The sequence below is a fragment of the Macrobrachium nipponense genome, chromosome 15, assembly GCF_015104395.2.
Source record: "Macrobrachium nipponense isolate FS-2020 chromosome 15, ASM1510439v2, whole genome shotgun sequence".
In the NCBI taxonomy this organism is placed as follows: domain Eukaryota; kingdom Metazoa; phylum Arthropoda; class Malacostraca; order Decapoda; family Palaemonidae; genus Macrobrachium; species Macrobrachium nipponense.
This window is the reverse complement of record NC_087208.1, coordinates 54,080,961-54,202,568: the sequence shown is the minus strand read 5'-3', so window position 1 is coordinate 54,202,568 and position 121,608 is coordinate 54,080,961. Positions and strand designations below refer to the sequence as shown.

At 43.2% G+C, this 121,608-nt stretch overlaps 1 protein-coding gene and 1 pseudogene across 1 annotated transcript; one reads left to right on the top strand and one right to left on the bottom strand.

Annotated features, from left to right (window-relative positions):
- Nucleotides 1–15,642: 15,642 nt before the first annotated feature.
- Nucleotides 15,643–101,748, bottom strand: LOC135194939 (uncharacterized). The gene is given in 5 exon segments (XM_064221159.1): nt 15,643–24,710; nt 24,713–24,948; nt 29,559–29,640; nt 31,296–31,905; nt 101,312–101,748. Coding segments are annotated over 5 exon segments (3,804 nt in total). The 5' UTR covers nt 101,366–101,748; the 3' UTR covers nt 15,643–21,888.
- A 15,485-nt stretch (nt 101,749–117,233) lies between these two features.
- Nucleotides 117,234–121,455, top strand: LOC135226690 (integrin beta-PS-like; annotated as a pseudogene).
- The last annotated feature ends 153 nt before the right edge of the window (nt 121,456–121,608 follow it).

Genomic DNA, 121,608 nt, shown 5'->3' with positions numbered 1-121,608 from the left:
AATGGTAAATAATCACACTGTGCACTTTCATATTATAAGAAAGCTGTTCATACAGTTTATGTTATTTAAAACACAGGAGTAAATAACAAAATTGCACAAAATCTAGTTCTACCTTTACCTAAAAATTTTACAAACTTTTCAAAAGGATATAAAAGATAGTCATGAATAAAAAAACTTTAAATTGTATGTATAGCATTTATTATAAAATTCAGCATGTGCAAAAAATGAATGCTAGTTTTAACAGAGAATTCAAACAAATATGGATGGAATAGTTTTTGATACAATACAGAGCACAAACAGTTAGTCATGAAATCTATTTAAAATATAACAATTCACTTATTGTAAAAGTATGTACTGTATATCATTGAATTTATAAACTACAGTACATCCTGCTACATGTGACTAAAAGCCATATGAACACTTTGTAAAAGCATTTCAAGCATCCTATCTTTAATATTTGTGCACTACTGAAATTTGTGATATTTTGTTCAAATGATTAATCACAGTTTGCCCACACAATGGTGATAATACACATACATACATAATACACACAACTAATCTGCTTTTGTTGGCAGTTATCAGCACTATTCCCCTACATCATTCTAATTTAGTGGAATATGGTGAATAAACAATTATTATCCACTGTATGAGCAAATAATTCAGTCAAAAACAACTGTGAGAAACAGGAATTTTTAGTTTAGCAGTCTGGTCAAACTACCTTACTTCCATCAGCTTAGCATCTTGAGGAAAACAATCAATATGTACTGGTGTCAAAAGACTCATTTTGCAATATTGTGAGACAGCAGAAGGTAAGTTCACAACAAAATGCAAGATAATCTTGCTTTGGATTTCCCAATATTACTATAATTCTTGGAAATCCATTCATAAGTAGTTAGTATTGTTTAGCTGGTATAGAGAGAGGACTGGTCAAAGAACTCCTTGGCATAGAATCCCCTCAAGGCTAAATTATTATTGTTTTGTTGGATATTTTAACTGTAAAAGCGAGTTGAAATTATTATTATTTTGTTAGGTATTTTAACCACAAATGTGAGTTGAACTGCTCGATTCGAGCTGGAGTAATGCCTGAGGAAGAATATATTTGAGAACTGAAAACAGTAATGGCAACTATGGTTGTCTATGAATTACCTACACAATATCACCTTACTTGTCTTGATTAGATAATATGAATAATATACCTAGTGTACTTTAAATCTTTATAATACAATAAAATATAATAATGAAACAATCTTCTTATACAAGTCCAAGAAGGCTATATAAGACTCACAGGTCTGTAAAAATAAATCCTTCAATTATTTATTTTAATAATCTTCTAAACTCGACACATCAAGCTTTACTTGTTTCTACAGACCTTTTACTGTACACTTGTACCCACAGAGGAAAGTACAGTATGTACACACACACAAATAGAAGCAAGCAAAATTATATCTTTATCATATGTTTTCAAATATATACACTACATACTCGACTGCTGATATTTTTGGTAACAAAAAACACGTGAAAAAGAATATGGAACTTGCCTTCACTTCTACTGATTATTACCATAAAGTAAATCTAACCATACCTAAAGTGCAATTTTAGTGCCTTCAAAGATCCTACTACATATATACAAAATTTTTAAAAGGTATTTTTGTACTTTTCCAATTTTTTCATTCACTTTGTAGTTACTAACAATGCTCTTGGAAAACCATCTTTAATTATTGACTCCTTACAGATCATGGAAATAAAGATTAGAGAGGATTATTCTGTATGTAGGTAAGTCCTGCATGTATGGGAGGGAGAGTGATTCCAACCTACTCCAACACATTGCTCCTCCAATCTCATACATAATGCATTTTGTCCTGTCACAAAAGTAAGACTCATGTACTATATGGATTTCACAATGAAAACAATTCAAGTGAAAAGTCTCTCTCTCTCTCTCTCTCTCTCTCTCTCTCTCTCTCTCTCTCTCTCTCTCTCTCTCTCTCTCTCTGGCCTTATAGTGCAAATGGTAGCATACTACCTCCATGGGAAGGCCTCCGTGAGGTAAATTTCACCTCACAAAGGTGTAAAAGCTCATAAGATTTTTATTATCATTACTCACAATATGAACTTTATTCATATCATACAAGTCTACATAGGCCACTAACTCGAAATTCAAGGTTCCAAATAATACAGTTCATTTGAAAGAAGTTACAGAAGGTATACATATTTTCTTAATATGAAAATGTAGACCTAAAACAACATAACCATAAGTCCAGCTTTAAAATCTAGCTGAAACAACCTGGCATAACAGAGTAAGTTTTACCTGTTAAGAAATCAACCCTAGCCTCTTAACTTATAGGAACTCATTCTCCCTAAACTGGGAAGAGGACAAGGTTACAATACTAGCCAAAAGAGTCCTCATGAAATTATGGGATTGATCTATCCAAAAAGCTTTCCCCAATCTCTTCTTAGTAAAATGCATAACAAGTTAGACACAAAACCATTCTATTTGAGATTACAGGGAAAGTATGACTTTTTTATGATAAAATAAGATTTTATGTATACTTACCAAGTAGTTACATAGCTATAATTTCTAAAACTGTCAGCAGCTAGAATTTTTGAAATTCGCGGAAGTGCTACTTTGTTTTGGTCAGGTGATACCCCCCGCCCACTATCGGGGGAGTGAGGAACCAACACCGTCCAAAAATCAGTTGTTTATGCCCTATTATCCATGTGAGGGGAGGAGGGCAGGCTTTGATCATGTAAATACTTGGTAAGCATACATAAAATCTTATTTTATCATAAAAAAGTCATTTTTATGTATGCAACCTACCAAGTAGTTACAGTGGTACCTCGAGATACGAAATTAATCCGTTCCGAGGCGGCCTTCGTATCATGAGTTTTTCGTATCTTGGAACACATTTTACATGTAAAATGGCTAATCCGTTCCAAGCCCTCCAAAAACACCCCAGTAAATTATATTTCCAGGCCTAAAACACATGTTCTAGGGTTACAACGCCGATCCGACGGAAGAAATATGACTCTAAAAAGGCAAAATACTGTACATACTTGAGTAATATTCAACTGCATGTAATGTTCAACCCCATTTTTACTGCATATATTAGGACTTTAGCATATGTCCCTTAGCAATAAGCCTAGCCTATGTTAGCGGTTGCTACTGTAGCCTAGTCTATGATTCTCACATCTAAACCTAAGAGCTAAAAGCTTAGAATATACCAATAAAATGTATAAATAATCAGTATGTAATCATTTCAAATAATTATTAATTAATCATTAACTATAATACACAAACAAACAAAAAACAAACCTTACAATCGATTGTTTACATTCAGCTCTTACCCGTCTTACGAGTATCGAACGAGCGCCAAACAATCATTTTTCCTAGCACACAGTAAGCCATAAATTGTCATTAGTATCTCTCTTCAACTAATGAAACTACCAAACAGTATAATAACCATTCATTTCTATTCTTTATTCTATCTTTACCTAATGTTTTTTTTATTAAATGTATTGCATGAATAAGTTTTTCAATTTACAGCATCCTTTTACCAATAGAATACTTAAAGCACAAGGGGTAGATGCTGACCAATAGGAGAGCAGGACCTTATGGGGTGACTAGCATCAGGAACCAATGGGAGAGCGGGAGGATGGTGGCGAGTTTACTCAGTTGGCGGCGCGGGAGTTTTAAAATTGTTCTCGGTGGTCCGGGCAAATCTCAGGACTTTACAGCAACAACCTTTCGTATCTTGAAAACTTTTCGTATGTAGAGCAGTAAAATTTTTCGCATTGGCTTTCGTATCTCAAGTTTTTCGTAAGTAGAGCCTTTCGTATCTCGAGGTACTACTGTACATAGCTGAATCCCACATTGAAGGAGGTGGGATCCATGGATATGCTTATAACTTTTTTAAAATTTAATAAATACAACATATATATTTAGTGCTAGCATCCATGCAGATGCTTGTTGGTTCCTTACCTGTTAAGAGAGCTGAACAGTTAATTACTGCCTCTGGAAGTCGCTCGTCTTAACTCATAGGGACGTGGCGGTATAGCCATGGTTCGTCCTCTAAACAGTGGGACCCATGCAGCTTAGGAATGTCCGTGGCTAGCATGGTCAACCAAAGGATGCCCCTGCCCAGGGCGCAGTACCAAATAACCAAATGTTACCAGAGTAAAAAATATATCACCTCAACCATAACCATAAAATTCATACCAAACTCTATACTTGACTGAAGGGTACTCCTAGTACATCCATAGTACCTCCAGGCTCCCCTAAAAAACTCAACAACCTCGTTCAAGGCGAAGAGATAGGCTAGGAAGGTATGACTTCCTACACACCCTTACCCAATGCTGTGCCTGCCGCTAAATACGGACCCAGGATACTGCAATTTTCATATACTGTTTCAATATCACGCAAGTAATGCAAGGCGAACACTGATTTACATTTCCAATAAGTTGCTTGAATAATCGAGTCCAATGAGAGATTGTGTTTAAACGAGAGAGAGGTTGCCACTGCTCTTACCTCGTGAGCTTTCACTTTAAGTTTATTAAGGTCGGTTTCTTTCACTTGTGAATGAGCATCTACAATCACGCTACGTAAGCACGCCAGGGCGTTTTTAGACATCGGGCGCGCCGGATTCCTTACCGAACACCATAAACAATCGGATGGGCCCGAACTTTCTCTGTCCTTTGTAAATAACATTTCAGAGCTCTGACCAGACAGAGCAACCTCTTCTTCTTCCGGTCCTACCAAGTCCGTGAGGTTTTTGATACTGAACAAACAAGGCCACGGTTTGGACGGGATCTCGTTTTTTGCCAAAAACCCCAAGGTTAATGCGCAAACCGCATTACCCTGTGCAAAGCCTATTCTCTTGCCCATGGCATTTATTTCACTCACTCTTTTAGCTGTAGCCAGGGCTACTAAAAATAAGGTCATTCTCGTCAAATCTCTCAACGATGCTCTTTGCAACGGCTCACACGGAGTTTCCGACAACCACTCAAATACTACATCTAGGTTCCAAGATAATATCTTCGAACCTTTGGGTTTTTCTAATTTGAGGACACTTCCAATCCTCTGTGCTTGAAAACAGATCCCAACGTCGCCTTACAGCCTTTGATAGTCGCAGTAGACAGATTTCTATCTGTTCTCAAATATAAAAGAAAATCTGCTATTTCTGTTATAGTTGTTTTAGAAGACGAAACATTATGCTCTTTACACCAGGCTCTAAACACAGCCCACTTTGCCAGATAGACTTTGCTTGAAGTTTCCCTTCTGCACTGCGCAATAGCTCTCGCCGCTTGTCTTGAAAACCCCTTTGCTCATAAGAGTTGTCAGACAGTCTGTAAGCGGTTAGAGACAAGAGTGGATAGTCCTTGATGGAACCTCCTGAAGTGGGGTTGTCTGAGTAGATCTGTTCTCTGAGGAAGTAACCTTGGCCAATCCACTAGAAGATCTAAAAGATCTGGAAACCATTCCTGCGCTGGCCAGAATGGAGCAATGAGAATCATTGAAACGTTGTGATTGCGTTTCCCGAATTTGGTTGGATGACTTCTCTCACCATCTTGAATGGAGGAAAAGCGTACAAGTCTTTGTTCGACCAGTCCAAAAGCATCTGTCGACCATGCTTTCAGGTCCAGGGCTGGTGAACAGTAAAGGGGGAGACGATGGTTTCTTGCTGTGGCAAACAGATCCATCATAGGTTTCCCCCAGAGTTTCCACAATTCGAGACATACCACTGGATTCATCGTCCATTCCATGTGAAGTACTTGCCTCCTGCGGCTCAGTTTGTCCGCGAGAACATAGTTTCCCCTGAACGAAACTTGGAATTATTGTGGTTTGATTACAATTCGCCCATACCAGCAGGCTCCTTGCCGTCTCGCAAAGAGAAAATGAGTGTGTCCCTCCTTGTTTCTTAATGTAGGAGAGCGCTGTCGTGCTGTCCGAGTGTATCGCCACTACTTTGTTGCGAACTTCGTCTGCAAACTTAGGCAATCCCCAGTGGATGGCGGCGAGTTCCTTTTGATTTATATGCCACCGTTTTTGTTCTGCATTCCAAACGCCTGATACTTCTTTTTCCCCCAGAATTGCTCCCCAACCTTGATCTGATGCGTCTAAAAAGAACACTAGGTTGGGGCTCTGTGGGAGGAGGGATCTCCCTTCTGCAAGTCTGTTTCTCAACTTCCACCATTGCAGGTCCTCTTTTATTTCCTGTGTGATAGGGAACACAAAAGAATCTGGAAACTTCTTTCTGTTCCAATTCGCTCTGAGGAAGAACAGTAGGTTCCTCATATGCAGTCTCCCTAGTGTCACGAACTGTTCTATTGAGGATAGAGTGCCCAAAAGACTCATCCATTCCTTTGCAGAGCATTCCTGGAGAACTAAAAATTTCACTACTTTCTGTAGGCACGACTCGTTTCACTACCTTCTGTAGGCACTACTCGATTCTTTGTGGGGATGGAAAAGCCCGAAAACTCACTGAGTTGATCCTCATCCCCAAGTAGACTAATTCCTGACTGGGGAGTAACTGCGACTTTTGTCTGTTTATTAACAGTCCTAGATCCTGAGCTAATGTCAGGGTTTTCTGAAGGTCCTCCATACACCTCTCCTTTGTTTGTGACCGGAGAGGCCAATCATCCAAGTAAAGGAATATCCTTATTCCGACTAGATGTAACCATTTCGCAATGGGAGCTAGGACTCGGGTGAACACTTGTGGTACGGTCGAAAGCCTGAAACACAGCGCTCTGAACTGGTATATTTTGTCCCTGAAGACAAAACGCAGAAACCTCTTTGAGTTTTGGTGTATTGGGATGTGAAAATATAAGTCCTCCATATCGATGGAGATCATCCACTCCCCTTGTCGGATTGATGAAAGGACAGACTGATTCGTCTCCTTCTTGAACTTTTGCACATAAAGGTTCAGAGTGCTTACGTCCAATAGGGGTCTCCATCCCACTGATGACTTGGGGACAACGAACAGACGATTGTAAAACCTTGGTGTTAGTGGCTCCTCTACTAACTCTATTGCTTTCTTTTGCAAGAGACACGAAACCTCTTCCGAAAGGGCAATGAACTTCTTTGAATTTTCTGAGTAAGCTGTCAAAGCTATCGGAGAGCCTGATAACGGTGACTTTCTCTTGAACGCAATATCGTATCATTCTCTTAAAACCTTGCTTCCCATTCTTCCCAAAACTGATGGAGCCTCACTCCTATTAGCGCACGAAGGACTGATACACTACTTCTTGGTCGAGGGGTTGGTTGAGGATTTTTTAATAGATTTAAGAGTGAAATGTGCTCTGCCCCTTGATCTTGGGAAATATCTACCAAATCCCCTGCCCCGAAAGGGTTGTCCTCGGCTGGCTGGCAAGGGGGATACACAATAGGGATATTTTCTCTAGTCCGTTTAGTGGAATGCGAGAGAAGATCCTGTGTTGCTTTCTTCTGCAATTCGGAGGCAACTAGCACTACTGTCTCTTCTGGAAACAGGTTCTTATCCAAGGGCGAATATAACAAGGCAGACTTTTGGGTACGAGATACTCCCTTGGATGTAAAAGAACACCATAGTTCTCTCTTCTTTAGGATAACTAACATGAAGAGAGAGGCTAGTCACAGAACCGTCTCTAATCCCCTTATCTAAACAGGAGATCACTCCCGAAATGTCTGTAAAAGCTTCCTCACTCAACATTGAATAGCTCTTCAGTTTACGTCCCAAGGCTCCTACTGTCCAGTCCAGGAAACTAAAAACTTTGAATACCTTAACCCTTAAACGCCTATTGGACGTATTTTACGTAGAGATAAATTGTCTGTCGGGTGCCGATTGGACATATTTTACGTCAACTTTCTATATAGAAAACAGGTTTTTTTCTGGGGGCTTCAGCTCGTGTCGCTGCGCGAAATATCCTTTAATCTATTATTTCTAGGGTAAATGTACTAACACATACCAGAGAATAAATAAAATAAAGAAAAAGGTCAGTGTAACTGACTCGCTCACCCTCCAAGAGGGTGTCGGTATGAACACTAGGCGAGTGAGACCACTACCACGAGCCAAATGCCAATAGAAATCTCCCACTACAAAAACCCTCCATGAGGAGAGCCGACCCACAGAGTGAGCAGCTCGTACTACTACTACTCCATCCCATGCTGCCGACTGCTGCGCCTCTGGTGGCCATCCTTTTCAGTTAGCGCACACGAGTCACACGTGCTAATTTTCTCTCTGTGTGTGCCCTTTCGTTGGATTTATCTATAATGGAGCGTGCAGCTATCGCAGCAGCTAAGTTAAGTACTCAGTATTTATGGTTAGTTGGTTTTTTCCGGCCCTGAGTCAGTATTTGCCGTTTTTTAGGTATAAATACGAACTCTGGGTCGGCAAGCATGGCAGCATGGTTCTGCCTCGTGGTGGGTTCGTTCTTGGTCTCCCAATACCTAGAACATCCCCTTGTCTGTGTACGTTCTATATTAATTGATCCGTTTAACCTTAGGGAGTAAACTGTCTACTCAGGTTTTGTCCCCATGCAATGCATGGTCTTTTACCTGATGTAGGCTTCCTTCCTTTCCAGACCCTAGTACCCGGCTCTTAGTATCGGCCTCTGACTAGCTTTGAGTGGTAGACTTTCCTTCGGGTTAGTCGTACACTCCTGGAATTTTTTCTCCTACTATATTGTTTTCTTTCTTTTATTTTTATTTATTGTACCATGTATTTGTTATGGTTAGGTTAGTTAGGCGTCTGGCTTAGCCTAGGTCCTGGCTCATTGAGCCTATTCTACCGCTCATCAGTTCGGTTGCTTCCCTATAGCTTCTCTCTGATCAGCTGGTTTTGGCCCAGTGGGCCTATATGCCACTGCTTTTCAGCTCAGTTGCTTCCCGATAGCATCTCTCTGATCAGTTGGTTTGTCCTAGGCTTAGTTGTCTTGTTTTGGTCTTACCGCCTCGTGGTCACTACGCGATCACGAGACAGCCAGACGCCTGCCCAGTCACTTTCCCCCCTCTCCCGCTCTTCCATAGAGTCGGGGGCAGGGTGGGTCGGTCTGCCCATGCTCGCTCCACATACCCGAGCCTGTTCCCTCTCTCCCCCAGGCGGAGGGGCTCAGGGAGACGGGACAGACCCAGACTGGACTCGACCTCTCCGGCTTCTCGGTCCGGCCGGGTGGTAATGTGGTGGGGGGTACTGGCCTTTCCCCCCATCCGTTGCTTCCTTGTCGCTCCGTGTTCGCTTGAGCCTGTATGTCTTCTCGCTCTTTCCCACCTTACTAGGGCTCCTTTCCTGACCGGAGTCCTGGCATCCAGCGGAGAGGTGTTAGTCCACTCAGTAGAGTGGACCGGAACATACAGTGGGTCCCTGCTAACCTTAACGTATTGCTGAGTTACTACACTCCGCTACGCACTGGACTTGGTCGTTCGTTTGAGTTTTAGGTTAAGTGTTATTAGATTAACTATAAGTTTATTCTTAAGTACCTTAAACCTTCCCCCCCCTCCCTTACGAGTTTTACCGGATCTCTCCGGGATTATAGCCTATTCAGGCGAAGCAGGGAGGGGTTATGCCCAAATTTTTTCCGAGCTCCGGCATGCAACGGAGTTCTTCTGTCCTTTAGCCTGTAAGTGATTATTCTTTAAGATACTCAGTGTCTTCCCACTTAACAGGCCACCAACTGTGAGCATACGGGATGCGCCGCCACACTTCAGGACCCATGTGACACGAAGTTTGCCGGGTCCCATGCTCCATGCGCGACTCTGCACGGGGACATCCAGGTCTGGTACCATGAGACGTGTACCATATGTTATGATCTGGTGAGCCAGCTTTAGATGGGGTAAGTATTCCATCTCGGTAGATGCTCCGCTTCTGTTTTATGCTTAAGTTTTCATCATTCACTCTAACTTAAGGGCATCTAAGTTTAAGCTATACTTTAAGTTTTAGTTTTAAGTGATTCTTAAATCTAATCTACGCCCTCTCTTCCAGGCGCCGGCAGTGAGGGATACCGCACTGGCAACCCTGCGGGCCTGGGGTCGGCGGTTTTGGGAAGAACGCCGCCAAGGGTATGCCCTACATCTTAGAGAAGCGGTTGGCACGTTAATCTTCCCCGGAGGCAAGGCGACAGGATACGTCGACCCAGTAGAGGCGGCCCCGACTATCGCCTTCATCCAACAACAGCTGGCTGCCTCATTAACTGACCAAGACCAGGATATCTCCACGGACGTCGCGACTTTAGATATTAATGTGGAACCTATGGTAGGTGTAGACGACCTGTTGGTCGAGGTAAGTAGGCGGGGACACCCAAGGGTCACCCTTGGGCGTAACTGTTTCTTTCTACTCCTGCAACCTCTCCATCCTTCCAAGGCTTTACAGGTGATGAATTGTATACTCCTCCTGACGCTTCGGTTAGACCAAAGTCAAGGGTCAAAGCAGTGAAATCCTTGTCTAAGACGTCGTCGTCGTCTAAGAAGACGACTTCGGCTTCATCCTCCTCTCGTAAGTCTCCGGCTGGAAATCCCGGAGCAGACAGGTCTAAAGCTTCTAGCTCCGGCTCTAAGTCCTCGAGAGTAAATCCTCCAGAGAGAGATCTCGCACCCCGGCAGAGTCAACCAGTTCCGCTACCCTTGGTTCCGATTCAGAGCCACCCCTCCACCTCCGCAGCAGGCTCCGGCCTTGGACTCCAATGCTGGCCTGTTGCAACAGGTGGGCGACCTAGTGGGTCCCTAAAGAGTAGCATGGAACAAATGATCTCTCGTTTGTCGGATAGGATTACGTCCCAGGACTCCATTATAGCCGGACTGAGAGAAGCCCCTCTAGCCTCTCCTCCACTTTCCAATACGAGTGGAACTCAGCTTCCTCCGTATGACTCGCTACCTCCGTTCTCGATGAACAATCCATGGAGAGTAGCGTCATACGCCCCTTCCAAGACGGTCTCATTTCTATACCGGAATTTGGAACTCGAAGGATAGAGGACTTCGAGTTCTACCCGGAAGACCTCAGCCTCCGTTCATAGGCTACGCAAGGCTTACAGCGTAGCCATGGTGCGGGATGATAGGGTACCAAAGGAGACAGTCCTCTATTCACGAGACCAGGCTCAGAGAGAATGGTCAGGTGTTTAGAGGACATGGATTGTTCTAATACCAAGATACAACCTTTTAAGAGTCCCTTTACCATTTTCACAATGGATGAGAGTACCCCGCTCCCGTTCCTGACAAAGATCGCGAGGTCTACATCCCAGCGGCCCCCAAAAAAGGGGAAACCCATGCCTCAATTGAAGGAAGCAGATCCCACATCTCCGTTGCTTCCCTCAGCCGGAGAATTGTGGGAAGACTTGCCGAACACCTTCTCAGCTGGCAAACTCAAACCGGACTGTGCTATGGATCAGTTTGGTGAAAAGCTACCCAGGCTCCCAGATAGCCTTATTCAGGCTGAATTTGACGCGAAATCGCGATTAGCCAGGTCAATTCACTCTATGGCATGTCTGAGGTAGCGACCATAGCCTATGGCTCAGAACCGCTTTTAAACTCATGACCAAATCCCTGACTCAAACGGTACAGTCGGATATGTTTGAGTTTGCCACTGCTAGAACGAATTGTAGGAAGCATGTCCTACAAGAGGCAACCATTCGACATGAGCGAATAGGTTACTCTCGTCTAACATCTGGGGAGCAGATCTCTTCCCAGAAGCTATGGTGAAGGAAGTCAGTCAGAGGCTACGAGGCTGAACCAGAGCCTTAAGGACCGTTGGGGCCTTACGGCTAAGAGGAGGCAAGACTTAACGCCTAAAGGTAAGGACAGAGGAAACCTAGGCGTTTCCATCCTTACCAGAAAAAGCAGCCACGCTTTTCTCAGCAAGTTCCAGCGGTGCCCTTAGTGCAAACAGCCCAACCTTCCACTTCTAAAGCTCAATCACAACCAATTTATGTGATATCCCCTCAGCCTCAGCCCTCCACCTCTTACGCCATCTCTCCGGCTTACAATCAAGCCTTCGAGAGTCAAGCTTCACAGAAGTATGACCGCTCGGGTAAGGGAGGCAGAGGTAAGCGTTCCTTTCGTGGGAGAGGATCGGGAGGCCCCTTTAATAGGGGAAAGCACTTCAGAGGAGGCCGAGGCGGTTTCCAGAACCAATGAAGAACTTCAGGTAGGAGGGAGGCTGTTTCACTTTCGCCACCGGTGGAACTTCAGCGAATGGGCTCAGAGCATAGTCAAAAGGCCTGGGTTGGAGCTGGTTGACGAACCCACCTCCATCCAGACCTTTCCGTCAAACTTCCTTAACAAGGAATTGACAGAGTACGCAGAGGACCTCCTTCAGAAAGGAGCTATAGCGAGAGTCAAGAGATTAAAATTTCAAGGTCGCTTGTTCAGCGTGCCAAAGAAAGGCTCACAAAAAAGAAGGGTAATCTTAGACTTGTCCCGCTTAAACTTAGCATCCGCTGCGACAAGTTCAAGATGCTCACGATCTCGCAGGTGCGGACCTTACTTCCCCGTGGGGCCGTCACCACCTCTATCGATCTTACAGACGCCTACTATCATATCCCTATTGCAAGACACTTCCGTCCATATCTGGGTTTCAGATAGGAGACCAGGCATTCTCCTTCAAGGTAGTTCCTTTCGGACTCAACGTGGCACCCAGGGTGTTCACGAAACTAGCGGAAGTGGTAGTGCAACAACTCAGGTCTCAAGGGATTATGGTAGTAGCGTATCTCGACGATTGGTTGATCTGGGCTTCAACAGTCGAGGAATGCAACAGAGCTACACTGAAAGTGATTCATTTCCTGGAATATCTAGGCTTCAAGATAAACAGGACCAAGTCAAGACTCACTCCAGAGTCAAACTTTCAGTGGTTGGGCATTCAATGGAATCTATCCTCCCATACTCTGTCGATTCCATCAGCCAAAAGGAAAGAAATAGCGAAGTCAGTCAAGCAATTTCTAAGTCACAAACTGGCGTCAAGGAGGGCTCAGGAGAGGATCCTGGGTTCTCTCCAGTTTGCAATCAGTGACGAACGTCTTAATGAAAGCCAAACTGAAAGACCTAACCAGAATCTGGCGCTCACGAGCAAATGTCAGGTCCAGGGACAAAAAAACTATCCTCAGTCCCTCTGATTCTAAAGAATCGACTTCGGCCGTGGGCGAAAGTCAAGAATTTGTCAGTGTCAGTACCCCTTCAGTTCCCTCCACCAGGGATCACCATCCACACAGACGCGTCCTTAAGCGGTTGGGGAGGGTATTCCCAGGTCAAAAAGGTTCAAGGAACTTGGTCACCTCAGTTCAGTCAGTTTCCATATAAACGTACTGGTGGAGGCAATGGCAGTGTTCTTGACTCTAAAGAGGTTGCGCCCACCAAAGTACTCCACATAAAGCTAGTTCTGGACAGCGCAGTGGTAGTACATTGTATAAACAGAGGAGGCTCCAAGTCACGTCATCTAAATCATGTCATGGTAGCCATCTTCTCCCTGGCAGACAAGTTCAGTTGGCATCTCTCCTCCACTCACATAGCTGGAGTGAGAAACGTCATAGCAGACGCGTTATCCCGATCAGTGCCCCTAGAGTCGGAATGGTCACTGGACAACAGTTCGTTCCAATGGATCCTTCAAAGGGTTCCAGGGCTACAGGTGGATCTCTTCGCATCTCAAGCGAATCACAAACTGCCGTGTTATGTAGCCCCAACCTGGACCCTCTGGCCTATGCCACGGACGCCCTGGCTCTAGACTGGAACAACTGGAAGAAGATTTATGTCTTTCCTCCAGTGAATCTTCTCATGAAAGTTTTAAACAAACTCAGAACATTCAAGGGTCAAGTGGCTCTAGTAGCCCCAGACTGGCCGAAGAGCAATTGGTATCCCCTAATTCGTCCTCTTCGGATCCCCAATCCCAGGCTCTCCCAGTCAGTACAAACGAAGACTGTGTTCGCTTCCTCAGGGATTCTCAAAACCCTAACTTTATGGATTTCATGAAGTTTGCGGCAAAAAGAGATGCGAATATTGACCCTCAGAATATTCTCTTCTTGGAATCCGATAAAAGGGATTCAACTTTGAGACAGTATGATGCTGCTGTCAAAAAGTTAGCAATCTTCCTGAGAGAATCAGATATTAGAATCATGACAGTTAATTCAGCTATATCCTTTTTCAGATCCTTATTTGAAAAAGGTTAGCAGCTAGCACGATTACGACAAACAAGTCAGCCTTGAAAAAGATATTTCAATTTGGGTTCAACATAGACTTGACAGATTCCTACTTCTCGTCTATTCCTAAGGCATGTGCTAGACTTAGACCTTCTGTAAGGCCTACGTCAGTTTCATGGTTCTTAAACGATGTTCTAAAACTGGCTTCAGAAACCGATAATGACACATGCTCGTTTATAATGCTCTTAAGAAAAACCCTGTTTTTATTAAGCTTAGCTTCAGGAGCAAGGATTTCAGAACTGTCGGCTTTATCCAACCAGAGATCCGGGTCATATTCAATTCCTTCCCACAGGGGAAGTCCTACTTTCTCCGGAACGTAGCTTTTTAGCAAAGAATGAAGATCCTTTGATGAGGTGGGAACCTTGGAAGGTACTACCCCTTCCACAAGATGTATCTCTTTGCCCAGTTACAACCTTACGAGCCTTTCTGTCCAGGACCTCCTCATCCTCATCGGGTCCCCTCTTTAAGAGGGAAAAAGGTGGAACTTTATCCATTAAAGGCATCAGGCAACAAATCCTGTACTTTATTAAGCAAGCCAATCCTGACTCTTTCCCGAAAGCACATGATGTCAGGGCAGTAGCCACCTCAATTAATTATTCCAACATATGAACTTCGATGAGTTGAAAAAGTATACCGGATGGAAATCGCCGACAGTGTTCAAACGTCATTACCTTAAGTCCTTGGAAGCTCTGAAATTTTCAGCAGTAGCAGCGGGTAACATAGTTTCCCCTGACTCTAGTTAATTTGTAGTAGAAGATTCAGTCCTCCTTTCTACCTGCCTCACCCAACAGTTCGTCTATTCCTGCCGTGTTCATTTACATTCACCTTGTGTCTTAGCTGCTTTTATGATGATGTAGTGGGTGCCCCTTATTTTTTTGCTAGGGACACTCACAGATGATTATAGATATTGATCTCATGGATGGTACCCCCTTATTTTTATGCTAGGGATACATCTTATTTATAATGGTTACGGGTTTTGTATATTAAGTCATATACATTCCTTATATATTATCATTATTGATTACTTTGTTCATTTGATTATTTTAATTGCTATTATATTTCTGATACATGCCTTTACACAGATACCATTTTGTTACATGTAAGCCATTTTACCTCTGTACATATGTAAATTACCTTAGATAAGAAACATGATTAGAATTAAGTGTAATTCAAGCATATTTTTCTATTTTTGTATCACTGTGTATTTGTATCTTTTTAGCAATTATATTCTTTTTATATTTATTTTCTCTTTTATTTGAGACCTATTCTGATTTATTTTATTACTTTTGTTTACAATCTTGTGCTATTTCTCTGGTACGATTTCGCGCAGCGACACGAGCTGAGCCCAGAAAAGGGATTTTGACGTAAGGAAAAATCTATTTCTGGGCGATTGGCTCGTGTCGCCAGCGAAATCCCACCCTACCCATCCCTTCGCCCAAGATTGTCTGCTAACTTCAGGATGGCACCAGAGGCGCAGCAGTCGGCAGCATGGGATGGAGTAGTAGTAGTACGAGCTGCTCACTCTGTGGGTCGGCTCTCCTCATGGAGGGTTTTTGTAGTGGGAGATTTCTATTGGCATTTGGCTCGTGGTAGTGGTCTCACTCGCCTAGTGTTCATACCGACACCCTCTTGGAGGGTGAGCGAGTCAGTTACACTGACCTTTTTCTTTATTTTATTTATTCTCTGGTATGTGTTAGTACATTTACCCTAGAAATAATAGATTAAAGGATATTTCGCTGGCGACACGAGCCAATCGCCCAGAAATAGATTTTTCCTTACGTCAAAATCCCTTTTTTAAATTCGCGGAAAAATACTTATAGGCCTACCAGCCTAAAACTTTTGAATCACGCGCCTTGGGGGATGCTGGGAGTTCACGGATCAAGGTGTTGTTTTGTTTACAATCGTTACGCAGGCGCGCAAGCGCGAATTTCTTTCTTATCGCACTAAAAAGTATCAGTGACACATCTCAAAAATCATTTCGTCACTTTGACATAATTTTTGCACCATTTTAAATTAGCCGTTACATGGAGTATTATATATGAAAACGTGTGCAATTTCATGTAGAATACAACAAAAATATACTCATGATTTTAGCTTTTAGCAGTTTTGAAATATTTTCATATAAATAACGATGTGCCAAAATTTCAACCTTCGGTCAACTTTGACACTACCGAAATGGTCGAAAAACACAATTGTAAGCTAAAACTCTTATATTTTAGTAATATTCAATCATTTACCTTCATTTTGCAACAAATTGGAAGTCTCTAGCACAATATTTCGATTTATGGTGAATTTATGAAATAAACTTTTTCCTTACGTCCGCACGGTAACTCTTCTGAAAAAATCATACGTGAGATTGTCGTAATGTTTGCACCATTTTAAATTAGCCGTTACATAAAGTTTTATATATGGAAATGTGCAAAATTTCATGCACAATACAACTAAAAACAACCCATGGTTGTAGCTTTTATCAGTTTTGAAATATTTTCATATAAATAAGGATAAGTGCCAAAATTTCAACCTTCGGTGAACTTTGACTCTACCGAAATGGTTGAAAAACGCAATTGTAAGCTAAAACTCTTATATTCTAGTAATATTTAATCATTTACCTTAATTTTGCAACAAATTGGAAGTCTCTAGCACAATATTTCGATTTATGGTGAATTTATGAAAAAAAAAAAAAAAATCCTTACTTCCGCACAGTAACTCTTCCGAAAAAATCATACGTGCGATTGTTGTAATGTTTGCACCATTTTAAAGTAGCCGTTACATAAAGTTTTATAAATGAAAATGTGCGCAATTTCATGTAGAATACTACAACGAAAAATAATTGAAGATTGTAGCTTTTCTCATTTTTGAAATATTTACATATAAATCACGATAAATAGAAAAAAAACCAAGTTCGGTCAACTTTGATTCTACCGAAATGGTAGAAAAACGCAATTGTAAGCTAAAACTCTTACAGTCTAGTAATATTCAGTCATTTATCTTCATTTTGAAACAAATTCGAAGTCTCTAGCAAAATATTTAGATTTATGGTGAATTTAAAAAAAAAACTTTCCTTCCCTCCGCGAGCGGATTCTCCGCCGCAAATCTCCGAAATGCGTACTTCGCATTCTCGGAATATTTGCTCCGTTTCATATTTAGTGTTTCATAGAGTTTTATATATGAAAATGTGTGTAATTTCATGTAGAATACAAAAAAAATTATTGAAGGTTGTAGCTTTTCTCATTTTTGAAATATTTGCATATAAAAAAAACAAAAAAAATTTGACATTCGGTCAACTTTAACTCGTCCGAAACGGTCGAAAACTGCAATTGTAAGCTAAAACTCTTACAGTATAGTAATATTCAATAATTTATCTTCATTTTGAAACAAATTGGAAGTCTCTAGAACAATATTTAGATTTATGGTGAATTTTTGAAAAAATAATTTTTTACGTCTGCACGTTACTAATTCATGCATCATTTTGTGATAATATTTTCTCTGTGTTGCTTTGATTGTTTTACAATGTGTTATATACCAAAATGATCGCAATTTAGTGTACAATACAACGAAAAAATATTAACTCATTAGCTTTAACCGTTTTGCTCACAGCCTGATTTGAATACAATTATATATGAAATTTTGTTTTCACGCTATCATATATCGCAGTATTTATATATGATAATGATATTTTTTTTCATTTCTGATGGTTGCATACTAAACTTCAGGCAATGACAAAAAAGGAGCCAAAAATGAACTCTTAATCTTGAAAACTAAGTGCGCTGTGATTTTTTAACAAAATATTTTTTCCGCTTCGGCGCTCACTCCGAGGCCCCCTAGGCATAAGGGAGACGATTTTTATGATACCCTTTAGGCGTTTAAGGGTTGAAGATATTCTTAATGAGGTGGTCTAATTCTGATGCCGTAAACATTATCTTAGCCGAGTTGAAAGCCGATCTTCTTGCCGAGTCAATAAGCGCGGAGAAGTCTCCCTGGGCGGAGGCAGACACACCCAAAGAGAGAGCTTCTCCGGTTTCGTAACACAAGTGTCTCCTAGTTGAAAGACGAGAAGGAGGGAAGTAGAAGTTGACCTTGCCTTGATCCCTCTTATCCTTAAGCCAAAGGTTAATTTCCTTTAACGCTTTTCGAGCCGAAAAGGACAGTACTAGCTTCAGTAATTTCCTGGAGTCTTCCTGGTTGTCCCTCATGTAAGAAGACACTAGAGACATGGGGGTTACTGGTGAGAATGAATCTGAAAAATTGTCTACAAAGTAAAAAAGCAAGGCTTTGTAGGCCGTGAGAGAAGACTCTTTATCCTCCTCTCCTTCTTTCTCTTCTTCTTCGGCTGAAGAAATAGGTGATAAGTCTCAAAAGGTTGGATAGGGGCGCCGCAGACTGAATAAAGCCCAAAATGCTGTCTAACTTATTCTGGATGGCTGACAGAGAATGATCGGGGGCAGCCATCATCTGAAGTCCTGTCGGTAGGCCCGAAGCTGAAATTGATGACATAGGCTGTCCGGGCGCTTCAGACTGGTCGCTCTGTGCACTTGGTTGGATATATACCTGTGGATGCTTGGGCGCTAGCGGGCCGCTCAGGCGCTAGCGGGCACTAGCGGACGCTTGGGCGCTAGTGGGTGTTCTTGGACGCTCGAGTGCTCGTGGATTCCTGGGCGCTAGTGGACGCTCGGTTGTAACTGTATTCCTGGGCGCCAATAGACGCTTGGGAGCCAAAGTTTGTTCTAGCGTCGCTGCGGAAGTTCCGGGCGCCAAAAGCTGCTCTGGCGAGTGGGCAAACTGTGGCGCCGATGGGCGCTCGGGAATTGGCGGGTTCTCATGCTCCGAACGCTGAAGATGTCTCCCAGGAGTCTCGGGAATTACAGGAGGGACTGATGGCGGTCTTACCTGTCCTTCAGTATTACATGTGCGGACCGGTGCTGATCACATCTCCGAAAGTCTACTCTTCCCCGTACTCTTCACCTCTGAGCGTCTGCTAGAGGAAGACTTTCTCGACGACGACTTTGACTTAGAGGATGTGATCCTCTCACTACGACGTCCCTCTCCTGCCGTATCCTGAGAGAATCCCTCTGGAGAGTCCCAAAAACTAAAGGAAAGCTGTTCCTTCCGTAAAGGGCTAGCCTTTTTACAGGGGACTGGAGAGGGAGTCAACTTATGAGCCCTCCTTTTCAATGGACGGGACTCGTCATGGAATCGCCACTGGCGCCTCTGAGAGGACTCCCCTTAGCTGGAAGCACTAGACGACAGCGGTACTCCTTTAGAGACACCTTTCGAATGGCGCTCTGTTGCAATCTGGGATTTGTCAACAGAATCACCTGAAGGGGCGACTGCTCGTGGGCAGACCCCACTAACCTCCCTTGGGCTACCAGTATGCCTCCTCCCAGGTTCTGGGGAGCTTGACAGGGACCTTTGCCTAGGATAATCAGTGGGCTGAACAGCCACCTCCTCCACCACACTTACACTTGTGCTCACTTCACCACTTACCTTGTCCATCAGGGTTTTCACGGACGCTCCTAATTTCTCCATTGCTTGGAGCATGATCGAAAATTTCTGATCGACTCTTGCCTCTAAATTGGTCACAGCATCGGGTACGGGTGTGAGAAAGCCAAGATTAGGACTGGGAATGACAGGTGGAGGGGAAGGTTCAAAAGAGACAAAGTATCATTAGACAATTCCTGACTTAAGTTTTTTGCTTTAGTCTAGAAGCCGCTTTTCTCTTTTTATCTCTCTCTAACTTGTTTGTGTAACTAGTCAAGATCTTCCAAGTTCTTTGATCCCAATTAATACACTCCCCACAAGTTTGATCTGGTGTACAAGTCTGTCCCCTTACAACCTGTGCAAATTGAATGTGGATCATTACCCACTTTAGCGATCCTAGTATTGCAGCCTTTACTACAATACCTAATCCCAGATGAACTAGTGTCTGACATTATGTAGACCAATTCAAAACTTGTGAATTTCAGTGCAAAACTATTTAAAACTATTATCAATTCCTAAATAGCTATCACCGAAAACAAAACTTCCAATGTTCAGAGTACTTTACCAAATAACTCCAACAAAGAGCGATGGCAAAGAATTCCAAAAATTCCGCTGCTACTGAAACTGTGTTGACAGTACCAGCCGGCAGAAACAACTGATTTTCAGACGGTGTTGGTTCCTCACTCCCCCGATAGAGGGCGGGGGTTATCACCTGACCAAAACAAACTTGCGCTTCCACGAATTTCAAAAATTCTAGCTGCCGACGGTTTTAGAAACTACTTATAGCTATGTGACTACTTGGTAAGTTGCATACATAAAATTATGATGTTATCATCATCTCAAAGAAAATCCAAGTGCTCCACCAGGGCAACCAAGAACTTACCCATGTTTAAACCTTCAGCAGCTGACTCCCAGCAACTCCCTTATGCAGTTGGCAAAGCAGGATCAGGGATACATAAAGAAGAAGGGTAGGTAACTGAAGTGGGAACACTATCCCATCCTGGGCGGCGAGCTGTTCAGTCACCCTCCAACCCTTCCCATCTCCCTTGGACTGAGGGGCATCTGCATATAAGTACCAATCCTGAGGCAGAAGCACGGGGCCCCAGCAAGAGATCCTTGAAGGGTTCCAAAAGAATGGAGGGTGTTACCTCCTGAACCATGCAATCAACACAGGTAACAGCAAAGTTCCCACCACTGTTATACCCCCATGCTAATAATATTTGAGAGACTCAGCCATAATCATTTTAATAACAATCACACTCATATCCAACAAAAAGCCAGTACAGCAAAAGCCAAATCTTCAACATAAAACACCCATGTTAAGGAATTCTTGCAACAGTGGAGATATCTTACCAAATGAACAACCACAGAAAAAGTGACCATCCACGGTCAAGTAATTGGGGAGTACTCCAACCTTCCCAATCATCTAGCAATTTACCAAACTAAAAACGAATGGATCAGCTTTACAAAAGGTAAAGCCATACAAATTACAGAGATCCATATCCTCACAGGTACAAATATCATATCATATCATACATATGATATATGTGCCAGTGAGAACATGGATCTCTATCGTCACAGGTACAAATATCATATCATACATAATTTCCTCGTTGGACAAGTGGTTTTCGCGCTTGGCTACCAATCCGATGGTCCAAAGTTCGATTCTCGGCTTGGCCAGCGCAGAATCAGAGGAATTTATTTCTGGTGATAGAAATTCATTTCTTGATATAATGTGGTTCGGATTCCACAATAAGCTGTAGGTCCCGTTGCTAGGTGACTAATTGGTTCCTAGCCACATAAAAATATCTAATCCTTCGGGCCAGCCCTAGGAGAGGTGTTAATCACCTCAGTGGTCTAGTAAAACTATGATATACTGAACTTAATATCATACATAAATACTAACATGAAGGCCACTAGTATTACAATTTGGAAAATTCATGTAGTATTTTGGAAGGCAGAAACCCCCATACATGCTAAAATTTACAGTTACAGTAACTTGTGTCAAATTTTAAATAAATGGTATTTATATCATTGTGGTCAAAGTCTCATCTATTGTACAAAATTAAACAGTTAACAAATGAGAAGTAAATGAATGTAGGCAACAACATAACTAGTAAGATGAACAATACATTTGTGGGAATATTTTCTAAATATCACTATATAAAAGTTCCTCCACTAAACAAGGATAGCTCTCACTAAAAATCCAGAAGGTGCATACCACTTTCACTACATAATCAAACCACCCGGTGTAAAACTATATTCTCAGCCATTTTGCAAACGGTCATTATACATCATCTTACCATTGAATGTTTTCTTAATTTTAAGGCACTTGTTTTCACATGAACATAAAAAATTGAATGTTGAAAACACACTTTCCATCCTGATCATTTCTATAAATGGATGTACGACCTCATCGTCAAAAGGATGATAAGAAGATATAATTGTCAGAGAAAAATGCTCTGAGCATGACTTCTTTACCTGTTTAAGATAATCAACAATATTCAACACACCTTGAAAGGAGAGATTAGTTTGTTCTAAAGAAATACTCTGTGCCAAAGCTAATGTTTTAAAGAACCTGTAGAATAAAGATTGATCTGAGCTAAGATTATGAGAGGTTTCATCCTTTAACCCAGGCAAGGCACAGTGTACTCTCAAGTCTCCACACACATCCTTCCTGATAGTTACAAATTTGCTCGAGTAATTAAAACTTACGATGTCATACAAATAAACATCCTTAAGCAAATTTGCTAGATCATCAAAGTTCTCCTTCCTACTCAATTCCACACTGGCACATACACAAGGGAACAGACTACAAGACGTACAAATGTCTATCTCAGACGTAATTACAATCTCCTTGCCTTTTGGTTTGTCAATCTTTTTTAGCTCGCGTTCATCAACGCTCAGTCTTGGCCTTTTCAGCAATTTCTCATCACTGTCCATTTCCAACTGGTTATTCTTTAGTTTCTTGGTCACAAAGTTTATGTCGTCGCCATCACTTGTGTGGGAGCTTAAAACCTTTCTAACTCCTTTCAGAGAGAGTTGGGAGTCCAATATGATTAACTTCTGTATTCTGTATAGTTTCAAAATATTTAGTAACAAATTATTGTTGGAATCACCATAAAAATCCATATTTCTTAAAAGCAACCTCTCTAGTTTTGGTGGCTGCTTTATTTTAACAGTAATAGAGAGCATCCACCCTTGTCTAGGGATTGTGTAATTCTTGCCAGCTGCAATAGTATTGCTATCAATATCCATGTCTTCATGGGCTGATTTCTGATGGAAATATTCATCTATAAAACGATTCTGGGCGTGAGACTGATCGGAGTCAGAAGGCTGAAATCTTAAACTCAGGTTTTCCATTTCTTCAAAAGCCATCAGATTTAAACTGAACTCAACAGTGATATATATATCATAAATACTTAACGACCTGACATGACCAGGAAACCGTACCATATCTAGAAATTTCTGGATATTGTCAAAATATTTGATCCTTAATTTAAGTGAATGATGATCTGGAACACTGAATGGCTTTACTGATGTAAGGAGTTGTTCTTCCATTGTTAATTCGATTGTTACAGAGATATACTTGAGGTCTGGTAAGTGGTCACATTTCAAAATCTCGATAAGAGAAGAAACATCATAGACAGTAACATCAATAGTGTCCAAAGTCTTCAGTGAGAACCCTTTTAAGAATTCAAGAGTTGTAGAACATAATAAAGGACCAGTATAAGACGTGATATATATAGGGCAACAAGCACTCACTAATGTTCTGCAAAGATCTCTAAGAGAATCTTGATAAGCGTATGGGAAACAATTATCTCCAGCAACATAAAACTTTACTTTGGTGCAATTTTGTAAACTTTCTATGTTCTTCAATTTATTCCACATCATTATGAGCATCCTGACATCCAGAGTACTTTCTAACTTGATGGTCACTGGATGATCCCTATCCAATTTCACTTTTTTCAGCAAAATAGCCAATCTTCTTAATTTTCTATCATCAAATTTCTCTGTATTTATTATCCAACAAGGTGTTGAAGAAAGCAACTCAACAAGTAAGTTGATCACTTTTGTTTGTTTACAAACATCGTCCAGTGCCATTATAAAGTCCCAGTTTGCCATAGCATTTCTTAATGGATTTCCAGATTTTTTTTTTCCTTGTTCACTGCTACACATCTTGTTCTTTGATCCTTCAACTTCCATTGGCTCTATTACTCTATTTTCCTTACATTTTGTCAGGCTTTTAATATCAAGAAGGCAAGTTAAATAACCTTCCATGTAAGTCACTACTTGGTCTGAAGGCCTGCTATCCTCACCCCAAAAGCCAGAGTTACACCACATGCCACAAACAAATTTAAATACTCTCATGAAACTTGGAGCACTTGACAACCAATCTCTGCAAGCTTTGGCTGGGTTGTGAAAAACATACAATGCAGCTATAAAATCCTGAACAGAAGAATGCCTAAATTTTGTTTTTCCATGTTCATGGCACAAGAACACATCTTTTACCTCCTCACCTATTTCATTAAGTTCCTTTTCACTGTAAGCATTGCTATTTCCCATTTTTAATGCATTCAATGCAACCTCTCCTAACTTTAACACATCTGACTGTTTATCATTCCAAAACCAACCCCTGCTTTTGAACTTATCATCAACAAAAGCTGCAATTAAGTCAAAATCAGTGTCGAAATTGACTGCACTCCCATGTGTAAAAAATACCTGTACCATGTCAGGAGATGTAATTAAATCCTGGTATTCACACTCTTCATACAGATCACTTGTCGAACCCCTACGTCCACCACTGTACTTTTCTAAAAGCTGAAGAACATGATGACGTGTAAATGGTTGTATTTCTAACAACATCCAGTCATTTGTATGTGACAAGACCTCTCGATGAGCAGTAATCCAAGTGCCACACTGCATTTCTTTGAAAAGATTTCCTAAGGACTTCATATTCCAGTCTACAATAAATAATATGTTATCCTTATGTTCCCTGATAACTGCTGCCACTGTCTCCAGTCCATAGTTTCTCACTGTTCTTGCAGCTAAAGATTCAACACAGTGGTGTACTTGGTCCCAAAAAAAGAAAAATCTGAACTTGAAGTGACAACAGGAGGTATTTTCTGCTTTGGTTTCCTGTATATATCTTCAAGGTACAGCACAAGGACAAATGTATTCATTTCCTTGGCTGAGGCTGCAAGACTCCTAAGCACTGTTGACTTACCCATTCCAGCTGAGCCACAGAGTAGCATGGGATGCCGTTTGCAACCTTTCCAGTCATCAATAATATATTTTGGAAGGTTCTCAATAACCTTTCTTTTCCTGAAATTAAAAGCAAATGAAAATAACACTCATCAAATACAGTAGGTACAGCAATAAAAGATTAATTTTATCTACATGGACAGAATGACAGAATGAATGAGTATACGAAATATGGGTTGTATTGGTCCAGCGCTGGAGCCAAGGAAGCCATTCACATCTGCTGCCTCAATTGGAAAGTGGAGTATTGAGCTACATCTACCTAGCTGTCCAGAAGCAAGTAAGAAATTTTTCTGCAGCCTATAATTTTCTCAACATATCTGCAGGTTTGGTGGTTCTTATGAGAAAACAAATTTACAAGAATAAAAAATAATTTTTAACCTTTCACAAGGGAAATATATTTATATGAGGTACAAATCATTGCCTTATTAGTTTTACCTCAGAACTCAAAAGGATACACTAACAATTTATTAGGTATAATTATGTTCACTCCAAGTAGGTCATAACTTTTCTCTGATTCCCTTTGTAAGTTTGCAGTTTCAGTCAAATTGAAAAGAAGCACTGCCTTGCATCATGTACATATTATTTTCCATAGTATTTATCCTTTTCTGAAGCACAAGTGTTTCACTTTCCTCATCACTGCTTTCTTATGTAGGAGTACGTATTCCAAAGCATAAGCTAGAAACAGTTGTCCTTTCTCTTCATATGGAATAACCTAAACTCATCCATGAAACTGGTATAAGCATTACTTCACTTATACAAAATAAACCTGTTACCTAATGCAATAGAATTGGATAGACTTATTTTCTATTTACACAGCATTTTACAGTTCACATTTTTGGGTGCTATTATAGTAGGCAGTCCACCTTGCAAAACTCGAGATCCACTGCAGTCTACTGCCTTTGTTACTTTTTAAAAGGGGCTGCTCACTTGTTAATTGTTTCTTTTTTACCACCACCTTATTACTTGCTAAAACAGGCTGTTTACTTATTAAAGCAGGCTGCTGCTTACTTGTATATTAACTAAGGAGTAACTTCCCTCATAAATTCTCATTTTATTTAGATACAGTCAAACCCCACAGCGACAAGTTGTTCAAGGAATTCTATTCCTCGGTGACTGCTCCAGAAGATAGCGCTATCTCTTTCTTTCATCAGCATAACCATTAGACACTGTGCAAGATACTGAGCCATGCTATAGATGTGGCTGTGTAATGCAAGAAAAGAGGAAGCGCAGATGGAATGGTGAATTTAAGCCTATACTTCAATGTCAAAAAAAAGGATGTCAGATTTCACAATTTCACAATCAGTAAGAACCAATACGTAACCCATTTTTTCAATATACAGATGGCCACAATCGAGTGAATTCCAAACTGAGTTTGTGTGAAATCCTGGAATTGGTTTTCCTTTTTGTGGTGGAGATTCCCATGGGTATAATGGGTAAATCCCCAAACACAGTCATGGGCAGGTTCAACATGTGCGGGGAAGTGTGTAGTGCAGTTGTATGTGTATCATAAGTTTTAGATGTCAAATGGAAGGCATGCCTGAAGTGCCAATTCAAATCGACAAGGCAAGATTTGCAGGCTGTAGAAAGTATATTTGAGGATGGATGTTTGATGGTGACTGTGGACCTCTCTCTGGTTAAAAACAATCAAAGATTGTAAAGCAAGGAATCTGTGGCATCTGGCAACACATACATATAGTACTACGAGGTGAAAGCTGGTCACTGGCCAAGCTTGGGACCTCTTTGTACTGTCTCTAATCCATGCCCACAGTGTCGTTCCTGGCCTATATCTCGGTGAAGGACTTTCTATAAGAAGGTTTTTCACCTTCCCAAGCAGACATTTTGGCATCTCCTTCTTCCAGCAGTCTTCCTCCTGTATCTTTTGTTTCCATGTCCCCGTCCTTTTCTTCCATTGATTCGTCTTTGGAAGTATCAGGCAGTGCACAAGATAATTTTATGTTTAATGAGGCTCCCTCTCTTGTGGGAGATGATCACACTCCCTCAGGGGAGGAGGCTCCACCTCCAGCTTCCCTTGTTTTAGATTTGGAGTCCAACGAAATGTCAGCAGTTTGGGCGTCCCTAGGCCTACGGGGTTCACCCTCTTTGGATGGTTTGCTGGCGCATTTCTTGTCTGCTCGCCAGCCTACCCCAGTCCCACTGGCAGTCCCCCCTCCTCCTGGCCTACACTACATTGGTACAGTACACGTGTGATGCCTTCAAGGGGGCCGGAGCCGTCAACAACATCATCTGCTGGGTCACTGCTTATCTCAAGACCATGACTTCGACTGTGGTGTCGGTTCTCTCTCCGTCTCAGGCAGTGACGTCATTACCATCCACATCTCTGTCGTCTGCTCAGCCTCCCTCAGAGACTTTCTTTCAGCGATGTTTGATAAACTGGACTCAGTTTTTTGTGAAAGATATGCAGTTCCCCCTACAGAGAGATGGTGTAGAAGGAGAGAGCCTTCCCCATCCTCCTCTCTGCCTAGCAAGAAGCATCGAAATAGGAGAGAGCCTTCCCCTACTCCATCTCCTTCGCCTCCTACTGTACAAGAGTCAGACGTTAAAGGATTCAGGACTTTGTTGTTTCTTCTTCCGAGAATTAGAGGAGTGTTTCGCTGTCTTCTCCACACGGAGGTGTCTCTCCATTGCACGCACATGTACGTGTTCCAGTTTGTGATGGCTTCCCATCTGTACAGCCTATTTGAAGACAGGCACCAACCAAGAAGATTTCACTTTTAAAGCTCATTGGGAACTAGTCTGGTAGTCCTGTAGAAAAATGAAAGATGGAGGCATTTTTTGGCACAGCAGTTGAATGCATACTCCATAAAATCTTAATCCATAATCAAAGAGTGGTCTTTCTTAGATGCTACATGGTAGGTTAGAGCATCTTGGATACTGAAACCCACCTTTCTGCCAAGCTCTGACAACAATTTCCAGCTTGTGCCAGGAATATTCCTATATAAAAGGTGATGGTATTTTATTTCTGTAAAAATTTAAAAAACACATCTACGTATTGACCTAAGAAAATGTGCAGAATATTATGTAATTAGTCATCTGCAATATCAACAGCAAACATGGTAACAAAAAGTGTGCTACATCAACTAAAGAGAGAAAGGGAGGTTCCCTACCTCAGGTTGGTAATCAGAGATAACTATCAAGGTATAGTTTGCAACTTTGTATGAAAAAAAGATTATTATTATTTTGCAATCAGTTACATGAATAATTACAGTGGTACCTTGAGATACGAAATTAATCCGTTCCGAGACGGCCTTCGTATCATAAGTTTTTCGTATCTTGGAACACATTTTACATGTAAAATGGCTAATCCGTTCCAAGCCCTCCAAAAACACCCCAGTAAATTATATTTCCAGGCCTAAAACACATGTTCTATGGTTACGACGCCGATCCGACGGAAGAAATGTGACTCTAAAAAGGCAAAATACTGTACATACTTGAGTAATATTCAACTGCATGTAATGTTCAACCCCATTTTTACTGCATATATTAGGACTTTAGCATATGTCCCTTAGCAATAAGCCTAGCCTATGTCAGCAGTTGCTACTGTAGCCTAGTCTATGATTCTGACATCTAAACCTAAGAGCTAAAAGCTTAGAATATGCCAATAAAATGTATAAATAATCAGTATGTAATCATTTCAAATAATTATTAATTAATCATTAACTATAATACACAAACAAACAAAAAACAAACCTTCCAATCGATTGTTTACATTCAGCTCTTACCCGTCTTACGAGTATCGAACGAGCGCCAAGCAATCATTTTTCCTAGCACACAGTAAGCCATAAATTGTCATTAGTATCTCTCTTCAACTAATGAAACTACCAAACAGTATAATAACCATTCATTTCTATTCTTTATTCTATCTTTACCTAATGGAGATACCGAGTTACTAACAGCTATAATGAAACACCTATACGTAACGTAATAATAAAACAGAAGAATAATTCTAAAAAATACGTATTTGTTGGCAGTCTGATTTATTTTTTATTTTATATCTAATTCACAATTTTTTTATTAAATGTATTGCATGTATTCATTTCAAATAATTATTAAGTAACCATTAACTATAATAAACACACAAAAAAAAGCTTCCAAACGTTTGTTTACATCCAGCACTTACGAGTATCGAACAATCGCCAAGCAATCACTTTTACACAGTAAGCCATATATTTTCATTATTCTTTATTCTATCTTTACCTAATGTTTTTTTTTTTATTAAATGTATTGCATGAATAAGTTTTTCAATTTACAGCATCCTTTTACCAATAGAATACTTAAAGCACAAGGGGTAGATGCTGACCAATAGGAGAGCAGGACCTTATGGGGTGACTAGCATCAGGAACCAATGGGAGAGCGGGAGGATGGTGGCGAGTTTACTCAGTTGGCGGCGCGGGAGTTTTAAAATTGTTCTCAGTGGTCCAGGCGAATCTCGGGACTTTACAGCAACAACCTTTCGTATCTTGAAAACTTTTCGTATGTAGAGCAGTAACATTTTTCGCATTGGCTTTCGTATCTCGAGTTTTTCGTAAGTAGAGCCTTTCCTATCTCGAGGTACTACTGTACATTGTAACTTTGGCCTGGCATAAAATCAAAATACAATGCAGGAATAACATACATATTTGAGAGAAATTCATCAATCAATCCATACTTACGAAGTGTCCGAGATGACAGGGTGAACAAAGGTTGGCTCAGCAGCATACATGTACTTTGTATAAATTTCCTGTCGTAGATTTTCTGTAGCAAAAGAAAAAAGGATTAATATAAAAATGTTAATAAAGTATAATACTTTAACCAACTTTGAGTAAAACAAGGTTTTGAATACTTTCCAACTGTAGTCATGTTAACAAAATATGCTTCATTGGAAAATTGCCATGAGTCATTGATACAGTTCACTTCTTTGGGTATTTTTTTTCCTGTTAGATAAATTCCAGACTTCAAACTAGTATATGTAGAGTGAGATAAACCCCTTGATGGAGTCTCTTACAAAGACTTTCTGCTACAAAGGCTCAAACTAAACATGTGAAATGTTCATAGATACAATTATAGTACAGCTCTACAGGTGGGAGCAAATACTGGCTACCAAGATTCTGCTACTTTACATATAACTGGATCAATTCCAAGTCCTCTACCTATTTGTTTATCTAATATCTAACCAAATGTCTTACTGCATACACAATGTCAACAAAAAAACACCTAACAACAACAAGGTGAACCTGAAGTTTCATGATACATGTTGTCACTGAAGAAACAAAAATATTTGCTACCATGATAAATGGAACACCCATTAAAACCAAAACCTCTCAAAGTATTATTATTATACAGGCGGTCCCCGGGTTACGACGGGGGTTCTGTTCTTGAGACACGTCATAAGCCGAAAACCGTCGTAAGCCGGAACATCGTCAAAAATCCTAAGAAAACCTTACTATTAATGCTTTGGGTGCATTGAAAACTATGTAAACTGCATTCTTACGGCATTTTTCATAAAAAAAAAACTTCAAATATTGATTATTTTGCATTTTTGGTGTCATATTTCATCTGCCAGATGAGCGTTGTAGGCGTTGTAACCCTGGAACATGCGTCGTAACCCTGGAAATAATGTCTGATGAATATTATTGACAAGCGTCGTAACCTCGGAACGTCATAAGCCGAGACCGTCGTAACCCGGGGACCGCCTGTATACACCTTCACAACCCACTTGAGAACTGTGACCACACAGAAAACTGAGACATCTTGACTCAAATGCAGTCAAAGAACAAGTGACAGGTTACTGACATGCAACTGACTTCAGTGACTGCCTCCAGTTAGTGCCAGGAATGCTCCTATATAAAAAAAAAAAAAAAAAAACGGTTTTATCTTGTAAGAGCAATCTGATCTCTCTCAAAACTACAAACTTGAGGGTGTCCTCCTCCCAACACCACCAACTGAATCTCTTCCACAGCTCCAGCTCACAAAGGGTCATAACTTCATCTACCAATGAGCCATTTACACAGAAAGTAATTTGCACAAGAAAACAAAGAAGTTTGTGAAACGAACGTCAAATCTATGGCACTTCATCAACAACAATGAAAAAAAAACATTGACAGTAAATGGCTCACAATATTTAAAAACTGAGAATATTAAGGAGCAAAAAATCAATCTCTTGGACATTGATGAATGACTCGTTAATTGCAAAAGGGAACGGATACTCTCTATAAAACAAAGCAACCTAGCTACCTGTAATTGCTGTTAACAGTTTTATGCATTACTGTAAATAATTTCATTCTGGTGGCTTAAACACCATCATAAGAAGAGACAAGAGATTTGTATTGGATTTAAAAACATAAGAGAGATGTATGTACTCATTTCCATAACAATTTCCAGTATATAATTGATGCATGTGAAATACTCACCAATTATACTGCGGCCTGAGTTACAATCCAGTCCTTGTTCCTTATATCTCTTCATCTGATTTTTGATACTTGTGATCCGATTTGGATCCACTTGCTTATAAAGTATCTCACAAGATGTTGCAAGTTTTGTTAAATATTCATCAAAGTTCTCTGCAGAAAACTTGTATCTTGGATGGAACACCTTATTCCTGATTTCCTTGATATCATTCAGCGAATCAAACACAACCTGGTCTATTCTGTAACTCAGCTGTTCATTGGCAATGATGTTCAGTAACAATGACAAATCCAGACTTTTCAGAACTCTGCACTTCTCGTTTTGGTCCCTCAAGTTTTGAACCGTGACTTGACTCAATATGTCTCTGTTTTCATTAAGATTGTGTAAAGGAGGAGATCTCTTCTGCGTCTGTGATGATCCTTGGTTGTCCCTTTTCCTTGAGCTATTCAGTCTTAACAAAAAGTCACAGAAAGAAAGGTGGTTATCATTTGCTTGTAATTTGTCCATATAACCACAGTTTCTGAATTCTTTAATCAGTATCAGATAAGCTGCATCAGCACATTCATTACGAAGGAGCTGGTAGAGGGGCAAAAGGAATTTAAGGCCAATGTCACCCTGAAAAAATAAAACTATACATATTGAAAAAATCCACAGACAAATATTTTTATTAGTAAAATCATGTTAATTCTCAACTTATAACAGTATGATCTAGGCAAATATTAATACAGTGGAATACATATACTTAAAGTAGCAATAAAACATGCAGATGTACATGGAGAGAGAGAGAGAGAGAGAGAGAGAGAGAGAGAGAGAGAGAGAGAGAGAGAGAGAGAGAGAGAGAGAGAGAGAGAGAGAGTGTACAGTTGTGGTAGACATCATATTTACTTTGCACATTACACTCATATCAACCTGTCTTGGGTGCTTTTTTCTGTACATATTTACAATTTAATTATTCATTCTTGTACTGAAATATAATTTTGAGGACAGATTTTTATGTGATTCTGATAAATATGGCATTCATTTTCATTGAAAATGCTTGATTCATCCACTACATCTTATGATATTGGAGGCACCTCAGTGGCAGCCAGGAAGTTTTGAGTTGGTGCATGGAATAAAATTATGTAAAAAATGTGGATATCAGTTAACATTCCTAACTTAAGCTAATTTAGAAAATCAGGTCTTACTTGGCTGGGGGTGAGTTGCTCCCTGCACTAACCTGACCCTACAACTATGGTTTCTCATCAGAGCTCCCCTCCCCATTAGATATGGGGAGTTTTCTCTGACCATCACTAAAACTACATAACTGCTACTCTAAAACCTGGCTTGATTTCAAAAGTTGTTTTCATACATTCAACTTCCCTGTCAGATATATACTTAGCTATAGACTCCGTCGTCCCCGACAGAAATTCAAATTTCGGGGCACACGCTACAGGTAGGTCAGGTGATCTACCGGCCTGCCGCTAGGTGGCAGGAATAGGAACCATTACCGTTCTAGAACCAGATTTTCTCTGTCGCTGGGGCTGGTAACATCGTTTGCTAGTTCCTCCTGACTTTGACTTTCGAATTTCATCGCCGTTGATCTTCTAGACTGATATTTTGGTGACGTATTGGATCTCTGGCCTGGCATACGCTTTTGTGGACTGTTTTTTATTTTGGATTTGGATTTTTCTCAGAATGTCTGATACTTCGTTTTCGTTCAGAGTGTGTGTGAATGAAAGTTGTTATGTGAGACTACCGAAAGCTTCAGTAGATCCTCACACTACTTGTAAGAATTGTAGAGGGAATGAATGCTCACAATTGAATACATGCAAAGAATGTAAGAATTTAAATGAGGAGGAATGGAAGATACTTAATTCTTATTTAAGAAAATTGGAAAAGGATAGGGCTAGAAAAGCCTCTTCCAAGAGTTTGAGTAGGTCGGTCTCTAATGAGCCAGTTAGTTGTCGCTTGCCTATCTCTAATCCAAATGTTTCCTCCCATACAGCTTTACCTTCTCAATTGTCCGACTCTGCAAGTTCAACATCAGAAATTGCAAACCTGAAAGCTTCCCTTTTGGAGATGGAGCGTAAGTTAAAGGATTTGGAAGGTAAGCATAGTGAAAGTGTTCCCAGTGAAGTGGAGGGTGCGTCTGATCGGCTCTGTCTCGCTCCCAGGTCTAGACCTCTTCCAAGCTCCCAAGCCCAGAGGAGAAGGAACGTCGAAAGCCGCAGGGAGGTTTCAGAGAATCCCCACCGGTCAGGCGTCCCCTCGGCAGATTCTGTAGTTGCGTCCCAGACTGCCAAGGATAGCCGTTGGAAAGGCATCCTAAAACAGTGCTTTTCTTCATCCGATTCTTCTTCAAGACAACAGTGTTTTGAGGACTTGGCGATAACTCTGGAACTGGTCAGATCTCTCGGATTGCTCGTGAACCTCGGGAAGTCTCAGACAATCCCCAGCCAGGACATTGTGTATCTGGGGATTCGGATGGATTCTCGGGGTTTTCGAGCATTTCCATCCCAGGAAAGAATTACGAGAGGATTGGAAAAGATCTCGGCCTTCCTAGAGAAAGAACGAAGCTCAGCGAGGGAATGGCTCAGTCTTCTGGGCACCCTTTCGTCGCTAGAGCAGTTCGTTTCTCTGGGGAGGCTGCACATGAGATCCTTGCAGTTCCACCTAAGGAGAAGTTGGAACAGAAAGGCAGGAGAACTGACAGATACCTTTCCCATAGAGGAAAACATCAAGAACCACTTACGATGGTGGTTAGGACCTCTAAAAAAGAACGAGGGAGTGTCCTTGTCTCTGCAGAACCCTCGCCTAGTGTTGTTCTCCGACGCCTCGGAAACGGGATGGGGAGCAACACTAGGAACGAAGGAAGTGTCAGGCAGCTGGACGAAAGAGCAGACGACCTGGCATATAAATGTGAAAGAGCTCATAGCCATTCATTTGGCTCCGAGACATTTCGAGGACGAAGTCAGAGGCGTGGTGGTCCAGGTCAACTCGGACAACACCACGGCTCTGGCATACATAAGAAAGCAGGGGGGGACACACTCTTTCTCCCTTTACGAGTTGGCAAGGGATCTATTGATCTCGACGGAGGAACGAAAGACAGCGCTCCTGACGAGATTCGTTCAAGGAGGGAGAAATATAAGGGCAGACAGATTGAGCAGGAAGAACCAGGTCCTTCCAACAGAATGGACCCTTCATTCAGAAGTCTGCCAGCAACTATGGTCTCTTTGGGGGAAGCCTCAAGTAGACCTGTTTGCGACGTTCCTCTCCAGAAGGATGGAGAACTTCTGCTCGTTGGGGGAGGATCCCAGAGACCTGTCAGTCGATGCATTGCTCATGAATTGGACGGGCATAGACGCACATGCTTTTCCCCCATTCAAGATACTGGGGGAAGTGATGAGGAAGTTCGTGTCCTCGGAAGGAATGAGGATGACATTAATAGCTCCCTATTGGCCCGCTCGAGAATGGTTCACAGAGGTACAGGAATGGACGGTGGACTTCCCCAGATCTCTTCCTGAAAGGACAGATCTGCTCAAACAACCCCACTTCGAGAGGTACCACAAAAACATCCACGCTCTCGCCCTGACTGCCTTTCGACTATCGAAAGATTGGTCAGAGCGAGAGGCTTTTCTCGCAAAGCTGCGAAAGCAATTGCGAGAGCAAGAAGATCATCTACCATGCGGATATACCAATCGAAGTGGGAAGTTTTCCGTAGATGGTGCAAGGCGAAGAAGCTGTCCTCCTCCGATACCTCTGTGACTGAAATTGCTGATTTCCTTCTATATTTGAGGGATGAATCTCAATTAGCAGTGTCCACTATAAAGGGTTATAAGAGCATGTTATCTACTGTGTTCAGGAACAGGGGCCTGAACATAAAGAATAACAAAGACCTTCATGATTTGATTCGATCATTTAAGACGACTAAATCAAGGACTTCACTTAACCCTAGTTGGAACCTAGATGTGGTTCTCAGATACCTCACATCAGAGAAGTTCGAGCCTCCTGATAAAGCGTCCTTCAGAGACATTACAAGAAAGTGTATTTTTCTGATAGCTCTCGCTACTGCAAAAAGAGTAAGCAAATTGCAAGCTCTAGACTCGAGAGTGGGCTTTAAGGGAGACTCTGCAGTGGTATCTTTCAGGCCTTTGTTTTTAGCAAAAAATGAAAATCCTTCAAGACCTTGGCCCAGAAGCTTTGAAGTCAAAGAGCTTTCTCAATTGGTGGGAAATGAAATTGAAAGATCATTGTGTCCTGTTAGAGCATTGAAATTTTACCTGCAGAAGAAGAAACAGTTGCAAGGTTGCAATCAGTGTCTCTGGTGTGCGGTTAAGGACCCGAAGAGACCAATGTCCAAAAATGCCTTAGCTTTTTTTGTCAGAAATGTAATAACTGAAGCGCACATGAAGTGTAAGTGATTCATTTACGACATTAAGAGTTAAAACACACGAGGTACGTGCAGTTGCTACATCGTTATCGTTCAATAAGAACATGTCGATGAAAAACATCTTAGCAGCCACGTATTGGAGGTGCAACTAGGTGTTTGCCTCCCATTACTTAAAGGATGTAAGGGTAACATACGAGAAATGCTTCTCTCTGGGTCCGTATGTATCAGCGGATACAGTGCTGGGTAAAGGAGATAAGACTGATCCTTAATTTTTTCTTTATATTTTGTATAGTTTTGATTTCGAAATAGTTTGGTGTTGAGTTTTTAAGGTTGTTTGAAAGGTGGTTGGGGATAACTCCTTTCAATCGTAAGTACTAATCCACGGTTAGGATCGGGTGATCGGGATCAGTGTTGTACTCCTTTGTTATGCCATTAGGCATAGGTATATTGTCGTGTAAGTGGATAGGACCCCAGTGACAATTGCCATCAGGTTCTGTCGAGTAAGTGGATAAGACCCCATTGACAGTCCTCACAAGAGCTCTCAGCCATAGGTCACACCCTCGCTGAGGCTCTTGAGGCGAAGCAGACTTCTAAGCAGTAGCTATGAAATCTTCCGCCAAAACAGGTAGGAACCAGGGTATTGTTAATTATTTTCATTACCTACAACGTATGTTGTTTACCTGTCTAATCAGTAATTAGCTGTCTCTTACCCTCCGCCAAAGGTGCCAATCAGCTAAGTATATATCTGACAGGGAAGTTGAATCTATGAAAAAGATATTGTTATTGTACAATAGTTTCATACATACTTACCTGGCAGATATATACGATTAAATGGCCCACCCAGCCTCCCCTCAGGAGACAGGTGGAAGAGAAAATCTGGTTCTAGAACGGTAATGGTTCCTATTCCTGCCACCCAGCGGCAGGCCGGTAGATCACCTGACCTACCTGTAGCGTGTGCCACAAAATTTGAATTTCTGTCGGGGACGACTGAGTCTATAGCTAAGTATATATCTGCCAGGTAAGTATGTATGAAACTTTATTGTACAATAACAATATTTTTTGCAGTTGTTCGGTGATACTATACCCAAAAATCCATCAAATCATTATCTTTTATTGCTTCTGTCACATTGTTCAGTATAACAGGAATACTTAAACAACTTGCCTAATCTAATTGTGTTTCTCTTGTCACAACCATTATCATAGTCCATATAATTTACTAACTCATCTTTACAGCAAGATGTGGGTTTGCATATTAAAGGAAAATTTCTTCTACAGGTATAGACTGTCAGAATTTTCCAAGTGGCTGGATTCCAGTCTATCCTTCTGCTCTCTCCTTCCTTCTCAGTCATAGGGCTGCAGAAAAAGGGTGGATGTAAGTCTTCTCCTTGGGTTATCCTTTAGAATTTACGCTGAGAATCCTCTTCTCATGTTAAAGAAATGCCAGTCTTTGACCACTTCTTGGGATTAAAACTCTGGAAAAGTTGTAAACTTGTTGCAAAAGTTCATAATGGATTGTCAGTGAGACTCAAGTGGCTCAGTCTGGTTCCCTCTCTAATTCTGAGGCATCCAGGAAGGTGACCCAGTTGGAGACTGTAGTACCTATTGCTGAAGTTCACCTTCATCCTTGGAGGTGCCAAGATGTTGAAGGAGAGTGTTAGTAAAGAGTTTTGCAGTCTCCCTGGGTATGAGCCAGAGCCCAATTACTCTTACACTACACAGTTCCAACAGGCACTCAGGAAGTTTTCACAAATACACTCATATTCAAACACAACCTAAAGAACATGAATGTGTAGTGGGACAGCAACAAGGGGAAGCACGAGCAACAAAAGAAGTCTGTAATAGTCCTCCTCTCTAAGAAGGGTTGGAAGGGCAAAGGGTCACAAGCACACTAACAGACTCCAGAGGCAACCCTAACTATGACCAACTTCTTATTCTCAATTCAGAGGGAAAGGAGAATCTTCCACAAAGTCTGCTTGGGTTCCTTGTGAGAGCTCTTCTGAGACTTCTGGTTCCTATAGGAGACACAAGGGTTGAATTGAATTGAATATAGGATTTAGGCATTAAGCCAAGCACTGGGGCATCAAAGGCCATTCAGCGCTATATAACAAAATTCATTCAATCATAATATCTGTATACTCACACCATTTAGTACCATTTTAACCTTTAATATCAATCGCAACACTTTCATACAATAAAATCTAGATGTGAAATAAATAGGGATTAAAAGGGTAAAATAAATAAATAAATTAATAAAATCAATTATAGCTCGTAATATAACCCAATACTTTGTATAAATTTTCTCAAGTTCAGGGTATTACAGTTTTCCCCCAGTATATCTCTCAAAGGTTTGTCCTGGAGTAAATGTGTCCTCCTCTGAAGATTAAAAACAGGACAATCAACTAAAATATATGGCTTAACATCCATTGTCACTTGACAGGTATTACAGTGAGGGGCCTGTCTCCCTTCCCCACTCTTCATTAAATAATTGTGCGTTGCATGTGTATGGCCAATACGCAGCCTAGTTAAAATAATGGTATCCCTCCTACTTGTAGAATTACAAGATGACCATTTATCCACCAATGGGTGGATTTGTTTCAATTTTGTATTGGTGGTCAGTTCAGACCATCGAGCCTGCCACTTATTTTTACAGTAAAGATGAATCTCACTTTTAAGATCTTTGTAAGGAATACTAAAGGGGGATGGATTACTTAGCCCTGAAGCTTCCTTTGCTGCCTTATCTACTTGTTCATTTCCATCCACCCCAACATGGGCAGGGACCCAACAGAAGTGAACACTGATACTCTTCCTAGATTGCAGAAGTACTAACCAGTCCTGCACCTCTTGTACTAGATGATGGCCTGGCATAATTTGTTTTAACCCCTTCGCCACTGGCCTGCTGCATTGCTGCCAATGCTTGCATACCGCATGAGACCCCTGTCGACCGCAAGTATCAATCATTACTTGCTCCCACTAAATTTTATGTTATTCATATTTTTCCTTCATATTCTTATGTGAAAACATTGCCTGTACGGATATCAATGAATATTTTTTACCCCATTGTCAAAAAATTACAAAAAATATAGTAAGAATATCGAAAAAAAATAGGAATATTTAGTGGAAAAAGTAATTGCAGAAGTAGGAACTGTTATAAAGTAGCAGAAAAAGTAGTAAAGTAGTAGTAAAATAGTAGTGGTGGTAATAGCAGTAGTAGTTTCCTTACTGAAACAGTTATTCCTAGGTTTCATACAGAAACAGCATATACATCAATGAATGTTTAGGCAGCTGGTAATAATAATAATAAAACAGTAATAATAGTAATAATAATAATAATGATAATAAAAGCAACAGCATCTCGTGACCAATACGTATATACATATGGGGCAGTTTATTCACCCCCCATTATCATCAGCAAGCTATAAAATACACATTTCATCACGAGTAACAGGCCTCCATAGAAGTCCTTTCACCTTACGCTTTCCTGTTGAATGAAAGTAGTACTCTGCCCGAGCATTCATCCATTCACACAATTTGTCAATTACATCACCACAAAAAAAGAAAAAAAAATGCATCACGCAAGCAGATGAAATCTGGTGTGTAAGCAGGAATCCCATTGCCACCCTACGTGAATCAGGGGCTGGGTCTGGGCACAAGTCAAAAGATGGGATCAGTTATGAACTGCCAGCCTTCATCGACAAGAGGTTCAATGTCTTCCAAAACACTCGTTGTCACTGTCAACCTCTAAGAAATTATCACTATAATCATCATCTGATAGATTTGGCAGGTACTCAGACCCTGACTCTGAAACACTATCATCTGACGTGATACTAAAAAAAAAAACATAAAATAACTGCAATCAAAAGGGAAAAAGGTTTAGAATTCAAATCTACATGGTTTACAGACAAAATCGTAATCATCCTTCTCAGATAATAGCCTGAGGCGCACTGGTATATCTTGGCCAGTACCCCTCCTAATATCCCATATGAAAATGACGTCAGGACGTCCATCGGACGCTCATTGGTTAGAATGAATTGTGGGTGGAGCTTCAGCACCTCTCTCGAACACAATACTTTGTCTGGAAACCATCCAAGCTAAAGAAAACGCTTTGCTTTTCGAGGAGGGATGAAAGACGTACACGCGTACGTCCCGGTCTTTTATTACTGTAACGTAAAAGACGTACATGTGTACGTCCCAGTGCTGAAGGGGTTAATGAGAGTAAAACACTATTGGAATCCGTAAAAATTGTATAAAAACTATTTTGGTTGCCATTTTTAAAAATATGTTGGACTGCGAGAATTATTGCGTACAGCTCAGCAGTAAATATTGAACAAGAGGATGGGAGTTTCCTTCTAATAACAATATCCCCCACCACAGCTGCACTTCCAACTCCTGCAGCCGATTTGGAGCCATCTGTATAAACATGTTTCCCATGATGTTGAGCAGCATGATTTAAAAACTCACTTTTCATTACCCTACTAGGTAAGGTATTTTTCCCTCCTGCCGTAAAACATACTTTAACAGGTGGATTACACCAAGGGGGAGACTTGGGATATCCTACCTCTGCTATCTGTGCTGTTAACAAGCCTACTTCTCTAGCATCATTTTTCAGCTGTACTTCCAAAGGCTTGGGCACTCTGGATCTGTTAGGAGCCCGATCTTTAGGATTGTTTCTCACCGCAAGGGACCTAGCTAAATACCTCAAACTCAACTCCTCTCTGCGAATGGAAAGGGGAGGTATGCCAGAATCCACATAGAGACTGTCAATGGGAGATGTTCTGTAAGCACCTGTGCAGATGCGAAGCCCAGCATTGTGAACAATATCAAGTTTTCCAAGTAAAGTCTTGCAGCTGACCCATATATTTGGCATGCATAGTCTAACTTGCTCAGACACAAAGATGTATAAATTCTAAGCAAAGTTGTTCTATCAGCACCCCAATCAAAATGCGATACAACTTTCAGAATGTTCAGTGACTTCTTAACCCTGATAGATAGGTCATTTATATGTGGACCAAATGTCATTTTCTTGTCGAAAATGACTCCAAGAAACTTGATATTATCCTCATAAGGCAAAATACAATCATTTAAGAAAAGGGTGGGGATCTCTTCCCTTTTACGAGTACGAGTAAAGCGAATGGCTTTGGTCTTCTGAGGTGAAAACATGAATCCACGAGAATTTGCCATGCGGATGCAGCATTTATTGCAATTTGAAGATTTTGGCATGCTTGTAGTGCAGATGATCCACTACAGTAAATTGCAAAGTCATCGACAAAATAGTGATCCTTGTATCCCAGGAGGTATGTGACTCATGAGACTATTAATAGCAACAGCAAATAAGGTCACACTCAATACGCTGCCTTGGGGGACACCTTCTTCTTGCATGTAGGATGAAGATAGTTCTGACCCTACTCTCACTTTAATTGAGCGGTTTGATAAAAATTCTTCAATAAAAGAGAACATATGTCCTCCTATACCCCACGAGGCCAATTGCTTTAAAATACCACCCCTCCAGGTCGTGTCATATGCTTTTTCGAGGTCAAAAAAGACACCCACCACCTGGTTTTGGTTAGAAAAGGCATTTGAAATTTCCCTTGATAACATCAGCAAAGGGTCTAGAGTACTTCGGTTCTTCTAAAACCAAACTGCCTGTTAGATAAAAGATTTTTTGATTCTAGATACCACACAAGTCTGTTGTTGATCATTCTCTCAAATAATTTGCATATGCAACTGGTCAAGGATATGGGCCTATAACTAGATGGCAGTTCTGGGTCTTTACCTGACTTGTGGCCTGGAATTACAATTGATGTATGCCAGGAATCAGGAGATGTATGGGAAGCCCATAGTCCATTAAAGGTTTCTAATAAAAATTCCTTGGTATCCACTGGAAGATGTGATATCATTTCATACCGGATGCCATCCTCACCTGGGGCAGTTAAAGAAGAGCTAGAGATAGCATTTTGCATCTCCTCCATACTAAAAGGCAGGTTAAAAGCTTCAGTATTTGAAGAAGCAGGAGGAACAACAGATGTTGATGCTCTAATTTGTTGAAATGCTGGGGAATAGTTGTCAGCACTTGATACATGGGCAAAGTGCTTTGCAAGAACCTCTGCTACATCTTTGGGATCAGATATATATCTATTATTTTCCCTTAATATTGGCAGAGGCTTAGGGACGAATTTGCCTTGAAGTTTTCTAATCTTGTCCCATATTTCCTTTGAAGGAGTTTTTGGTATTAATATTAGATATATATTTCTTCCAAGATGCTCTCTTTGCTTTTTAAAAGTTCTTTTTTGTTTGGCACAGGCTCTGAGGTACGCTATTCTATCTGCTACATAGTTTGTTCTCAAGTATCTTCTGAAGCAAGTTCGGGTCACTTTTCTTGCGTTGGCACATTCTTTACTCCACCAAGGAACTACAGAGCGATGAGGTAAACCGCATGTTTTAGGTATAAACTTGCTAGCATTATCATCAATAATATTTTCAAGATGTTGATAGGCATGCACTGGAGATGTAAATTCATCATACTCTTTATCGGTGTGTGAACACTTTTCATAAGCTGCCCAGTCTGCCTCGTCTATCTTCCATTTTGGTGGACACTGAGAAGGAAGATTATGGACATAATTTAACATTATTGGCCAATGGTCACTGCCATGTAGGTGTTCACTTACTGACCAAAGGTAGTCCAATCGAATGGATGAGGAACAGATTGACAAATCAATGGCTGATGTAGAGTTGTGGAATACATCATACCTAGTTGGAGAACCATCATTCATTAGTATTACATCATTGTTGTCGATTAATTCTTCAACAAGATTACCCCATCTATCGCATACATTTCCACCCATAAAGTATGCTTTGCATTAAAATCACCCATCAAAATAAAAGGGGCAGGAAGCTGATTGATCAGGTCTTGGAGGTCAGAAAGGCTAAGCCTTCTTGGATTCCCAGCATGATCTAAGAGGAAAAGTTCTAAAGATGGTTCAATATATAGCGAGCATAAAGTAATTTTTTTTCCGATATGAGTTCTAACTGCACATGCCTGTAGTGGTGTATTGAGTGGGATTGTTTCAAATTTTACAGATTTGTGAATAATAAAACCTGTACCACCTTGAGCTCTTGCACCTTGCAAAGGAGGGGATCTACAAAAATGATAATTGAGTCCAGGATTAAATGGTTTATCACTGATCTTGGTTTCCTGTAGACAAATTACCTTCGTGTCCAAGTCCCTAGTTAAAGTTTTTATTTGCTCAATGCTAGTACTTAGACCTCTGCAATTCCACTGGATAATAGACATTATCTTTTGTTATTATTTTTCTTTGTCTCATTTGTCTTTTGGGACTTTTCAGATGAAGCCATGTAAGGCCTGGAGATGGAAGGCTTTACTAGGCCACCGCTCTTCTTTTCTTTCTTTCTGTGATCTTTATACAAGTCAACCTTGGGATCATGAGCAGTAGGGCACTTACCTGATTTGGATGAAGGTGAGGAGGATGGGGACCTTTTCCTCTTTGGAAGATCTTGTTTTCTAATCTCCATCAAATCAGGTAGAGATTCTGCCTGAGACAATACATTTGAGGTGGTGAAAGCCACATTGGCTTCCTTGGAGGATTGTGCTAGAACTTCAACAGTTCGAGCACTTGGCCCAGAAGGCTGGGCTACTACCTCTAGGAGAGATGCTCCTATCGGTGACACTACTTTTGGTGTGGTGGAAACCATCTTGACCTCTCTGGAGGTTTGTGCTCTAGCTTTTATAAGCTGAGCACTTGACCCAGATGGCTGGGCTACTACCACTAAGGGAGATGCACCTGACGGGCCAGGTGCTACCACTGGTCCCCCTGTGGTAGTAAGGGGTAGTGGATTATAATCTTTTGGTGGCATCTTAACCGCTTGAGCAAAATTAAGTTGTCGATTGAGTAAATGCTTTGCATAACCTACACTAATATGTTCAGCATTTGCTTTCAAGATGGCAGCTTCTTCTTTCTTGTATTCTCTACAAATCTTATCATTTGATTTATGATGATCTTTACAGTTTGCACAGGTTGTATCTCTGTTGCATTAGCCATGTTCTAACGAAGAACAGTTAATACAGATCTTCGTATTAATGCAGTACCGGGAAGGGTGACCATACTTGAAACAATTAAAGCCTTGTAAAGGCCTAGGTTTATATTCTCGAACACGTACTTTTTCATTCTCAATAATTATATGATCTGGTATGACAGGGGTTTCAAATGTTAAAACTACCATGCTTGTTTGAGGGATCTTACTTACTTTCCAAACATTAGCAGGGCACATGTCCAGAATTTCTGGTTCTGAAAATTCATATAGATCTTTATCAAAAACTACTCCCTTACCATAGCTGAAGCTCATATGTGGTTTAATATCCTTAATAGGATCAATTTCTGCAATCTTCATGCCACAAAGCATGTGAGCTTGCGTATCTGATTTTGCATTAATCAAAACAGATTGCTTACCGTATCTACTAATATCCTTACTTTTAATTAAACCAACTTTTTTTTTGTATAAATTTACTCATCTTATAATAGTTATAATTTTCTATCTTCCCAGATGCAATTATCCATGTTGGGGGCTTGGGGGTTCTCACTTCTGGAAGTCCATGCTCTATTTCTTTTTCCAACCATTCTTCTGGTTTATATACCTCTAGGTGTCTTGGTGCTTTATCACATAGAGCCCCAGAAATCAAACAACTGTCAATTCTTATGCTCTCTAAATTTTTATTTGCTTCTAAAGCAATCTCAAAACTTGAAAATGATACCCAAGCTTCCCAAACTCCTTTACTACCATTAAGCTCCATTAAAATTTCTTTGATTGCCCCAAATCTACAGAAGGCTTCATGAATTATGTCATAGCTACAACCAATTGGTATGTTTTTTAAGTGGAGAATTTTCAGATTTTTTGTTGTATCTGGTAATGAGCCAGAACCAGAGAGTAAAGTATTACTGTTACTACTAGAATTATTTTCCACCAGTGCCGATAAATTGTCTTTAACAACATTGGTCAGAGAAGTATTGTTGGAGGAATCCTTTTTATTGCCGAGGTTGTCAACAGAGCTTTCCTTATTTAAACAAGCCGAAGTCGTCTCCAGTGTCATGGGGTCACATTTTCCGGGGGACTGAGTTCCAGAGTCATATTCCATTTTTCGTTTTTTTTTTTGAAATTACAGATAAACCAACTGCAAGCCATGGTAAAAACTGGGTCTCCTCTCAAAGACTTCCCCCTCACCAAAGACACATAGCAGAGACCAACTCCCATATGTCCACTCCCTACCCTACCCCGAAGGGATGGCTCTAACATAACATGATTGGCTCAAGTGTAAGCAAAACCCGCTTGATAGGACTGAGGGCATAGCTAGTATGCAATCATCCCCACTCATGTTATTTTAGAGGGCAATCCGGATAAATTGCCGAGAGTCCTACCGTGGAGACTATACCTCCCCGGATTCCGTAGGCAAGTCCCCACATGTAGTCCCGCCCCAATAAATATTGATGTGGAATCACATCAATATCCTCAGGGTCCAAACATAATTGAGCAGCGGACCAAACCGCTATAGTCCCTGCCATTTGGATCAAGGTAAAGCCTAGTTCAGAGACCCAGCTCCTACCTAACATACACGAGGGTTTTAGTGAAGAGAAGGAGGACAGCTAGGGGGAGCAACTGAGCGAAAGAAAGTAATAGATTGGAAGATGAACAAGTAAGAGAAAAATTTAGACTTTTAGATTCAAACTAGGAGATAATTCTCCCAGTTCGAAAGCCCTCTTGCCCGCTACGCATTTTCAACCATAGGTTGGAAATGCGTAACTCCGTAAAGGCAGTCTCAAATCAAGAGGGGGAGACACAAGGGGCAGAGCTGATGAACAAAAAGAGGCAGAAGTTAAACACTCCCATTTCACCACCTTGCTCCTTTCATCATAAGTCTTTTTCTTTCTGATAATGGCTGAGGGTATTGTTAGGGCAAGCAGTCGAAGATCCTAAATACCATCTGGATTAAAAGCAATGCAACATCTCCTACAGGCGTAACAATGACAAGAGGATCAGCAAGGTTGACCTCCTTAACAGGAGAGCAGCAAGAGGAACAGAAGTGGCTGGCAGACCTTAGCCTTGGCTAAGTGATCCTAAATAGCAGCAAAGGAGGGTTAACTGAGAACACCCAGACAAGACCATCTGTTACGGCCTCTGAGAGAGGTCCGCTTCAGGTTCGATATGAAATAAATAATAAAAAAAAATATTTCAACACCAACAGTTGAAACTGGGGATACGAATACAGAAAGAAACACTAACACAACAAAGGTTTATTTATAAGCTTACTAACAAAGGTAAATGCAGAATGGTATCTCCTATTTACATAAAAAGATAGAATCTTACACTGCATGAACTGGGGGAACAGTTAGGCAATTCAAATACTTGCTAGTCAATTTGGCAATTCGAGGAGATGGCTTCTCAAAAGGAAAACGGTGAATGCAGACGTCCTCTTGACTCCATATTGCAGAAACTAGTCTACTTGTAAGGCAGGAACTCACCAAAACCTCTAGCAGGACCTTTTCTTCTCTGAAGTCTGCTCGACGTCGAGATGACACAGACGTGCACTCCTGAAGACGACTAGACCAGTATCCAACCAAACTCTCAAGCAACTTTTTTCCTGATCCTTCGTCGGTTCCTTTCTCTCTTATCTCTCACGGATGATCTCTGCTGCTGCTGATCTCTCACTGATAATCTGATCTGTGGCTCTTACTGAGGATATCTCTGTGTGACTAACTGGAGTCTCTCTTTTACGATCTCTCTTTTCTCCTGCTACGACCGTCGTATTTATACGGCACACTGGGGGCGGAGCCTACGGCGAACTTCACAGACTCCAGGGATTTCTAGAATTTCTTAGATAAATCTAGTCGAGGTATTGCATCAGAAATCGCGGCGTTTCTCACGTCCCGACGAGTTCCACAACACTCCTGCCGATTCTAGAACCCTCATGATAACAGGCACCTCCAACACAATGCGCCAACGCCTCCTTGCTGCCGAACTTCTCGAAAATGCGTTCTCCTTTCCTTTATATTTCTTTGCTAGGAAGCAATTACCATCACACGCCCCCCCAAAAGAGAAAAAAAAATGAAATCAACTGATTTTATTTTTTTTTCTAGAGAGAAGCAAAAATTAAACAGCGGGGAAACAATTCTGCATAAAGCTTTAATACTTCTTCATTCACTCAACCACTCGTGCCAAAATAGAAAAGGGATTTTGACGAAGGAAAAATCTATTTCTGGGTGATTGGCTCGTGTCGCCCTATGAAAGGATCCTTAATATCATTCTTTCTAGGTAAAATTAATCTAAAATTACCAGAGAAAAACAAAATTAAGAAAATGTCAGTAAAACTGACTCGCTCACTCTTAAAAAGAAGTGTCGGTATGGCAATAGGGGCGAGTGGGAACACTACCACGAGACATTCACCAATTAGACCTTCCAATCAGAATCCCCACAAGAGAGAGCTGATACCAACGGGCGATGCGGCCGCTACTACTACTACTAGAGGACGCCACGGACAGCAGCGCCCCTAGCGGTCATCCTTAATCTAAAAACATCTTGTCCTGCAGGGGGGGGGGGCAAATAATACAGGGTGGGTTTCATAGGGCGACACGAGCCAATCACCCAGAAATAGATTTTTCCTTCGTCAAAATCCCTTTTCTGGGCTCAGCTCGTGTCGGCCTATGAAAGAGTACCAGAGAAACAGACAAGATGGGAAAAAAGGACAAATGAAAATCAGTTGTAAAATGAGGGATATAATATAAGTAAATCAATTATTACAGCATATAAACTAAGTACTTAAGGCTAACTTATTCTAAACAGTGACATAAAAGAAAGTTAGTAATGTAAAGTACTTAAAATTACAGTAAACATAGTAAATTACAATAATGCAGTGTAATTTTAACAAAATAGATTTACTTAGATAACTTATTTACAAAATATACAAACACATTGTGTCCTACCCTAGCATAAAAATAAGGGTAGGTACACTGAAGTACATTATCAGTACATAGTGTGGATGTCCCTAGCAAAAAAATGACAATTTGTCGAAAATTGCATTTTTCCTAACTATACAAACCTGAGGTCCTTTAACAATAGGAAGTAGCTAGCGGCAGCTGGAACGGTCGTAAGCTTCGAACAAGGGGAGAACGGTAGTTAACTGCTTGTCCGACAGTCGCGCGCCGCGCGACTGGGAGGTAAACAAATCACTTTTGCTTTTGGCCCATGCAAAATACGCAGAGTGAGGGGTGGCATGAGGAGGGACTATATGTAAAGGACCTCAGGTTTGTATAGTTAGGAAAAATGCAATTTTCGACAAATTGTCATTTGTTCCGATACGTAATACAAACCATCGGTCCTTTAACAATAGGAAGACTCACTTCTTGGTGGGAGGAATCTGAGTCTTTTGATGAACAGACTGGTGTTCGTCCATCCCTGGAATGCCTCCCTGGTCGTAAGAGCGAGGGAGGGATCCAAGCCTCTGTCCGATTGATCGGGGTGTGCACCGCAGGATCAATGGTCAGACCTCTGGGCCGAGTACTAAGAGAGAGGCCAGCGTATCTCTTCGTACCAGCAAGCAAGAACTTGTTCCTGTTTGCAAGAGGCAACATAAAGTATGGGTTGTCTCAAGCTGGCATCCACTTCCTCCCCCTTGTTGGAGGAAGTGGTGGATATACGCTCCTATCCCTAGTGAAAGGGATAGGATGGGGCTCTGTTGAGTAGCTCACCTGCATCTTGTCCTTATCCAGCAGGGTGACGACCGTGTCCCTCTAACCACAGGTAGAGGGGAAGAAAAAGATGGGAAGAGGAGCCAGTCACACTCTCATTCACTCATCCATTCTTACGGTCACACCAGGACTCGATGCTGTTCAGCCTGCGAGGGTCTGGGTTCGCTACACAACGTGTTGAGCAGCCACACGGGTCCCAAGGAAAAAGATCCAAGGACCTGTGGGCAATATCCCGAAGGTAGAAGGAAGGGCATGTGGTCTGGTTGGACCAGACCCCTGCCTTCAGTACCTGCGCCACGGAGAAGTTCTTGCGGACAAGGCAGCATCTCCTTCGTATCGAAGGCGGTGAAGTCCATTAGGGAGGGGATTGTGAACGACTCGAACCAATCGTCAGGGACCGAAGGGTTCTGAGTCTTCGCTACGAAGTTCGGTACGAAATCGAGCGTCACGGATCCCCATCCCCTGGATGCTTGACTTCGCAGGAGAAGTCATGCAGTTCCTCAGAGGAAAAGAAGGAAATAGTCGCATGCATGACCTATCCCTCTTCTCTACTTCGGTGATGTCCAGTACCCATACTAGTCTGTCCGTTTGCCACGAAGTCTCTCGCATCCTCCTATCCCCATGCAGCAAGTTCTCGGTAGTGGATAGGACACCGACACTCCATGGTGGGTGTCGATGGTATGGGTACTGTGACAAGCTATTAAGACGAAGTAATGATTGCTCTGTAACAACCGAACTAAGTCAACAGCGTAGTTCGTAACTGACTCGGGCGCTCTGACAGCTGCCGACTGACTGCGTTCGGTAGGAGGCAAGTTGTCAAAGCATCCGAGTAAGTCACGTGACCTTCGCCTTTAAAGGGTTATGCCGAGAGACCAAACAAATAATGTATTTGTTTGTCACCAATGCCGGACAGCGAGGTGATGATTCTCTTAAGGCATGTGCCCAACAGGCGAAAGTCAATTGCCTTCTAGAGACCAAGGTCCCTGAAGGTAAAACATCTCATGGTTGTTGAATCTCAGCTAAGGAGAAACAACACTATGTACCGTTGAAGACGAAGGTAGATATTGAATGCAACCTACGTCTTCACAGATGAATCGAGAGAAGGATTCTCAAGATTCATAACCTGTGCTTACAAATGACTGAAAACGCTAACCGCTGTTTCATTGCTGTCCGGTGAGAAGTCGTAGTTGCAATGAAAGCGGGGCGTTCTTCAGTAATGAAAACACAGGGGAAAGCCGCCTGAAGAACTGCTTCTCATGGGCTGAACATTTGGAAGTAGAGCTGTCAGGTCGGAGAGTAGGCGATGTCTTCTGACACATCTTGTAATTCGGGTTGAACAATGAACAATTGTACACCTACGAATACGAGATATTTTGAAGACAAACTCAGATGTCTGCGAAATCATTCGCATTATCGCAGTGCGATGCAGTGGGAGACTTGTACAGACTTCTGTTACCGTGCGGTAAACAGAAAGATGAAAGAGTCCAAGAGATATCTCTGTTGAAAATTCTCGCAATGTCGAAGGCGATGGAATCTAGCGTCACAGCCGTAGATGGTCCTTCATTATTGCGAGAATCCCCGTTAATCAGAGACATAAGTCCATGATTGTTGGGCAGAGATACGGTTCGGTAGTCAATCAAAGCAGGGGAGAGAGAGACATACATGACCGTGCATCTCGGAGGCCCAGCTGATACTGAGCTGCTATCAGGCAGTTCAATACGCAGTAGTTGAGCCTGAGCTCTCGCTGACTCGTCATCCTGAGTTGCCAGGTAATCTATTATTCCACGAAGGAATGCGTTCGGCTAGAACTACCGAGCATAAAAGATATGCTCGAGCAGTTATATTTAGGCGAAACGAATTTCGGTAAATATAAAAGTTGAAATGGTGTTGTCGTGACAAAACCGTAAGTATATAAAATTGAAACTGAAAACTCCTGGGAGGTTGCAGGCAACCCCGAGTTGCAGTTCAATTAGAATACTTGTCTTATAAGTCGCAATCCGTAGATTAACTAGGATATGCGCCTACCCCTCGGACAATTCAACTGCTTAGTAGAATCATGTCGCGAGGTTAATATACGTAGTATATTTGTAGGATTCTGAACAACGATCTCCATCCTAATTTCTTTCCTTCAAGAAAACAAAATAAGGATTGGAGATCGACCACCTTCGATCTCTATCAAAGAGAGTGAAGGAGAAGTCTTCCTCGAAGGAAAGCTTCAATGGTGAACAGAATACTAAGACGATAGTTCAAGCCAAACTGGATATTCCCGTCCGATCTTCTCTATTCCAGGTTGGTCGCCTACTGTGAGATAGTTTCTTTCAGCAGCAGTCTTCTTCCCAATGCTAGAAATACCAGGAATTCGAGCATAGGCGAGGTTCCCGATTATCGTGTAACATATCGGGGATTCTCGTCTCGCTCACTTTGGACCGTGGTCTCGCCCAAGTGTTTGGAGATCGTAAAAAACTCGAACACTGAATGCGCTAGAAATTCCGTAGAATTCTAAGCAGTCTGCGAAACCCCCACCGAATTCGTCAAACGATATCGGCTGGTGGTCCTCTCGATTCCCGTAGAAATCGAGAATGGGGCAGGATTCCTCCTCAACGACCGGGGCTTACGTCGGGTAGGACCCGAAGGTCCCCCCGGTAGCGCAGTCCCGAACGTGGGATCCTACAGAGAAATCTCCGTAGGATCCCTCCCCTTTCCCTCGTAGCCGTAAGGAGAGAGGGAATGGGGGAGAAATTGGATACTCGCTCACCTTCCCAGTGGAACTAGCAGTTGGAGAAGAGTAGGAGCAGCCATCGCCTTGCGGCGATGGCCTCTCAGAGTCTGGGAAAACGTATCGTCAGGAGAAAACGTTTTCCCGCGGAGGGTTACGAACTCTCACTGTAGGTAAGGGTCTGCCGCCCCTGTGAACGTCGTCTGGGTGGGGCTGATCGACACCTGACAGGAGAGAGCCGATACCATCCTCCGACTCATTCCAGTCCTCGTCGAGGTCGAAACCTCTCAGGAGGACCGAAGGAGTATTTAAATACGGTGTCCGAAGACACGTAGAAACGCCGCTGTCGCAGTAGAGGAGGTGGAAGTAGCTTGATCGACCGGCCAGAACTGAGAGAGCCTTCTTGTCCGGAGACGAGAGACTCTGGTTCGAGGCAGAATCGGCAAGCTCCGATTGCGGCAGACCCACCGTCGGTTTGGGTTCCCTCTCGGGCCCCAAAACGACTCGAGCAGAGACGTGGGCTCTGCTGGTGGGAGCGGCAATCCTTCCGCAAGGTCATTATGCTGACGAATCAGCTTAATGACTTCTGCAAATTCCTCTGTATCTCGGGAATAACCGCGTCTTGCGGAGTAGGACCGTCCAGTCCCTCCAACAAGAACCAATCCCGAGATACTCCTCCTTCAGAAGGAGGAACAGCGGCAGACCCCTGACGGTCGCCTCCAGCTACTTGCGCGTATGTCCTGGTCGGTCCTAGAACCGTGCCTGGTCCATACAGCGTCATAGCGGGATCGCGAGCGGCGCACCTCTCGCGATCATTCATAGGTACCTCGCTCCTCCCGGTGTAGCCCGAGGAGGTTGAAGGTACAGGAGAGGCAGATCTGACGCTTAACCCTAGCTCGCTGGCAGGACCAGCGTGCTTGGAGGGCTGCTGCTGATCGTCAATCCGCAGTGGCGATCGAGCAGTAGGCCTAGCCTTGCCGCTCGCCTGGGGCGAGAGGCTCGGCTAAGAACGTCGACGCTGATCTCTAGCGTCAGGCGAGCTGTTGCTGGTTACCGTCTCCACCCGGTCCGATGGGAGCGGCGTCAGGTGACCTGCTAGGCTCGCTGTCGCGGTGAGACCGGCGAGCGTCCCCCCCCCCCTCCTCGGCGCGTCGAGCCCGCCGGTACCAGCCGTGGCTGGTACCGACGGCCGCGGGGACCCCTTCCTCGCCTCAACCCGTGGCTGGTCAGCGACCGTCACGTCAACCCGAGCAGCCAGCTGGTCGCTGCGAGAGCGTCCACTGGCCTGGCGAGAGTCGTCTGCACGACACTCGCCAGTCTTCTGCTCCGCGCTTCGGTCTTGACGGCGAGCGAGCTCGGGTGTCAAGAATTTGGCTGGACGGTCTCCCGCGGGAGACCGTCCACTCGGTACTTCTCGCTAACGAGAAGCCGAGGCGGATCCTGGTTTAGCGGCAGAACCGCTAGAACCAGGCGAGGAAGTGCCAGCCGAAGCTAGTACTCCTCTGGTCCCCGTCTTCTTCTCCTTGGTAGAAGAAAAGACGGGCCCTGTTCCCGAGGGAGCAGGAGGACCAGCAGAAGAGCTCCCCAAATCGCCGGAGCGAGACGGGCCCTTAGAAGATCCCGAAGGAGCCTTCTTAGGGGGGGAAAACCCGGGTTACCAGCTGGTCGCTGCAAGAGCGGCCGCTGGCCTGGCAAGAGTCACCTGAGCGTCTCTCACCAGCCTTCTGCTCCGTGCCGCGTCTTGGCGCCGAGCGAACTCTGGCGCCGAAACTTGGCTGCACGGTCTCCCGAGGGAGAACGTACACTCGGGATCTCTCGCGAACGAGAGACCGAGCCGGAACCTGACGTAGCGGCATCGCCGCTAGCACCAGGCGAGGAAGTACCAGAGCTAACCGATACTCCTCTGGCCCGTCCCCGTATCTCTATTCCTTACGGAAGGGGAGACGGGCCCCGCTCCCGAAGGAGCAGGAGGACCAGCAGAAGGACCCCCCGTCCCACCGGGGTGGGATGGGCCCTTAGAAGTTCCCGAAGGAGACTTCTTAGGGGGGAAGGCAGCCTTCTTCTTCTTCGGCTTATGGGCCTTGGAAGTGTCGAAGGGGAAGAGGCAGCAGCAGACGATGAAGACGAAGATGACAGCTTCCTCTTCTCCTCTCCTCGTCAGCTCACGCAGGACAGTCGTCAGGTCCTCCATCCAGGCCGGAGCCGGGGCTATTGCCGAAGCAACACGGCCCGACTGCACCTGTCCGGAAGGACCTGGGACTGGGGAAGACACACTGTGGCAGGACCATCATGGACAGGCTCAGGAACCAGGAGCGACAGGAACAGCAACCAGCTCAGGAGCGGCAGGAACAGCGGCAGCGGTAGACCCAGAAGGGACAGCCAAGCCAACAGCGGGAATCACATCAGCGGCAGGTACGGCAGGCCCAGCGATTGCCTCGTAGAATCATCGGCAGCCAGCGGAACCTGGTACTGGCGGCCGGTCCAGGGGCGAGCTGCTGGAACAGCGGAAGTCTGGGGCAGGCAACACGAAGACAGGCGGCGGCGGCGGCAACTCCCCCTCGGTACGGCGGCGACCCTAGTAGCGGCAGACGGCGTCACCGACACAGCATGGGGAGTGTAGACCAGAGGGGGGGGAGCAGCATAAGCGGCCGTGGTAGTAGTGGAGACCGCCCCAGACCTCGCTAGACGCTGCAGCAGCCCGTGGATGCTAGGCACGCCCTTGCCGTGCCTGGTGGTCCATACCTGTCCAAGGTCGTCTCCCACGGATGTAGCACCTGCGGTAACATAGATAGATTAGTAAGAGGGGTTCCCTCACGCACGGGGGGAAGACATGCCCCACCCCGAACGCAAGGAAGCCCCACCCAAATACAAATACAACGAAGAAGCTGAGCGGGGGGCAGGAAGGAAGACGAAGAATCGGATACCAAGGGAGTCGCGGGAGAGCTTTCCGACGACTTCCTGGCAGACCTTCGCTTCCCCTACCCCCCCCGCACAGCAGTGAAAAGTAATATGAAAATGAAACAGAATACTGCCCTTGCGATTCACTTCATAGAACTTAAAGGGAAAAGATCAATTCCGGGTAAGAACGGAAACTTGATCCAAATAATATGATGCTATCATAAAATATATGAAAATGAAACAGAATACTGCACTTGCGATTTCACTTTCACATAAAATAATCGTAAGGATCAATTCCCGGGTAAGAACGAAAATTGATCCAAATTAAATTTCATGCAAATAAATAAATGAAAATGAAAAGAATATTGCAATTGCGAATCCACTTCATTGCATTCTATATACAAAATAAAAAGCTCGTGCTGAGCGCAATCACACTCTCGGTAACGAACGCACAGGGCAAAAATATAATGAAAAGAGTACTTACATTTTTCAATTACACACTTTCGCCCAAAATACATGACTCGGCGCGAGAGCGCCCGCCCTCGGCACCGAGACATAATTCAAGGGTTTAATTCATGAACAGAGAGGAAATCGCCGCATCTACGGCGATAGCTCCATGTTGGTTCATAATTAAGTAATGAAAATGAAAACAGTGTACTTACAGTTTCATTTTCAAGTCAAACAAACCATTAGTAGAAAATACAATATAAACAAAGCATACGACGATGAAGCGGGCAGAGAGCGATGACGAACACGTCCTTCACACCCGCGGCCGAAAGCAAAAGAGATTTGTTTACCTCCCAGTCGCGCGGCGCGCGACTGTCGGACAAGCAGTTAACTACCGTTCTCCCCTTGTTCGAAGCTTACGACCGTTCCAGCTGCCGCTAGCTACTTCCTATTGTTAAAGGACCGATGGTTTGTATTACGTATCGGAACAAATAAGGGACAATCCACTAATATGATCTCAGCGGCTAAGGCTAGGATATCCGAGTAGCATGGCGATAGGGTGAGGCATGTTGGATGAGGTAGGTAGAAAGGAGACCTGGATCTGTACTACGACTACTATACAGTATCAGGAGAAACAATGTTTCCCGCTGCTACTGCTGAAAATTTTAAAGATTCCAAGGACTTTAGGAGATAATGACGTTTAAAGACTGTCGGAGATTTCCATCCAGTATACTTTTTAAGATCCTCAAAGTTCATATGTTGAAAGTAATTAATTGAGGTGGCTACTCCCCTGATGTCATGTGCTTTTGGGAATGAATCAGGATTGGCTTGTTTAATGAAGTAAAGGATTTGTTGTCTAATACCTTTTACTGACAAAGTACCACCTTTTTCTCTCATGAAGAGAGAACCTGAGGATCTTGAGGATGTACGAGATAGAAAGGCTCTTAAAGTTGATACTGGGCAGAGAGAAGGGTCTTGCGGAAGTGGGATGACTTTCCAAAGGGCCCACCTTGCAAGAGGATCCTCATTTTTAGCCAAAAAACTACGATCCGGAGCAAGCAGAACTTCTCCTGAGGGGAGGAATTCCACATGACCCGCATCTCTGGATAGAGCCGACAGTTCTGAAATTCTAGCTCCTGAAGCTAGGCTTAATAAGAATAATGTCTTTCTAAGAAGCATTATGAATGTACAAGACGAGTTGTCAGTATCTGAAGCTAGTTTGAGGACATCAATTAAGAACCATGAAACTGCAGTAGGCCTTTGAGAAGGTCTAAGTCTAGCACAGGCTTTAGGAATAGACGTGAAATAAGATTCAGTCAGATCTATCTGGAAACCTAACTGAAAGATCTTCTTCAAAGCCGATTTATGAGTAGTAATAGTGCTAGCTGCTAAACTTTTTCAAACAAGGATCTGAAAAAGGATATAGCTAAATTAACTGTCATGGTTGTAGTGTTTGATTCTTTCAGGAAGGATGCTAATTTTTTAACAGCTGAGTCATATTGTCTAATAGTTGACTCTCTCTTATCTGATTCTAGGAAGAGGATATTTTGTGGATCAATATTAGCATCTTTATTAGCCGCAAACTTCATGAAGTCCATAAAGTTAGGGTCTGAAGAATTCCTGAGGAAGCGAACACAGTCCTCATTTGTACTGATTGTGACAGCTTGGGGATTGGGAATCCGTTGAGGTCGGAGACCCAATTCCAGAAGTAGAGGATACCAGTTGCTCTTGGGCCAGTCCGGTGCAATCAGAGCTACTATTCCCTTGAAAGTCCTCAGCTTGCTCAAGACTTTCAAGAGGAGATTCACTGGAGGAAAAGCAAAATAAAAATTTTTCTCCACTGATCCCAATCTAACGACAGGGCGTCCGTGGCATAAGCCAGAGGGTCCAGGTTGGGGGCCACATAGCAAGGGAGCTTGTGGTTCGCTTGTGAGGCGAAGAGATCTACTTGGAGACCTGGGACTCTCCGGCATATCCACCGGAATGACCCGTCGTCTAGGGACCATTCTGCATCCAGAGGGACTGACCGGGACAAAGGCGTCTGCTAATTCTACATTTCTTACCCCCGCCAGGTGAGTGGTGGACAGATGCCATTTGTGTTTGTTTGCTAGAGCAAAGATGGCTATCATGACATGGTTCACATGCTTGGATTTGGACCCTCCTCTGTTGATGCAATGAACTACCACTGCACTGTCCAAAACTAGTCTTAGATGAGACTTTTTCGGGGGAAGCAGTCTCTTCAAGGTAAGAAATACTGCCATTGCTTCCAGAACGTTTATGTGGAGCTGGCGTAATTGAACTGACCAAGTCCCCTGAACCTGTTTGAACTGAGAATATCCCCCCCCCCGCACCCCCCCCCCCGGACAGGGAGGCATCCGTCGTGAATGGTTAACACTGGAAGGGGATATTGAAGGGGTACCCGCTTGGCTAAGTTCTTTACTTTTGACCATGGACGGAGTTGATTGCGAAGGATCTCTGGAATTACTGACAACTTGTCTCGAGATTTGGCGTTTGCTCTCGATCGCCAACTCGATTTATATCTTTTAGCCTTGCTTTTGTTCAGGAGGATATCTGTCACTGAAGCAAACTGAAGGGACCCTAGGATTCTTTCCTGGCTTCTCCTTGATGTTTGCTTGCATTTGAGAAAATGTCTGACAGATTTTGCTATTTCCTTCCGTTTGGCCACTGGAATTGACAGATTGTGGGAAGACAAATCCCATTGGATTCCTAGCCACTGAAAACGAGACTCCGGGGTAAGTCTGGATTTCGTTTGTTTATCTGGCAACCCCAGAGTTCCAGAAAGTGAACTACCTTTTTGGTGGCTTTGAGGCATCCTCGACTGTTGGTGCCCAGATCAACCAATCGTCGAGGTATGCTGCTATCATTATTCCCTGAGCTCTCAATTGCTGCACAACCACTTCTTGCTATTTTCGTGAATACCCTGGGGGCTACATTCAGACCGAAGGGCATCACTTTGAATGAGAATGTCTGATTTCCTAGCCTGAATCCTAGGAATGGGCGGAAGTGTCTGGCTTATAGGGATATGATAGTATGCGTCTGTAAGATCGATGGAGCATGTGACGGCTCCACGAGGAAGTAAGGTCCTTACTTGCGAGAGGGTAAGCATCTTGAACTTGTCGCAACGAATGAAAGAGTTTAGCTTTGACAAGTCTAAGATTACCCTTCTTTTTGTTGAGCCTTTCTTTGGCACGCTGAATAAGCGACCTTGAAATTTTAGATGCTTGACTCTCGCAATAGCTCCTTTCTGAAGGAGTTCCTCCGCATAATCTGTCAATTCCTTTGATGGTATTTGGCGGAATGATTTGATTGGAGGGGGATCTTTGATCCAAACTCCAACCCAATCCTTTGGACACTATGCTCTGTGCCCAATTGCTGAACCCCCACCTGTGACGGAAGAGGAACGCCTCCCTCCTACCTGGGAGCCTCATTGTTGATGGGCGGGTTGACCACCACGCCCTCCTCTGAACTGCTTACTCCTTGTCGCCCTCCCAGCGCCACGCTGGCGAAACAAGTAGCCTCTCGCCCTACCTCTCGATTGTCTATTAAAGGGAGGTAGGCCTGACCTTCATACATAGGGTTGAAGGCCGGCGAGAGTGCGTAGGAGGTCGAAGGTTGTGACTGAGGAGACAGCAGGAGGATGAGCTGGTTCTGCTTTGATGTAGAAGGTTGTCCCTGTTGGGTAACCGGGACGGCCTGAACGAATTGCTGCTGTTGCTGGTGTTTCTGGTAAGGCTGGAACCTTTTACCAGACTTCTTTGGTTTCTTACCAGCAGTGGGGACGGATTCTTGCTTCCTCTTAGATGAAATACCCCACCTAGCTCTAAGGCTCTGGTTGAGCCTAGCAGCCTCGTGGTGTACCTCATTTACAGCGGACTCTGGGAAGAGATCCGCTCCCCACATGCTAGAAGCCAGGAGTCTATTAGGCTCGTGCCTAATAGTGCACTCCTGCAGAACGTGCTTTCGGCAATTCCTCCTAGCTTGGAAGAAGTCGAAAGCATCCGTCTGAACCGTCTGAAGCTGGGACTTGGCCAAAATTTTAAACAAAGGTTCCATGCCATACGAGAGAGCAGCCATCTCTGTTATAATCAGCGAATTGAGGGACCTGCCAAAACCTAGTCCGAGCGTCGAACTCCGCCCCTGAATCAAGGAATCAGGCAGCCTTGGGAGCTTTTCGCCGAACTGGTCCATGGCGCAGTCCGGTTTGAGCTTACCAAGCGTGAACGTGGCTGGCAAGTTCTCCCACAATTCTCCAAAAGCTGGGAAGAGCGGAGAAGTAGACTCTGCCTCCCTTAGCTGTGGCATGGGCTCATCCTTGAGGACTGCTGAAGAGTCGTTTCTACTATTTTTGTAGCGAACGGAAGAGAAGCCTCCTCCTCCGTCGCAAAAATAGTGAAAGACTCTTGTAAGCTGGAGCTGGTGTTTGTACACTCCTAGTCCTCAAGGCAGTGAACCCATTCGCGTTGAGCATGATCTCATACTGTAGAGAACGTTCTCCCTGGAGATCTTGTCCTCCCTAGTAAGCGCCGCTACGGTCAGCCTAGCATAGCCAATGAAAGGCTGCGTCAATCCGGAGGATAAAACTCGAAGTCCTCAATCCTTCGAGTTCCACACTCCGGGATAGAGATCATACCATCCTTAAACGGAAAAAGCGTAAGCGGCCACTCTCCATGGGTTCTCCATGGGAGAAAGTGGTAGTGACTCATAGGTGGAAGCTGGAAAATACCAGCACTTGTTACTGGGGAGACTGGAAGAGGGACCTGAGAGAGCCCAGCTACTCGGTCCTCATTCTCTCTAACTCTGTTAGAGAGATCTTGGATAGACTGGCCCGACTGAGACAGAGTTGCTCGACAGTTGTGCGAACATCTGCTCGAACTTTGTTCCTAGGGCGGAGACTTGAGAGCCAACCATCTCACCCACCTGTTGCATCACCACTGCTGAGAAAGCAGTGGGATCAAAGGTGCTGGGTCCCGCTACTCCAACCGGCGTTACCGGAGTGGATGCGGGGGTGGAGGCCGGAGAAGGCATTGGCTCGGCAAGGGAGCGCGAGCCTTCTCCTTAGAAGACTTGCTTCTAGAGCTCTTTGAGTATGAAGAGCTCGGCTTGGCCTTCACCGCGTCAGCATAGGAAGTCGAAGACTTCTTAGCTGAAGAAGACGACGACGACTTTTTAGAAGTCGTCTTAACTAGGGTCTTCGGTTCTCTCTGTCCCTTCACCTTTGGGGGTACAGAGAGAGCGGGAGAGCGGGTAGGGATCTCAGATCCCACAAAGCCTTGGAAAGAAGCACTTGAAGAAGGGACAGGAGAAGATCCAGGAGCGCCCAAGGAAAGACCTTGGGCACCCGACACACCTACCTCAACCAACAAATCCTCAGCACCTACCGCCATTGGCTCAATGTTAAGGTCCAAGGTAGCGACGTCCGGGACCGACTCTTGTGTGGCCACGACCCCGAAAGACTGCTGCATCTCCTGCTGGATGGAGGCTATGAGAGGGGCTGCGGATATGGGGTCAACATACCCTGTTGACTTGCCCCCGGGGAAGATCTGAACGGCCAGCTTCTTGTCTAAAATGTAAGGCTGGCCTTTGGCGGCGTTCTTCCCGAAGCCGCCCACCCACGCTTTCAGGGTTGCAAGAGCGACCTCCCTCACACCAGCAGCCTGAAAGAAAAGGCGAAATGAGCTTCTAATGGCGGGACGGGGTTAACAAACTTATGTCTAAGAGTTGTTAGTAAAACGATAAAAAAAAGTCTTAATCGACTTACCCCTCCCCCCACCAGCTGACTGGCCAGGTCGTAACAGATGGCGCAGGCTTCCGGGTGCCAGACGATCATATCGTTGTAAGGCGTGGCACACGGAGCGTGAGACCTGCACTCATCGTGGGCGCAGGGGTCGTACAACGTCGCGTTGCATCCAAGGACCTGACAGTTGGTAGCCTGTAAGTGGAAAAGATTATAAGTATCAGGAGAACACTTACAGCCTAACAGTTGCTCCGCTGGTGCCGGAGCGAGAAAGTTAGATTAAACCAGAGCCCCGCCATAATACGTGTGGTAGTAATATGGTTGGTTGTCCTAGGCTACGCCGGAGACAAGAGATAGAATCCAACCAGGTGTGGTGGTGAAATGAAACCACGACGGATAACGGCGGAGATGGTATACATATAAAATAAATAAAATTATAGAAATCATCGTAAAACTAGGGTATATCCTTAAAAATAACAATAATTATCAAACCTTTCCCCACCCGTCTACTAGAAGAGTGCCCGGGTAAGAAGCAAGCTCCCTTCCGGTAGCGGGGGAGAGATGCAAGGATATAGTAGGCAAGCAACCGACCACTAGTAGTGACCACCCCGCCCGCTGGCGGAGCCAGTAATCTACAAACCAAAGGTGCCCCGGCTGCGGCGGAAGGCTCCGTTCGTTACAGAGGGGGAAGGCTGGCTGAGCAACTGGGGAAGGGGGGGAGGGAGGGTCTCGGCGTAACACGGCGGGAGAGAGAGAGGGGGGGGGGGGTGGGTGGCCTACTCCTCCCCGTCCCAACAACTACCCGCGGTGGACCCGTTACCCTATGAGTGGTCGCGCTATACCCCCCGCTGGGGAGAACCCCTGGCCTCCTCAGAGAGGGAGGGAGGAAGGCAACTGAGGTTGTCATGGCAACCAAGGGGTCCCCCAGACGCTCCCTATACCTGGTGGGAGGGAAGGGAAGGGGAAGGTTAAGGTGCGATGGAACACGTGACCGCAAGTGGCCTAAGCCGCGATAGCAACACACCGTGAAGGGCCACGTGAACCAGGCTGTACCAATACATGGGACATGTACCTAGGCTAGCCCTAACACCCTAAATAGAACTAAATTTACATCGTAATGATGGAAAAGACACTTTTAGAAGAAGAAAAAGAAGCCAGGAGGAGGGCAAACTGTTCCGAGGAACAGAAGCTACTCGGAGCTAGCGATAGCCGATGAAGAGCAAGAGCCGGGATGCTGGGCTGGAACACAGAATAGCCCTAAATACCAAACTAAGAGAAATGGTAAAAGGGCTAACCTAGCTAAAACTCGATGTAAAAAACGATGAACGTGATATAGTAAGCCCATAAGTATAAGAAGTCCCAGTATGGAAGACCGGGAATTCTTAACGAGGCAGCACGGCGCCGCCACGAGTCAACCGGGAAACCGTATATGACCTATTAGAAGGAAAATACTGGTTCCTGGAAGACTAAAATACAGTAAAACACTACTTATGAGGCACTTAACTTAGCCGTTGCGATGGCAGCACGTTCCATGACGGAAGATGAGATAAATCCCGAGAAAAGAGCACAAGCAAGAAAATGCGTACGAACGCTGGCGCTAATAATTAAGGATGACCGCTAGGGGCGCTGCTGTCCGTGGCGTCCTCTAGTAGTAGTAGTAGCGGCCGCATCGCCCGTTGGTATCAGCTCTCTCTTGTGGGGATTCTGATTGGAAGGTCTAATTGGTGAATGTCTCGTGGTAGTGTTCCCACTCGCCCCTGGAGGGGGAGGGGGGCCCCTATTGCCATACCGACACTTCTTTTTAAGAGTGAGCGAGTCAGTTTTACTGACATTTTCTTAATTTTGTTTTTCTCTGGTAATTTTAGATTAATTTTACCTAGAAAGAATGATATTAAGGATCCTTTCATAGGCCGACACGAGCTGAGCCCAGAAAACGGTTATTAGGCTACTCATTCTGAGAAAATTCTCTAGAGGCTACTAACTATAACATTATCCTTCTCTCTTACTTTTTCCGTTTTCAGAACTCTGGTTAAAACTTATAAATACTAAAACACCTCTTGTGTTTTTCTCAAAACTAATCTCACTCAGTAACACTGTTACACGGGCAGAGGCCACGGCACGGGGCGTTGTTTATAATTCTGAAGCAAATTTACATTCATTGCCTTTGCTCTACTCTTACCCACATTAATTCTATAATGTATATTTCCCCTCTTCTCTAAAACTGAAAAAGGACCTTCGAAATTATAAGGTAAAAAGGGACTTTCTCTCGAGACTAGTACTAAAACTTCATCTCCTACACACAAACTCTTGTTTGCTCTAAGATCATGTTTCTCTTTAATTTTACCTTGACTTCCTCTCGCGTTTTCTTTCGCTAAGTGCCAAGCACTTCCGTTCTCCTCCGCTAGTTGCCAAACATCTCTTAGATTGTTTTATAATATACTAAGATTAGTTATGCAATCATCTCTACCCTTACTTCTAGGCAAAGTTCCGACCATATTGATAAACACATTCTCAAAAGATTCGCCTACTGAAAGAATATTACACAACTGAACTCTGGGAATTACTTGAATTGGTTTCCCTGCAATTTGATATTCAGAACAGCTTAAAACATACCTCTTAAAACATACATCATTTTTCATCTTAGGCCAAAAGTGTGCCCTACTAATACACTTGAAAGTTTTATTTACTCCTAAATGTCCTTGCTCATCGTGTACTAACTTCAAAACTAGTTCACGAAACTTCCTAGGAACTACTAATTTTCCTGTGATTCCCCCTTCACTACCTGACTTAGGACGAACATGACACAAAACTTCGTCCTTTAAACATAAAGTTTCCTTACACACATCATCGAGATCATCATCCAGCTCACATTAAAAAATTTGGGTTAGTGTCTCATCCTCTCTCTGCAACTTGACTAGCTCATCCTAATCCAAAATGTTAAAGCCTAATTCATCACTGTAACTAGTAGTAGGTACAGGTACATTTACTACGTTACTCTCGACAGCTACACCTTCCGTTTGGCTATCACTGTCAACGATAAAGTTAGGTCTCTCAGCCACACTCATGCCAAGATCAACCTCGCTACCTCTATCACACTCGTTCAAATCCACGAACTCGCTCACGTTTGAATCCACGAACTTACTCACGTTCGAATCCACGAACTTACTCAACGTTACGAATCACGAAACTCACTCTCGTTCGAATCCACGAACAAATTATGACCGTAGTCTACGTCTGTATCTAAACCCGACCTAGTTACTACCATTACAGGCACTGGAATATTCCTCACAACAGGATTAACATTCTTGGATAAAGCTAAGTCATTACCGACAATAATGTCAACGCCTTCGACAGGCAAACTGTCCACAACTGCAAGTTTCACTTCTCCTGACACTACCTGACTTTCTAAATTCAACTTCAACAAAGGACAAAGAACACAAGTGTTAGGATATCCACCTAACATGACTTTCTCTTCCATATTGATTTCTGCCCTGTTCGGCACACTCTCTTTCCGAATCAGTGAGACAGCAGCGCCTGTGTCTCGAAGCAAGACTACTTCTCTCGAATCTACTCCTCCAAGAGAGGAAACTACGCCTTCTGACAGAAATTCACCAAAAACTTTCCTAGTTTCTCTCATCACATCATTCCTACTTGATGAAAGGTTAACTAGAGACACTGGTTTCTTACCGTCCTTCCTTTCAACTGCACAATTTCTCGCTAAGTGCCATTTCCCATTACATCGGAAACAAGTTAATTCTGAGCCACTAGATGCCACCTTACTCTACAAACCTAAGACGTATGACCAGGTTTTCCGCAAGTATAACGGGAATAGTCACTTCTACTCACATTGCTATTACTAGGACTGAAACCTTTAGTTTTGTACTCTACCAGACGAAGGATCATTTCGTTTCTTACTAACACTCAAATCATGAGTTAGACTACATTTGTCAGCTAGCCTAATTGCTCCTGCAAAAGATACTTCTCGCCTATCCTCTATATAAAGCTTAATCTCAGGGGATACGTTATCTTTGAAGTTTTTTAACAACACTAAGTTCTTCAAACTATCAAAATCCTCAACCTTAGCAGAAGTTAACCAATCAAAAAACAGCCTTTCTAACTACTTACCGTATTCTACATATGTAATATTTTCATCCTTTCTCAAATTTCTAAATTTCTTACGGTATGCCTCCGGTACTAACCTGTACGCGCTAAGAACAGTTTCTTTCACGATATCGTAATTATCACATTCCTCCTTAGACATGCAACTATACACAGTTAGTGCCCTACCACTCAAAACTGACTGCAAATATAAAGTCCACATTTCTTTAGAACCTACTTGTTCCATTAACTTCTCAAAACACATGAAATATGTCGTGACATCCTCCTCATCAAACTTTGGTATTAATTTCAACACTGAACTGATACCTAACCTACCACCTCCGTTTTCGTTTTCGCCTGTTCGACTGTTACGAGTACTTTCCCTTAACCGAGCAATTTCCAACTCATGCATACGTACTTTTTCTCTTTCTTCCTGCTGCATTACCAACATTTCTCTCTCTCGCTGCATTTTCCTCACTTCTCTCTCAGCTGGTCTTTCATCTCTCTCATACTTTTCTCTTTCTTTCCTTTCCACATATTCACGGAGATCACTCCCCTCTAGACCTAGTAGCTTACCCGACTCAATAAACTCTTTCACCATCTCACTCATTCTGATTCTTTCTATATCCTACCTGTTTCAAACCGTTAAAGTGTTGATAGCCTAGGCAAGGTCGCCACAATGTTACGGTGTCGAAATATCCTGGCCAAAGGTCGGCACAATGTTACGGCCTCTGAGAGAGGTCCGCTTCAGGAAAAATAAATATTTCAACACCAACAGTTGAAACTGGGGATACGAATATAGAAAGAAACACTAACACAACAAAGGTTTATTTACAAGCTTACTAACAAAGGTAAATGCAGAATGGTATCTCCTATTTACATAAAAAGATAGAATCTTACACTGCATGAACTGGGGGAACAGTTAGGCAATTCAAATACTTGCTAGTCAATTTGGCAATTCGAGGAGATGGCTTCTCAAAAGGAAAACAGTGAATGCAGACGTCCTCTTGACTCCGTATTGCAGAAACTAGTCTACTTGTAAGGCAGGAACTCACCAAAACCTCTAGCAGGACCTTTTCTTCTCTGAAGTCTGCTCGACATCGAGATGACACAGACGTGCACTCCTGAAGACGACTAGACCAGTATCCAACCAACTCTCAAGCAACTTTTTTCCTGATCCTTCGTCGGTTCCTTTCTCTCTTATCTCTCACGGATGATCTCTGCTGCTGCTGATCTCTCACTGATAATCTGATCTATGGCTCTTACTGAGGATATCTCTCTGTGACTAACTGGAGTCTCTCTTTTCTCCTGCTACGACCGTCATATTTATACGGCACTCTGGGGGCGGAGCCTACGGCGAACTTCACAGACTCCAGGGATTTCTAGAATTTCTTAGATGAATCTAGACGAGGTATTGCATCAGAAATCGCGGCGTTTCTCACGTCCCGACGAGTTCCACAACACTCCTGCCGATTCTGGAACCCTCATGATAACAGGCACCTCCAACACAATGCGCTAACGCCTCCTTGCTGCCGAACTTCTCGAAAATGCGTTCTCCTTTCCTTTATCTTTCTTTGCTAGGAAGCAATTACCATCACACCATCTCAGGATACTCATGAGATTCTGTTTACATGCCTGAAACAGCCAGAAAAGCAAGTTCTGCACATGTACCCAGGCAATCACTGTTGGAGAACATGTGCTGGGAACCACCTCTGAGTGTGTGGCTTCCTCAAACCCACTCAGAGGAAAACAAGCAGGAGGGGCAAGGAAGGAGAATGGGCAGTAGGCACACAAATTCATGCCCTGGCAACATTCATTTTCAATCCAAACTGAAATCTGAGCACAACTAATAACCATCAATAAAGTAAACTTTTAATTTTGGACTTGAAAATATAATACCCTATGTTTTAATGTGTGCTTTGAACGTTCCTGACCTTCATTTACTTTTACTTTATTACCAGCACTACTGGAATGAATGAATGGTAAAACATAAACACCTATGAATCACAATAAGGAGACTTAAGATCATAGCATAAAAACTCCAATATCAAACAATAGCTTAAAACAAAAAGATACTCTAGGCATTCACAGATGATGACAGCAACAAGTAGTCACATCTCCATGGTGGCCGATAAACAAGGCTGGGTTACGACAATTAGAGTGGGGGATCCTCCTCCCACAGACCAACAATCATCCTAATAGGTAACCAAGTTATGAAGCTTCAATGAACATTGCCCACTTGTGCTGGGAATGTCTTACCTATATATACTACCTATTCTATGAAGACTTCATGCAGTTATTTAGTTTACATGGCAGTACTAACCTATACTACCTCACTTTAGGAAAATTCAATCTTTTGAAGGTACATATTCTTCAAAGTTTAATTTCTTAGCCGTTTCAACAAGACCGAATGAAAAGTGGCAAATCGAGCGATTGGGGCGAGTGTAGACCAAAAATGATATTGTTATAATACAATAAAGTTTCATACATACTTACCTGGCAGATATATACATAGCTAAGACTCCGTCGTCCCCGACAGAAATTCAAATTTCGCGCCACTCGCTACAGGTAGGTCAGGTGATCTACCGGCCTGCCCTGGGCGGCAGGACTAGGAACCATTCCCGTTTTATACTCATATATTTTCTCTTCCACCTGTCTCCTTGCGGGGAGGTTGGGTGGGCCCTAATCGTATATATCTGCCAGGTAAGTACAGGCGGTCCCCGGGTTACGACGGTTCCGGCTTACGACGTTCCGAGGTTACGACGCTTTTTCTTAAATATTCAATGGAAAATCCGTCCTGGGTTACGACGCTTGTTCCGAGGTTACGACGCTGACGCTTCCGACGCTCCGAGTTAACGACGCTTTTAAAAAACGCATGCTATGATAAAAATCCTTTATAGTTTGATATCTATAATTTACATATTGCATTCAGGACTTTGTGTAGTATTTTGTACTAATTGTGTTATACTTTTACCTTCCAGAGCTACCAGACTGGGATTTTAGTGTACTCCAGGATCTACCAAAGGATTAGTGTACAGTGTAATAGTGTTTAGTGTATAATCTAACCTAAGGATTAAGTGTAGTACATTGTGCTTTATAGTGTCACAAGAGTTTAATAAAGAATTATACCTTCAAGAACCATCCTTTGGCATTGAAATAACCACACTACACATCATGCAATACTTGCATGTCACACAGGTAAGGTCTCTCTAACTTTTTCTTAGTTTAAGGCATATTTCCAAGTGTCGTTCCGGCTTACGACGATTTTCGGCTTACGACGCGCCTCAAGAACGGAACCCCCGTCGTAACCCGGGGACTGCCTGTATGTATGAAACTTTATTGTATTATAACAATATCATTTTCATACAATCAACTTACCTGTCAGATATATACATAGCTGATTGGCACCCTTCGGTGGAGGGTAAGAGACAGCTACTTCTGGAATAGACAGGTAAACAACATATGTTGTAGGTATAAATAAAAAACCTTGGTTCCTACCTGATAGGTGGTAGACTTCGTGGGTGTTTGCCCAGTAGTCTGCATCACCTCAAGAAACTTTAGCGAGATATGTGATCTATGGCCAAGAATTCTTGTGGGTCTGCCGAAGGGGTCTTATCCACTTACTCGGCAGAGCCTGAAAGGACTTTGTCAATGGGTGCTGATCCACTTATATGACAACACACCTTATTAAGGAGCACACAACCAATCCCGACCACCTGATCCTAACCACCATGTTAGTATTAAAAATTGCTCCGAGTTATCCCCAAACTCTTCGCAACAACCATACCTAACTCAATCCAAATTGCACACGCACACAATAATTTTTCAAAACAAAAAAAAAATTTATGATACTCATCTAATAAAAGATATCACAAGAGTTCCTTACTGAACGAAAGTGACTGGCCGCCTGTGCGGCATCTGCACTTGTTCAGCAGAAAGTCTAGAACATGTCTACTATTAGACTTCTGTAGTAATTAAGGATTGGTGTTAGCTCCTGTACCCAGGATTGTGCCCGCAGACACGAAAGGACCTAAAGAAAAAAATTTTTCATAGGTCACACGAACGTCCTTCAAATAGTGAGAAGCAAACACAGAATTACATCTCCAATATGTCGCTTCCAAGATATTCTTAAGTGACATATTTCTCTGAAAAGAGAGAGACGTAGCCACTGCTCTCACTTCATGAGCTCTTACTCTCAGGAGTTTGAAAGAATCATCCGTGCAAGCCTTATGAGCGTCCGTAATGACGTTCCTGACAAAAAAGGCTAAAGCATTCTTAGACATAGGTCTTGATGGATCCTTCACCGAGCACCAAAGACCTTGTCTAGAACCTCCCAACTGTTTCTTTTTCTGTATGTAAAACTTTAAAGCCCTTACTGGGCAAAGAGACCTCTCCGGTTCCCTGCCGACGAGACCCGATAAGCCTTTTACTTCGAAGTTTCTCGGCCAGGGATTCGAAGGATTTTCATTCTTCGCCAAGAATAATTCTTTGAAGGAACAGATGGCTGAATCTAGATTGAAACCCACTTTATCACTAAGGGCGTGCAGCTCACTAACTCTTTTCGCCGTCGCCAGTGACAAAAGAAATAAACATTTTCTCATTATGTCACGAAACGAGGCCAAGTGCAGGGGTTCAAATCTCGCTGAGGACAAGAACTTAAGTACCACGTCTAGATTCCTATCAGGTTTAGTGTCACAGTCAGGTCCTCCAAACACTGTTTCTCTGACTTTGCTCTGATGAGCCAGTCGTCTAGGTACAGAGATATACTGATTCCTTTCAGGTGAAGCCATCTCGCCACATTTTTCATAAGGCTCGTGAAAACCTGAGGCGCCGTAGACAGGCCGAAACACAAGGCTCTGAATTGGAAGATCCTTCCCCCCGTCATGAAACGGAGGTACTTCTTCGACGAAGGATGGATCGGGACGTGAAAATAGGCATCCTGGAGATCCAGAGACACCATCCAATCCCCTTGGCGAAGAGCCGCAAGGACTGATGCAGAGGTCTCCATGGAGAACTTCTGTTTCTGAACAAACTTGTTCAGAGCGCTGACATCCAGAACTGGTCTCCAGCCCCCTGAGGCTTTCGCAACCAAGAAAAGACGATTGTAAAACCCTGGGGAGCTTTGATCCAGCACTAGCTCTATAGCTCTCTTGTCCCACATTTGATCCACCATTTGTTGAAGAGTATCTTTCAACAGAGGGTCCTTGTAATTGGCGGACAATTCCCGCGGAGTTGACGTCAGGGGAGGATTGTCCAGGAAAGGAATGAGGTATCCCTTTTGTAGAACAGACATAGACCAAGCGTCTGTATCTATGAGAGTCCAGGCTTCCGCAAATCCACGGAGCCTGGCACCTACTGGTGTTTGGAGGAGCGCCACTTCACTTTCCCCTTTTAAAGGGACGGAAAGAGGCTCTACCTCTCTTCTCAGTCGCTTTTCTTTTAGCGGTAACTCTAGCGGGAGGGCCTCCTCGAAAGGGCCGAACGGGCGTAGACACACCTTTCTTGTCTCCCACCATCACTGGTCTCTTCTTCCTGGATGATTGCAGGAGAAGATCCTGTGTTGCTTTCTCCGTCAGAGAACGGGAAATGTCCCTCACCAACTGCGAAGGGAACAGAAAGTCAGACCTGGGAGCGAATAACAAGGCTGCCCTTTGCGAATGGGATACCGCTTTTGTCAAGAAAGCGCTAAAAACAACAGATCTCTTCTTCAAGAGACCTGCTCCAAATAAGGAAGAAACTTCCCCTGAGCCATCCTGTACCGCCTTGTCAATACAGGACCAAAATTGCAAGGAGTACGTCCGGATCGAGTCCTTCCGAGGCATGAGCCTTCTTGGACATCACCCCAAGGGACCAATCTAGGAAGTTGAAGACTTCTAAAATGTGAAAAAGTCCCTTGAGGAGATGATCCAACTCTGAAAGACCCCAAGTTATCTTCGCAGTATGAAGGCTATGTCTCCTGGATGCATCTACCAGACTGGAAAAGTCAGCTTCAGCCGAAGCTGGGAGAGTGAGTCCCATATTCTCCCCAGTCTGGTACCAAATACCTCTCTTGCCCGTAAGTCTAGCGGGAGGCATGCAAAACACCGTTCTGACTAGCTCCTTCTTGGTTAGCATCCAGCTATCCAGCGACTGAAGAGCTCTCTTCATAGAAATCGTCGGCCTCATCTTCAAGAAAGCCGTCGACTTCGGCGTCTTAGAGCAAGAAAAAAGTGAATGAGGCGAAGGAGGAGCGGCAGGGATCAATGCATCACCGTATTCTTGCATGAGGAGAGCTGTCAAAACTTTGTAGTTAGACAGCCCTTCTCTGCCGTGAGTCTCGTCTTCTGAGTCCTCTTCCAATATCGGATCAGAAGGAGAAGTCAATTCCCGTTCCGGGTCTTCCTGCCCAATAACTCTCTCTACGGGAGACAAACTCCTAATGGAGGAGGGGCTAAGAGTATGTATAGCGCTCCTCTGCTTGGCTGGCTCCTCGCGCTTGGCTGGCGCCTCGCGCCACTGGCTGGCGCCATCGCGCCTGGTCTGGCGCCTCGCGCCTGGCTGGCGGACCTCGCGCGCTTGGCTGGCGCCATCGCGCCTGGCTGGCGCCCCTCGCGCCTGTCTGGCGCCTCGCGCCTGACTGGCCGCTCGCGCTGGCTGGACTCCTCGCGCTTGGCTGACTCCTCGCGCTTGGCTGGCGCCTCGCGCCTGACTGATGCCTCGCGCCTCTCTAAAATCTCGCGCCTGACTGACGCCTCGCGCCTTTCTGGTGCCATATCCTTGTATGGATGATGCTTGTCTGGCGCCTCGCGCCTGGCTGAATCCTCGCGCCTGGCTGCTTCCTCGCGCTCGGCTGACGCTGCTGGTCTGGCAGACGTATCACGTCTGGATATATCCTCGCGCCTGTAAAGCGTTTCTCGCTTGTCTGGCGCTTTAATCCTGTAAGACGCTTCTCGTCTGGAGGAAACCTCACGCTTGACTGGCGCCTCGCGCTTGTCTGGCGATTCAAAATCGTCCAAAGAGTCTCTATCAGAATAGATCTCAAACGCCTCACGTCCCACAGGAGCCTCACTCCTGGCAGGAGAAGGAAGACGAGACTTCTTGACAGGAAGCCTCACATCTTTCTTACGAGGGGGATCCTTCGAAAGGACTCCTACCAAGGCGGATAACTGTTCTTGCACAGCCAAAATGATCCTCTTGGAAGCTTCTCCGGCGTCTTCTTGAACGGGAGAGGGAGACCTCGAAGGAGTTTTGTCCAAACCATGGGACGTCAAAACCCTCTTAGCCTTCTTGATCGAAGGAGGCGCTTCTTCCGAAAAGCGTTCGGGGCTAGAATCCAACACAGGATCTTTCCAGTGCCTTTTCAGGGGCCGGACAGTCCGAATCCTTCCCCCTCTTTTAGGAGGGAGAAGCGGACGAAGAGAAGCACTCTCTGAGGACGCTTTTCCTATAGCCGGTCCGGAAAGCAGTCTGTTCTATTTACAAAGCTGCTGAAGGGACGCCTGACCGGGGGGAATTTTCCACAACCTCCGTACGGCTTTCGACTTTCCTTCTCCTCTGGGCTTGGGAGCTTGGAAGAGGTCTAGGCCTGGGGACACTCACTTCACTATAATAGTCACTTTCACAATCCTTACCTTTCATGGCAGCCATTTTGGATTTCATCCTGTGAAGAGTAGCTTTCAGTTCAGCAATTTCCGAGGCCAAATCTGAATGTAAAGCCAGTGAGGGCCCTGATACAGAATTAGAATCAAATGCATAGTTAAGGGAAGAGTTAGAATCATTAAAAGGATCAATAGGCCTTGTACTACTACCCGCACTCTTAGATGCCGCCCTTCTGACTCTATCCCTTTCTAACTTCTTCAAGTAAGAAGTTAGAGTCTTCCATTCCTCAACATTCAACCTCTCACACTCATGACAGGTGTTAGAAATAGAACGATCAAAACCTCTACATTTGCGACATACATTGTGAGGATCAACCGAAGCCTTCGGTATCCTCACCTTGCAGCCTACATTCACACACACTCTCACACAACCACTTGAATCAGACATTCTTGAAGAAAAATCAAAAGCAAGTCCAAATCCAGTCCACAGTAGCGAATGCCAAAACAACGATCCAAGGTACGTCACCAAAAGTCCACAAAAAGATGATCAATTGTCTAGAAAAGCGAATTCCAGTCAGGAGGTGGCAGCAACGATGTTGATACCACCGGCGACAGAAAATATATGAGTAGAAAACGGGAATGGTTCCTAGTCCTGCCGCCCAGGGCAGGCCGGTAGATCACCTGACCTACCTGTAACGAGTGGCGCGAAATTTGAATTTCTGTCGGGGACGACGGAGTCTTAGCTATGTATATATCTGACAGGTAAGTTGATTGTATGAAAAGAACCTTTCCGAGGTCGTTGTGCTGACGAATCAGCGCAATGACCTCTGCAAAGTTCCTCTGGATCTCAGGAGTGCCCGCATCTTGAGGAGTAGGACCATCAAGCCCCTCCAACAAGAACGACTCCCGAGACTCTCCTCCTTCAGAAGGAGAAACAGCGGCAGACCCCTCTCGGTCTCCTCCTGCCACTTGCACATACGACCTGGTCGATCCTAAGACCATGCCTGGCACGTATGGCGTCGTGGTGCGCGCCCCTCACGATCACTCCTTGTAGCCTCGCCCTTCCCGGTGTAACCCGAGGAAGTTGAAGGTACAGGAGAGGCAGACCTGACGCTCCCCCCTCGCTCACCGGCAGAACCGGTGTGCTTGGGGGGCTGCAGGCGATCGCCAACCCCGCAGTGCAGTGGCGATCGAGCTGCAGGCCTAGTCGCGCCGCTCCCCTGGGGCGAGCGGCTGGACCGAGAACAGCGGCCCCGGTTCCGTGCGTCAGAGGAGCTGCTGCTGGTACTCCTATCTGTCCGGTCCCAGTGGGAGCTGTGGTCAGGGGACCTGCAGAGACCACTGTCGCGGTGGGACTGGTGCGTGTTCTCACGGCGCGTCGAACCACTGGGACCAGCCGGGGCTGGTTCCTGCGATCGAGGGGACCTCTTACCAGCCTCAGCCCGTGGCCGGTCTGGGACCGTCACGTCAACCCTGGTAACCAGCTGGTCGCTGCGAGAGCGGCCGCTGGGCTGGCGAGAGTCACCTGAGCGGCTCTTGCCAGCCTTCCTCTCCGTCCCTTGGTCCTGGTGCCGTGCGAACTCGGGCGTCTGGGCCTTGGCTGCACAGCTGCCCGTGGCGACCGTACACTCGGTACCTCTCGCAAACGAGAGGCCGAGCCGGAACCTGGTGTAGCGGCAGCGCCACTAGCATCAGGCGAGGAAGTACCGGTGTTAGCTGGTACCCCTCTGGTCCCTGTCTTCTTCTTCCTTGCGGAAGGAGAGACGGGCCCTGCTCCCGAAGGAGCAGGAGGACCAGCGGAAGGACCCCCCCATCCCACCAGAGTGAGACGGGCCCTTAGAAGTTCCTGAAGGAGCCTTCTTAGGAGGGGAAGAGGCAGCCTTCTTCTTCCTTGGCTTGGAAGCCTTGGAAGTCGAAGGGGAAGAGGCAGCGGCAGGCAACGAAGAAGACGACGACACCTTCCTCTTCTTCTTCTTCTTCGTCAGCTCCCTCAGGACAGACGTCAAGTCCTCCATCCAGGATGGAGCCATGGCTGCTGTTGACGAAGCAACAGGGCCCGGCTGCACCTGTCCGGAAGGACCAGCGTCTGGGGCAGCAACACCACAGGCTGGAACGACGTCGGCAGGTGCGGGAACAGCAGGAACAGCAGGAGCGGCAGGTATGGCAGGTACGGCAGACAGGGCAGGTACTCCAGGAGATGGGGCAGCAGCCAGCGACATCCTGGGTACCGGCAGCAGGTCGAGGGGCGAGCTCTTCGGGCATCGAAAGTCTGGGGCTGGCAGCACGAAGAATCCGGGAGGTGGAGGCACACCCCTCCTCGGCACGGCAGCGATTGGGCCCTGCATGGCGGCCGTAGGCGTCACAGACATCACATGAGGGGTGTAAACCAGGTGAGGAGGGGCGGCATACCCTGGAGTCGAGATCGTGGTGGTAGTGGTGGTCACCGCTCCCTGGGTAACCGGCACAGCCCCCGCCAAATGCTGGAGCAGCCCCTGGACGCTCGGCGTGCCCTGAAGTCCCAGCGACACCCACACCTGGCCAAGGTCGTCCCCCGCAGCAGAAGCACCTGAGGAAGCAACAGTCAGAGTCAGATTAGGAGGGGGAACCCCACCCCGAGCGAACGGAAGACCCCGAATTCAATGGCATATCGGGGTAACGATCGCCCCCCTCTACGCTTGACGGATCGGGCGAAGAGAAGGACCTCGAAACCGCCCCCTGAAGGGGAAGGTGCCATACGCGGGAGCTGAGCCGGGAGCAGGAAAGAAGACAAAGTGTCCGTAACCAAAGGAGTCGCTGGAGAGCTTTCCAACGACTCCTTGGCAGGTCTACGCTTCTTCCTACCCTCATACAGCACCCACTGCACCTCCGACCAATTAACACAGACATTGCACGGCTCGGCCCGAGAGCATTCACGCCCTCGGCACCGAGCGCAAAGGACATGCAGATCAATTTCCGGAAAGGGGCGAAAAACCCCGCACTTGTGGCCTTCCACCCCCGGGCACACTCTACGGTTGATGGGGGGACGCGGGGATAGTTCCATTGTCCGATGATCCATTAATCAATGTAAATCAAAAAAATGAAAAAGACAGTACGTACTTACAATTTCACTTTCAAACACTGACAAACCAAGTTGAAGAATATTCACAACAAAACCAAAGCATACGACGATGAAGCGGGCAGAGAGCGATGACGAACACGTCCTCCACACACACGGCTGAAAGCAAAAGTGGTTCTTCACCTCCCAGTCGTGCTGCGCGCGCACTGTCGGACAAGCAGTTAACTACCGAACTCCCTTGTTCGAAGCTTACGACTGTTCCAGCTGCCGCTAGTTACCTTTCTATTGTAAAAGGACCAATAGTTTGTGTTACGTATTGGAACAAATTTGCATTTTTGATATTTGCCTTATCTGATAACTTTCAGATTAAATTTGTGGTTATTTATGCAATTGTACATTTTATATATAATAAATTTGTCTTAAGGTTTCTGTTTCGTATTGCTTGGTTTCATCCTCCTTTGACAGTCTCAATTGCTGCCAGAACTTCATTCCTGATAAATTTTAGTTTTATTTTATTTATTTATTTTTTTTAAGAACCTGATGAACCCAACAGTGGTTCATAACTTTTGGCGACCTTGTGCCAGGTTCAGTTCTGTATGATTTGACAGTATTGCGGCGACATCGGAGTTGAGAGTAAATATAGTATAAAAAAAAATATTATTTTTTTTTTCTTTAGGGTGATGAAGTGTAAGGGTATTAAGCACCTCTTTTGTTTTGTCGTCTCGGACAATTGAAAAGGTTGTTTCCCAGTGCGAGTCGTTTCACCTCTTGTTTATTGGTAGAAGAGGTGGAGGCAAGGTAACGTCCGACAGCCCGTGTCTGACTGCTTCAGTCAGTAAGGTACAGAGACCTGAGCAGGTTATAAGCAGCATGGGGGTTCCATGCAGTCACAGTTGGAGTCCTTAATAGCTATTTGGTTACGACTCGGGACCTGCAGGGTTAAGGACGAGCATCAAGATGTTCAGCAGAGCCAGTTTTGTCTTGGTTAGCAGCTTCGTCTGCGTTATGTTGAGGACCACGGCTTCAGAGTTGCAGCTTCGTCTGTGTTCTCCTGAAGGGCAGTTTCGTCTGCATTGTGTGTGCAGCTTCGTCTGTGTTCTCCTGAAGGGCAGCTTCGTCGTGTTGGGTTTACAGCTTCGGCTTAATAAATTTTTCAGGAGGCATTCTTAGCGGGTCCTCGTGTGTTATCTCTGTAAGTTGCCACGGTTTCCTGGGTGTGCAGTGTCCTGCAGCGTTTACTGTAGAAGGCTTTTGTGCCTTAAGGTTTCTCCTGGGTTTCAATGTTAATGTTTAAAGTAATCAGGAAATTTATACTGTTTTTGTGGCATTATTTGTTAACCCTGCTTGTGATATTTTTATGGTCCATTATTAATTTGTTTCTATAGTTGTAACCTTATGTTGTCTTGTTAACTATTTGCTAACTGCTCATATTAAAGTTACTGTATTAATTGTAATGGCATTTTACAGATCCTTTATGTAAATTAATTATTTTTCCCCCTGCTTGCATGGAATGTTTATTTTTGGTTCTTTGATGTACAGCCTCATTCATTGTTTGTTAAAGATTGTTATACTGATTGTTCGATATTTGCCTTTTTGATATTTGCCTTATCTAACTTTCAGATTAAATGTGGTTATTTTTGCTTGAAAGTGTTTGCTTTGCCACTGATGCCTTTATGTAAATATTGAATTCAGACAATTGTACATTTTATATATAATAAATTTGTCTTAAGGTTTCTGTTTCGTATTGCTTGGTTTCATCCTCCTTTGACAGTCTCAATTGCTGCCAGATCTTCAGTCCTGATAAATTTTAATTATATTTTTTAAAAAATTTTTAAGAACCTGATGAACCCAACAGTGGTTCATAACAAATGGTATGCTTATAGTTGTAATTGTATTCTTATTTCACCAATTAAATATCGAGTGAACAAAACCCGGACAGCGTGATGACGATGGATCGTCCAAGATTGTTTACCCTAGCTGCTAGGTAGGTGCTTAGCTAGGGTAAACAACCACATGGACTGGCCAACACACCGACGGTCACGGCAGGCCACCCTCCGAAAAAATACTTATAACGCGTCCTGACACCGGAGATGGGCATCAGTCGCGACTTGTTGTTGGTGAGAGACGGAGCTAAAGACCTCTACATACTTCAAAGTAAGTATTTTCTCAAAAGTTAGAAATTAAGGCCAAATTTAAAGCTTTAAACAGAGGGTAGTGAAAAGGGTGGCCAACGCAGTGCAAATTTAACCAAAATGCTTTCGAAATTTTTACTTACAACTCAAAATATTTAGAAGATTGACGCCATCTCGATGTTTGCGGAGTCGCTTGTGTCAATAAACATGATATTGTTATGATACAATAAAGTTTCATACATACTTACCTGGCAGATATATACTTAGCTAAGACTACGTCGTCCCCGACAGAAATTCAAATTTCGTGCCACTCGCTACAGGTAGGTCAGGTGATCTACCGGCCTGCCCTGGGTGGCAGGACTAGGAACCATTCCCGTTTTCTATCATATTTTCTCTCTTCCACCTGTCTCCTGCGGGGAGGCTGAGTGGGCCATAATCGTATATATCTGCCAGGTAAGTATGCATGAAACTTTATTGTATCATAACAATATCATTTTCATACAATCAACTTACCTGTCAGATATATACTTAGCTGATTGGCACCCTTTGGTGGAGGGTAAGAGACAGCTACTTCTGGAATAGACAGGTAAACAACATATGTTGTAGGTATAAATAAAACCTTGGTTCCTACCTGATAGGTGGTAGACTTCGTGGGTGTTTGCCCAGTAGTCTGCATCACCTCAAGAAACTTTAGCGAGATATATGATCTATGGCCAAGAGTTCTTGTGGGTCTGCCGATGGGGTCTTATCCGCTTACTCGGCAGAGCCTGAAAGGACTTTGTCAATGGGTGCTGATCCACTTATATGACAATACACCTTATGAAGGAGCATACAACCAATCCCAACCACCTGATCCTAACCACATGTTAGAAATAAAGATTGTTCCGAGTTATCCCCCACCCCGAACTCTTCACAACAACCATAAACTCAAAAGCCACAATACGCACACATACATAAATTTAAAAATAAAAATTTATACTCATCTAATAAGATATCACAAGAGTTTCTTACTGAACAACAGTGACTGGCCGCCCGTGCGGCACCAAGTCCTTTTTGTTAGAAGAGACTCTAGAACATATCTAAAAAAAAGGTAAGTATATACTTAAGGATTGGTGTTGGCTCCCATACCCAGGATCGTATCCGCCGACACGAAAGGACCCAGAGAAAAACATTTCTCATAGGTCACACGAACGTCTCTCAAGTAATGAGATGCAAAAACTGAGTTGCATCTCCAAAATGTCGTATCTATGATGTTTTTAAATGACATATTCTTTTGAAACGAGAGAGACATCGCTACTGCTCTCACTTCATTAGCTTTCACTCTCAACAGTCAAAACTCTTCGTCAGGACAGATCTTATGCGCGTCTGTAATGACGTTTCTCACAAAGAATGCAAGAGCATTCTTGGACATCAGTCTTGTGGGGTCTTTTACCGCGCACCAAAGACCTTGTCTAGAGCCCCCCATCTGGTGTTTTCTCTGAAGGTAGAACTTTAGAGCTCTTACAGGACATAGAGACCTTTCTGCTTCTCTGCCTACGAGACTCGATAAGCCTTTAACCTCGAAGGACTTAGGCCAGGGATTCGTGGGATTCTCGTTTTTAGCTAAAAACAGGGTTTTAAACGAGCAAATAGCTGAGTCTCCCTTGAATCCTACTCTATCCTCCAGAGCATGTAATTCACTAATTCTCTTTGCCGTAGCTAAAGATAATAGGAATAAGCATTTCCTAGTGATGTCTCGAAACGACGCCAGATGAGGAGGTTCGAACCTTTCGGATGACAGGAATTTGAGTACTACATCTAGGTTCCAGTTAGGAGGAACCGGTTCCTTAGACTTCGTAGTCTCAAAGGATCTTATGAGATCGTGGAGATCCTTGTTATCTGCCAGATCTAATCCTCTATTCCTGAAGACTGCCGAAAGCATACTTCTGTATCCCTTTATTGTGGATACAGATAGATGAGATTCTTCTCTCAGGAATAGTAGGAAATCCGCAATTTCCGCTACAGAGCTAGTGGAGGAGGACAACTTCTTAGATTTGCACCACCTTCTAAAAACCTCCCACTTGGACTGATATACTTGTCTAGTGGAGGTTCTGCGGGCTCTCGCGATCGCGCTTGCAACTTTACGAGAAAACCCTCTCACTCTGACGAGTCTTTCGATAGTCGAAAGGCAGTCAGAGCGAGAGCGGGGAGGTTTTGATGATACCTCTGGAAGTGTGGTTGTTTGAGAAGATCCATCCTTCTTGGAGGGATCTGGGAAAATCTACCATCCACTCCACCACCTCCACCCGTGAACCAGTCTTGTGCCGGCCAAAAGGGGGCTATCAATGTCATCCTCGTCCCCTTTGAAGCCACAAATTTTTTCAGAACTAATCCCAGGATTTTGAAAGAAGGAAAAGCGTAGACGTCTACGTGAGACCAGTCTAGTAGAAAGGCGTCGACTATCAGAGCTCTGGGGTCTTCCACGACCGAGCAAAAGACTCCCAGCCTTTTGGAGAGGAACGTGGCGAAGAGATCCACATGAGGAGTCCCCCAAAGAGACCAGAGATCTTGACACACATCTTTGTGTAGGGTCCACTCTGTGTGAAGGACCTGGTTCCTCCTGCTGAGCCTCTCCGCCCTCACATTCCTTTCTCCCTGAACGAACCTTGTAAGCAGGGAGATGTTCCTCTGGGACGTCCAAAGCAGAAGATCTCTTGCAAGTTCGTAGAGGAACAAGGAGTGAGTCCCTCCTTGTTTCCGAATGTAGGCAAGTGCTGTGGTGCTGTCCACATTTACTTGAACTACTTTGTTTGAAACAAGAGGTTCTAGACTCTTCAGAGCCAGGTGTACGGCGAAGAGCTCTTTGCAGTTTATGTGCCAAGACACCTGTGCTGGATTCTCAGGGAGATTCCTTTGTTCTCCTTCAGAGGGGGCAACCACCATTCCAAGTGCGGTCTCATCTCCACTGGAATGGGAAAGGCGTCTGAAAGATGTCTGGTCTTCCAACTCCAAGACCTCTTGAGGAAGAATTGAAGTGGACGTATATGAAGTCCTAGTGGGAAGAACTGGTTCGAGCGAGGAAAGGGTCCCTAGAAGGCTCAGCCATTCCCTCGCCGAAGTCTGTTCCTTCCCTAAGAAGAGAGAGACTTTCTGCAAGCCTTTTGCGATTCTCTCTTGCGAAGGAAATACTCGAAAACCCCGAGAATCCATCTGAATCCCCAGATAGACTAAGTTCTGTCTGGGGGTCAGCTGTGACTTCTCGAGGTTTACGAGTAATCCCAACGATCTGATCAGGTTTAGTGTCAACGTAAGGTCCTCCAAACACTGTCTCTCTGATCTGGCCCTGATGAGCCAGTCGTCCAGATACAGAGAGATATTTACACCTTTGAGGTGAAGAAAACTCGCCACATTCTTCATCAGGCTTGTGAAGACCTGAGGAGCTGTGGAAAGGCCGAAACACAAGGCTCTGAACTGAAAGATCCTTCCCCCCGTCATGAAACGGTGGTACTTCTTCGATGAAGGGTGGATCGGGACGTGAAAATAGGCGTCCTGGAGATCCAGAGACACCATCCAATCTCCTTGTCGCATAGCCGCAAGGACTGAGGCCGAAGTCTCCATAGAGAACTTCTCATTCTGAACAAATTTGTTCAGAGCGCTGACGTCTAGTACCGGTCTCCAGCCTCCCGAGGCCTTCGCAACAAATTTGTTCAGAGCGCTGACGTCTAGTACCGGTCTCCAGCCTCCCGAGGCCTTCGCAACCAGAAAAAGGCGATTGTAAAACCCCGGGGAGTTTTGATCCAGTACTAGTTCTATCGCTCTCTTGTCCCACATCTGATCCACCATCAGTCGAAGAGTATCCCTCAGCACAGGATCCTTGTACTTGGCTGACAGTTCCTGCGGAGTTGAAGTCAGGGGAGGACTGTCCAGGAAAGGGATAAGATATCCTTTCCTTATCACAGACATTGATGAAGCGTCTGTGTTGATACGTCCCAGGACTCCACAAACTCCCAGGAGCCTGGCAACTACTGGTGTTTGGAGGAGAGAAGCATCACTTTCCCTTCTTAAAGGGACGGAAGGCAGACCTACCTCTCTTCTCAGGAGCCTTCCTTCTTGAGGGTGCTCTGGAGGTAGGGCCACCTCGAAAGGGCTGAACCGACGTACTCGGTCCTTTCTTTTCCACCGCAGTCGCAGGTTTCTTCTTCCTTGCTGACTGGGTAAGAAGGTCTTGAGTCGCCTTCTCAATTAATGAACGAGAAATGTCTTTCACCAACTGAGAAGGAAACAAAAATTCCGATAATGGAGAGTACAATAGTGCTGCCCTTTGAGAGTGGGAGACTGCTTTAGTCAAAAAAGCACTGAAGACTGTCCTCTTCTTAAGAAGTCCCGCTCCAAATAAAGAGGAGATCTCAAACGAGCCATCCTGTACCGCTTTGTCAATGCATGACAGAATACACAGGAGAACTTCTGGGTCGAGTCCTTCTGAATCATGGGCCTTCTTGGACATCACCCCAAGGGACCAATCTAAGAAGTTGAAAACCTCTAATACATGGAAGAGTCCCTTGAGGAGATGATCCAGTTCTGAAATGCCCCAAGTCACACAGGCAGAGTTCAATCTTGCCTTCGTGACGCATCGACTAAAGTTGAAAAGTCCGCTTCTGCTGAAGACGGAAGAGAAATGCCCATATTCTCTCCCGTCTGATACCAAATGCCCCGTTTACCAGTGAGTCTCGCTGGGGGCATGCAGAAGACCGTTCTGACTAACTCCTTCTTCGAATCCATCCACGAATTCAAAGACTGAAGAGCCCTCTTCTAGAAAAATGGCGGGCTTCATTCTTAGAAAAGATGAAGACTTCTTTGCCTTTGCGCTCGAGAACAGAGAGCGCGGAGAAGGAGGAGCGGCAGGGGTTAAATCGTCTCCATATTCTTCAAGAAGCAGGGCTGTCAATACTTTGTAGTTAGATAGTCCTTCTCTTCCATGATACTCGTCTTCCGAGTTTTCCTCCAACTCGGGGTCTAGAGGAGCCTCCGTAGACAAATCAGGACGTCTTTCCTCTGGGGGAGACAAACTCCTGATAGGAGAGGGACTAAGGGAATGATAATCCTTCCTTTTCAAAGTCTGAGCTTTAAGAGAAGCTTCCTTCTTGGTTGGCGCCAAAAGCCTAGGCTTCTCCCCATAAAAGGATGACGCCTCGCGCTTGGATGACGCTTCTCGTCCGCCGAGCGTCCTGGCTGACGCCTCGCGCTTGGCTGACTGCTGACGTCTGGATGACGCCTCGCGCCTGGAAGACGTCTCGCTCTCAACTGCGTCCTGGCTGGCGCCAAAACCTTGGCTGGCACCTCGCGCTTATATGACGCTCTGTATGACGCCTCACGTCTATCTGGCGTCACGTCTCTGACATAAGGTTCTCTCGATCTCGTTCTAGAAACCGAAACCTCTTCAGCATGTTTGGAAGACGAAGCTTCATGTCTGCAAGACGCCTCGCGTTTGGCAGGAGAGAGAGGACAAGACTTTTTGATTGGAAGCGAAACGTCCTTCTTACGAGGAGGATCTCTCGCTAAAACTCCCACCAATGAGGCTAGCTGTTCTTGTACAGCAAGGAGAATTTTCCTTGAAGCTTCTCCCTCGTCATCTTCAATCGGGGGAGAAGTAGAAGGCAAGCGGTCCGCTACGTCCATGTAGGGAGACGTTGACGCCACCTTCGCCTTTTTGATAGAAGAGGGAGCTTCATCTGAGAAGCGCTCCGGGCTTGAATCCAATTCAGGTTCTCTCAAATGCCTTTTCAGTGGCCTAGAAAGGTCGGAATCCTTCCACCCTCGTTTAGGTGAAGGAGAGGGAGAAGAAGAGAAACACTCTCGCAGGACGCTTTTTCTATAGCGGCCCTGAGCAGCCTGAATCGAAACAGAGCCTGCTGAAGGGACGTCTGACCGTTGGGGATTCCCCACGACCTCCTTAAGGCTTTCGACTTTCCTTCTCCTCCGGGCATGGGAGCTTGGAAGAGGTCTAGGCCTGGGAGCGTTGCAAGGACGATCAAACGCCCCCTCCACAACACTGGGAGCACTCACTTCACTGAACATTTCACTTTCACTATCCTTACCTTGTAAGACCGCCATTTTGGATTTCATCTTATGGATAGTAGCCTTCAGATCGGCGATTTCAGAGGCCAATTCTGAAAGTAAAGCTTGTGAAGTCGACATAGAGGGAGAATCAAAATCATCAAGGTTAGATATAGGGTCAATAAAAGGCTCAATAGGCCTTGTACTCACACTCTTCAAATGTCTAACCCTATCCCTCTCTAACTTCTTCAAATAAGAAGTTAGAGTCTTCCATTCTTCTGCATTTAATCCCTCACATTCATGACAGGTATTAGTAGAAGAACATTCAAACCCCCTACATTTACGACATACAGTGTGAGGATCAACCGAAGCCTTCGGTATCCTCACCCTGCAGTCTACATTCACACACATTCTCACACTCACATTTGAGTCAGACATAGTTACGTACTGAGAAAAATCAAAAAGCAAGTCCAAATTCAGTCCACAGTAGTGAATGCCAAAAACCACGATCCAGATACGTCACCAAAAAGCCGAGAAACGATGATCAAAAGGTTGAAATAAGAATCTAAGTCAGGAGGTAATAACAACAATGTTGATACCACCGGCGACAAAGAAAATATGATAGAAAACGGGAATGGTTCCTAGTCCTGCCGCCCAGGGCAGGCCGGTAGATCACCTGACCTACCTGTAGCAAGTGGCGCGAAATTTGAATTTCTGTCGGGGACGACGGAGTCTTAGCTAAGTATATATCTGACAGGTAAGTTGATTGTATGAAATTCCAATTTCCTGTGCTAAATCCGCACACCACTTGTACCCAGAGACGCTGGGGCACTTTCATCACAACAATTCAAACCCCGACCTCTAACCAGCACTTATCGAAGGGGACTACGGCATTCTCTGCAGCGTTTTGCACTTTTCAATTGTTTATCAGTGTTGTCAATTGGTATGTGTTTACCCTCCAAACTGAGTATGAGATTTACACAAAACCGGGGAAATAAGTGAAATTAGCGTATCTATTTGTAGTATTTATACATATTACAGCAATTTTATCATTACTGCATTAGTATGACAACTAGAATTCATGGAAACAGTTTGTAAATGCATTGGCGTAGTGTGACGCTCCACTAGATTGGCAACGATGAGTCATTTTTCCTCGCGTCGTCTGCTCGTAAGTATACATCCGAAATATTTGTAATTTTTTGGGATTAGTTTGGTTGCAAAAAAGGGATAATAGACATGAATTAAATAAACATTTTGAAGTAAAGTTAAACTAAATAATGAGTAAAATAAACAATTAAGGGAATGAAACTTTGCCCCCATAATCAGTGTTGTCGTCTGCTGCTCGTAACTGTGTTTGCAGAGTGAGTACTTAGGAACCAGGAACAAAAACGTGGTTCAAGTGCAATGTGGAGTGAATTAAGATCAAAATGTGTATACTTACAATCAAATAAGCACTGTGGAGTTTCAGTTGTAATGGCAGTAAGGATAAAACCACCGATTACAAGGTAAAAATGAATTCAGTTCAAACCATGACCCCGGGAATAACAAGTTTCATACTTTCACTAATATAGGCAACAAAATGTTGTTTTATTGTGCTGATTACAACTGCAATCTTGAGTAAGATCAATAAACATTACATAGGGTAAAACATCACGGAAGGCCAACCCTCATCACGGTGGACGGGTCTTATTCACTCGATATTTAATTGGTGAAACAAGAATACAATTGCAACTCTAAGCATACCATTTAAAAGACTGAAGTTTCATCAACATAATGTGATATATGAAAGCCCCATACGAACTAAAATAAGCATGTGAGCTCTTCGTAAAATGTTATTGTCATGATACAATGACAATTTGTCGAAAATTGCATTTTTCCTAACTATACAAACCTGAGGTCCTTTAACAATAGGAAGGTAACTAGCGGCAGCTGGGACGGTCGTAAGCTTCGAACAAGGAGAACGGTAGTTAACTGCTTGTCCGATCGTGCGCGCGCCCGCGCGCCCGAGAGGTGAAGAATCACTTTTGCTTTAGGCCCATGCAAAAAGTTGCAGAGTGAGGGGTGGCATGAGGTGGGACTATATGTAAAGGACCTCAGGTTTGTATAGTTAGGAAAATGCAATTTTCGACAAATTGTCATTTGTTCCGATACGTAATACAAACCCTCGGTCCTTTAACAATAGGAAGACTCACTTCTTGGTGGGAGGAATCTGAGTCTTTTTGGTGAACAGACTGGTGTTCGTCCCAACCTGGAGTGCCTCCCTGGTCGTAAGAGCAAGAGAGGGATCCAAACCTCTGTCCGATTGATCGGGGTGTGCACCGCAGGATCAATGGTCAGACCTCTGGGCCAAGTACTAAGAGAGAGGCAAGCGTATCTCTTCGTACCAGCAAGCAAGAACTTGTTCCTGTTTGCAAGAGGACAATCATAAAATGATGGGTTTGTCTCAATTTGGCATCCACTTCCTCCCCCTTGTTGGAGGAAGTGGTGGATATTTACTCCTATCCCTACTGAAAGGGATAGGATGGTGCTCTATTGAGTAGCTCACCTGCATCTCGTCCTTACCCAGCAGGGTGACGACCGTGTCCCTCTACCCAAAGGTAGAGGGAAGAAAAAGATGGGAAGAGGAGCCAGTCACACTCTCATTCCTCATCCATTCTTACGGTCACACCAGGACTCGATGCTGTTCAGCCTGCGAGGGTCTGGGTTAACTACACAACGTGTTGAGCAACCACCACGGTTCCCAAGGAAAAAGATCCAAGGAACTGTGGGCAATATCCTGAAGGTAGAAGGAGGTGCATGCATCGGTCCGGTTGGACCAGGCGCCTGCCTTCATTACCTGCGCCACGGAGAAGTTCTTGCGGAACGCGAGAGAATGATGAAGAGGCGTCCGCACTCATCCTGGGTGTCGAGTTTCTTCAGATAGCTCCGTCGCACCTTCACAGGACAAAGCAGCATAGCCTTCGTATCGGAGGCGGTGACGTCCATTAGGGAGGGTATTGTGAAGGACTCGAACCAATCGTCAGTTACCGAAGGGTTCTAGTCTTCGCTACGAAGATCGGTACGAAATCGAGCGTCACAAATCCCCATCCCTTTGTGCTTGACTTCTCAAGAGAAGTCATGCAGTTACCTAAGACGAAAAGAAGGGAATAGTCGTATGACCTATCCCTCTTCTCGACTTTGGTTATGTACAGTAACTCATACTGACAAGCTATTAAGACGAAGTAATGATTGCTCTGGAACAACCGAACTAAGTCCACAGCATAGTTCGTAACTGACTCGGGCGCTCTGACAGCTGCGACTGACTGGTTCGGAATCAGTAGAGGCAAGTTGTCCAAGCATCCAGGGTAAGTACGTGACCTTCGCCCTTTAAGAGTTATGCTGAGAGACCAAACAAATAAAATATTTGTTAGTCACCGATGCCGGACGGCGCGGCGATGATTCTCTTAATGCATAAGCTCAAAAGGCGAAAGTCAATTGCCTTCAAAGACCGAGGTCCCTGATGGCAAGAAAATCTCATAGACGTTGAATCTCAGCTTAAGGAGAAACAACACTATGTGACGTTGAAGACGAAGGTAGGCAATGAATGCAACCTACGTCTTCCAGCTGAATCGAGAGAAGGAATCTCAAGATTCTAAACCTGTGCTTACAAATGACTGAAAACGCTAACCGCCATTTCATTGCTGTCCGTTGTGCAATGAAAGCGGGGCGTTCTTCAGTAATGAAACACAGGGGAGAGCCGCTTGAAGAACTGCTTCTCATGGGCTGAACGTTTGGAAGTAGAGCTGGCAGGTGTGGGAGTAGGCGATGTCTTTCAATACATCTGCTAATCCGGGGTGAACAATGAACATTGTACACCTCCGAATAAAAGATATTTTGAGGACAAACTCAGATTCCGCTAAAATCATTCGCATTATCGGGATAACGATGCAGCAAGAGACTATTACAGAATTCATTTACCGTGCGGTAAACAGAAAGATGAGAGTCGAATAGATATCTCTGTTTAAAATTCTCGCAATACCGAAGACGATGAATACTAGCGTCTCTCAGCAGTAGATGGTCATTCATGTATGCGAGAATCCCCGTTAATCAGAGACTTAAGTCCGTGATTGTTGGGCAGAGATACGGTTGTTATTCAATCAAAGCAGGTGAGAAAGACATAAACAACCGTCTATCTCAAAGCGGCAGCTGATACTGAAATGCCTCGGGCAATTCAATACGCAGTAGCTGTCGCTGACTCGTCATCCTGAGTTGCCAAGTAATCCTTTCCACGAAGGAATGCGTTCGGCTAGAACCACCGAGCATAAAAAGATATGCTCGAGCAATTATATTTAAGCGAAACGAATTTCGGTAAATATAAAAGCTTAAATGGTGTTGTTGTGACAACACCATAAGTATATAAAATTGAAACTGGAAACTCCTGGAGGTTGCAGGCAACCCGGGTTGCAGTTCAATTAGAATACTTTTCGTCTAAGTCGCAATCCGTAGAATAACCAGGATATGCGCCTACCCCTCGGACCATTCAACTGCTTAGCAGAATCATGTCGCGAGGTTAATATACGTAGTATATTTGTAGGATTCTGAACAACGATCTCCATCCTAAATTCTTTCCTTCAAGAAAACAAAATAAGGATTGGAGATCGACCACCTTCGTTCTCTATTAAAGAGAGTGAAGGAGAAGTCTTCCTCGAAGGAAAGCTTCAATGGCGAACAGAATACTAAGACGATAGTTCCAGCCAAACTGGATATTCCCGTCCGTTCTTCTCTATTCCAGGTTGGTCGCCTACTGTGAGATAGTCTTCTTTCAGCAGCAGTCTTCTTCCTAATGCTAGAAATTCCAGGAAATTCGGAGGGCATAGGCTCGAGGTTCCCGATTATCGTGTAACATATCGGGGATTCTCGTCTCGCTCACTTTGGACCGTGGTCTCGCCTAAGTGTTTGGAGATCGTAAGAAACTCTAACACTCTGAATGCGCTAGAAATTCCGTAGAATTCTAAGCAGTCTGCGAAACCCCCACCGAATTCGTCAAACGATATCGGCTGGTGGTCCTCTCGATTCCCGTAGAAATCGAGAATGGGGCAGGATCCCTCCTCAACGACCGGGCCTTACGTCAGGTAGGAACCGAAGGTCCCCCCGGTAGCGCAGTCCCCAACGTGGGATCCTACAGAGAAATCTCTGTAGGATCCTTCCCCTTTCCCTCGTAGCCGTAAGGAGAGAGGGAATGGGGGAGGAATTGGATACTCGCTCGCCTTCCCAGTGGAACTAGCAGTTGGAGAAGAGTAGGAGCAGCCATCGCCTTGCGGCGATGGCCTCTCAGAGTCTGGGAAAACGTATCGTCAGGAGAAAACGTTTTCCCCGAGGAGGGTTGACGAACCTTCACTGTAGGTAAGGGTCTGCCGCCACTGTGAACGTCGTCTGGGTGGGGCTGATCGACACCTGACAGGAGAGAGCCGATACCGTCCTCCGACTCATTCCATTCCTCGTCGAGGTCGAAACCTCTCAGGAGGACCGAAGGAGTATTTAAATACGGTGTCCGAAGACACGTAGAAACGCCGCTGTCGCAGTAGAGGAGGTGGAAGTAGCTTGATCGACCGGCCAGAACTGAGAGAGCCTTCTTGTCCGGAGAAGAGAGACTCTGGTTCAAGACAGAATCGGCAAAGCTCCGATCGCGGCATACCCACCGTCGGTTTGGGTTCCCTCTCGGGCCCCAAAACGACTCGAGCAGAGACATGGGCTCTGCTGGTGGGAGCGGCGATCCTTCCCCCCGGTCGTTGTGCTGACGAATCAGTGCAATAACCTGGGTAAAGTTACTCTGAATCTCGGAAGTTACAGCGTCTTGAGGAGTAGGACCGTCCAGTCCCTCCAACAAGAGCAGCTCCCAGGACCCTCCTCCTTCAGAAGACGGACCAGCAACAGATCCCTGACGGTTGCCTCCAATCACTTGCGCGTACGTCCTGGTTGGTCCTAAGACCAACCTGGCACGTGCGGCGTCGTGACGGGATCGTGAGCGGCGCATCTCTCACGATCACTCCTATATACCTCGCTCTTCCTGGCGTATGCCGAGGAAGTTGAAGGTATCGGAGAGACAGAACTGACGACCCCCCACTAACCCCCTCTCCCCCCTGACGGTCGCCTCCAATCACTTGCGCGTACGTCCTGGTTTGGTCCTAAGACCATACGTGGCACGTGCGGCGTCGTGACGGATCGTGAGCGGCGCACCTCTCACGATCACTCCTAGCTACCTCGCTCTTCCGGTGTAGCCCGAGGAAGTTGAAGGTAGTGGAGAGACAGACCTGACGCTCCCCCCCCCACGCTCGCTGGCAGGACCAGCGTACGTGGGGGGCTGCAGCCGATCACCAACCGCGGTGGGGATCGATCTGCAGGCCTGGCCGTGCCGCTCACCTGTGGCGAGCGGCTCGACTGAGCACGTCGACCCCGGTCCCGTGCGTCAGACGAGCTGCTGCTGGTCACCGTATTCGCCCGGTCCCTGTGGGAGCGGCGGTCAGGTGACCTGCAGAGCTCGCTTTCGCCGTGAGACCGGTGAGCGTCCTCGCGGCAGCGTCAAATCCGCGGTGGGACCAGCCGAGGCTGGTACCGTCGGTCGAGGGAGGGACCTGGGGGACCTCTTCCCAGCCTTAAACCGTGGCCGGTCAGAGACCGTCACGTCCACCCCCGAGGTACCGGCTGGTCGCTGCGAGAGAGCGGCCGCTGGCCTGGCGAGAGTCACCCTGAGCTCTCTCGACAGTCTTCTGCTCCGTGCCTCGGTCATGACGCTGAGCGAACTCAGGCGTCTTAACTTTGGCTGCACGGTCACCCGAAGGAGATCGTACACTCGGAACTTCTCGCGGACGAGAAACCGAGCCGGTACCTGGCTTAGCAGCAGAGCTGCCAAGACCAGGCGAGGGTGTACCAGCGGTAGCCAGCACACCCTTGGTCCCCGTCTTCTTCTTCTTCTCAGAAGGGGATACGGGCCCCGCCCCGTTCCCGAAGGAACAGGAGGACCAGCAGAAGAACCCCCCCGTCACACCGGAATGTGACGAGCCCTTCGAAGTTCCCGAAGGAGTCTTCTTAGGGGGAATAACAAAACCCGGTTACCAGCTGGTCGCTGCGAGAGCGGCCGCTGGCCTGGCGAGAGTCACCTGAGCGGTTCTCGCCAGCCTTCTGCTCCGTGCCTTGGTCTTGGCGCCGAGCGAACTCTGGCGCCGAAACTTTGGCTGCACGGTCTCCCGAGGGAGAGCGTACACTCGGGATCTCCCGCGAACGAGAGACCGAGCCGGAACCTGGCGTAGCGGCATCGCCGCTAGCACCAGGCGAGGAAGTACCAGAGCTAACCGATACTCCTCTGGTCCCCGTCTATCTCTTCCATACGGAAGGGGAGACGGGCCCCGCTCCCGAAGGAGCAGGAGGACCAGCAGAAGGACCCCCCGTCCCACCGAGGTGGGACGGGCCCTTAGAAGTTCCCGAAGGAGACTCCTAGGGGGGGGAGGCAGCCTTCTTCTTCTTCGGCTTATGGGCCTTAGAAGTCGAAGGGGAAGAGGCAGCAACAGACGAAGACGAAGATGACACCTTCCTCTTCTTCGTCAGCTCACGCAGGACAGTCGTCAGGTCCTCCATCCAGGCCGGAGTCGGGCCTATTGCCGAAGCAACACGGCCCGACTGCACCTGTCCGGAAGGACCTGGGACTGGGGAAGACACACCATGGGCAGGACCAGCATGGACAGGCGCAGGAACCAGGAGCGACAGGAACAGCAACCAGCTCAGGAGCGGCAGGAACAAGCGGCCAAGCGGTAAACACAGAAGGACAGCCAAGCCAGTAGCGGGAACCACATCAGCGACAGTACGGCAGGCCCAGCCATCGCCTCGTAGAATCATCGGCAGCCAGCGTGGTACTGGCGGCCAGTCCAGGGGCGAGCTGCTGGAACAGCGGAAGTCTGGGGCAGGCAACACGAAGAAAACACAGGCGGCGGCGGCATATACCCCTCCTCGGTACGGCGGCGACCGGCCCTAGAAGCGGCAGACGGCGTCACCCGACACAGCATGGGGAGTGTAGACCAGCGGGGGGAAGCAGCATAAGCGGCCGTGAAGGTTGTAGTGGAGACCACTCCAAGGTCACCGCCCCAGACCTCGCTAGACTTTGCAGCAGATCGTGGATGCTAGGCACGCCCTGCAGCCGCAGTGGTCCATACCTGTCCAAGGTCGTCTCCCACGGATGTAGCTGCGGTAGCACAAAAACGATTAGTAAGAGGGGTTCCCTCACGCACGGGGGGGGAGACATGCCCCACCCCAGAACGGAAGGAAGACCCCAAAAACAAAATACTAGGAAGCTGAGCGGGGGGGCAGGAAAGAAGACGAAGAATCGGATACCAAGGAGTCCGCGGGGGGAGAGCTTTCCGACGACTTCCTGGCAGACCTTCGCTTCCCTACCCCCGCACAGCAGTGAAAAGTAATATGAAAATGAAACAGAATACTGCACTTGCGATTCACTTCATAGAACTTAAAGAGGGAAAAATCAATTCCCGGTAAGAGCGGAAACTTGATCCATAATAATATGATGCTATCATAAATATATATGAAAATGAACAATACTGCACTTGCTATTTTCACTTTCACAGCAATAAATCGTAAGGATTAATTCCCGGGTAAGAGCGGAAATTGATCCAAATTAAATTTGATGCAATTAATAAATGAAAATGAAAAGAAAACTGCATTGCGAATCCACTTTCATTGCATTCTATTCATACAAAATAAGAGGCTCTTGCCGAGCGCAATCAAGCTCTCGGCAACGAACGCACAGGGCAAAATATAATGAAAAAGAGTACTTACATCTTTCAATTACACACTTTCGCCCTTTCCAAAATACATGACTCGCGCGAGTGCGCCCGCCCGCCCTCGGCACCGAGACATAATTCAAGGGTTCAAATTCTGAAAAGAGCGGAAATCGCCATCTCTACGGCGATAGCTCCATGTTGATTCATAATTAAGTAATGAAAATGAAAACAGTGTACTTACAGTTTCATTTTCAAGTCAAACCAACCATTAGTAGAAAACACAATATAAACAAAGCATACGACGATGAAGCGGGCAGAGAGCGATGACGAACACGTCCTTCACACCCGCGGCCGAAAGCAAAAGTGATTCTTCACCTCTCGGGCGCGCGGGCGCGCGCACGATCGGACAAGCAGTTAACTACCGTTCTCCCCTTGTTCGAAGCTTACGACCGTCCCAGCTGCCGCTAGTTACCTTCCTATTGTTAAAGGACCGAGGGTTTGTATTACGTATCGGAACAAATAAAGTTTTATGCATACTTACCTGGCAGATATATACTTAGCTATAGACTCCGTCGTCCCCGATAGAAATTAGAATTTCGCGGAACACGCTACAGTTAGGTCAGGTGATCTACCGCCCCGCCGCTGGGTGGCGGGAATAGGAACCACTCCCGTTTTCTAAGACAGATTTTCTCTTCCACCTGTCTCCTGAGGGGAGGCTGGGTGGGCCATTAATCGTATATATCTACCAGGTAAGTATGCATAAAACTTTATTGTATCATGACAATAACATTTTTATGCATTCAACTTACCTGTCAGATATATACTTAGCTGATTGGCACCTTTGGCGGAGGGTAAGAGACAGCTAATTTACTGAATAGACAGGAAACAACATACGTTGTCGGTAATAAATAAATAAAACCTTGGTTCCTATGTGATTAGACGAAGTGTTGACCCCCTAGCTATTGCTAGGAGTCTGCTTCGTCTCAAGAGCCTCAGCGAGGATGAGACCTGTAGATCTGTCAATGGGGTCTTATCCACTTACTCGACAGAATCTAATGGTTATTTGTCAAAGGGGTCCTATCCACTTACATGACAAAACACTTATGCCTAGTGGCATAATTAAGGAGCACAACACCGATCCCGATCACCTGATCCTCACACAAGGGTTAGTGCTTAATTTGAAAAAGAGTTTACTCAAACTCCTTTCAAACAACCCAAATAATAAAAAATTCCGTTAAATTAAGATTTAACTCACTAGTTAAGGATCAGTGTCGGCTCCCTATCCCACCAACGTATCCGTAGACACGTATAACCCAGAGAGACAGATCTCTCGTAGGTCAACTTGACATCCTTCGTATAATGGGAGGTCAACCCAGAGTTGCATCTCCCGTAAATGACAGCTAATATGTACTTAATGACATATTGCTATGGAAAGAACAAGAATTCATAAAAGCTCGCACTTCATTCGCTTTTAATTCTGAGCTGTTTGAAGGAATCATCAAGATACTCATGAAGTGTTTTAGTGATCACATTGTTTCAAAGAAGACCAGGGCTTTCTTAGAAATGGAACTCTTCTGGATGAATCCTAGAGCCTGGCTGGCGCCTTGCCTCGCGCCTGGCTGGCTCCTCGCGCCTGCCTGGCGCCTCACGCTTGGCTGGAGCCTTGCGCCTGCCTGGTGCCTCGCCTCTGGAGCCTGGCTGGTTCCTCCCCACTTGCTAGAGCTTCGAGCTTGTTAGAGTCTCGAGGATGTCTGTCGATGTCCCCATGGAACCCATCTGTCTGTCCGATTTGTTCGCCTCTAGCAAATCTAAACCAGGTTGGAGGCCCGCTCTTTCTCCTCACCAGACAATGACAGTGATTCTTGGGACTGTCTGCCTCTGGCGTTTTTTACGCCTGTTCTGGCATTTAGCGCCTAGTTGGCGCTACATTGTCCGAAAGTCCTAAACAACCACAATAGTTGATATGAAATCTAACAGTACGAGAGATAAGTCTTACTTCGAAGAGGATCCTTCGTGATTACTTCTGTTGCTACCGAGATCTCTTCTTACATGTTGATGAGGTTTCTCGTTGTAGAATCCTCCCTATCCTTGCCCGAAGGAAGGGAAGGAGCCTGGAAGTCGAAGGAGACTCAGAGTTGAAATTGGGCGGACCCCTGATTTCTTAGCTCTTTATATATATCCCTCTGAATACCAACTGGGCAGCATTTTGAGCCCTCATCGCATTCCAAAAACTCTGTAGGCAAACGTTTCAACCATTTCTTCTTCTGTAGATGAAAACGTAAGGACCCTGTCTGAACAACGAAACTCTATCTGGAGCGTTGAGTGAGGAACAGAGGGTTTTAGTTCTTTTGCCAGACATATGCTGGCAAGAACCCATTGCAGAGTTTCCATAGAATCTGATGCGAGATTCCAATGCACAAAAAATTCACTTTTCTTCTTGGTCGTATAGGACCGAGAGAAACGAGGAATTCCCTCATAAAATTTCTGAAAGACGTTTTATGAGGAGCAGTTCCATCTTGTCAGAACACGGAATCTGAGGCCTCCAAACAAAAAGAATCCCATACTAAGTGCATGATATCCTACTCTTATCGTATAAAGGTATCGTATAAGATCCCGAAGATCTTAATTCTCTGCTATATCTAATTCTCCTTGCAGAGACAGAATATAACCTTATACTGCGTTGTTGATAGAAGATATATACAAAGGTGATTCTTCCCTCTGAAAGGGAAGAAAAAACCCCGTATGTGGTTCACAGAGGTATAGGAAGAGGACAGCTTCCCTATTCCAACCAGCAAGATCTGCAGCAAGTCTATGTCTTTACCATGACTCTTGCCTTTTACCTTGAAAAAAAAAAATCCTCTTATTTTGTCCACTTCTGGTCAGTCTGCACGCAGACCGACTCAGAGTGGAGAGGTTTTACAGGTCTATATAAAGGATTCTAATAGAAACTCCAGACTCTCTGGGAAATTTCTTCTCTACACTGATGTGAGAAGAACGTTATAACCTCTGTGAATCCAATATATCTAAGGCAAAAATGAAACATAAAGTATCATCCTTTCTTCCTTTGACGCCCTTTATCTTAACATCTGTCAAGAATTTATATTTAGGGGAAAAAGACTAAAGTTTATTCCCCTTTCTTTAAACTAAAGATGGCGTAAATTGCTACATCTCTTGGGTCAAGAATAATGAAGTAATCTATAGGAAGCCTGGTCGTCTTCCACCTTGCGAAGCGATTATGAAGAAGACTTCTCTCAGGTTTTTTACAACTCTCTCCAATAGATGCTAGACATAAGTTAACAATTATTATCGTCTATCGAGAAGTTTCTCACGGATGTGCAACATATTGCAGCGAATCTCTTAAGAATCGTTACGTTCCGTGTCTGATTTCCAAATAGGTTCTCTTTTGTCAATGCGAACCTGGGCGAAAAAAAAAAGAGATTCCTGATCCTCTTTGTGATATGAGAGAGCTGTGTTATTGGCCTAAATGATTAAAATAAATAATTTCATAGTTCCTTGGGATCGAACCCATTTTCGATTAGACGGGGAACGAAATCAGGAACGAACCTTGCCGTTACTACGCCTGTTGTCGAAGAGGCTAGTGAACTCTAAGGTTAATAACTCGCTAAAACGAGAAATTATCCTGGATGGAGCTTCTAGCGCAAATTGCGCCAGGCTGGCGCTTCTGGCGTATTGCGCCAGGGTGGCACTTCTGGCTCACTGCGCCAGGGTGGCGCTTCTGGCGCATTGCGCCAGGCTGGCTCTTCTGGCGCATTGCGCCAGGCTGGCTCTTCTGGCGCATTGAGCCTTTCTATGTTTATTCCGTTCTCAGTAGGAAAAACTTTTATGGACAATATATAGTCCATTCAGGGAAACAATTTCTGTCACGAAGAGAATGATTCCCAAAAGACTTATCGAACTTATCCTGAGGAATCTTCGTTCTTTAATACGATTATGCTTTCTACACATGCTTCTCGAAAGCCTGAGACCAGGGAAACAACTTCTGCCACGAAGAAAATGATTCCTAACAGACTTATCGAACTTATCCTGAGCAATCTTCGTTCTTTAATACGATTATGCTTTCTACATGTGCTTCCAGAAAGCCTGAGATCAGGGAAACAACTTCTGCCATAAAGAATCCTCTATAATTCTGTTACATTGCGGTAAACAGAATTAAACTAGGAAAACTTTTGTAAGGATACTAGGAATTCAGTTGTCAACCATAGAGTTAACTTCGGTATGTGTATATGACTTGATCATACCGTAGTCTTAAGGTGAATTCTCTACTACATTCTTCCCTCGCCGAGGCCGAGAGAGAATGTAAAATCTTCTAACTTTGTTCTTTTCGTCAATAAAACGAATTAGTACTAGATGAAGGAGATCCTAATGAGAAATAAGGATCGAAGAGAATCATTCAAGCTTCCTATCCATGGACATAATGCTGTAATCTATGCTTCTATTACTTGAAAAAGCCTCTAATCAAATAATGCGAGTTCATACAAGTCTTGTCCAATTCCAAACAACTGCAAAGTTCTCATTCTGAAAACCGGTTTGCTGCATATATACAGAAGAGGTTAACTTATAATCCTCTTAAAAGTAACGAACTAGGAGAAGGAGGGGTGGCAGAACTCAAGAGACTCTCCGAATTCTTGCAATAAAAGGGTTGCTAAGGTCTTGTAAGCTGAAAGACCTGCACCCTCATTGACTTCCTAGTCTGATATCTTCCATATCTTGTCCCATAATGTTGGGAGAAGAGTGAGTTACCCGAGGAGAGAGCCTCTCTTCATAAGGGGAAGGGTTTAAAGTAGAACCAGCTCCATCCTGACAAGGGTTACGTTCGCCTGTGCGACATCTTGAGGACCTGGCAGGTGAAGGCTGATCTTACAAAAAACTTCTCTCCAAATCAAACCATTGTGATAGAAACGAAGTCGCTTATGCGACCACTAGAGTCCCTGTCACGAGAAGTATGTTCTTGGGTTCTCTTCCCGAGAAACTTCCCACAGATTCAGAACCAACATCCCCTGACACGGGCGACAGCCGCCTGTGCGACATTTCGCGCCCCCGTCAGGAAAAACTGATTCCGTGACAAATCTCAAGAGGATACCCTGTTTAATTTCCATCTTCCAACACAAAGAAGCTGGAAATCCTGGAGGCTGGCGCCTAGAGCCTGGTTCCTTTAGTAGAAGTGCTTTAAGAATTTTATAATTCGAAAGTATTTCCTCATTGGAGCCTTGTCTTCTAAAACTTCTTCCAATTCGAGAAGATCAGAAGGAGATTAATCCCTTTCATAGGTTATTCTTCCTTAGACCTCACTTTCTGTAAAGGCGAAGGACTTCTATCATTGAGAGACTATGACGTCACCGCTCTATCCTGTGCACCTATCCACCCCACGTACTGACCAGACCCCACGTTAACTGAACTCGTTACTGATCTTCATCATGGAAGACGTCCAGGCAGGCAAACTGGCACTTGACTGCACCTGGTGCCTAGATGAAGCTACTTTGTAATGATACTATATCCATCCAATTTCATCTTTCTTTATTCATAGCATAAACGAGATTATCTTGTACGTATATTCATAAGAATCTTCGTCGGTGAATCTTCCTTCTCCTCATCCGCCGAGGGTAAGGAGGTTTAACCATAAGGGGGAAACACTGTTTAGGATGCCTTTCCAATGGCTATCCCTGGCAGTCTGGGACGTTCTACAGAACCTGCCGAGGGGACGCCTGATCGGTGGGGATTCTCCATAACCTCCGTAAGGCTTTCGACATTCCTTCTCCTCTGGGCCTGTGAGCTTGGAAGAGGTCTAGGCCTGGGAGCGAGATGAAGCCGATCAGACACACCCTCCATTGCAATGGGGGAACACTAATTCACTTCTTACCTTCTAATAGCTCGCATTTGGAGCTATATTCCTTTATCTTCAAATTGCAATATGAATTTGTAGTTCTGTAAAGTAAGAAGTAATGAGGATACAACACTACTAGTACTGTTAATACTCTAACTGCTCGTTAGTACAAGAGCTATAAAACTTCTAAAGGAAGCGTAACTAGTTCTATGTTTTTCTGACTTCCTCGATAAGGAAGTTAGCCTCAATAAATTTAAACTTTTATTACACATTATTAATGAATAAATATTAATATGTCCCTTCTTGCAAACTATGTGTCTACCGAAAACTTCGGTAGTTACACGTAATGTATTCTTCGAAATTTTCGAAGCCAAATTCGTTAAAACAGTTAATAAACATATGCCGAACCAAAGACCCAGTACTTCCCTGCAAAAGATCGATGGCGATGAAACACGAAAATCCAAATCAGTAGGAACTGCAAACGTATGTTTACATTCCGTCCGATGAAGAAAATCTGACTTAGAAAACGGGAATGGTTCCTATTCCCGCCACCCAGCGGCGGGGAGGTAGATCACCTGACCTACCTGTAGCGTGTGCCGCGAAATTCAAATTTCTATCGGGGATGACGGAGTCTATAGCTAAGTATAAATCTGACAGGTAAGTTGAATGCATAAAAATATGTTATCAAGGCAGTTTTGAAATCCAATATGGCGGCTACGTTTTGCATGGAAGGTTCTGATCAGTGATGGCCACCATCTTTCCCCAGCCTTCCCAGCACTCATTTGAACAATGTTAGCGTATATATGTAACGTTTATTGATCTTACTCAAGATTGCAGTTGTAATCAGCACAATAAAACAACATTTTGCTGCCTATATTAGTGAAAGTATGAAACTTGTTATTCCCGGGCTTATGGTTTGAACTGAATTCATTCTTACCTTGTAATCGGTGGTTTTTATCCTTACTGCCATCGCAACTGAAACTCCACAGTGCTTATTTGATTGTTATTATACACATTTTGGTCTCAGTTCACTCCACATTGCACTTTAAACCTGTTGCTGTTCCTGGTTTCTAAGCGCGCGCGCCACAAACACAGTTACGAACAGCAGACGAAGACAGACGACGAAACTGCAAAGTTTTATTCCCTAAATTGTTTACTTTACTCATTATTTAGTTTAAATTTACTTTGATATTTAAAAATTTTAATTTAAATCATGTATATTACCCCTTTTTTGCAACCAAATTACCCCGAAAAATTACATATATTTCTAAAGTAGATACAATCAAATGTTTCTAACGTTTTCGTACATCTGGCTGCCAAAAACCATAGAGGAACGACTACGGATAAGTGCAATTAGAGGAACAACTCCGGATAATGGATTATATACATATTTTTTTTTTTTTTGCTTTTTTGTTTTTGCTAGCACTTTTCATTGATTTCAGTCTATATTAGTATTTGAATTTCTTTAATAATCGTATGCCAGAAATAAATGTAACCTTTAATGTTTGCATGCTTTAATGTTTGCATGCTAAGAATGACAAAATCATCGTTGCCACATTAGTGGAGGCTTCACACATACGCCGTTTCATTATAATAAACTGTTTCCATGAATTCTAGTTGTCATAGTAATGCAATAATGATAAAATTGCTTTAATATTTATGTATATATAATTCCAATACAAAGCCTAATTTCACCAATTTCAACGTTTTGTGTATAGTCTTATACCCAGTTTGGGTCAACACAAACCGAATGGCAACAGAGAGAGAGAGAGAGAGAGAGAAAGGAAGGCACAGGAACAGAGAAGGAAAGGGGTGGCTTTTTACGCGTGTTCATATCCATTTCTGCATAATGGAGTTTTTGTCTCTTGGTACAAGGACAAGTGTCGTTATTCTTTACGATTAGTGATTCACGATACCCTTATAAATTACGGCACTGGGTGTAATGCACTATAGCAAAATCTCGTTCTGTTACGAGTGTTCGTTACAGAAATAGGTATTGCCCAAAAACGTGCTTGCACTGTCTCTGAAACCCATAGTAGACATGCTGCTTAGTTGTCAATCAAGTTTTTATAACCAAGTATTTTTTACATGCTAGCTATTGAATAAATTTGTATTTTTCCCAGTCAAAGCATATGCCCCTCAATGCTAACTTTCCTCTTTTAACGACTTTCTGGTCATTGCAAATTTGGCCCCATAATTTCTTATGGTGCGAAAACAGACAGAGGCCCAGGGACCGAAAACGATTGCGTCACACTACGGCGGTAATCCGGCAGTAAAACATCTTCATATATCCAAAAAGTAAATAATAAAGATATATATGCGCATTACGATTATAACAATTACATGAATAGCTGATAACAATCTGCATGAATAACTGGTAAACTGTTCTGCAAGACAGTTGAGTATAGCAATTATTTACAATAGGTACGAAAGTCAAGATGTCGTGACGTCATAATACAGAACTTAAAAGAACGTTCTAATTCAGAAAAATAATTACTTAAATTTGAGTCAGAGTCGAGTTACTTTTTCAATAACGAATATTTTCAAATTAATCATCATTAATATGTAAAATATTGATGTTTTACTATTTATCTAAAAATTAGCTAAGAGCACGCTTCTCGTCATCTTCTACCAAAACAGTTGTTTACTCCTAACTTGTTTGCTGGTGAGAAACCGTGTTTCGATTATTGTGATGAAAAGTGCCCCAGCATCTGTGGGTACAAGTGGTGTGCGGATTTATCACAGGAAATGGAAAGTTTGTTGACACAAGCGACTCCGTAAACATCGAGATGGCATCAATCTTCAAAACATTTTTAGTTGTAAGTAAAAATTTCTAAAAGCGTTTTGGTGAGATTTCCACTGCCGTGGACGCCCTTTTTCACTTAACCCTGTTTTTAAATCTTAAAATTTGGCCTTAATTTCTAACTTTGGAGAAAATACTTACTTCGAAAGGAGAGTAGAGGTCTTTAGCTCCATTTCTCACCAACAACAAGTCGCAACTGATGCCCATCTGCGGTGTCAGGACGCGTTACCTATAATGTACTTTTTCGGAGGGTGGCAAGCGTTGATTGTAGGTGGCCTGCTTGGCCTTCCGTTGTGTTTTACCCTATATACGCTAACATTGTTCAAATGAGTGCTGGGAAGGCTGGGAAAGATGGTGGATTGTCCGTGGCTAGACCGGCCAGCCTGACGATTGCCGCCATATTGGATTTCAAAACTGCCTTGAAAACATATTTTACGAAGAGTATCACATGCTTATTTTAGTTCGTATGGGGCTTTCATATATCACATTATGTTGACGAAACTTCAATCTTTTGAATGGTATGCTTAGAGTTGTAATTGTATTCTTCTTTCACCAATTAGGCTAAATATCGATTGAATAAAACCCAGCCAGCGTGATGACGATGGATCATCCGTGATTGTTTACCCTAAGTACTTACAGGACCCGAAGCTGTGACTGGGTCCTAATAGATACCTAGTAGGAATTGCTAGGAGATCTGCCTTAAAAGCTACGGTTATTCGTCAAGCTAGGATGCAAAATGCCCATGGGTGCCTAGCTGCTAGGTAGGTACTTTAAGTACTTACAGTGCCCGAAACTGTGACAGTGCCTTGTCGACCCTCACTGCTCGTCCACTCCATGACAGCGACTTAACGGACCTGGGTCCACCCTAGAGTAAGATTTCAAAGGCCTAAATTGTAAGTCTGGCCATGACGATCTCCAGATATCACTTCAATATCGACTCCAATAGGCGACCATCCCACTTCCGCTCTCCATTCCCAGCTAAGGTATCACCTGCGCCATTGGTGTCGTCCACTTCACTGGCCCCTGTTTTACGTTACTAAACGTACAAATTAAATTGGATCATTAACAAATACCATCGCAGCTATAACGTATCACTACTAATTTAGCATGACGTCACTTTCAAACGGCCTTAAAAACGTTCAGGGGATATCACCCGTCGGGGGCCACTCCCCCATTCACGACTACGAATGTTATTGTTTACATTTAACAATAACATGGCGTAATCGTGCTCCAGATAAGTCTTAAATACGCATCGAGTTAAATATATTTTTAACTATTTAGTTCTGGCGAGCACTGAATTTAAACATAAAATCAATAAATTACTTTAAAACGTTACATTATAAAAAAGGTATACTGAATAAGGTTACGTCAATAGATTGCACAAGAGTGCCAGAGAAAGTTGCCCAATGTTAGCAATCGTAAGGCGAAATTAGAGGGGCATTGCACGGGCCATTAAAAATGGGTTCGTACGTACACAATTTTTAAGTCTACGAACGTGGTTTAATTTGTCTGCTATCTTCAGTATCTTTTTTAAATATGGTTAAAATGCCACACCTATGCGCGATAAAACCATAATATATATAACCCAAAATCTTACAATTAGTTAAATGTTACATGCGGTCACTCTTCTGGGAGGGATACTACACTAAAAATTCAAAATATAAATGTACATTAAGGAGAAATGTTGCTCACGAGAGAACACATGCAGAAAAAGAAAAAAGAAAAAAAACATACCCCACATGCAATAAGAAACAATGGAAGTAAAATTAGCAAAGCTGGACCCTAATTAGGAAGCACGTATTGAGATAATCTCAGAGTTTTCAGCTAAAAGAACATAACAGGGTACAATTTAATGTTATCCAAATTTTATCCATGAGAATTTCCAGGTCATGTGTATATCGTAATTAGAATGCGTTTAACCTGGAGCGTTGGGACTAGGATTACAAATACTCGGCAATGAATTCCTATACGTATCAACAACACTACGTATACTGAAGTGATGACGTCATATCTACGATAATTATTTTTTAAGTTGCCTTCAAACGTATGGAACAGAGAAAGAGCGCGCGTGCCAGTAAACGACCAAAGATTTGGTTTCGCATTCTTAAAATTCATACGTATTTCCATTTCACGTTTTGTTTTGTTCATTCTTCTGTGAAAGATATTCTAAAATAATAGGGTTTATTAAGTACTATAGCTCATTCCGTATGTACGCGCGCACAACACACTCATTTATTATATGTATATATTTCATTAACAACAAACAAACACACACACACACACATATATATATATACTATATATATATATATATCATATATATATATATATATATATATATATAATATATATATATATATATAATAATGAAATTTGTACGTATTAATCGTCAAGATCTTATTACTTTTGTAACAGTTGTTTTATTAAGCATGATACCAGATAATAGAGTAATAAAAGAATGTCTCGACACAGCTATCTTTAATATAAGAGATTCTACACAGGCAATTTTATTTATGTTTGAATGCTTGACCAAATAACAGTCTGCTCCTTATACCTTCCACCAGATCTTGTTTTTATCAGTGAAGATATTCAGGCCTTAATTAACCAACTTCCAGCTCCTTTTCTACTTCTAGGAGATTTTAATGCCCACAACCCCCTTTGGGGAAGTCGGTTTCTAGACAGTAAAGGGAAATTAATTGAAGACGTTATTGATTGGAATGATGTTATCCTGTATAATAATGGGTCAATGACTTTCCACAGTATTCATGATAATCATTTCTCTGCACTGGACCTTAGTATCTCTTCAACAAGCATCCACCTTGATTTTAGTTGGTCTGTTAACGAAAATTTAAATGGGAGCGATCATTACCCGATCCATTTAAAATATGCTGTGAATGGTCCATCTGAAGTTTTACCGAAGTGGAAGGTAGAGGAGGCAGATTGGGATAAATTCAGTAAAGGCGTCATACTAGATAGGGAGTTTTGAGTCATTTCAATCTCATCTAGATGCTTATGATTATTTTTATTGAATCTACTCTGAAGAGTGCTGAAGGCTCGATTCCCAAAACAAAAGGCAAACCTCGTAGACCTGCAGTTCCCTGGTGGAATAAGACTTGTGGTATTCTGAGGAAAGTTACTAGGAAGTGCTACGACGTTACAAAACTAGTGGTTCTCCTCAGTCTAAATTAATCTACAAACGTGCTTTAGCGCAAGCAACGCCACTTTTATAAGAGAGCCAAAAGAGAAAGTTGGCTCTACTATATTAATGGAATAAACTCAAAGACTCCACTGAAAGTAGTGTGGCGCAAAATAAGGAAACTGGTGGGAAATTTGTTGCGTCCCCATTACCCTCATTAAATCACAAAAGGACACTCTGATCACAGAGCCCACTGAAGTTGCAGGTGAGCTAGGAAAACACTTTCTGACCGTTTCCAGCGCCAAGAATTATTACAAAAAATTAGGAATTCTGAAATGATTCTGGAATTCGATTCAGGAAAATCTGAACCATACAACTACAGGTTTTCCTTGAGAGAATACGGGAGGCGCTCTCCTCTAGTGAATCCACAACTCCAGGTGAGGATACAATCATATATGAAATGCTAAAACACCTCCCAGACGATGCCAAAAAATATTTACTGAAGATTATAAACAAATATGGGAAACTGGAAGGTTTTACCCAACGACTGGAAAATATCCAGAGTTGTTCCAGTTAAAAAGCCTAATAAAGATGCTTCCCTAGGCCACCAGCTATAGGCCCAATAGCTCTAACCAGCTGTGTGTGTAAGCTGATGGAGAAAATGATAAATACTAGACTAGTTTGGCACTTAGAAACTAAAGGATTAATATCATCATTTCAATTTGGTTTCAGGAAAAACCGCTCCACCCTTGATCCATTGCTGAGGCTGACCAACCAAATCCAGCAAGGATTCGCCAAACAATGTCAGACCATTGGAGTATTTTTTGACCTCGAAAAAGCATATGACACTGCCTGGAGAATTGGCATCATGAAAAAATTGCACAAGATGGGCATATGTGGAAGAATGATCAGATTTATATATTCCTTTTTAACGGACAGATTTTTTAAGGTAAAAGTGGGAACTCTTTCTCCCAACCTTTTGTGCAGGAGGAAGGAGTTCCCCAAGGAAGCGTTTTAAGTGAACACTCTTTTCAGTGGCAATAAATAGTGGTTGAAAAATTTTGCCTCCTGTTAAATGCTCACTTTTTGTTGATGACCTTGCAATATACTGCACAGGATATGATTCATAGTCAGTATGTAACCTTCTGCAAAGGTCTATTAACGCAATTACTAAGTGGGCTGATGAGAATGGGTTTAAATTCTCCTCTTCCAAAACAGTTGCAGTAAGATTTACCAGATGCCGGCGTGTGGAAGAAGTTCCACACTTAGTTTAAGAGGATCTATCATTCCTTATGAAAGTGAAGTAAATTTCTGGGATGATTATTGACCACAAACTAACATGGGCCAGCCACATAAATGTCCTAAAGATTAATGTGAAAAAATCTTGAATATTTTAAAGGTTGTTTCTGGTTTTAGTTGGGGGGCTGATAAAAAATCCCTTTTGAGGCTATATGACTCACTGTGTCGCTCCAAGCTAGACTATGGCTGTCAGATCTATTCCTCAGCTTGTAAAACCAAGCTAAAGGAATTGGATGTTGTACAGAACATGGGGTTGAGAATATGCTCAGGGGCTTTTAGAACTTCTCCTGTTGAAAGCATATATGTCGGACACAGATCATCTTCCCCTAGATCTAGAGCAAGAGCTAGGGTTGCGATACGTGGCTAGAATGAAAAGTGCTCCAAAAACAAAAAAATCCCTCCTTTGAAGTACTTAAGGAAACAGACTCGCGGAATTTCTCTGGTACAAGAGCTTTCTAAACCATTCCAAATTCGACTGAATGAGGATGTTAGGGATAACCATCTCAAATCCCAGAAAGTCCTGGAAGTAAAACATCCTGTAAATCCTCCATGGCTTATTCCTGAAGCATTTGGTATGCAAGAAATCATATTAGAAGAAGGTTGTACTGAAGAGGAGATTAGGGGAAAATTCTTAGAGCACGACGTTACCATGCCAATTATGTGAAGATTTATACAGATGGATCAAAGTCAGATAGTGGTGTTGGGTGTGCTGTTATCCTTGGTGATACAGCATATCACAGCTAAATTACCTGACTTTGCATCAATATTCACTGCCGAATTAACAGCCCTAGACTTAGTTCTTCAAAGTAGTGACACTAATTTTGTCATATACTCTGATTCTAAAAAGCACTTTAGAAGCTATCAAAAGATTTAATAGCTTTCATCCATTAATCCAAAAACTTCAGAATCGCTTTTTTCGTATATATTGTCTGCGTAAGTCGGTTTCTTTCTGTTGGGTTCCTTCTCACGTGGGGATTCACGGAAACGAGACTGCAGACAGGGAAGCAAAAGCTGCTAGCGCTCTGCCAGAAACAACCTTCAGGAAAGTGCCTCATACAGACCTAAAAGGTCCTATTAGGTCTTTTGTATTAAGTAAGTAGCAAGAAAGGTGGACTTCTCCTCTTCTTTGCCAATAACAGTAAGTACAGAAGTATTAGGATATACAGCCGTGGCCTTCGTCATTCCAGCTTGACAGACGAGCAGAGGTTATTTTAACGAGGTTAAGGATTGGGCACACTTATTTACCCATCAGTTTATTTTAGAAGGAAGCACCCCACCATTGTGTGCTTACTGTGACGAGATACAAACAGTGAAGCACATTCTGATGGTTTGCCCCAGATATTTTAACCAAAGGGAAAGATATTCCAGGGTAAATCCTCTCAAATATCTGGGAGATGAAGCAGACATTTCTGCTCTCATCTCCTTTTTAAAGTGTATAGAAATTTTTAATAATATTTAGATAAATTTTTTATAAATCATATACATTTTTGTTTTTAAAGACATTAAACTATTTTAAATATATATTACTCCATTCATTAAAATTCATATTTTTAATTTATTTATTAGTCACGTCTAATTTTATGAATCATTTCTTTCACTAATTCATTCATTCATTTACCACAATTCAACTTATTTAACCTTCATTACGGCGCTGAATGGCCTTCTTGGCCCCAGTGCCTGGGCTTTAGCCCTAAATATCATACATCCATCCATCCAAATGTTTTTGATGTTTCAGTTAATGTATATATGAATGTGTAAATACAAAGTAACTGATCTATACAGTTAGGAAAGCAATCTCCCACAATTACTTTATATTACATTGCATGACCCGACCAGACTGTCAACTAAATGCTACGCTTCCTGATGGAAGAGACAGGGAGATACTAATTAACGTTTATATCTTCGGCAACAGGCATTTATTAATTTATAAAGCCCGTGTTTCTTCTTCATAGAATACGTGGTACAACCTTTGTTTCACTGTATAGTAGTTTATAAAAAGGTTCTTAGTGAATTAGGCATTATTATAATTATTATCATCAATTCCATAATCATCGAGATTGATTGATTGATTGATTGTAGGTTTTCTGGCGTCACAACTACCAGGGTCACCGACGCCGAATGCTAAGTGTGATCTTTTAACGTTATTTAAAATCTTGATTAATATATTATAAATTTTATTTTTAAAAGAGATACATATAAATTTGATTTAAAAAAAAAATCTGATAAAAATAAGAATAAAATTCTGATCAAATAAAATTCTAATAAAAAGAATTGTTAATTAATCTGAATAAAATATAAAACAAAACAAAAAGGGAAAAAAGTATATACTAAGACAGCACAGCTGTCAGATATATTTGAGAAGACCAGCTTCTTTGATAAAAGAGATAACGTTATTAACACACATGCTTTCTCCCAACAGTTTTGGCATGCTATAATTACCACCTGCTTCACTACTATAAGCTAAAAAACGATTCCTAAGTTCCACTAGACTGGGACACTCAACCAGCAAATGCCTAACGGTCAGTGGAACTAAGCAATCATCACAGAATGGCTCATTCTCCCCATCCATCAGATAGCCGTGAGTTAAACGCGTATGGCCAATACGTAATCTACACAATACAACCTCCCACTTCCTTGGTATTAGGTCATATTTCCAAGGGTGTGTCTGTCTAGTAATTTCTTTCATTTTGTTGGGGCCTACTCTGTCCCACTGAAGTGCCCATAAATACTGGACAGATTTCCATATGTCAAAGAATGTATCACGATATGGAAACAGGGCATTTTCTCGTACTAAAGTTTGCGCTGCTGATTTGGCTAGCTTGTCTGCCTCTTCGTTTCCCGATACGTTCACATGGGCAGGGAACCCAACAAAATGGAAACAATGCTGCCTCTATTTTGGTGCAAGAACGATCCACTGCAAGATCTTCAACACCAAGGGATGATCAGTATTAAAGACTTCTAGGGACTGTAGGGCACTTTTGGAGTCACAAAATATTGTGTAGCTACACACTGGGAGTGTTACAATATGTTCCAGTGCTACTAGGATGCCATACAATCAGCTGTAAAGTTTGAGGCAATAGAAGGAAGTGCACTTCTTCGGTTAAAAGATTGGCTAAAAACTCCATATCCAACGCCGGCATTGGACTTGGAAGCCATCAGTAAATATAAAACATGTATCTATATGCTCTGATACATGCTCTAAAAATATTGCCCTTATTTCCTCATCAGATTATTTCTCTTTGCTCCATTGAAGTACCTGCAGAATTTCACATCCGGTAACCTCCAGACAGGAGTACTGGGATACACAAAGGGAATAATGGGATATTTTTTAATATTTGTATCCTCTAAAATTTGTTTATTCTATAGCTAAAAGGAATGGGATACCTTGGATGACTTTCATAAAACCATTAAAAATATTTCTATTTGCCACAGCAAATGCCTGAGATTTGGGGAGTCTTTGCGCTCTAAACCAGTACCGAAGTAATGATGACTGGCGATAGAGTTCAAGAGGCATCTCTCCTGCATCAACTAGCAAACTAGATATTGTTGACGAACGGAAAGCTCCTGTGGCTATACGAAATAGCTGAATGATGTACTGAATCTAAAAGTTTTAAGTTAGATGAGGAAGCTGAAGAATATATTTCACAACCGTATACAGCTTTGACAAGATTAAAGATTTATGAAGCCTTAGTAAAAGATTTCTATCAGCTCCCAACTGGTGTGAGAAAGCACCTTCAAGATGTGTAGAGCTTCTAGGCTCTTTGCTTTTGATATGTTTGATATGGGGGACCCAAGTCAATCTACTGTCAAAAACTAGGCCTAAGAAGTGTGCTTGTTCTACACATGGATCTACGGCCATACAAATAGAGGTCTGGATCAGGAATGCACTCCCCTGATCCGACAGAAGTGGAGAGCAGTAGTCCTTGCTTACAGAGATTTTAAAACCCTGTTTCTCAGCCCAAAAAACTTACTATTTTATTTGTTATTGTTAATTGTAGCTTTCTTTCTGCTACAGTCATCCGGGTGGCAGCAAAGGATATTGACAAATCATCTACAAACAGTGTCTTTAAACCTCTCTTGGAATGACAGCTGCAACACTGTTTATGGCTAGAGCAAAAAGTGTTACAATGAGAACACTGCCCTGGGGAACACCTTCTTTCTTGGCACCTTTTCTCTGATAAAGTACTGCCAACTTTAACTTTAAAATACCTACGATGTAAAAAGGATTTCACAAATAAAGGTAATTTACCTCGTAGACCACTATTATGCATAGTCTTCAGAATCCCATGTCTCCAAGCAGTGTCATATGCCTTTTCTATATCAAAAAACACTGTCACATGATGTTGTTTGGAGGCAAAGGCTTCACAGACAGAGGTTTCAAGTTGCAGTAAGATGTCCAGGGTAGAATGCATTTTTCGAAAACCACACTGAGAAGGTGTTAGAATATTGTTGTGCTCTAGATACCACATCAGTCTTACATTTACCATTTTTTCCATCAATTTACACACGCAAGTTAAAGCAATGGGGCGGTAACTTGCTGCACACAGGGGATCTTTTCCAGGCTTAAGGAACGGTAACATGGTAGCTAATTCCCATATGGTATAATCATCGAGATCAGGACGAACAGCTTCAGCACGCATTTCCGCCCAATTCTTCACGCAGGCGGTGATGTTCCCCCTCCTTCAGGGTCTTCATTCAGATCGGCATTCGGCAGTCTTCTTCCGTAGTTCCCGCTCTAGTGTGGCGGGATCACAAGCTTAAAATACAAGCGGGCAAAATCCCCCCCCCCCCCCCCCTCAGAAACTTAAACAATCCAGCTGCCAACCCACCCTCGGTCACACTTTCCTCTTCACACTACGGAATACACGCAGGACAATTGACCTACACAACCCAAGAACAAAAAGCTCAAAACCCAACTCCAGATACTCCCGGCTATGCTGTGCTGTCCGTTGGTCGAGGTCGCTGAGACACTAACAACCACAAGACAAAAAACCTAACAAAAACCCCAAGAAACCATACTCCCCCACAACTCAACAACAAACAAAAACACCACCAAAGTAACACAAACAAACAACCCACCCAAAGGACCAAACCCCACAACTCAACAACACAGTATAAAACAAAGCAACTCAACCACAAACTCAAAAACAAACAAGGAAACAACAACCACAATAAAAGGACCACTGCAAAACCAGGCCACCAACACAAATAGGCAACACACACACACCAACTAACAACACACCAAGGGATCACAATAACTCACCAATAACAACTCACAACCACGCCAAGAAACCACAGCAGCTCCCCAACAACAACCCTCCAACTATTACTACTCACATATAACTCAAAAGAAACGCACAAGCACAACAAATCCAACACAGGCACAAACCCAACAACAATCAGCAACAAACCAATAACACTACTTAAATGACTTTCAATGCCCTCAACACTTTCCACAGACTGCTGCCGACACTACTGACTATCACCAGCTCCCACCAAAGACTGACCAAAGACTAACTCAAAACACAGAACTCGTCCAGCTCCACCAAATTACAGCCCCCCCCCCCCCCCCCCCCCCCCCCCCTCTCTCTCTCTCTCTCTCAAACACACACACACACACACACACACACACACACAGACGTTGTCAAATGGAACTCCATAACTCCTCCATATTTCCTCCCCCATTACATTTGACACGTCTCCTTACACTCAAAACACCCACACTAAATAGCTTTCCACAATACCCACGGATGCTCGTATGCAGGCTCCCTGGATCTTGTTTGAGGGCCCTCACACACACTCTCAGTTACACCGCCATCAACTTCTCCCAGACCACTTCCAGTCAGACTCCCATTACCGTCTCCCTACTATCCTCCCAGATCCCATTCACTATCTCATCTACCCCTTCTAACTATTGTCTGAATATCTCTCATAACTGCCACCAAATCACTTACCTCATTTACACTCCTGCCAAACTCCTGAAGAGACTCATTCATACTGCCAACATCATCTTTACCACCTGATTTCCTTCCTGGTGAAACTTCACCAAACCCTGACAATTCAAACCCATACACACAATAAGCATTGTTCCTCCCTCCAAAGACATCCGTATCACATGCCTTATCCACCATTTTTATCCTAGCACTAACCCCTCAATCATGCAGCTCACGTTTCTCCCTTTCATTCCCTTTCCTCTTCTTCTTCCGCTTTTTTCCAACTCAACCAACACCAACTGCCGGTCTCCCAGACCCATTTGCTCACTGATGCTCGGCTCACATTTATTCACCCCAAACCACTCATTCATCACATCCTCCCGAACACACTGTCGCATAGTAGAGGACCCACCCAACTGAATCCCCTTTTCACATAGTTTCCCAAATTCCCAGCCTGACTCATCCTCTTTCGCCTACACACTCTCGCCACACAGTAAAAGCATACAGAAAATATACAAGTTAAGCATATGACTACGAATCGAAATGAGCCTTTCTTAAATCTTTTTACCAACCCACAAACTGGTGAGGCCTTGCGACCTCACTCCACTAAGGCTCTCGGCTATTCTCTAATTTCTTCTCTCCCTTCAAGCTTGTTCTGCCTTGTAGTCATCCCTTACGTATGATTAATTGGCTTAATTCCTCCTTTGTGGGTGGGACTAATGACGTCACCGGAAGTCTTCAGGTTACAGCGGAAGTCGAAAGGTCAGGTCATATGTGAGACGGGGAGGCAGTTTTTAATGGTTTTGCGCTTAGATTATTCTGGCACCGGTGTTTTGGCTACATACGACATTTCCCAATCGTTACCGTCTCTCCCACTCTTTCTCTGTCTCGTTTCTCTATTATTCATTCATTCTCTCTCTCTCTCTAACCAATGATTTTCCATGATCAACAATATTATTGGTGGCAGATAATATTGTTGTCTATAAAACTCAGTATATATCCTTCCACTAAACTTGTGACCCCAAACGTTCAAAAGAAGATGCAATGCTTGACTGTATAAAAAAAAAATTCTTTTATTTTATAATTTAATTCAATTCTTATCTCTATTAAGTTTTTAATTATTTTTTTTCCTTTTCCAATAACTTCTCTCTTTTCTTTCTGAAAATCTCGTTACGTTCTGTTACTTCTTTCAAATGAACACCATAATATTCTTGGGAAGCTTGGATTCCAAGTCAATGGCCCCTCTAGGCTTCTTCCATATGAATAGGGTTCGTTTTCTGAATAATAATAATAATAATAATAATAATAATAATAATAATAATAATAATAATAATAATAATAATAATACTTAGGAAGCAGACCCTCTCTCAAGCATACTTTATTAAAATGGCTACTTCAGCAGCATTACACTTGTAGAGATTCTTCTCTATTTTCCGAATAGCGGCTTTTTCCGTGCTACTTAGACAGGCTAAGAGCGCCTATAGAGGTCATGATCAAAATACAGTCTAAATTGGTGTATATATTTGAATTTTACAGATAAACTATGATACCATAGTTATCAAAGTCATAAGATATATATATGTCTCTCTCTCTCTCTTTCTTGAAGCAAGCGAGCTTTCGTCTGGAGCTCCAGACGAAAGCTCGCTTGCTTCAGAAAGAGAGAGAGAGAAGAGAGAGAGAGAGAGAGGGAGAGAGAGAGAGAGAGAGAGAGAGAGAGAGAGACATTTGGTCATATATCGTTAATGACTTTGATAACTATGGTATCATAGTTTATCTGTAAAATTCAAATATATACACCAATTTAGACTGTATTTGATCATGACCTCTATAGGCGCTCTACTAGCCTGTTAAGTAGCACGAAAAAGCCGCTATTCGGAAAATAGAGAAGAATCTCTACAAGTGTAATGCTGCTGAAGTAGCCATTACTTTTAATAAAATAAATAATAATAATAATAATAATAATAATAATATGCTGGAAGTAAACCCTTTTTTAAACATATTTTATTAATAGTAATTGATGCCTCAGCTGCGTTAATTTTATCAAATTAAATGTTCTTCTCTGAGAAAAGAACCTTTATAAAATTAACGCAGCTGAGGCAGAAGTTACTTATAATAATAATAATAATAATAATAATAATAATAATAATAATAATAATAATAATAATAATAATAATACCACCCAGTCGAACTGGAGGACTGTGATAGGCAAAAAAAATTAATAATAATAATAATAATAATAATAATAATAATAATAATAATAATAATAATAATAATAATACCACCACCCAGTCGAACTGCAGGACTGTGATAGGCAAAAAAATTTAATAATAATAATAATAATAATAATAATAATGTTGACATACTAAATAACGACATGTAGGCACTCCTACGTTATGCTTCTTATATGCACTCCTCAGTTGCACTCCACTTTCTGATACTCGGTATTCTGAGTAATCAATGGTATACCGAGTGATAAGGACTTGATAAGAAGCGAATGAGATAAGATTATATGTAAAGACATTTCGCAAATACGCTGTGACACAGGAAACCTCCCTCTGGGCGTTGTTGACACATTCGATCTGGTCAGTGAATCTTTGTGTTTATTTATTTATTTATTTAGTTATTTATTTATTTATCTACCGAAAGCTAATTAAGTTTGTCTATATTTGGTTTGTTTGTGTGGTATTTTTACGTTGCGTGGAACCAGTGGTTATTTAGCAACGGGACCAACGGCTTCCCGTGACTTCCGAACCACGTCGAGAGTGAATTTCCATCACCAGAAATACACATCTCTAACCCCTCAGTGTAATGCCCAGGAATCGAACTCGCGGCCAACGAGGTGGCAGGTCAAGACCATACCGATCACGTCACTGAGGACTTAGTCAATCTTTTGTTTGAGATTTTCAGTTCGAATTTGTTGCTTTTTTTGTTGTATAGATAACAAAGGTAGATTAACCAGTTTTTCGACCTTTAGTATTCTGTACAATCACGCATAGCTATCTAGAGTCCAGTGGTTTTCAAACTGGGGATAATTACCCCAATGGAGGCGATGAATTCGTTTCTGGGGGCTAACGAGGCACTTGCTAAAAGTAATAGTTCCTTGGAGTAAAATTCTAAGGCATAATGTCTAAAATCTAAATGCGTCATTTCTGACTTGCGTAAAAGTAAAATTGATATTTTACGTATAGTACATATAAAATGCATTAGAAATTATGCATTCCAATATTTTCCTTTCATTTATATTAATACTTTATGTGGCATAACTGACAAGGAATGGGTTAGGGGTGGGGAAAAAAGAAGAGGAAATAAAACACAGTAATCATGTGTGAAAGCACAGTGACCTTACAACACTTTACCAGAGACCTTATATGCACTAACTGAACAAACTGGCTGGTGTTTTTTTTGGCTGTCAGGTGTGGCAATAATGAATTATTATGGCTCCACTGAGCATCATTGTTCATTGTGAACATGTAAATTAAGTCGTTACATGTTAGATCATAACCACCAGTCATGTCTGCAAACACTTCTTTATTCCAAATCATGTATCACACTGTTTTCACACAAATGGTGTTACCTATACACTGACAAGGAGACACAATAAAGGAAGATATATCTGATACATTTCAATCCTGAAAACATTACAGTATTGTAATGTCTGTTCTGAATGCAGGCAACTGTATATTTTGCATGAAGATGCCCTTTAGTTAATGAAATGTTGAACTCCCTAATCTCTCTCGTCTAACTAGATTATTTTTCTTTGTTTAGGAATGTAACTGATCTACAATTAGGGTGAGAAGTTCATATATATATAAGGTACAGCGTTTGCACAGTAAATATTGATTTCTGGTAAAATACACAACATTGTCAGAGCGGCAAGCTACCAAATACCCTTTTCGCTGAATGTTATGCCTGAAAAAGTTTATAAGACGGAATATTGAAAAAAGCCAGAGACTAATAAAAGGCAAGATCGAGAATAGCATTATACATATATGTAATCCATCTGGTTAACCCTGGATAGAAACAGCTACTTTACATACGGTTCAGGACAAAAGTGACAAAAGTATGAATTTCTGAGATGAAAAATGCTTAGAATAAAAAACAAGGGGCCATTACATATTGTTTGATAGCGAGATATCCCTTTTTTTAATTGAATGAAAGTGGTAATATCCCATAATAATGGAAAATGTGAAAAAAATTATCTCCGAACTGCATCTTGGAGAGTTGGTCTTCCCTACAAACTACGAAGTAGTACGTAATCCCATATTATGCAAAATCACATACATATACAGATGGTGAATGTCTACCTTAAAAGTGTGTATTAATGGCATTAAATCATTCATATAATATAAGTATGTAAATATTTTGTCAAAGCATCCACACTAATTTTTAGAGCAATGAAGGATGTCACCAACAAATAGATTATTCATATCAATGAACAAATGGAAATTACTAATTATGGTATACTTATCAATTAAGGTATATATTATATATCACCACAGAAGCATCAAAAGTATGTAAGAGTAGGTACGTATTTACCTGACTCAGGCAAAGAATATAGTTAGATTTCTCTTCCTAATGATAACCTATCACCCCTAATGAAAAAAAAAAAAAGTTTCATTTATGTCTTATAACCTACTGGACATGTTAAACATTGGTATACACTTATAAACTCTACTACATTTCATAAACAAGCACTATAACATGCCAGTCACTCAAGAGATCACCACATTTTATAACACCAATGGAACCATGAGTCCTCTATAACACTCATTTACACTTCATAACCCACTGAAGATGTTCATCTTTGATATTTAGTTATGAACTCTCATACATTTCATACTCAGCTACTGTAAGAGGTTGTCAATGAAGTTCCACGAACAATACGTTAATATAAAAAGAAATTAAATCATGACTACCTGTAGTCATAAGTAATCACTATATGCTACATGATACATCGGGACCGACTCTTAAACAGACCCCAAGACTGTTCAAGTAGAATTTTAGAGGGACTTTAGAGAGAAATTTGAAAGGGCAGTGTGGCATAACTCCAACTAGACCCAGGGTTTCCTATCCAGGGTCAATGCTATCTTTTGGCCATTATTACTTGTACAGTTGTCCCCCCATATTCGAGGGGATGCGTACCAGACCCCCCTTGGATAGCTAGAACCGGCGAATAGTTGGAACCTCTATAAAACGGCCCATTTTATTAGTTAAAAATCAAGAAAAACCCACTCAAAATGTTTATACCTGGTTTTTAAATAGTTTTATAACAAAAAGTGCATTTTATGATGAAATTGATCAAAAAAAAAAGGAATTTGTCGATATTTCTCATAGAAAAATACTGTGAATATGTGAATTTCCTGCAAATCATGGGTGGATATGTTCCAGATAAAAATCTGCGAATGCATGAGTCCACGAATGCGGAGAACGCGAGTACGGGGCCCCACTGTACTTGGTTGGCCAGATACATGTTAGTAGTCAATAGATGTGAGTACATACCTCCATGCTTGCTGTTTAGGAAAAGGGAGGAGGGGATAGGCAGAAGAGTAGTATACATATTTGGAAATTTGTGACAATGTGCTCCCTTCCAAGTTGATCTTCCTGCAGTATTGGCAAGATATTGCTTCTCTGGGGTCAGATCTCAAGGAACTGGAGGGTGGAGAATTAGTTAACAGATCAGGGTATACAGGTATTTCCCCATGAAATCTGTTCATATATTTATGGCGAATAGCACTTTTAATCACCTTTTTACAGTAATTAGAATTTCTCTCTCAGCAATTATGAAGGTTCTCTAATTTTCTTGTTATTTCTGGTTTATTAATTATTGTATCTGTTTATATTTTGGCAGACACCATGAGACTGCACTGTGTTGCTGCGGGGTTAATTCTGATAGTAGTTTTGACTTCTGCTACCAGCATCCCTAATTGCAAATACACAGATTGTAACAGTTGCATCCAGGCATCTTCTTGTATGTGGGCATGAAAGCTGTAAGTATTGTCAAAACTGTAGAGGGTACTTTGTAGAATTTAGTATGGGAGTTACCTTCACCAAAATTAAATTAAAAGCTGACAAAACATGCAGCATTATGGACAGTTTATAAACAAAATTATACAGAGAACCAAAAAGACAATGACAGGTACTTGTATTCAACTCCTTAAACAAAAAGTATGTAATTATAAAAGATTAATTAGGAATGCTTTATGACTCAAGCACAAAGTGTAATTATAATTTTTTGAGAAAATGCTTTTGTGTCCTTGCAGTTCAAGTTCCTTTAAATTTATGTTGCTTTAATTTAACTGATACTTTTTTTTTTTTTTTTTTTTTTTACAGAACATTACTGATGGTACAAATAGGTGCCATTAGCAATTTACATTCTGAAGCCAGGGAATGGAAGGAGAGCTGTGGACAAGAAAACGTAATCGAGTATGAGAATTTTTATGATGCTGTGGAAGATGAAGATTTCTCTGATACCACTGAACACATAATTCAAATGAAACCACAGAAACTAAAGTTGCAACTTAGATCTGGTAGGGAAAAAAAAACTATGTTCACTGATTTATTTGTACAGTACTTCTGTTTAAGTTTGATGAACCTTCTTTTTCTTTCCCACAGTTATCCCTACATTAACTTAAGGGGTCAGTTGCCTGATGCGCCTTCTCCCCTGCCTTCTATCAAGGACATCATCCTCCACCAAACCTCTTTCTCCATATCTTTCACTTTATCTCACCATTTAATTCTCTGTCTCCCACTCTCGATCTTCTTCCTCTAATAGGTTTCTTACAAATCCTCTTCACTTCCTCCTAATCATCCATCCTCAATCGTCACTCTCTTATTACCTCTGTAATCTTTACTAAGCCTGCCCTTCTTCTTATTTCATCATTTTCCAAACTCTCAAGCAGTGATATTCTTATAATCCACCTCAGCATTCTCATCTCTGTTTTCTCAAACTGTACTTCCTCTTTTCTTTTTAGAAACCATGTTTCCAATCCATACATTAACACTGGTCTTATCAATGTGCTATAGATCTTGACTTTTAGCTTGATTTGCATTTTCTTCTTCACATACTACTTCCAGCTACCTCTCTTTCACTTCCCCAATGCCGCTTTCATCCTACTGTCAACTTCAGCCTCACATCTGCACTTTTGGCTTAAAGTAGATCCTAAGTATTTAAACTTTTCTACCTGTTTTATAATCAAGCCTCTTCTTTCTTGCATTACTATTCTGCCTCTATCTTCCCTACTGCTCACAAAACCTCTGTTTTATTCACATTCACCTTTAAGCCACCCCTCTCTCCAAACCCTCTCTGTAGGTCTTTCTCATTTTCGGCATTAATCTCAGATCATCGGTGTACTACAACAACTCCCACATCTCTTCATTCCTCATCTCTTCATAACACATCCATGACCACGCAAAACAAAAATGGGCTTAACACTGACTTCTGGTGTAATCCAACACTAACATCAAAGTTTTCTGTTTCCCTAACAGCTGTTTAATTTTGATGAACCCTGAGTAGACAACTCACAGCATCAGGTGCTATGGCACATTGTATGAATAATAAGTAACACACTGCACTTCACCAATATTAATAAAACAGCAGAATATCCACAGCAGACTGTTTGCCATCAACTGGCATTACACAGGAGATTCTGGTGGCCTGTACCCTCTTTGTTCCTGAGATAAGCTACCATTGGTTTTAATAGTAATTAGTCTGACATTACATCTTTCATTTTGCAGGAAATGCAATATTGAAAAACGAGACCATAAACCACATAGCAAGCAAAATGATCTGGCACTTGCACAGAACCAGTGCAAAAAGAGGCATGATTCAGTAGCAAAAGTCCTCCACTGGAGCCTGTGCAAAAAACACCAGCTACCTTGCAGTAATAATTAAGTGGCAACCTGAGGGAGTAATAAAAAATGATCAGCAAAGATCGTCTGGGACTATGGTATCAGAACAGATAGGGTGCCAATAGAACAGACATGACATTGATTGACAAAATTAAGAAGAAAGTGTACCACTCAGTGATGCTGCAATGCCATGGGACACCAGAGTAGATCAGAAAGAAGAGAAAATTGTAAGTATCAAGACCTGAAAATAGAAATAAGAAGGGTATGAGATATGTCAGTGGAAATTGTACCACAATCATAGGAACACTAAGCACGATCCCAAGATCCCTGAAAGGAACCTGGAAAAATTAGATGCTGAAATGTCTCAGGACTCATGCAGAAGAGTGTCTCCTGGAAACCGCATACACAGCACAAAAAAGTGATGACTCCTAAGAAGGCAGGATGCAACCATGAACCCCACCACACTATAAAAACAACCAGGTTAAATAGACGACTATGATAAACAAAAAAATAAATAAATAATAATAATAATAATAAATAATAATGAGAAGAACAACAATAAAATAATATATAGGAAGAGTTAAGTTATATGTTATGAAATCATGTGGTTGATGGCATGATAGATTTTGATGAATTAAGCTATGCTACATGCAGTAGTATATTTCTCATTCTAAAGAAATTATTTTATACTTCTCGTTTTTCTTCTAACAGGGGAGCCCTACAACTTAACAAATAAAAATACAGACATGTCCAGAACTATCCTGTGGACCTCTATTACTTGATGGATGGATCCAAGTCAATGAGTGATGATAAGGATATGCTCTCCGGATTAGGAAATGATCTTGCCGAGGGCATCAAGAATGTTACGACCAATTTCCGTTTAGGTTTTGGCGTTTTTGTTGATAAAATGGTCTTGCCCTACGTATCTACAGCACCTTTTGGGTAAGGATACCTTTATCAGAAATGTATCTAAACAGTACAAAATGATGAATGAATGAACCAGAGACGAATGTCTGGGATTTGCATCCAAAGGTTCTGCAAACAACTGGCAAATGTGCATTAGCTTTTTTTTTTAATCCAATAACACAAAATGCAGTTAAACTTCATGAAATTATAGTATAGCATTACCTCTTTGATACAAAAACTGCAGTCAGCTGCATTCAGAGCAAATTCTAAAAAAATAACATTTCCTAACTCTTAGATAGACTACATTTAAGTAATATGTATATTAGTATGTATTTTGTTTTCACACTTTTATTTATCTCCCCAAGGTAATATGACATTATGCGATTTATTAGTTGTATATTTCTTATTACATAAACAAATTTTAATAGCCCTCATTTTAATTTTATGCATGACAACTTGCCAGTCTCATCTGACTCTTTAACAGATAATGCAATTAAATGAGCAAAGAAGTTAGAATTGATTTAATCAAACTAGCAAAAACATGATCAGCCTTAGAAACACAAACCATTGACAGGAACTACAAAAATTTTTTATGTGGCCTTGATTTGGCATCAGAAAACTAAGGCTGAGTTCCTAAAAGCTGAATTAGTGGGGATCCCCAGTCATGATGAATAAGGCCATTGGTGTGAGTCAGTGTGCATTGCTGACTGCAATTTGATTTTGGATAGCAGACCTAGACTAACTTGGTACAAAAAAATTTAATATCAACACAGACTGTGTGATAAAAAATAAAATGAAATACTTGTTACCAACATTTTTACATTGGGGAACAAGAACTCCTCCACACCAAGACTCAAGGTTTGGGGGACAGTAATGCATGAACAGGATGCAATGATTCCACTAGGCATTTTTACTTATTTTAGAGTAAAATCTTTTTCCATTTGGCATTCTCAAATTGTAAGTTTCTTGAATATTTTCTTTTAGGAAGCAGCCATCTTGTGAAAGTCTGCAACCCTCCAACCCTAACTCCTGGGATAGAGCAATTGTGTGTTCCCTGCAGTCCTCCGTATGGATTCATAAATTCCTTACCTCTAACTCATAACATTGCAGAATTTGAAGTGAGTGAATTTTACTTTATTAGTCAGTACTTCTCAATGCCTTCGTGTTTTTTTTCTGCACTTTCCTCCTCTGTACTATTACTGTACTAGTTTCCGCTTTGTTACACTGTGATGTCATGGGTGCTTGCGTATTTTGGAAATTCTGCTGTCTTGTTATACATACAATGGACACCCCGCCCCGTATTCGCAGGGATGTGTACCAGACCTTCCATGAATAGCCAAAATCCGTGAATACTTACAACCCTGTAAAAATGCTTAGAACTGCCTATTTTGTCAGTTCAAACACAAGAAAAACCCCCTGACAATGCTTATCCCTGAATATTTTAATAGTTTAATAAAAAAAAAGTGCATTTAATCATGAAATTGATATAAAACACAGTTCATACGTAATTAGGGAATGAACAACGAACGGGTGAATTTATTCGTAACTGGATAAATTTTGCAAAAACAATACCTTACGATGCATCTGATAATCTAGCTTTTTCTTCTAATTGATATATGTAGAGCAAAGTGAAGGAGGCACCGATAGCTACGAACAAAAGACTTCCCCGAAGGTGTTTGATGCCCTGATGCAAGCAATGGTCTGTCAGAAAGAGATTGACTGGAGGGAACAGTCAGCACGTGTCATTGTTCTCTCTACTGATGCTGGTTTTCATTATGCAGGAGACGGAAGGGTGAGAGTATGATGTTCATTATTGTCCAGTCTCCCAAGTTTCCATATCATTCAGTCATACAAACTAAGTTACTGCATCACAATCACTTTTAGGTCTATCCCTGTGACATGCTTTGTGAACACTGGTTTGAAAAGCAAGGAAAATGTTCTACTTGTGTTAAAAATA